Source organism: Saccoglossus kowalevskii, chromosome 12 (genome assembly GCF_978046115.1).
Source record: "Saccoglossus kowalevskii chromosome 12, keSacKowa6.1, whole genome shotgun sequence".
In the NCBI taxonomy this organism is placed as follows: domain Eukaryota; kingdom Metazoa; phylum Hemichordata; class Enteropneusta; family Harrimaniidae; genus Saccoglossus; species Saccoglossus kowalevskii.
The window spans coordinates 28809838-28954016 of NC_140652.1; the positions used below are offsets into that span (position 1 = coordinate 28809838).

General features: G+C 35.1%; 1 protein-coding gene across 2 annotated transcripts; it reads right to left on the minus strand.

Moving 5' to 3' along the window:
• Positions 1-25669: 25669 nt before the first annotated feature.
• On the minus strand, positions 25670-71712 carry LOC100367870 (excitatory amino acid transporter). 2 transcript variants are annotated; one of them, XM_085506556.1, is made up of 10 exons: positions 71666-71712; positions 35440-35774; positions 33968-34172; positions 33569-33611; positions 32627-32852; positions 31832-31958; positions 30535-30768; positions 28863-29057; positions 27702-27836; positions 25670-27221 (listed from the first exon to the last, which is right to left on the minus strand). In XM_085506556.1, exons 2-10 carry the CDS (start codon positions 35702-35704, stop codon positions 26966-26968), a joined length of 1686 nt encoding a protein of 561 aa, XP_085362682.1. In that variant the 5' UTR covers positions 35705-35774; positions 71666-71712; the 3' UTR covers positions 25670-26965. The 2 variants fall into 2 exon arrangements, with proteins under 2 accessions (XP_085362682.1, XP_006814998.1); XM_006814935.3 differs by lacking the exon at positions 71666-71712 and adding an exon at positions 49825-49904.
• Between the last annotated feature and the right edge of the window lie 72467 nt (positions 71713-144179).

Sequence of the window (144179 nt, forward strand, 5' to 3'; positions counted from 1 at the left end):
GCCATGGGTTTTGTTCATCATATGCAGAGGTACAGAAGTTTGAAGGTAGTGCCAACTTGCACCAAAGAACTGACATTCCAGGTTTTATACAACATTCTATACAACATGTAGCTGATAATGTTGACCATAATGTCCGGACCATTAACGGGCTGAACACGTTTCATGGTATGGGCATAATAACGACCATAACACTAGGGATAATGTGGAACAACACCCGGAAATCACTGGAAATCCAACATAATGAGCCCACAAGTAGCAGTGTGAGGAATATTGTTCTCAGACTGAGTGGTCTGCATGTGCAAATGAGTTTTCTGGGTTGCATTGGACATTTGATGAGTGGATCTGGAGACAATTTATGCCGAGAATGCTGTTGGAAATGTGTTGAGTGGCAAGGCCATTTCCAAGGCTATTAGGGGTCACATTCTAGTGGAAGCAATATTATATGCATTGCTTTTGTCAATGATGTATGACCTTCCATTACCAAGAAGATACCAGTGCTAGTGAATTAATAGATATACCCGAACATGGCGATTCCAGTAATGCAAATCAGTCACAAACAAAAGATACAATGAATGAGTTGAAAGAAGCAGAGAGAGACGCTGCTTGCACACGAGACAGAGATAGAATCGGTTTGTTCGGAGGAAGTACTGACTCTAATACAGGAAAAAATCAACCAATTCAAGGAAACACTTGCTTCCCTTAGAACATCCATGTTATGGCTACAGTACATAGAGATGATTGAAATACTCCAGCAGTTCAATAAAGACCTGGTAACTGGTCTCTCCATCTAAAAGCTTTTTCAGACATGCTTCCATACTTTGCTGCATCTGACCATAATCTTCATGCAAAGTCAGTGTACATATATCTTCAGATTATGTCAAAACTACCTGAAAGTAATGCTGATGTATTTCGATCATTCCTGAATGGATACCATGTGGTTAGGCGGACAGACTGGGCAGGTATATCGACTGATCTTGCAATTGAACAAGTGTTGATATGGAGTGTCAAAACAAGTGGTGGGCTGACAAGGGGTAGAGGTATGCCAGAAATACAACGTACCGTTTGGCTACTATCTAACACCTGTATGTGCAGAAGTCAACCGTGCAATGCAAGAGTTCACAGGTGTTTCTTACATCACAAGTGAGCAACACAAAGAGAGTGCAAAGACCAGGCAAATTAGTAGAGATCATAATGACTTAATAGAGTTATTACAGTTTCTTCGTGCAAGAAATCCATTCACGAACAACTCTTCTCTATGTAGCATAGCTACTGGAGTTGTTGCTGATGACACAGTAAATGTCGATAATGCTAAGTCTATTGGTGCTGAAATAATAAAGTCTATGATTGGAAAAGTGAGAATGATTTTTCATTCACTAAAAAAGAACAGGCTGTGTGAAAACATCATTAAAGCTTGATGCAGATGAAGTACAAATTGATTCCCAGTTATTATTTCAAAGACCTGTTTCCATTGCAAGAGGAATTATATCAACAGACGAGTTGTCCAGTCTTTTCACCTATGAGCTATGTACTCATCCACCAGCATTGTTTTCCTCTGATGGACTGGTGCAGGAAGCAGTCTGGACATTTTTTGGTCCCATTAATCATGACATGTCCATTGAGGTTAAGTATGTTATTGATGGAGGTTCACTTTTACAGAGAATTCCATGGCCACGAGGACTAAAATATAAGGGCATCTGCAAACTTTGCCCTGATTACATTGACCGCAAATAACGGTAAAGAATCAACAGTTGTTTTTGATGGCTATCCAGATAGACCATCAACAAAAGACACAACTCATCTTAGGTGTTCAATAGAGAACATGTCTACTGGTGTTTAGTTTGATTCTGAAATGTTTATGAATAATGAAGAAACAACAGTTTCTTGCAAATACAGCAAATAAGCAGCGGATCATTAATATCATGGGAACTGAACTGGAGGTGAAGGGAATCAAGGTTCGAAATGCTGAAGAAGATGCAGATGTCCTTATTGTGATGACAGCTGTAGACTCTGCTGTCAATGCACAATGGTAGGTGAGGACATAGACTTGTTAGTGTTGTTGATCTACCATGTCAACTTAAATAGTCACAAACTGTATTTAAAACCAGAGGCACTGTGAAATCCAAAAATCAAAGTCAAAGTGTGGGACATAAAACATACCAAAGACAAACTAGGACCACTTGTTTGCAAAAACATATTATATATACATGCTGTCTTGGGCTGTGACACCAAATCCAGGATATATGGCTTAGGAAAAGGGTCTGTCCTTGAAAAAATTCCAAACCAACAAGCAGTTTCAATGTCATTCTTCAGTGTTTGACCAAGATGATGCTTCAAAAGACGACATTGTGGAGTCAGGAGAAAAAGCTTTGGTTCTTTTATATGATGACAAGTCTAATGAAACATTGGATTCACTCAGAATGGGAAAATTCTTTCAGAAAGTTGCTACAAGCGTTACATGTGTAGGGCCTGAGAATATTCCACCAATATCTGCAGCTGTAGGTTACCATAGTCAACGGGTATACCAACAGGTTCTGATGTGGAAATGACAAACTCATGTTAATCCAGAAGAATGGGGCTGGAAAGTGAAGAAGGAAAATTGTTTGCTCTCCAAACTGACAAGCCTCCTGCACCTGACAAATTACTAAAAGTTATCAGATGTAAATGTAAATGTAAATGTAAAACAGACTGTCGAACGACACGTTACACATGTAGAAAACGTGGACTAAAATGCTCCCCAATGTGTGATGAATGTAGAGGTGTAAGCTGTAGAAATTCACCTAATCTGGATCTTGATGGTGATGATGATCAACTATATAATTATAAACTTAGAATTATACTGACTTGATTTGATGATTGGCCAACCAACCAACCAACCTATTTTCATACCAATCCCAAACAGAATGAAGGTATGACAAAACACAAGTCTGATCATGTTAGTTTGTAACTGTCTCATTCTACCACAAACTTGATATAATCGATACCTCACAAGTCTTGCCAAACACACTTTTGATATTACCACATCAAACATTGATTTGAACCCCTTTCATTATGTGATCATTGCCACATTCCACATACCTGTACCTGTGAAATGTCCTTCATATATATTACCATTGTATTACCAATCTTTACATGATACAATCACATATACTTTGATATACATGATTCATTTGTGTGTTTTTATGCAGATGTATAGTTTGTGAGTTATGGAGACCGACTGCAGCAAAGTATCATGTTGATTTGGCGAATGATGGATCTAAATATGCCCCAAATATTCCTGAAATTTTGTTTTGTAATAATGAAAATGATATATAACAACAATAATAATAATCGCAGAGTTTTCTATATTGTATAGAATTTATATTGATACAATGCCAATGAAACAAGGCTAATACCAGACCATGTATATGTCTGAAAATATCACCTCTTGGTGGCGCTATACATGCATATAGAGGGCGCTATTTGTTTCGCCATGCGCAAAAAAATATTTGGATATATTGACCATTAATATCCCATATGCATTTGTATATGTACGTCTTACTGCATCAATAAAATGGCTTAATATTTCCATTATATAGGCAATATCAATACCTGGAAAAATCAACTTTGTCCATTTGTCCGATTTTGGTAGACTTTTGCTATTTGCTATATATGTCTATTGTTGCTAAATCTGCAAAGAAACTTTCTGTTGCAATTTTGTCCGGGTTGACCTAAAAATCAAATTAGATTGACTGGACTATTAGCTTTTAAAAGACATCGGCTTCACGAGGTCGACGGACTTCTGACGTCAGCAATGACGCCATCATGTATATGACGTCATCATGCATATTGAAGAGATCTGTTACAGATGCAGATTTATATATTACATTCATTGTTTTTAAAATATTGTTGCTATACAGTAATACATTTCAATGGTAATTAGAGGTTATTAGAGATTATTGCATCTGCGGTAGGAAAAAATCAGTGCTAAAAACAAAAAATCTTCAACATACTCTAAAAAAATTGCCCAACGGTTTAGGTTATTGTCAATGACCTTAGCCAACGTTTGAAACAAAATTCGCTAATGTACTATTTTATTCCGGGTCAAACCCTAAATCCACTGGACTACAAATATAATAAAGATGTGCAAACTTATCGTTGGACTGGAGTAGGGGTGGCGGAAACTGTTATACAAATAAACAATACAAGTGGTTCATCAGCCTTAAGCAATGTAGCGCTAGTGGAAAGGTCATGGAATATGTGAGGGATGATTTTTTTATCAGTTACTTACGAGGTGAAAAATATATGTAAAGTTGGACAATGCATGAACCAAACTAGTGTAGAACAATTTACAAAAAGTTACATTTGAACATATCCATGCCATAAACCAAACATAATAAAGAGGTACAAATGGTGTTCCATGCAGTTCTTTCAAATTTGATAAGGGAGGTCCAATATAAATCGAATCATACATTAAAAGTACAAACTATTCCATCTATAGCGAAAGTTTCTTTAATCATTAATATCGCCATACGTTTTGTTGGATATATGTAGATAAGAAAGGCACGTTACTGAAATTACAATAGTTTTTAGCTGACTATCGCTGTCATTTATCAGTGGCAACAAAATGAAGCTATTTATTTTAAACCGTTCCTAATGACACCAGTTTGGTTTGAATTGATAAACAATATTGTGGGTACAACAATGTTACTTAATTTAAACTGTTGTGCTAGTTCTTGTTCGTTCAGAATCAGTGGTCGCACAATCTAGTAAGTTGGTATAAAAAATAGTATGTCTGATAATTACACTGCAGTCACTTTCGTCAGCCAAGAGAACTTCAAGAGATAGCACGTCGGAAAAAAGGATAATCGCAAAGCATGTTGAGAGACAATGCAACGCACCACCACCCAGATACAGACAAATATTGATAATGACAGTATATGCAGTGCTGATCACAGATATAAAAAACGCATGCGCAATTCGTACTATAGAAGAGCTAATTGAGCAACACAATCTGTATATGTGTGGCCTGGAGAAATAAAATAGGCCAATCCAAGCGTGAAGAGTGCTTTGCATGCAGCGTATCGAAGTGCCTGGAGTGCAGCAGTAATTTATGTGAGAAATGTATATTGTCGTATTACCATGTACTAATGGCACCCTGAAATATCAGAATCAATACAGACCATAGAAGAAAATATTCACAATAGTCAGGTTTACTATGTTAAGAAATGTAACTTCGTTCACATTTTTTGGAGATTAGCAAAACCATGCATTCTTAGAATCTTCAGAGCATGGAGAATCTGAAAATCAATGTTGGCATTTGCACCAGGATGGCCACCATCTTGGATTTTTAAAATGGCCGCCATAAAATACATAATTTGAGATATCCCACCTAGGTTTCCAACCTAGAAACATAGTTAAATAGGCTAATACTATGTTTTCTGGGTCAAATAACCTAATAAAGGCCCCATAATAATGCCCAGGATAATAGAAAAGCAGCAAACAAGTGTAATTTATAACCACTGTATTTGTGATATAACTATATAATAGCATGTTATAGCAAGAATGTAGTATTGTTAATTATTAAGTTGAAATATACAGGACCTAATACGTCTATATATATCATTAAGGAATATGCTTATTACAGATATTCATCACTGTCCTGGGTGCCATTTTCAGCATTACAATCTGCATCATTCTCACAGCCACTTCTATACAAACAAAGGTCAGTGCAGGCCAATTTGTGTGTCCTGCACGAACACCTCTGGGTAGTGCAATTAGCTTTACACTGACATCTGACCAACTCTATAATGACCTGTGGTGCTGGGAGACCTTTCTGATAATAACCATGTTTGGGCGGGTCAAGCAAATGTTGCCACATCACAGTGGCTTGGCACCACATCCTACTCTGTACGAGCACACCTTGAATATGTTTTTAAAGGGCACCAACTGTGTGAAGCAACTTGCTGCTCTTTGCCAGATGTTTGCAAAACAGATACCACCTTAGGTCAGGAATACTTGTCATATGGATACTGTTTGGGCAGTACATTAAGCATACAAAATTGGCCAATTCATCCTTCACTTCCTACTCATGGTTGTTTTCTTCAAACTGCATGTCGCAGTTGCTTTTTGTGTCGCCTGCTGCTGATTCGGTGACTAATTTTTGGGCGTACTGCTTGTGCAAGGTAGTTTGTTAGATCAGCTTTTGTCTTTTTCATAAAATAGGAAGCGTGCCATTGGTATTTGTTTAATTGTTGTGGCATCTGCAACCTGGTACTGTATAGAATGTTTGTCGTCGTTTTTGCCGTGTTTCCAACAATGGCAATTTTTGGACTTTGAAAAGATGCTGAAGTAGTTCCTGATTCACCAGCACCTTCCTCGGATGTTGCTTGTTCATTCTGATTGGTGTTATTGTTTTCTTCAAGCTTTTGCAGGCAATGTATGAGTTTTGATTTGTCAGTACATGTCAGAATGGATTCATCTTGGGCAAATAGTTCCCAACTGCATACTTCTTATTGATGTCCCGGTTTGATCTGGCTAGAATCATGAACCGACCATACTGTTCTTTTGTTTCCCTCAGATCTACTGAGGGGTCACGGACCTTGGCAGCTTGCATTTTGTTTGCTGACAAAATCATGTCATTCTTCTGCTTCTTGACTGGTGCCCACAGACTGACATCTCCATTGATGCGTTCAACAACATACTCTGCATATAGTTTATGGCCACTATCGTCAACCTCCAAAATCTGAGGTACAATATCTTGGGGAACATATGCCTGTGTCATGAAGTTGTAAAGCTTAATGCCTTCTGCATCAAAAGGATTTTCGTGACTCAGTATGGCAGCCTTGATTTTGTTGACAGCATCATGCTCTTGCTTGACAGCACTTGGTTGTACCTCATGGTGCTCTTGTGGCTTGTGAGCAGTGACACCAAATTGCCCTTTAAACTATGTTGAGAGGCGTGACATCCCTGGTGTGGCAATGGCCATGTGTACCAATATATTTTTATTCGATCCAGGGTAATGAGGAGCTTATTGAGTGCTTCTCCAGCTTGGAGATGAGGAAGCTTCAATGAAGACCATAATTCTTTGAACACGGTGGGGGTAATTTGTTACTGACTTGCACATTGCATTACAGCATTTTTCTGCTTTCCATGTATTCAGATGCTCAATAACATCTTCATCTTTGATGGTTTGACGCAACATTTTCTGGACTTGCGCTTCTGTCAAATGCTTGCACAGGTAACCTGGACTTCACTAACTTGCTTCGAGCAGATAGATTTGAGGTTTGGCTTTTCTGAGAAGAACTTTTCTAGGAGAAGCCCACACAGAGCCATGTATGGCCATGTATGGATGTGAACATGAAGAGTTCTTTTGTATTGGGCACACTTCAGGATATACACCAGCCTCAATCCATGCATCATCTATACCAGATTTTCAATGGACGTACCTAGTGCCCTCAGTGCGGCCATGACAGTGTGTAGCTCACCCGGCCTGGGAAAAACTCATTTTTTCAGATCATTTATTGAATCCAGCAATTGTATCGCTTTTTCATATAAAACCATATCAAAGGTAATCACTATTAGGTGTTCTTCATCAACAACCAATCTCTTTGACTTTGATGCTTGTATAATCACAGTCAGCATTGTAGACTACACGTGTGCAACTTCTGGTAGCAGTGGTAGTGCACCAACTTGGGTTAAGGATTGGCCAGATGACACAAGTGACTTGAATCCAGTCCAACCAGGGATGCTACTCTGTTCTCCATGATCATTTTGTCTAGACAATACAGATGCAATGACCCAGCTTCGAGTGGCCAGTTTATAAGACTCATCAACCCCTGTTATGTCGACCTTGAATTCTTGACAAGTCTGGGTTTTGGTATTGGTTTGCTACATGGCTTGATGGATACATAATATTGAGAAACTGACAGATTCTTTGCATCTCTAAGCTCTAAACTGGGTACAATAACTTCCCCTGGAGCATTGGCCTTCTGGAACATACAGGCCATCAAATTGTCTTGTGTTTTTGACAATGGCATTGGCTATAACTGTTTCCAATAGCAGTGACCAACTGTATGGTACACAATAGCTACGTGAAAGAAGGAGGTCAATAGGTTTCTTGTTCCTGGTGTCATGATGAATGGTAAGTGCTAAACCCACTGTCCTGTGCCTCATCCCTGTTTGCAACTTCTCAATACTTTGTATAACATATTTGTATTGTCTATTTCACTCATATGATCTTGTATCATAGATGTGTGGACCATATCTTCTTCCCAGGTCTCAGGGCCGACTTCACACTAGGTAAATCCTCTAGAATCTTATCTTTCAGCCATTGTATTGTTAGTGTTGGTGTGTGTTTCTGTGCCTCATTGCTACCTCCAAGCATGGAGATGTAGATTTTTTCTATGACATCCATGGGAAGATATGCTTTGTCTTGAGTTTGAATGTCAACAAGATTGATCAACTCAGTCAAGCATTACATCTGCAAGGGCATCTATTGCATGGGCATCACATGGTTATATTGCATTGCTTAATCTTGTCATTAACACCTGATCTTGTGAAATTTCTCAGTTCTAACTGCAGAGAGTAATTGACCATTATCCGCTTGACAGAAGAAACACTGGACTTTTGACAAAGGTTTTATCGCACTTCTTGTGAAGGGCACTGATGTAATTGCTTCCCATCTCCGAGCTTGATCTTTTATGGCCACGTTTGTTTTTACAACATACTGTCCTGATGACATCGAGTGTTTAAATCAGTCTCTGGCTCGCTGTAACTCTGTCTGGTTTGTGGCAGAAGTATAGCAGCTTCTATGCCACATTGTGCTCTTTTCTAACAGCATTTCTTTGGTACAACCTTGGAGACGTCTTTGAATTGCAACACATTTTCCATCATATAAACTGGCTTGCCCCATCACTACATCAAGTAGTTTGTGGTAGTATTCAGTTCTGAGATTCAGAACAACTGGTCCTTTACTAGTTAGATTCCTGAAAGAAGATGCATAGTTCTGACAGACTCATTGGAATTGTGATTATCCCGGCTTTCAAGTTTTAGTCAAATGAAAAGAACTGCCACAATTTACTGAAAATGAAAAATAATGTATTAGAACAATAATTTGTTTTTCAATAGCACGTATGAATTAATTGTCTCAGAAAATATGGAATAAGCATTCATCCATCATCATACCCTGTATATGAAGTACATAATCCAGTTTTATTCAAATGAACAGAAGTACTGCCAATCTTCCCTGAAAATGAATAAAGTGTTAGAACAATTAGGAGTTTAGCTATACTACAATTGGATTCCACGTCTCTGGAAATATGGAATAAGTATACTACTTGAAGAGTTTAAAGGTTGGAAAATGTGGTTGAGTGGAATACTTTGTGTATGACTGTGTATATACAACCCTAAAATCAACCAAGTGTTAGGATTTAAAGTCTGATGATGTTACCAGTGGTTTTCCTGACCCAGAAAACATAATATTAGCCTATTTAATCATGTTCCCCGGTTGATTAGAAGCAGAGGTAACGTAAATTATGTATTTTATGGCGTCCATTTTGAAAATCCAAGATGGCGGCCAAGCAGATGTCATGCCAACATAAGTTTTCAGATTCTTCATGCTCTGGAGATTCCAAAGATATATAGTTTTGCTAATCTCCAAATATTTTGAACAAAAACACAGTAAACTGGACTATTAACTTTTGCCAGAAAACTTGTTTGAAGACCGTCCCCTTTTCAGCTATATCTACACTACGTTTTACTTTAAATTCCAACATTTTATTATTTATTAAATTGAGTGTTTCACTTTTATATGTGGACCAGAGTTGATCTCCGTCTGGTGCTTTCTTTGTATCTACAGACAATGTTGCCTAGTGTCTGTAATTTCTGCAGGCATTCCTTCTCTCATTAATGGCATAATTAATTTCGGTATCCCACCATCCTTTACTTATCATATCCCCAACTTGTTTGCTAATACATTTGTTCGCAAATGCACTAGTTTTCCATTTATCCCACAAAGTGTTTCACCTTACCCCCCTCCTATTATCCTGAATGAATCTAATAGCCCAAGTTGAAATTGTTTCCAATCCTGGTTATAATTTAATTTCCCTGTTTTCTTATTCTTTGGGGTTAGTGATTCTCCTGGACCCAGGTCTAAATGTAAAATCATAACTTTGTGATCACTTCCCGTGAATTTTTGTTGAAATATCAGCAACAATTTTAGAAATCGAGAAGTAATCAACAATAGATTGTTGATTATCCCTAAACCAGCTAAATTTACCTTCAGCACACTGTAATGTGTTAACTAAGGTTAGGCCAGAATCGTCACAAAATTCGATTAATGTTCTACACTTGTAATTCACCATTAATGTTCTTCTCACTGTTAACACACCTGGATGGAAAACACCATTATCGGAAAGTGATTTAGCTTTTGTCTGACCTGTGCGTATCTTTTATACCCTGTTCGGACTGAACCTCTGTGCGTCCGTTGGTCCGTGCGTCCGTGCGTCCGTGCGTGCGTCTGGACCTATATTTTAGACATGAAAAATCATCAAAATCAAGAATTTTTGAATGGATTTTTTTCAATCTTAGTGCATACGTTGGACATTATAGGACTTTGATGCATGTCATTTTATTTTTCAATTCGGATTAAAAATGGCTGACTGGTGGCCATTTTGTTTTAATGAATGTAGATCGAGTACCATATCTCTGCCATGCTTTGACTGACTATTGTATATATTCATTATAGATCATGTCATTGATATACAGATATATTGGTTTGACTATCTGATTCAAAATAGAGCACCAGTTTTTTATTGTTTAGCCTTTGTATATTTCAATTTAATAGTATTCTGATGTTCTGATTTCTGTTTTCAATACCTAATTTTCCCCCTATTCCACCCACCCATTGTGCCCAAGAACACACCATAGGTCCCTGTGTATAACGTAATTAAAACTGTCGTTATAGAGCTTATTAAGTCTCACATAATTAATTGTTGGTTGATGGTCAGAAGTGTAAAGTTCACCATTTAAATTAGCTGTTGTTCCAAATCGTGGATTCTTGATAGCCGCTGTTTTCTCTTATTTTTGCCATATTTAATTTTGAATGTTTTAATTTTATATTTAAAAATGTCCCACAATAAAGATTTAATTTCAAATGCTTCATATTCTGAAATTCAACTTTTAATTTTTATCTTAAACAGGATCATCAAACTAGAATTTAGTTTTCAAAAAAAATGGACCAACGGGAATATTTTCAATAACGATGTATGTTACAATAAATGTAACAGGACAAATATTTATAAAATCAACAATATTTTGAGCGCATTCTGAAATATACTAAAACCGTACTGTGCCCCTCTCTTCCTCCTTCAGTAAACTTTGCTAGAATCTTTCTTTTGTTAGAATAAGCTTAGTTGTTTCAATGAACGAAGACTCTCACATTGTTGGTGTATTCGAATATCGCAAGTGAAATTGAAATCTCTCCCACAATGATTTGGGTTTTCGTGACACAATTATAGTTATCAAAGTGCGTGTTAATTATTAATTATATAACAACATAAAATAAACCTGATCACCCTCTGAAAATTTACGTTTATAAGTTGCACCTCACATATAGCGCAGTTGCCTAACAGAAAACAGCTTTTTCTGTTCACCAAGATGCGTTCTGAATGTAGGATTCAGAACATGGTGTGCATTTGTGAATTTGGTGAGAGGGGGCGTGGGTGCGTTGGTAGGTAAATGTTTCAATAACTCAGTTTAAACATGTCACAAAAGTTGGATGTAGTGTTATAGTTGGCCGTAATTAATCATTTAGTTTGTCATCTGTTGATCTTATTGGAGTAAATTGTATGAAATATTTTTCTAATTGGGCCATTCTATTTCACAGGCCATACCACGTTTAATAATTATCAGGTCCATTCTTTCATTTGGTGTATGGCAATTTATAACTTAGCACTTATTGTGGTCATGGTATTTAATAAGTTTATTGAATTGTTTGTCAGACCCTCCACATGACTGATATACTTTGATACTAATTCATGGTATGCTGCCTGAACCTCCTCTTTATTAATGATACTTCTGTCAATACGAACAGTAATCTATGCTGTACAGGTTTACATTTTTCACGTTCTGAATCAAACTATGCCAGTTGATTTATTGCTCTACTGTGCAACCATTTTATTATATTGCATTTTACACCCGGACTTTTTCAACAAAATTGCTGTAATGCTACGTTGTATGAATATTTTACATATTTGTATTGTTCATTCTTACTTTTGGACAGTGAATGTGGCCAAGTAGGTTTGCTGTTCAAATGTCCATTTGAACACAGAATGTGTACGCGTAAGTCTCTTTATAGGTTCGGCTGCAGATGCCAGATCAGGAATGAACTTTGATACAAATTGTACAAGTTCCATATACGGTCTTGCCTCGCTTGCTTTATTTAGGGGTTCTGCTTCTTGAATTGCAGCAACTTTTTTTTCACTAAAGTTTATCCTCCTCTGAACTACTCCATGTCCGAAGAATGTCAGTTTTGATAACCGGATTTTACATTTATTGGGATTCATTGTAAGTCAGACTTGTCCCACGCGATTCAATAAGGGGATTGGTGATCATATTGTCAAACTTTTCAAAATTTACTGCAAGATTAGAATTTAAATTATTTAAGGCATCATAAAAAAGTGTATTTTCCTTGGAATGATTGAATTGCAATATGTCTGCTAAACAAGTGGCACAACACCAAGTTTTAAATGAGTGAATCCTTTACAAGAATTACAAAATAATGCATAATTACACATTTTTACTGACTTTTGACAATGAGTACATGGATTTTGTACTGTCATTGTGAGAGATGAGATAATATCCAAAGGAAAATGGAGACATAGTGTGAAAGTATTTACCCAATGTTCCTAATGTCCTCTTCATTCTTTATTATTATGGTATTTTGACCTGGCGCTTTCTTAACATAAACTGTTGTAAGTCCACATAAACTGAAAGCCTACCTTTTAATTGATCTTATTCAACAATGAACAATTCTCATTCTCAAATTCTCAGATGTATTTTAGTCTTTTTTCGACCATCGTAGATTACATTCCGTTGTCTTCTAGTGGCGAACTTAACAATTATCAGTCGCTTCCGATTGGGTCTTCCATCTTCTGGATGTGTTGTGTCGATGTCATTAGCGGTTGTTTTCGGATCTATTTTCTGTATCACTTTTAATACAACTCTGTCTGTATCTTTATGTCCATCTTCAGATTCGGGAATTCCAGTTATTTCAAGAGATGCTCTTCTGTGATATTGGTTGAGATCACTTACTTCCTGTTCAAGGTTTGAGATGTGACCACTTAACTTTGCATTTTCTTTCTTAGAGAGCTTATTGGATTCCTGAATTTGATAAAATGTGTTCATGAACTGTATATATTTCAATACGTTCTCTCGTGATAGTTTAATGTCATTAATATCTAAACTGATTCTCGATCATTTCTCCATGATACATTGCAGATTGGTTGGCTCTTTCTGTTCTGTCAGGTCAGTTTAGCTTGGTGATTTTTCAGGGTATCCAATTGCTTCGAATTTGTCGCATAAAAACAAATCTATTTTGGTAAATCTGACATTTGTTTGGCATCTTTAAGGTAATCTGTTTTCTGTTTTGCACTAAATCCTTTATATTCTATATAGACAATTTGTGGTAACATTCATCATTCGTCATGAGTAAATTATACGGAACAGCCAAACCACCATGTTTTCTAAAATTGTTTCTGGCGAAAACACACATTCTTTTGTGTAATGCGGCAACTTTTTGACTATTTACAAAATCTTCATTAAAATAAAAGTGCCAGGTTTTAATGACATCGATTAATGAAAGATAATGAACTGCAAATGTGTTTTGAATAAATTGTGGATTAGCTTAAGGTAGCGGAATAGTTTTTTGGGCACTTTTCACATTTTTTTTTGAAAATCACAAGCATAGCTCCATAAGGCATGCCACATACATTAGTGTATTTATTTTATTGAAAAAATAATATCTTGTACAAGAAATCTGTTTTTTTCCTTGTGTGCAAACAAATACCCAAGTTTTTTGTTTATCCAGTGTACACCCCATGAGTGCTTCTCATTAATATTCATGGTTAACAAACATAACTGAACTGGGGCTAAGCTATTTACAAACAACTGATAAGATATATGTTTGTAGTTTACACACAGCTGATAAGATGTGTGCACTGCTTCGTTTCAAGAGGAGGAAGTTGTACAGCAAAAACAAAAACAAAAAACACTTTCGAAACACAACAAATTTTGTATAAACAAAATAGTACATGAGTGTATCACATGTTACCGGATTTTGCCATAAATTCGCCCGGGCCGTTTAACGGCAGTTTGGTATTTTTTAAGATTTTTTTAAAAATATTTTGGGAAGACAAATTTATGTTCTAAATGTTATTTTAATAAATCTGTTGTCAAAATAAAAGTACAATGTCACAGTTGGAGATTATTTATATTTTTTATTTCTGTTTGATACATTATATGCTTTTTAGGATCAGATCAGGGAGCCTTGACCCTTACCGAGTTCCGTGTTGATTGACATTCAACGAGATCCGAATGTTTAATTTGATGGCTGGTTTGAATATATCCACTTTTACAGTGATCAATATAAGCGTTTGGAAATAGCACACTTATATTGCGTGAGTGAAAGAAGCCAGTGAAACAGCGTGTTCTATTTATTTCTAACGCGCGTGGTCGGCGTCTTTGATTGCGATTGTTTTGTATTTTTGTCTTCGAAATGTATCACTGACTGCGTTTTTTGGGGGTCACGTCTCGCAACTGAAAGTCCAAGCTGACTTTGTTTTGGCTGTAAAACTAAAAGCCCCCAACGTCGGATTCGTCAGCGTCATTCACAAATACTTGAAGGGCATCTGTGATATCTTCACCTTCAAACTGTCTTCGTCTAAAAAGTCAAATTCGTCATCTTCTTCTCCACAGTTAGCTTCCCCAGCTAACACCTCTTGAAGTTTGCTGTTCAGTAATTTACTTTCATTGACTACACCGTCATTCACAGCAGTTTTCGTTTCCTCAACGGCGGTACTCACAATGCTAAAGGATGTTTCCCAAGATAGCACGACGTATTCAATGCGGAAGCGTGAATTATAAACAGACCAGAAAAGTCCGGTTAAAGCAACAAAAAGACGACAAAAAGACACTTTGAAGCCCCGTCATAGCCATAACAAGAAACCACGTGGGGTTGTTTAGTGTCTGTCAATATTTTAGAACACTGCATTTTCATTGGTCGAATTACGTTGAAAGAGTCGTCAATTGAAACAAATATTACAGTCTGTTGACAGTGATTGATCACTGTTATCATCATGAGAAAAAAAGAGTTATCCGCAATATACTTGCTGTTGGGGAGCCACACTACGGTAGCTTCCTTTGCCGAGATCGCCAGAATCTTCACGATAAAGTGGCAAGTTTAAAACCTGATGCAGCACAATTATTTGCGAACATAATGGACTTGAATTTAGCTGATGGTGGTTGTTACTATCTTAAAATAAAATCAAACCAAAGTCCGACGTACCTGCAAAAAGAGTGCATGTAAATGTGCTGTAAGACGAACACTTTGGTAAGGAGGGGCAGAGTTTCCTTCGAATTTGTCTGAAAATCGCTTTAGGCTTATTCAGGTAAAATGAAAACTAAACTTGCACGAACACTACAAAAGGTCCCTCCCGAAAATAACAAGTCCAACAAAAACGGTCTCGTCGGATGATGATTTACAATATTTTCGTGTTGAAAATTTACTCTGCATTTCTTCCAATTCCACACATAAAAAAACTTACCCCACAGCCGTCATTCCATTTTCTTATTCTACCGTAGCGCAAGTGTGCTCGCGGGAGTCTGATAATTATTGTCGGAAAGTGTTCTTGTGTCTCTAAAAGACTTTGAAACTTGTGGAATACTCAAGAAAATAAGTTTGCAAATAAAACGGCCCAAACATAAATACGCTATGTTGACAAACACTTCAACTGCCCAGTGTAGTATTTGTGTTGTTTGCTACCTGCAAACAGAACCGCCCACTTTGCATAATCCCAGCTGTAATGAATGACGTCACCGTTCGTTATCAGCACAGACCGTGTCAAAACTCCATAGCGTGAAAGAAAACGGTAAAAATACAGTTTTTTCACAGACATAAATGTCGAATCATGATTTTTTCTGAAAACAACCTTCAAGGTAATTTATTTACTGCCAACCTATATACTTGTTGCTGCTAAAACGGGAGTTAACCTTGATTGAAGTTTAAAATCATAAAAGTGCCGATTTCTCGGTGTTCGATTTCTGGCAATTGCCGTTGACCTAATTTTAAATGGCGTTTCAGTGAGTAGCGCTACGATGTCGCCGTTTGGCTTTCCGTACTCTCGAATATGTTGGCTTCGTATCCGTATTTACATTGGCAGAGCTCCGGAAGGAGTACCTACACTTTATGCAAATTTTTTTAAAATTATGCTAATTTATTCATGACGTAGCAGTTTCTGTGCTCATGAATATTCATTAATTTGTGGGTCATTACATTTTAAAAGGGGCGATATATTATTTTTGGGGGAAGAGTTAGAAAGGGGGATTAGCAATCCTTAGGGGGTCAATACAAAAGAAGGGACCCATTTGGAGAGCAGCTATGCTCCTCGTGTCTGTTGTTGCACGTGACCTACAGCTGTCAACTGTGTTCGTTCTTCGACGACTTCGGCTGGCTTCCACGTGGGGTAGTATTCTTGTGATCTGTTTTCCTGACTTGAGTTTTTGAATCCGCTGTTTATGTTTGTAACGTCTTTCATGTCTTTTGTAGGAGTGTCCAATCCGTGATTCGAACTTGCGATCTTTGAGTTCCCAGCGCACTGTCTTGTCCACTGTACCACGAGCGTATTCACTCAAGATATAGTATTTAAGTCCTATTCATAGGAGCACTGTCTTCACTAGCATTCAAAAATCCAACTAAACATACTGGATTCGAACCAGCGATCGCTCACATTGCTGACATAGTACAAATGAACTGAGCTATGTGGGTAGTCATGCAAATTAAATAATTTGTTGTCATATTTAGCTTTATTGCCAAATGGTGTTTGCGAAAAAAAGATGGGCAGGCAAGGGAATTGAACCCAGGTTCTCCTGGTCACTATGTAGAGAACTGACCCACAAGACCACAATGGATTGACTGGATGTATTTGCATTTGATAAGACTATATAGTGTGTATATATATAGAAATACAACATACCACGAGTGTCTTCACACAGGAGTTAGGATTTAAGTCCTATTCATAGGACACTGTCTTCACTAGCATTCAAAAATCTAACTAAACATACTGGATTCGAACCAGCGATCGCTCACATTGCTGACATAGTACAAATCAACTGAGCTATGTGGGTAGTCATGCAAATTAAATAATTTGTTGTCATATTTAGCTTTATTGCCAAATGGTGTTTGCGAAAAAAAGATGGGCAGGCAAGGGAATTGAACCCAGGTCCTCCTGGTCACTATGTAGAGAACTGACCCACAAGACCACAATGGATTGACTGGATGTATTTGCATTTGATAAGACTATATAGTGTGTATATATATAGAAATACAACATATTTCTATTATTGAGTTACAATTGTCCAAAAAATTGCCAATTTTGTGTTTTTACTTGTGTAAACTATATGCATGCCATAACCCGTTAGTGTACATCTTGCCAATTGGGTGTTTGCCATTTGCGTTGCCCATACCTGACCCGACCCTAACCCTAATGCCAAGACACGTTCCTGTTAATAATTCCGTTGCCCATACCTGACCCGACCCTTACCCTAATGCCAAGACACGTTCCTGTTTATAATTGCTCAACAATGATACTCTGTTGTGCACTGTCTGCGAGTAAGTTGCATTGATGTCAACTGATTAAACAAGTCGCGTTTAAGTAATTTCCACTATTAACAAGTGGTTAAATTGTGACAATAAATGTGTGGACAAATATTTGAGATTAATTTTGGTGTAGACAACTCTCGTTTAATTATTTTACACCATTACAAGTTGTTAAATTGAGAGAATAAATGTCTCAACAAATATTTAATACTTAGTTTGATGTAAACAACTCACGTTTGATTAATTCCCACAATTACAGGTTGTTAAATTGAAAGAATAAATGTGCGGACAAATATTTTAGACTTATTTTGGTGTAGACAGCTCTCGTTTAATTATTTTACACCATTACAAGTTGTTAAATTGAGAGAATAAATGTGTGGACAAATATTTTAGACTTATTTTGGTGTAGACAGCTCTCGTTTAATTGTTTTACACCATTACAAGTTGTTAAATTGAGAGAATAAGTGTGCAGACAAATATTTTAGACTTATTTTGGTGTAGACAGCTCTCGTTTGATTAATTCCCACAATTAAAAGTTGTTAAATTGAGAGAATAAATGTGCGGACAAATATTTTAGACTTATTTTTGTGTAGACATCTCTCGTTTGATTAATTCCCACAATTACATGTTGTTAAATTGAGAGACTAAATGTGCGGACAAATATTTTAGACTTATTTTGGTGTAGACAGCTCTCGTTTAATTATTTTACACCATTACAAGTTGTTAAATTGAGAGAATAAATGTATGGACAAATATTTTAGACTGATTTTGGTGTAGACAACTCTCATTTAATAATTTTACACCATTACAAGTTGTTAAATTGAGAGAATAAATGTATGGACAAGTATTTGAAACTTATTTTGGTGTAGACAACTCTCATTTGATTAATTCCAACAATTACAAGTTCTTAAATTGACAGAATGAATGTATGGACAAATATTGACCATTATATTTGTGAGTAAATACCTGTTGTTTAATTAATTTCCACCTCTACAAGGTTGAGAGAATAAGTGTGCGGACAAATATTTTAGACTTATTTTGGTGTAGACAGCTCTCGTTTGATTAATTCCCACAATTACAAGTTGTTAAATTGAGAGAATAAATGTGCGGACAAATATTTTAGACTTATTTTGGTGTAGACAGCTCTCGTTTAATTATTTTACACCATTACAAGTTGTTAAATTGAGAGAATAAATGTGCGGACAAATATTTTAGACTTATTTTGGTGTAGACAGCTCTCGTTTAATTATTTTACACCATTACAAGTTGTTAAATTGAGAGAATAAATGTGCGGACAAATATTTTAGACTTATTTTGGTGTAGACAACTCTCGTTTAATTATTTTACACCATTACAAGTTGTTAAATTGAGAGAATAAATGTATGGACAAGTATTTGAAACTTATTTTGGTGTAGACAACTCTCATTTGATTAATTCCAACAATTACTAGTTCTTAAATTGACAGAATGAATGTATGGACAAATATTGACCATTATATTTGTGAGTAAATACCTGTTGTTTAATTAATTTCCACCTCTACAAGGTTGAGAGAATAAATGTGTCGACAAATATTTGATACTTATTTAGGTGTAAGAACTCGTGTTTGACCAACTTCCACCATTGCAAGTTGTTAAAATAATGAAATAAATATACTGGTATCATTGGATATTTGATTTAATTGTGAAACTTTCTAACAAAACGTTAACTGCTGGCTTCGAACCCTCAATCAACAATTCCGCAGACACGGTATAAATTCAACAACACCACAGATGATATTCGTCTGTTGCTTGAATTGTTTTCGTAATATAGGGAACGCCATCGACACTTTAACAAAACTTACCTTGACTTGGGTCTTGTTTATCTCTTGTCACAATCTGGAAACTGTTGAACAAATTGCGCGTCGTCCAGTTTAAGACGTTAGTTATTTTATTATTTATTCATTCAGTTTTGTATGGTGCAGTTTTGTGAGGCCTCTCATGTCCCCCGGGGTCCTCGGATCTCACTTAAAACTGGAATTGTGGTAATACCTTTGCTATATGCCATTAAAAGGTGGCGCACTAACCTGAGAGACGCGTTATAACTGTTGAATTGCGTGTATCTTTGAAATATGTGTATCTGTCAAATTGGGGGCGCCCGAGGCTGAAATGGGCCTCCAACGAAAATGTGTAAATTTTTCACACTTTACGCGTTCTTCGAGGACGTGTCTCAGAATGGTGTCACGTGGTTAATAGGTCATTTGAAGCCATTCTATAGCACTTTAATCCGAGGACCCTGAAAATGTCCTCGCTAGCATTGAGACGTCCTCGGAGGCAGGTCAAATAACCTATCAACGTCCTCGAAGCATATAGTAATGCGAGTACACACACACACACACACACACACACACACACACACACACACACACACACACACACACACACACACACACACACACACACACACACACACACACACAGTCAATCCTAGTCACACAAGATTGATTTTTTTTGAACATTTATTGATATTATAATACAACATTATAACAGCACAGTAAATGCACTACCAGAGCATGGTTATTCAAATACAGCATCATGATTAATAGGTAATAATACTATTATTTAAGTCGGTCATTAATAAATCCTTCAAAACACAAATTTCACAACATCAAAAAATGCCACATATTTTTAGATGAAAAATAACATCAGTTAATATACTAGTAAGCCAAAAACTGACATCTATATTGAGCTTATCAATATTCATAAACCATCACTCCATTTGTTGCAACGACCTCATGAATATTTATAAGCCATGTTTGTACAATATTTGCATTAAGCTTATGAATATTCAACAGGTGTTGCTATGCTTTTCCATTGGTTGCAATAACCGTATGAATAGTCATAAGCTCTAGGCTTGATTATTGGTTGAAATGAACTCATGAATATTCAACAGGTGTAGCTAAGCTTTCCATTGGTTACAATAAACTCAAATATCCAATAGGTGTAGCTATGCTGTCAGGTGGCTGCAATGAGCTCATGAATATTTAATGAATATTTAACAGGCATGGTTACATTGTCTATTTGTTGCAAAGAGCTCATGAATATTTAATAAGTTAAGCTATGCTGTTCATTGGTTGCAATGAGCTCATGAATATTCAACAGGTGTAGCTAAGCTTTCCATTGGTTACAATAAACTCAAATATCCAATAGGTGTAGCTATGCTGTCAGATGGCTGCAATGAGCTCATGAATATTTAATGAATATTTAACAGGCATGGTTACGTTGTCTATTTGTTGCAAAGAGCTCATGAATATTTAATAAGTTAAGCTATGCTGTTCATTGGTTGCAATGAGCTCATGAATATTTAATAAGTTAAGCTATGCTGTTCATTGGTTGCAATGAGCTCATGAATATTCAACAGGTGTTGCTATGCTGTTCATTGGTTGCAATGAGCTCATGAATATTCAACAGGTGTTGCTATGCTGTTCATTGGTTGCAATGAGCTCATGAATATTCAACAGGTGTTGCTATGCTGCTAAATGGTTGTAATGAGCTTATGAACACTGCAGTCAATTCATGTCATCTCAGAGAGATATAATCATTATGCAAATTAATTTGCAGGTAGTGATCCAAAAACATCAAAAGCAGCTAATGGAAAGGTAATTATCATGACAATAATTTCCAAATATTTGTACAATCTAAATTAGACATACATCTATGACAAATTGCTTAATTGACTTGGTTATATGCATTTACAAATGTAATGGTACAAAAAAAGGTAATGGAAATTTAGAAGTTAAATAATGGTCTACAAAGTACTGTCAATGTCTTTAAAACTTTCATTATTTATTTGTTGTGTCGCGATGGTTTGGCGATGCAATTATTAGCCATTTAGTTTAAATTTCAATATAGGTATAAATTCTGCAGTATGACTTGCTACACAGCTTTTTCACAGTGAGAGTAGTCACAAGCATTTTAGTGGAAATGTCCATGACTGAACAATGTTATGGTTTTCCCAAGATTTCTGATAATTACGAAAAGTTCTCTATTGCGAGATTTAAGCATTATATTATTCACAGCATTTTTGTGTAACATGGAGCAATTAATATATTATAAAAAACGAAAGAGCAGAAAAATTTTTAATTAGAAGGAATGGTACATTACTACCCGTATTCTATCTACACTATCCGTGGTTTGATAGCTGGTAAGAACGCTGGACTTTATCTGGATGCCATTTTACATTGGACATCATGTGATTCAAATGAAAACAAAAATCTGACACAGTTGAATAGCCCTGCATTTATGATTAGAAATGTAAGGCATTGAGATACTATGAACAGTTTTGTTTTTGCTGTCAAGATTGTTGATTTGATAATTTAATGGAATTTGATGAAGAAATTAGGCAAGTCACTTCAACCCTTTAGGTGTTAGGTCCACAATGAAATTTGCACTTTTTCGTGAAAAGTTTGTTTTGTACACAACACCAAGAGAAGTAAGCAAGAAATCATCAGTTAACCTTGATGATTGCTTTCTAAATACTTTGCACCTGCACCACTATAAACGAATTCATTTTCTGTTAACACTAATCTTAACTCGAGCTCTTTATCAGCCAGATCATTTGACAAAACTTTGTCGCAAATATTTTTATTTTATTTTGAATATAATGACCAAATTTCATAGAACATGATATTGCTAACAGATTAAATTGATTTCCAATCCTGATCAATATCTGCTTTATTTTTTTACAGTACTGTTTGTGGAAGGTATATTGGATGCATTATGCAAACCTGTTTAAAACAAAAACACATTTATCCACTATTTGTAAATGCAGTTTTCAATTCCAATTTTGTACTAAATTATAGAGAATCGTTACTAGGAATGTCTGCAAGCAAAACAAAATCACAAAAGGCGCTGATACTTCATCTAAAAGACTCAAGTGACTTTCTTTTCTCAAGAAAATGTTACTCTCATCATTGTACATTTTGATGTCATCAGTCATGCAATACAAGTATTCCTTTCTCCTCATGTAGAAACTACACTATGGTAAACAAATGTCATTGGCAGTGCAACAGCAACAAAAATATGATCTATATTCTAATATTTTGAAAACTCATGAGGTATATATTATCTCATTTTTTAGTCCATAAACATTTTCAAAAGTATTAGACAGATGGTTTGGAATCGACTCCCTCATTTATCAAACAAACAGTATGTGTAGTTATTAAGAAAAAAATATATGGACTCAAGAGGGCTTTTTGTTGCCACTAGAGGGCGAGTGCTAAATAAATAGTCATTTCACTTATTTTGAATGGTTAATCAAACTGGTTTGTAAGTATTTACAAAACTTTTTCTAAAATTATACAAGGTCATGAGAATCATGAAAGACAACCAACCTGTACATGAGTTTATTAACCATGCTGAATTTAGTAGCATTTTCTCTCAACTGACGGTTCTCAAACACAAAATACAAATTACTGCTGGTCTGGTAATTTTAATGAGATCAAAATTTGATATCTTACAATCATAGGTCAAGGGTCAGTTACTAAATCCAATATGGCTCCCAACAAATCAAAAACAAGTTTGTTTTTTCAGGAAGGGGGTATTTTTGTTTTATTGTCACATACAGTAATTTATGACAAACATTAGTAAATATATGGGCAGTGACAATAAACCTTTGAAATTGACAAACATACAGATAATGAAATAGTATCAGAAACATGCACTGTACATTAATGTAATACATTCCTATAGTAAATTAATTTTAAACATTTCTTCTATGAATTCTTAATACATTCATTTTGATTATATTTTTTCTTCTTATAATATAATTGATGGAGGGCTAGGGAGTTCACTAGTAGCTAACTTAACACAATTCTAAACCTTTGAACACCATGATTTCCTTGGCAAATTTGGTGAAACATTTTGCACATGTTGTGTAATTTTGTAACATTTCTTTGTCAATTTTTGACCAACTGAATATAACTTTCATTGTTTACAGTTTTTGATCAAAATTTGTAAAAGAATATGGGAAAATTGTGCAGGTTCATTTTGTGAACGACGACACAAGTTTAATTTGGCATTCAAAAAGTTAACAACTCCCTATAACTACTCTGTTAAAAAATCAACGTGAGAAGCAAAAAAACGACATATCATTAAAATATTAAAATTACATATCATTAAAAGATTAATTCTATGTACCACACACTCAATAATAATCGACAAAAGTCAAAATGTCACCACTTATTTGCATATGGGGAGCCATCTTTACAAAGACTACATGTTCATGCTTTATTTGTCACTGCCAAACGATTTTTTTTTATTTAAAGTTACAACTGTGATTTCACCACAGTAGTTTAGTATTTTGAATTGAGCTTGAAAAAGCCTATAAAAAAGCATGGCCAGATTTCAGATTCAAGATTTTCAGACCTTTATACACTCAGTACTATGTGCTGATGGCATTATAATTCTCCCTTCCCCCAGTCGAAAATTCAAAAAGAATAAAATAAAATGCACAAAATTTGTAAATCAATTCTCTGCATGAAGCTACAACAGAACAATAGATTGAATGTAATTAGTTTAAAACATGACTGTTACACTATAACATGTACTTAAAATTCTCATGTTTCAGACATTAACAAATTTTTGCTTCATTAAAATTAACTAAGATACTATGGACACTCAGTTTCAAAGTATGCAGAAAGACCTCAAAATTTATGCAGAAAGCCCTCAAAAGATATGAAGAATGTCCTCACAAAGTATGCAAAACGTCCTCACAAGCTAGGCAAAACGTCCTAACAAACTGGGCAAAACGTCCTCACAAGGTATACAGAATGTTCACATAAAGTATGCAGAACATTCTCTCGAGGTATGCAGAAAATCTCACAAGGTATGAAAAACGTTCTCAGAAGACATGAAGAACGTCCTAACAAGGTATGCAAAACGTCCTCACAAGGTATGCAAAATGTCCTCACAAGGTATGCAAAACGTCCTCACAAACTGGGCAAAACATCCTCACAAGGTATACAGAATGTCCACACAAAGTATGCAGAACATTCTCACGAGGTATGCAGAAAATGTCACAAGGTATGAAAAACGCCCTCAGAAGATATGAAAAACATTCTCACAAGGCATGCAGAATGTCCTTACAAGGTATGCAGAACTTGCACACCAGGTATGTAAAATGTCCACACAAGGTATGCAGAACGTCCTCATAAGGTATGCAGAACTTCCACACAAGGTATGCAGAACTTCCACACAAGGTATGCAGAACTTTCACACAAGGTATGTAAAATGTCCTTACAAGGTATGCAAAACGTCCTCATAAGGTATGCAGAACTTCCACACAAGGTATGCAGAACATTCACACAAGGTATGCAGAACTTTCACACAAGGTATGCAGAACTTTCACACAAGGTATGTAAAATGTCCACACAAGGTATGCAAAACGTCCTCATAAGGTATGCAGAACTTCCACACAAGGTATGCAGAACATTCACACAAGGTATGCAGAACTTTCACACAAGGTATGCAGAACTTCCACACAAGGTATGCAGAACTTCCACACAAGGTATGCAGAACTTCCACACAAGGTATGCAGAACTTTCACACAAGGTAAGTAGAACTTTCACACAAGGTATGCAGAAATTTCACACAAGGTAAGTAGAACTTTCACACAAGGTAAGTAGAACTTTCACACAAGGTATGCAGAATGTCCTCACAAGGTTTACAGAATTATCCCACAAGTTATAGTTCCTTTACAAAGTATGCATAGTACATTTGATTTACATGGTTAAGATTAGTTTGATATTATTACTAATGACAAAACATGTAAATATAATCAAAATTGTTTTTTTCATCACATTTAAATTTTATGAAATGACAGTGAGAAAAAATGCAAACTTTTTGAAGATGTTATTTGTGTATTTGCAATCTATTTGTTACCAGAGTGTCGCCTATCATTATGATTACCTATCACAATCATGATTAAGTGTAATTGAACACACAATAACAACAGTGATTGTTTAATCACAATCATAACTGGACAAAAAAAACATACCCCAGAGTTATCTCAGAGTGCTCTTAACAAAATTACTCCAAAACTGTACAGATAATATAGTCACATCTTTGAATTTGAAAAGAGGGCAAAAATTGATTTTTCTCTTGTCTCAAATGTATAGGTATTTAATGTTTTAAATAAAAAAAATGAAAACTTCAGATTAGTTTCATAAAATTCTAGCCTCATTACTAAATAAATTTATATTCAGATTACAAACACAGAATAAAACCACTTTAAAAATATTCACAATTTCATTTTTTTTCTTGCATGAACAGAGGTTACTCAAGAGTAAGAAATGTCTGATGAAACAAAAAGTGATAAAATGTATGAAAATGGTAGAAAACAATCCATATAATCAATGAAACACTTGTTATATTCATTTAAAAGATTCTGAAAATCTAAAACTATTTTTCTATAGTTTGCATAGCTACTAATATTTTCTCAGTTTTCCTGCAATATACATATTAACTCTATTCTACAATTTCTGTAAAATGTTATAGAATTTGTTACGTGTGCATTACCAACTGAAATCATTATTCAGTTACATACTTCAGCCTCATAAAAAATCATGCCTCTTATTGGCTAACAGCCCTCAGGTGACACAAACTCATCTGCATATTTAATCATGTGACCATCAATAAATTTGCATAAATATATAATATGGTTAATATTCATAATATATATCATAGTTCTCACACTGTACAAGTTAACATTCAAACAATACTGTATTCTTCTAATATTTATAATTCTTTACAAACAAAAGGTTATTGAATTCAGGTTAAAATCAACACTGAATCTCCTGCCAGAGCAATTCTATTTTTTAATACTCACACTGCAAACTGAAAAAAATTGATCAAAAAATTATCACTTTGACCTCCTGATCCTCGACGTCACAACTAACCCTTCACCTTTGACCATGTCACTATGACTTCCAACCTCTGGCATTATTGCTACAATATTCTTTCTGACTATAAATACCATTCCAAAGTCAGCCACGCTACTATGCAATTATCGAGTACTACATGATGTAGTGAGTGAAAACATTCACATATTCCATATTCACACATGGTGTGCATTACCATTTTATATAACTGATTCAGTGTCCTTGGCCTTCGTGTCATTCAACTTATCTTGCGAATTGGCCTTGCTCCCGCTGGGGTTCAATTTCTGCATTTCTTCGGCATCTCCAATCTCATTCGTCATTTCATCTACATGTTTCCCAGCATTCATTTCAGCGTCCAGTGCATCAGCTTTCTTCAACTCATCTCTGGATAAATGCTCGACAATACCCGCTCCATATGAATCTCCCAACACATTAATGGAGGTACGGAATCGATCTCTGAAAACATAGTATCATAATCCATATTAGGTATTTATCTTCAACAGGTTCTTTTGAAAACAGATGAGATTTTCACCTGAGTGCACAAATCTCTTCAATATACAAGATTTGAGTTCCCTCATCGAGTTCCTTGGGTGCATTATTACTAACACATTTATGACAGAAAGTGTGTGTGTATATGCGAGTGTGTATATAGGGAATGTCAACAACAAGAGCCTTTTTGTTTCACTTTTTCAAAAGCTAGCTGAATTGATTCACTTGTACATTGCCCCCATAGATATCAATATTTTACTAAAATCAGACTAACTTGGTGATTTTAGAATACAAGTTAAATTAGAACACATTATGGATGCCTAATATACAGAATCATCATGCTCAGAACAAAAATAATATAAAATATCTGCCAGATTTCAGCGAATGAAAGTGTGTAAAGCTGATTGTCGAATTGGCCGATTTTAGACACTTGAAAATGTTACTTACAGAAGCCAATCAACAGTCCACAGTAAAGTGACATCTTCAGCTGGTAGACCAGCAGCCTGCAACACTATAAACATAGTAACTAACCCAGCACTAGGAATACTGGCAGCACCTACACTGGCTAAAGTGGCAGTTAAACTGAAAAAACAAAAAAACATAGCACATGTAACAACTGTCTGCAAACTGACAGCACCAACACAAAATTTTTCTAGCTAAAATATTTTATTCATTTCCCTAGAATTTCTTTATTAATTTTATGTGGCTAAAAATGATTCATGTCATAACAAAGTCACTGTTGGTTTCAGTGAAAAACAAAACTGAAATGAGTCAGCCATTTTGAATCATAACATGAAATAAATTACATAATGTATAACGTTGTTTCAATGCAAGTTCAATTGCGATGAGTCAATGTGTTTCAGAGAAATTAGAACAGTATTTGCAACTTAGCCAAAATAAAAAGCATGATCATTTAAACACTGCTATTACAAAACCAGGTAGGAGGTATTACATTTGGGGCGAAAGTATTCAAAAATCAGTTTTTGGTTATTACCCATGGCAGCGGTGGGTCAGGAATTTTTTCCAATTACTGATGGTATGACCTGCCTGCCAAGTGTGAACAAAAAAATCACAGAAGTGTTGAAAAGCCATTACTGCTGAAAATTTACCCCAAAATTGAGAACAAATTTCTTGTTAATGAAAAAAGATATCAAAAAATGAAATAGTAACTTTGTGCCTACACTCAAGCTGAGTAGAATGAGCTATGTCCAAGGTGTTTATTCCTGAATTTGTAGGAGGAGATACATTTGGTGCGAAGATATTAAAAAATCAGTTTTTTGGTTGCTACTATGGCAATTTTTATGGTGGGCCAGAATTTTTTTTTCAGATTTTACCTCCTGACTAGAGTGAAGGTGTGACTGGCCTATCAAGTTTGAGCAAAATCAGCCGAGCCAAGAAAATCACAGAAGAAATAATATGTGAAAGAAATCACAGAAGAATTAATACGTGAAAACACTAGTACTGGAAATCACACACAGACACACACAAAAGTGATTTTAAGGGCAATCCTAGTGGAGCGGGTCGTCAATCATTGTTAGTGTGGTAGTGAAATAAAAACAAAATCCCTTATGATCTTGCCTGTGGTGGCGCTATTATAAGTATACCTACCTGATAGTCACAATTTGTCCAGCACTCAGTTCCATCCCATTCATTTGCGCAATAAAGATGGCGGCCACTGCTTCATACAATGCAGTACCGTCCATGTTCACAGTGGCCCCAATAGGTATCACAAAACGAGTCACCCTTTTGTCAACTTTATTTATTTCCTCTAGACAACTGAATGTTACAGGTAAAGTTCCAGCACTAAAAAGATACAAAAGAAGGCAGACAAAATTACTTCTGCAGCTGAGATGCGAGTATCCTTTGGTTAATACATGTATCAGTAAATAGGATTCATCTTTTTGAAAATTAATTTGATTTCATTGCAGGATTTACAATGATATAATCTAATACTTGACATGAAAAATTCATTTTTCTGGTATTTATAAATAATAGCTTATGTTCTATTCATGAAAGTTACTTCCATTAGCTTTTTAACTCAACCATTTATAGGATCAATGAGCTGACTAGCATGTTTCACAATAACAGTTACATAAAACCATGCTAATTGTCACTAAGTTTTTGAAGGAAACAAAATGAATCCGGAAACATGTTTTTTTTTTGCTACAAGGTATTATCAATATCTACAGTAACATCCAACCTATACACAAACAGCACCAACAGTAATGTCTATAAAATTACAATAGATGGTATAGATGAGATATTATCAATATCTACAACATCAGCCACTCTAGCAGAAGACACACAGACAGCACCAACGGTAATGTCTATCAAATTACAATAGATGGTATAGATGAGATATTATCAATATCTACAACATCAGCCACCCTAGCAGAATACACACAGACAGCACCAACGGTAATGTCTATCAAATTACAATAGATGGTGTAAATGAGATATTATCAATATCTACAGTAACATCCAACATATACACAAACAGCACCAACAGTAATGTCTATAAAATTACAATAGATGGTGTAGATGAGATATCAATATCTACAGTAACATCCAACATATACACAGACAGCACCAACAGTAATGTCTATAAAATTACAATAGATGGTGTAGATAAGATATTATCAACATCTACAGCAACAGTCAACCTAACAGAATACACACAGACAGCACCAACAGTAATGTCTATAAAATTACAATAGATGGTGTAGATGAGATATTATAAATATCTACAGCAACAGTCAACCTAACAGAATACACACAGACAGCACAAACAGTAATGTCTATAAAATTACAATAGATGGTGTAGATGAGATATCAATATCTACAGTAACATCCAACATATACACAGACAGCACCAACAGTAATGTCTATAAAATTACAATAGATGGTGTAGATGAGATATTATCAACATCTACAGCAACAGTCAACCTAACAGAATACACACAGACAGCACCAACAGTAATGTCTATAAAATTACAATAGATGGTGTAGATGAGATATTATCAATATCTACAGCAACAGTCAACCTAACAGAATATACACAGACAGCACCAACGGTAATGTCTATAAAATTACAATAGAATCGTATATTGTTAATTCCTTATAAAGCAAATAAGCAGTATTTTCTAGTTTTCAGTTGTCCTTAGCTTTCTGACATGAACAACCTCATAATTGTTGGGTTGGCGTACAATAAATTTCGCATTTTACAGTATATGATGAATTATGACAACAAAACAGTGTTAACATATGAATTAACGCTTACCTTGACGCAGTACCAAGAGCTGTTATCAAAGCCCATAACATATTGACGAGGTATGTGTAAGGATTTCTCCGGGTAATGGCGAAAAATAATAATGGCAGAACAACTAATCCATGAATGAATAATCCTACTAGTACAGTTAACATATATAATCCAAGCTGTGATAAGACTCCAGCTAAGTCATCCATTTCTAACAGCTTAGCAGCAATTAAGCTCATGATACCAACTGGAGAATACCTGAAAAATAAATCAGTGAAAGTATTGAAAATATTTCTACTTCCAACTGTGAGGGCGTCCTCACTAATATCAAGCAGATTTATAATGTTGAGTCAAAACATCTATATTTATTGAATTTGATACGTCAAAAAACCTGTCAACAAACAAGCTGCTCTCTGATTGGTCTGACTGTTAGGTGTTAGGGTTGGGTAGCCAATCAGGCACAAGCTTGTAAGTAGTTTCGCATGGACTCTATTAGACTGGCCCAGTCGGGGCGATTAAATTGTTTTTGTAGTTTAAATAAAATAAAAAATTTAGCGAAATCACCCCAACTGGTTTATTCTGCATGGCCCTCTATTGACACTGCAGGACCCCATCGATTTTTCAACGGGTAATTATGTTAATGAGTGTTGTAATTGACAATCATCTATTAAAGCCAATCACAACGTCTCTTCAACTGACCTCTGACCGAGAAGACGTCAGCTGATTGCAGCAGCCGATTTTTTTTTTAATTCAACGACTAGTACAAGTTACTTTTTTACACATTGTGATGAATTAGAAAAATAAACTTGAATTTCAACTTGCTGCCATGTTGGGTCTGCAGTGTGACCTTTGCCAGGTTGACCTCATTATGTACGTATTTGTGCGCCACCTCATTATAATATGTGCATTCATGAATATTTAATAGCAATGAATTTCCTGCAGAATAAACCAGTCGGGGAGATTTCGCGCTAACACCTCCATTTCGCGAAATTAATCGCCCTGACTGTGCCTGTCTAGGACTCTATTTATGTACAACCATAGAACTGTTATTTTGGTTTGCTAAAATGTATTTTTAATTTCTTTGTAAAATAAATTGTACAATGTGAAGATTTCACTGGGGTCATTATAACAGGTAGTAGCAACAGAGTAGGATTGTTAAGACACAGTAGTCACAATGAAAAATTCACTGGGGGTGTTTTGACAAAGCAATCACAGTGAACATTTCAGTGGGGTAAGACAAGATGGTGACTATACCCTTAAATCATCATTTCCCAAAAATATCCACCTTCGGAATTTTAATAAATTATCATAATGCGCTTACCACATGACCATTAACACCATCTTCATAATGATTTCATTCAATGCAAAGAAGAAGTCCATCATGATCTGAGCTTTCTTACCAGTTTTGGTCATGATAATGCCAAACCAGATAGTGAAAATAATAATACCTATGGAAAAAAATCATGAAACAAAGTGTGGTTATAGAGTGATGTTAAGAAATACAATGTGCGACTACAATGCAGAAAGTATGAAGGCTCACTGGCCCTATAACACAATAAATAATTTCTGAAAAGAAGACTAGAAGGTATGACTTTTGGCATCAAAGGGGATGTCCGGTGCACCCTCAAACATAACAGATGTTGTAGGAATGCTGAATCAAAATTGAATTCCTGAAATCAAGATGATTCAGCTAGAGAGGTCAGCTTTTGAAAAATAAAATAAAATAAAATTATATGTGGCTGTTTATACATGTAGGTGACTTTAAATGCAAATAAAAATGTGGTCTCTGGTTTCATTCATTTTTACATCTGCCAGTATGTTGTTTTTTTCATTTGTGAATTTCATTTTATTAAATGACACATTCTATTACGTTAAGATATTTTTCAAAATCACTGTCTAATTTGTCATAATTATTGTGCCAGTACAATTGCATGACAATTAAGTTGCATCACAGGAAATATTTGTGCATCAGTGCTACGCCATATCAGCTTAGAGGGCACACTGTGCGTGTTATACATGTGACCTCTGACCTCTGACAATACTAGGATGTAGGACCTCAAAGGTTGTGATGCATGACTTAGGTCACACCTGAATACCTTAGTTGTAAACTACTTACCAAGTACATTCATACCATCAACCCACAGTACCTCACCATAGTCTTCTTGCCCAACCACAACTTTAACTGTTTCTTGTACATATGAAATATTTTCGCCTTCCATAGATTCCACATAGTAAACTCCTTTTTGTTCATTTTCTGTGAGATTTGCAATCTCAGTTGCATTTATTGTTTTGTTGACTATTTGATCTTCTGTTATATTTCTAAGCTTGTACACTGTTTTAACCTTTTAAGCAAAAGAAACAATTTATTAAACGATATGTACATACCTATGTCTATGTATAAAGTTGTGTCATCCTTTCTGTTTCAGTGCAATGTCATCATTGTTTACATTTATAGTAAGTGGTGTCTTCATTTGTAATGTAACATATATTAAGTTGTGTCATCATTCCTTGTGTTTCAATGCAAATGGTGTCATCATTCCTTGTGTTTCAATGCAAATGATGTCATCATTCCTTGTATTTCAATGCAAATGATGTCATCATTCCTTGTGTTTCAATGCAAATGATGTCATCATTTATTGTGTTTCAATGCAAATGATGTCATCATTCCTTGTGTTTCAATGCAAATGATGTCATCATTCCTTGTATTTCAATGCAAATGATGTCATCATTCCTTGTGTTTCAATGCAAATGATGTCATCATTTATTGTGTTTCAATGCAAATGATGTCATCATTCCTTGTGTTTCAATGCAAATGATGTCATCATAAAGAAGAAGTGAAATATACCACCATTAATTCTAGGTCTAGATATCATTCTGTTAAATACTTTTTATTATTTGCCAACTGTTATTCCTTTAATGACTAAATTAAAACCGAATATGCAAGTATAATCGCAAAACTAAAAACAAATTTGTTGAAATTAAACATATATTTTGCCTTGCGATCTTCACAATATATTTAGACATACAGAGTGTGAAAATAAAAAGTAAAACAACATACCTGTTGAAAGCAAGCTTGTACAATGTTGGAAGGAAAGAAATTTCTGGAAAAAAATAATAAACATTGAGCTTTTATGGGAAGCACATTTCAATGAAAGGGTGAATAAACAAAAAATTTGTAAACTAAATCATTTAAATATGAATTATCTATCATTTTTGACCATTGAAATACCTCTGCACAACTAGCACAGTACCGGGAAAAAGATGAATAATAATAAATAAGGTAACTTATCTATTACGAGGATACAGCAAAGTAAGCACTCTTGCAGTACAGGGTAGACTACTATGCAGTGATCAATATGATGTTCACACCACCTTCATAATCTCATACTATTATTTATATTATGAACAATTTCACTCACAGTGTTGTCCATAATGTTATTTTTTCTATTAACAGTACCTGATTAAGTCAAGGAATGCATCCAGTGGATCCACTTTAGGTTGTTCCTCGTCTTCTAAATCCTCCTTAAGATCTGGGTTGCCGGGGTGAATAACCACAACTAGTATGATACCCAAAATGGCTGCCATAATGGTGGTTAGAAAGTAATAGGCTAAGGCACGGCTACCCATTTTGCCACTTGATTTTGCATCTAAACTTCCGAGTCCTGAAACCAGAGAATGAAATAATTACACACTGCAATATGACTATAAGAATACTGTAAATGCATTACTTATTCACTTGATTTCAACTTTATTATCGTCGCTGTTAATTAAAACTCGCTAAATTAAATACATGTGAACAAATAACAATAGAATTGTTTTCCTGATTAATTTTGAACTACCGATATTACAGTGAATATGGTCAAAAAAACAAATTACTGAAATTGTGTTCATTTTACCCATCCTGTACAAAAAAACAATATGTTACAATTGTTTTATAATTTTATTTATTTAATTTTTAATCAGAGCTGCATGAGTTACAAATAAAATATGTAATTACATAAATTGGATTAAGTAAAGATGGAACATAGGTTATCTGACAGATAATCTTGCAGTTATACAAATGTACTTTCTTAAATGGGAGATTTATGTTTACATTAAGCTGTATTTATGACGCAATACATTTGCATAGTCACGCATGCTTTGAACAAGGTCAGATTCGCTTGCCTTTTTGTTTTAGTCAGGTCGTGCGTCTCGACCTTCTCTCATTATTACTACAGTTTCAACCCTTCATTATGAAAAATAACCAAACCACCAATAACAGAGGTTGCAAACGCTGTGCAGTTGTTATGACACCAGACGCTGAAGTTCACTTTCATGCTACATATATTAGTGACATAAGCAGTCAGAAATTCTATGTTTTGTTGTGGAGTTAAGCTGGCAAACAAACATGTATAAGTACCTACAATTGCATCAAAGTTGTATCAGTTATTGAATATATCACGGCCATTAGATTTGTTCATGCTATTGAGTGTGTGGCACACTTAACTAGGGTATGGTATGAATTAATTGCTCTCTATTTCGGTGTTCAAAATCAAGTAGGATTAGATTTTGGGTCTATCGTACATGGAAGATGGCAATAGATATTTTGTGCTGGTTGCATCTTTTGTATTTTATAATTTAGATTAATTTAGTGATTATAATGTAAATCATTTTATTAGAACTTTTACTTGGAAATACTTATTACTATCTTATACCACTAGAGGGCGCTGTAACAATAAACTTCATTCAAGTTATTTTGAGAAACCAAAAGTGAATTGATACTAGCCATAGAAATCAAAAGCTGTATAATGAAATTTACAGAAAACATTACAGCACATTGTAACGCAGCATCTTATACAATCTCTTCATGCCAAGTTTCGGTCCACACTTTTACAAGTATGCTTTTCTTAGCAACCATAACTCGATAACGACATGGGCCCAGAAACTTACCAGAAATCAAACTAGAGATGATGAGCGGTAGGATCAGCATCTTTAACATTGTCATCAAGAGTGCTCCAGGGAAACCAATCAACATAATGGCTCTATCTGATGGATCTGCTGCACGTATCGACAAACCAAGTATGATTCCGAGCAACACACCTAGCACAGTAAGTACAAGTAACAGATTTAATCTGCACCAATCCAGTACTTTCATGTACCATGGCTTTACTGTAAGTATGCTATGACTCGTGGGACCCGACTCAACGTCCGCCATCTTAATTTGGTCTCTTTAAATTGGTCTCTCACTAGACGTTTGTTGAATTTTTCAGCTGATTCTGTTGCACCTACAAAGAAATAAAAACAGAATTCAATTATTGTTTGTTATAACAAAGTGAAGGAAGTTATTTTAAAATTGACATGACACACTAGCAACAATCATACAAAAAACATAGCATAATTAGTGAAACCTTGCCCTTGATGGTAATAAGTTTAATAAGCTGTTTATTCACATGGCGCCATTTTGTGTCTCTAAGATATACTTATGGAATGGGTCATAAGCTTGAAATTATAAAAAAAAGCAATTCGGTAACATAAAATAAATGTTGTATTTCCAGTAACTCTACTGACTACCCATATGAAACATGAGAAGTTTATATTCATTTCACCAATGTTTTATTTCATTATCTACCTTCGGTGTAAAAATGAATGTCACATTCAAGAAACTTAGGGGACATTTTTTTATATCTGTTTTACGATTTTGATTTAATGTGGAGTCTTCAAATTAAAGTGTGTGGTGTTATTTGCATCAAGGTTTTTCATGTGATCAAAGCTCAGTGAACCATATCTACATATGTCCACAATCTAAACAGTCATCATGTTGATATTCATAGCAGAACAAGAGCTGCAATGATTCAGATGTGGTAAAGTAACTGGTTGCCTTAGGAGAATTTGCAGAATATTCTGGCCAGTGATCATCTCCTTTATAGGCAAACACATTCTAAGGACATTATTATTGAAATTAATAGCCGAAGACTGAGATGGTTGGGTCATGTTCTTAGAATGCCACAAGACTCAATCCCCAAAACAGCACTTCGCTGGACACCACAGGGTCAACGAAACAGAGAGAGGCCATAAAACACATGGAGAAGAACCATTACCACAGAACTTGCCCAAGCAAACCTGACCTGGAGTAGTGCAGAAATGGTGGCCAAGGATAGACAGGAATGAAAGAACCTGATTGCAGCCTTGTGTCCCGGTGTGGGATGAAAAGGACCACACACAAAACAAAAAGTAACTGCAGTTTGACAACATTGTTCTCTTTATAAAGCACATGAATCTGCTGGTGTGGCTGGCAGTTGTGTTTCTCTGTGATCGGATACACTAACCAACACTTAATGAGCTAACTCTACCAATAAAGATTATATACTACGCAATAGACAATTTCTCGTTCAATTCGTGATCTCACATATTACAGTATATGGATGGTATAGCTCAAACGTCAGCCACAAAAATCAAATCAAAATCAATCAACAATTAAATAATTTTCAGCTTGAATTTCTTATAGCTCTATATCAAAATTCCAGTCTTTGACAGAGAATATGGCATTGAGATACCCTTACTTCAGGAATTGCGTTAACCCCATATTTTGCTCCAATTATTGAAGAGGGACCCAGGGCAAGCTTGGGTCCAATCTCTAACTAAGTTATCCAGGGTCAAATTTCTATTTCTTAAAATTTTATAGGTGAGACTCGTCTTGCCGAGGCACTAGCGCAAACCCTGACTTACGTCATCAAAATTGACCATCATCAAATGTGTACGGAATCCCACATGATGTTTGGACGTTACTAAGATACTATGATCTTTGTTTGTCCTTTTTTTACATTCGATTTCACGCATAACACAAGATCTCGCAGTGAATTAGAAACGGTCTACTCTAGGTTTCCATTGTCCAGATGTAAAAGGAAATTATATCTGTAGAACTAGAATGTACTAAGACCATCGGTCACAGTACCTTTGATAAACAAATTTGACTGAGCTAATCAATAAGGGATAATTACTTTAAATTTTTACTGATTATTAGTACAGCTGGTAGTATCACAATATACATGTATATGATATCAATTATACCCTAGGTAAAATTCATGTTTTAATAAACAGACTTTAATTGGACTTAGTATCAAAAATCAGGTTGAGTCTCCTAGCTAATTACTCACTCAGCAGTATGAATTAGAGTACACTGTGTTCCAACCACAAAACATGTGGCTTTAGGGTTTGGATGAATGGACACTGTGTGTTCTATTCCTGTCATCAGCACATGTTAAAGAAGTCAGGCATTGCATGCATTCTGAGTAGCCATGCTGTATGGTGTGTCTGTAAATACACATAGACAGTTGTCCATGTCTTGACTCAGTTATGTTGACTTTGAAACAGCAGTCGCTAAGAACAAAGTTTTCATACAGAAACGTTGTAGTCATGGCAACACTACAAAAACTTTAAAATGTGGTACTCAAGCATGCATAAAATAATGTAAAATGGACCAAAATTTTGAAAAGTATAAAAGGAATTTCAAATTTTGTTGATTGCACCAGGGAATTATGGGACACCTTTATTAATATTGTTTACACTGTTAGACTGTCTGTTGTTGTTTTTTTACTAGGAACAGACTAGTTAATTAATAATTAAATGATTGACTTGATGGATGATTATTTAACTAATTGTTTTATTAATAATATTAGTCTTTGTTTTTATCAGTTATTATAATTATTTTTGTCAAATAAAGCTATATTTTATTTATTTCAGAAAAGTGAATTTTTTTTTTTTTTTTTTAAATGTTTTTGTGCCCGGCGACAGTTTTGAACATTGAATGTCACTGGTGTCATTTTTTTTTATATGTGCAATTTGCAAGTGCTGATATATAGTGCATTTTTGCCACAGAAGCCATATCCATGTTTTGGGACTACATGACAGGGTTGTGCGGCCAGCTTCCTATCAAATGGCAGTTTAATGCACTATCCTGACGTCAACTAGGCTCGGTCGAACACAGGCAACTGCGGACCTTAACTGAGGTTCCCCCAAAGTCGCATTCGTTAGTGAATGAATAATAACATCTTCAGAAATAGTTTTCATTGGTTGAATACAATACATGTTGAAATACAAGGCATATTAAAGAAAAATGTTAGTCATTGTCATTGCTATTTCTAATTCCAAATCTTATTAACTTGCCCTGAAAAATGAACTCTGAAATTACACATGACAACCATAGACTATTTAATTATCTCATTTCATGTGAAAAGTGAAAGAAAATTTGGTGGAAACCTGATACACCTTTCCATTTTTGGTGAACATTGACATTTTGAGAACACAATTTTATAACAGCTGAGACAACAACAGAAATGTGCTACTACCGGTCCGCCCCAAATACAGGTTGTACAAGGCTGGAAAGTTTGTTTGTAAATGCACACATTGCTACTTGACAGTATATGGTATGTCTTTTCACTTAGTAAATTAAACAGAGAAATCTATATAAAACACAGACAAATCTGAAAATTGTTGAGACATTACAAGTACATACAAGTGGGGTGTGTTTGGCTACACTAATCTTGCAATAAGTACCTGCTTTCATTATCCACCATACTATAAGCGGGTACAGTTTCTAAACAATTTATAAACATGTCAGCAGCGGAAATGTCAGACAAGTCCTGGGATGTTGTAAGGTAATTGGCTGTGGCAAGTTTCAACATAAAAGCTCCCTTGATCAATAATTTCCTTTTTTCTTGGAGTATCCTCAACAAGCACAAACTGTATTAGAAGCACATCCACTTCAATGTGTAAAAGTTCGTGTGATTTGAAGCAACAAAGCACAGTGTGATAAGTTTACGTCACCTTTAACCCTGAATATCACTAGCCTGGCAAGTTGACAGAATGTACTCATTTTTGTTTCCTCTGAGTAGGTAGCTGACTATGGGAAATAGAACATGCAATCCCATGATGCTCGGTGGACATGCTAACAATCATGTCACATCAGGTCTAAATTTGGTCTACCATTACTAGTGATTGAAATCACTGCTGGTGAAAATAAAACTTAAGTAAAACTTAAGAGCCTGGTGGTCTAGTAATGTTTTTCATGGTCTGCTTCAATTGAGGAGTTTCAGTTGAACACTATTCTCTTCTGAAACAATAATGGGAATTTTAATTTATTAATCTTTGTGATGCTACTTAGAATGGGAATTAATTACAAATATTTTAAAATGATTCCTAATACAAGGCTGGTAAAATTTAGAAATTACCTGCCCTGGCATTCAAAACACAATTTTGCTAAATTTCAATCACAGCTAATACTCAAATCCTACCAAACGAAAATATACAGTACAGTGTTCAAAAAACAAAACACAGTCAACAAAATTACTCAAGTGTGGGGGAAATGTACTAAATGTAGGTATTTGACAGTCAGGTGATGTTTTAGGGAAGTGATAATTCTTAAGGTCACAACAACCTGAATAATAAATCAACAAACCATGCACAATAAATTCATTGTACAGAGAACTATGGTGAGCTACTGGTACTTTAACATCATAAAGATTGGATTTATGAACCTACTTCAATACAGTGTTCTTTTTTTTTTTTAAATGCTGGCACATCTCACTAGCTCTGCATCACAAGACACATAGGGCGTAATTCATTGGATTCTCAATCATTTTAAGGATTTAGCCATTAACAGAGGAGAATAGCTGAACTAGAATAACACTTGGATGACCATGTTTTATGGAAAGTGACATTATTCTGTACTGATCTAGGGATATTAAGGTATACTTGGGTTAATAAGTATAATAGAATATTAATGAATATTGTAGGTGACATTATTCTGTACTGATCTAGGGATGTTAAGGTATACTTGGGTTAATAAGTATAACAGAATATTAATGAATATTGTAGATGACATTATTCTGTACTGATCTAGGGATGTTAAGGTATACTTAGGTTAATAAGTGGTAGAATATAAATGAATATGTAGGTGATATTATTCTACACTGATGTAGGGATGTTAAGGTATACTTGGGCTAATAAGTAAAGTAGAATATTACTGAATATTGTAGGTGACATTATTCTACACTGATCTAGGGATGTTATGGTATACTAGGGTTAATAAGTATAATAGAATATTAATGAACAGAAAATCTCACTGTAAATTTGATCAGTTGAATGAAAATGACAAATTAGTATTTAAACTGACCTGGAGTATTATATTTCCCAGCCCAAACAAAGTGTATTACGTCTGCATTAACCATCAAGTGAATGAGTAAGAAGATATTTCAAGCTTTGTAGCTAGGTATTTGTAAATGTGGTACAGCGAGTACAGTGAATAAAATGTAGGTTCTAAGAAGTGTGGATATTTGTATAATTTTATTTCTGTCTTTGTATCATATTACTCTAATCATAAGATGTAATTTCATTAAAATTAAAATCCTAAGGGATCAGCATTGTACATACAGTTACTGAGATACAGATTGTACTCAACTAAAGTGACCGACTAAACGTATCGTAAACTGAACACATTTACACACTTAGATTAGTTTCTAGCATGTATGTATGTGTACAGAAGCCACTGAAATTGATAATAGCTTTGAATATGATGGATCATCCTAATTAAAGCTATTATCCGATCCATTATTGAGTTACTGGTAACTAATACTGTATACACATCATAATTTAATGATTGGGCAGCAGATGTTTAATCAACTTCTCATTTTTGTATATTTTATTTGTATCTGAGTTAGTGAGTGGGAATGACACCCAAATATAATTTCATGGAAACCTGTATTGTTTTATGGCAGTTCAATAATGGTTGTTTTCTTTAAATTAAAGTTTCAGATTGAGTATGTGGAGTAATATATGGATTCTATATTGATTAAGGCAATAGTTACTGGATTTGCCAGATAGTTGGGGTACAAGGTTATTGCAAATACAAAATGTAAACATTGGTAAGTATTCCTAAAGATTTATTTTGAGTTTTCACACAGAATGTTATTCATTAGATTCAGAAAAACAGGAACGTTTTTACACCTGGGTGTACAAATTTCTAAAGATCTCTCTTAAAAAAATAATAGAATGACTAATATAATTTACTTGCGTTGCCACTGCATCCAGCAAATTTTTAATATCAAACAGTAAATGCTTGTTGTGTTTAGCAAAATGAAAATGTGAAACAGCAATGCATGATTGGATTTATTTATAGGAACAAAAATAACTTGGTTACATGTTCAACCTTTTCACCACCAGGTGCCTCTTTTCATCACAAATTCACAAAATAGTCCCATTTATAGTCCGTGCTTTCCATCAGAACATTTGGACAAAAATAGCCAAAAATTTTGAGTAAAAACTGAAAACTGACTAAAAATGTGTCTGTTGGCTCCAAAATTAAATTCATTTCTAGAAATATTTAAAAATATAAGAAAAAAAGTGTAGAAAAATTTTGGCAAGGAAGTCTGCTGGTGAAAAGGTTAAATCAGGATGTCTTATAAGTTTCAGCATTCAGTTAATAACAAAATTACAGAGCTTACAGCAAAATATTGTCGACAATACAACAATACAATACAATAGCACACAGGAGTACTTAATAGAATCTGTAGCTGGTGGACACATAGGACGTAATTCATTGGATTCTCAATCATTTTCAGTGATTTAGCCATTAACAGAGGAGAATAGCTGAACTAGAATAACACTTGAATGACCATGTTTTATGGTAAGTGACATTATTCTGTACTGATCTAGGGATATTAAGGTACACTTGGGTTAATAAGTATAATAGAATATTAATGAATATTGTAGGTGACATTATTCTGTACTGATCTAGGGATGTTAATGTATACTTGGGTTAATAAGTATAATAGAATATTAATGAATATTGTAGGTGACATTATTCTGTACTGATCTAGGGATGTTAAGGTATACTTGGGTTAATAAGTATAACAGAATATTAATGAATATTGTAGGTGACATTATTCTACACTGATCTAGGGATGTTAAGGTATACTTAGGTTAATAAGTATAATAGAATATTAATGAATATTGTAGGTGACATTATTCTACACTGATCTAGGGATGTTAAGGTATACTTGGGTTAATAAGTATAATAGAATATTAATGAATATTGTAGGTGACATTATTCTACACTGATCTAGGGATGTTAAGGTACACTTGGGTTAATAAGTATAATAGAATAATAATGAATATTGTAGGTGACATTATTCTACACTGATCTAGGGATGTTAAGGTATACTTGGGTTAATAAGTATAATAGAATATTAATGAATATTGTAGGTGACATTATTCTACACTGATCTAGGGATGTTAAGGTATACTTGGGTTAATAAGTATAATAGAATATTAATGAATATTGTAGGTGACATTATTCTACACTGATCTAGGGATGTTAAGGTATACTTGGGTTAATAAGTATAATAGAATAATAATGAATATTGTAGGTGACATTATTCTACACTGATCTAGGGATGTTAAGGTATACTTAGGTTAATAAGTATAATAGAATATTAATGAATATTGTAGGTGACATTATTCTACACTGATCTAGGGATGTTAAGGTATACTTAGGTTAATAAGTATAATAGAATATTAATGAATATTGTAGGTGACATTATTCTACACTGATCTAGGGATGTTAAGGTATACTTGGGTTAATAAGTATAATAGAATAATAATGAATATTGTAGGTGACATTATTCTACACTGATCTAGGGATGTTAAGGTATACTTAGGTTAATAAGTATAATAGAATATTAATGAATATTGTAGGTGACATTATTCTACACTGATCTAGGGATGTTAAGGTATACTTGGGTTAATAAGTATAATAGAATAATAATGAATATTGTAGGTGACATTATTCTACACTGATCTAGGGATGTTAAGGTATACTTGGGTTAATAAGTATAATAGAATATTAATGAATATTGTAGGTGACATTATTCTACACTGATCTAGGGATCTTAAGGTATACTTGGGTTAATAAGTATAATAGAATATTAATGAATATGTAGGTGATATTATTCTACACTGATCTCGGGATGTTAAGGTATACTTGGGTTAATAACTATAAAAGCATATTGACGAATATTGCAGGTGACATTATTCTATACTGATCTAGGGATATTAAGGTATACTTAGGTTAATAAGTGGTAGAATATTAATGAATATGTAGGTGATATTATTCTACACTGATACAGGGATGTTAAGGTATACTTGGGTTAATAAGTGGTAGAATATTAATGAATATTGTAGGTGACATTATTCTACACTGAAACTAAAATAAAGATCATATCATCTATGAACACTTGATTTTACAAATGTATATATACCAAGATATTTCATCCTTAACTATTTGGGCGCTTTAATTGTTCTACCTTAATATTAAATTATTCATAATTTTATGCATTTTTCTATAATATTTTTGTTAATTTAGAATCAAATTGACATAATTTTCAATTAGTTAAATGTCTTGATCAGTATTTTAGAGAAAATATGGAGAAAAGATATGTAGGTTTTTCATCTGCTAAAGATGACTAAGTTTTGAAAGTGTGATTTTACTAACTATGCACAGCGTTAATATGTACATATTTGACAGGGTTTACTTTACGAATATTCCTAGATGCAACCTGTGTGGTTGGTTTGGCTTCATTTGTGGGACATTGAGGTAGAAAAACACTCTTTGACTTGATGGGAAGACCAAATTACCTACTGACTTTATATGACAAGTGGCCCCAGTCCTGTCATGTATGGAGAGCGCCTAATGGTAGTCTGAGACCTATAACCTGACTTGAGTTCATTTGGTACTAAATGCTTTCAACTCAACTGTATACTGTTAACGATCTACATACTTTGGTGTATACGGTGTATGTTTAAAAATAAACACACCAAATCAACACAAAGTTTCAAACAAAGCTAGTATTATCACCTTGTATTCAAGGGCTAACTACCAGGGCTACTTGCGTTCAACATCCGTAATGTCCTCATCACTCAAAGTAGTGTACACAGCTGGAAATAACACCACTCCATATTAAACACATACTCAAACCACCCTTGAAATACAGATTTTAAAAATCTCAGAAAAAGACATGTTTTCTTAGATGTCAAGGAATGATTGTTTCACTTAATATTTTATTAACTACTGTAAAATCTGTATTAGAAGCCGCATCTCCAATAGAAGTCGCACCCATTCTTTTTGAACAATTGAAAGAAAACATTCACTATTTCTCATATGTGTACATGCTTCTAATAGATGCTGTTGCATTGTACCATTTTAATAGAAGCCTCAGCTTCTGATACAGACTTTACAGTAAATGGTAAATAAAAAAAGGTTTCATAGCAGATACTACCGTAAAATTCCTTTTTGAGGCCGCGGCTTTAATTAAAATTCATTTTTTCAATGGACGAATTCAGATGCGTGAAGTCTTGGTGCGGCGTTAATTAGAGCATTCACTTCGGTAACAGTTGGAATTTTTTTCAGAAAACAAAGGCCAGAAGGGATAATGATATGCTAATGAGATGCACGACACTCAATTGCAACTTTGTTGCGATTCTAAGGCACTTTCGAATTTTTACACGCAGACAAACTTGTACACAAACGAAATTTCACACTGTATAACATACTGCACAATAAATAATATCTACAAATAGATTTGTATGCATTTGCAGATTACGGTACTGTATACTACAATCTCTTGAATAGACTAATTCGTTAGCACCGGTCACTCTTTTAGTAACCGTGCAGACAGCCGTCTGACTCAGTCGATTGCGGCATGTTCGACTTCCGGCAGAGTGACTGTACATTCCATGTTTAATCTAGACATCGGGGAAATTAAAATAAAAAAAGTCAATCAAAAAAAAAAATGATAATGAAAAAATACTCAGTATATTATTTAATGTAATATATATTTATTTTCTTATTTTTGATAACGAAAAGTATATTCTAATAGAAGTCAAAACAAAAACGAATGCATTCTTAGTAGCAAATGATCACGGTAACGGTCATGCTGCGTTTCACACAAGTGAATAACTTACTTGTTTTCGAAGTGTTAAAATTGCTGATTATTAATCTGTAGTGATTACAATAATGTACAAAAATAAATTTGTTGAATTGTTGTGAAAATTCAACTTAGTTTCACCGCAAGCGAATGATTTTGGTCACATATAAATGCTCAACCGATATGATATCCGCCATGTTAGTTCAAACATCTTTAGTGACTTGAAACTGTTATGTTGACCTGATAGGCCAAGTCGCTAATTAACCAATCGAAATGCTGGATGGTGCCAACGTGATTAAATTACCATAGCTCATTTAAATATGTTAATGTAGTTCAGCGACCTCATGGTAAACGAAACACGGAAGAGATTTACCGTTGTTGTACTGCGATCGTTTGGCTTTGATTTTGATGGGAAAACGGCATGATTTTTTTTTAAATCAAGAAATTAGTTGTTTTCGAAAGATAAGCTGAGCATTGAAGAAGAATTTAACACTTTTGAAGATAATAACAGCTCACTGTGGAAACGCAGTTTACCCAGTCACGTTACCCACAATAAACCTGTACTCTGGAATAAGCGTAAATGATTACGGAAAACCTTAATTAGACTCTAATTTAAGCGACAGGAATCATTGAAATGTTCGAAAAATTATGCCTTAATTTAAAATTAAATGGTATATTTTTTTCTGAAATATGTGGTGGCTGTTTGGTTTGTGAAAGTTTGGGGTGCGGCTTATATTGCAGACTTTTCCCTGGGATCAAAACATGTCAATTTCAACATGAAACAATGTCTCAAGTTAGGGGTGCGGCTTCTATTAAAGATGCGGCCTCAAAAAGGAATTTTACGGTAACCCAAATAAAAGTGAAATAATAGATTAATACAGTAAATGTTTTATACCATATTAAATATTATTTCACAACTTCCATCAACAATAAGGCTAAGTTAGAATGTACTAAGTAGTAGTGTGCCTGTAAAATATTACTTTTCCTTCATGTTTTGTAATCCAGAATAACCTGATTAATTTAGTCAAATAAGTTACATTTTAATGATCCAGCATGTAACATACATGCCTAAATTTTATGCATGCTTCTAATAGAGCAAATACAACACATAGAAAACCAATCGTTACAGTTATTGCTCAAGATACATCATTTTTAATATGTTTAGAGTGATTTAAGTGTCTAGCATTACATTTGTGGGTAGGGAGGAAAAACAGGCACCGTTTTGGTTGCACATATACAACATTTTTCTTGTATGTAACAAATACTGTAAAATACTTTATTTTAGGTGGAATTAATTTTCGCTGAAAGGGCTTTTTTATGGAATTTATTTTCACTGATTTTTGATGAGTTGAATGTAAAATATAGGAAAAAGGGTATATTATTTTCCCTGAATCATTCCTTCAGCAACAAAAATTGCGTATTTTACAGAACTTCATTTGTTTATATTTAGAAAATTTGATATTCAAACATGCTTTGGAATAACATACAATTCTCTTTTTTATCAATACAATTAAATATAATTATGAGAACAATGAGAAAAAAGTTTATCATCACTGAAACTCAAACAACAATCTTCCTTTAAATCAAACGAACTTCCCTCTGTATAATGTCACTTTCATTTTCCCAGTCTTTCTCTGGCTTCATAAATATTTTTTCTCCTCCATTCAGAAAGTTACCATATTTCACTCATAACTACCAATCAATACATACACTGAGGCTACTCTTATTTTGATAACACCAATGATTCCCAATAACAAGTGTTTTAAGGGACCAGCAGATTAATAAAGTTAATTTTTGTTAATCATTTATCACATGTGACTCAAAATTGTTCAGGGCTTTTAAACTTGGTGCTTTATAAAAAAAAAAACAATGCACATTTTGATCAGTGCTGTGAATACATTATTGTGATTGGACGAGAGCAAATATTGTTATCTAAATCAGTGTGTTTGTTTTGAGGACTGCTGCATGGTGAAAAAATACAAGCAAAATGGACAGAAATTATGATATACAGACATTTCTTTGTAAAAAAAAAAAAAGGTAAATTGACATACCAAAATAAAACAAAACAAGTTAATCAGCCATGGTTAAGCGATCATCACAGCTCTAAAAAAAATTGAGTGTTAAGCAAATATATCACTGACGAGTTTGTAGAACGCTGGCAGGATAGTTACTGATATTTTTAAAAAAGAATGTGATCTTGTCTGATTGACACATCACTAGAAAGAGCGTCCTTGAATAGTGTACTATATGCTAATGTTCTATTAATAAATTAACTTTATTAACTCTCCAGGTACTTTTTTGCAGACAGATAGTTGAACAATAGCTGTAAACAGTGAACCAATCATAACCATGAATTGGAATGAACTTAAAGACGATGACAGGTCAGTTTAAACGTTATTAAGAGCTCTGTGAGGTGCCGGTAACAATGTTATGACATGACCTCAGTAAAGACATCTTTGTAAGCTGTACACTATATGTCTTGGCACACAGATAATGTGAATAAACTACTAATGTGAATACCAGTAGTAAAAAATGATGTTGGTATTTCTAGTACAGCTGCAAATCAGCACATCATACCTGTCCTACCACACCTTCACATATTTCCTGTCATTTACAGAATCCTGTGAAAGTTTACAGTGCTTGAACTGCAGAATTACAAGGACACTCATTTTTGAAACAAAAAATTATGAAAATGTTTCTCGTTTAAACTGCATAGTAAAAAGTTAAGATCGCTGAGGCAGTCAGGTAGGGCATTGGGGTAATTGCATCATGGCCACTGCAAATTTTAAGTACTAAGTTTATAAACCGATACACAAGTTGACTCCATATTACAAACAACTCACACTCCATCCTTTTTACATTTTGGAAATGAACAATTATTCTGTGTACCTCTGAACAGAGTGAAATGGTAGCGGTGACTGATCACTTGTACCTCCGACCAGATTTAAAACGTAGCAGTGATCTATGGAATTTTCTTAAAAGTGACATTCACACATCACCAAAGACAGGTAAATTCAGCGTCACTCTAAAGCTGTAGCAGCATTATTAATAACTGTAATAATCCAATATATGTGTGAAGTTCAAATTCAAAAGTTTTTTTTTCAGACTGGTATTTTTTTGCATGTGAGAGAAAATTACAATGAATTATATAATAGAAAATACGTTATTTTTGCTTGAAATTATTTTTTGCTACTTTTGCTGGAGAAATGATTCAGTGAAAATAAAATCCCGTGAATATACATTTTTTTCTGTATTTTACATTCAAATTGTCAAAGATCCGTGGAAATAAATTCCATACAAAACACCCAAAAAGTCTTTTTAGCAAAAATTTATTCCAGCTAAAATAAAATATTTTACAGTAATAGAAAAACATTATTTCATTATTTTAAATTGAATGTTGATTTCAATTTTTAACAACTTCATGATTCATATCAATATCAAGAATATCCCATGCAATGGAACGTTCCAAGAAATGATTGAAAACTGTCACCATGGAAATCAATACAAATACTAAGATGCACTAAAAACAAATCATTTTCCAGAGAAATAAAATATACTCAATTCTTAAAATATTTTCCATTGAATCAAACTTTGTCTCATAGTCTCTGAAGCAATTGTCATTTAATTGAGTTCAAATTGGCCGTGAATTTCTATTCTACATCGGCTTCACTCCCCCTCATAAATTATTCATTTGTTACATTGTAGACAAGCAGTCCCTTGTGAAGCCCACTAGTTTTTGCATGTCCTGATGAAAACAAGACAACTACTTGTCAAATCACTGACCCCAATATCTAACCAAGCAATGCCACAATGCCATTCACACTACTGAGGAAAACGAATTAACAGTTTTTGTGTGCATGCCAAGAGTGAGGGTAAGCTGCAAACCAGTGTGGGAAATGATAGGCCAGTTGCATGTACTGTCGTGTCAAGCAACTTTTAGTAAAAGCCTCTACACTAAAAGCTTCTTCACATAAACATCCTGGAAATTAAAACCAGGATGAATAAGTTTTTAGACCGGACAAAAGTACCGTAAGTCGAGTAGGTACATCAGCAAACTTGGCTAAACGAGCTAGTTAGGCACAGTATTTTCACTGCTGAGAATGAAGGAAGTAAAAAATAATCTCTAGGTATGATGTAATATCAAAGACTGAGACCCAACTTGTGGAATGCAGATTTCTAATTACGATTTGGAGGCAAGGAGGCACTGACAATTTGAGTCTAAAGCCTAAGTGTCACTGCATGGCTATATGAATGTTTTAAAGTAAAATGTAAACTGTCAGGGGAACAGAAGAAGTGAAACCTAGTGGAAAGCAGACTCTTCAAGACAGCAATGAGGTGCACATATAGACACACTTACCTAGCCAGGAAATTAAGTGCTGCAATGTTTCAGCTAAGTTAGTCAAAGTCAAACTGTTTTGGAACTCAGCAGGCTTCTCTGACTTTCAATAGGCAATTATTATACCTGTTTACACTGTCCTGCCCTAAGCAGGGAATTAGGTAAAGGCAAGCATTCATATGCAAATCAGGGAAGCCAATTACAACTCCTATAGACTTGAATGGAAAGGAGTGACCCAGTGGAATAGTCCATTATCAGTACAGGTACAGCAGGTAAAGAGTGAAGGGAATTTGAATACCGGTAATAATAATACAATGAATAACAAAACAGTGAATCTTCTTTTATAGTATATCAAGAAATAGTAGCCAACAAGTTTTTTTAGAAAGTGTAGATACTCATAATTTTCCAATTATTGTCTTTCAAAAGTATTTTATTACATATAATACTAGCCTAATCAAGACTTGATACAGTAACGAGATACAGTTTTTGAAACTATAGTTGGCACATATTTTTTCAGCTCCAATATTAGGATATTTATACAAGTATACACAGTGGTGATATTATTTACAACCTGGTTTTGAAAACAGGACATTTTGCTATCAGGAAAAAAAAAGTGAAATTAAAACCTAGCTAATAATATTGGAAACTGTGATTTAATATAGGACATTTTGCTATCAGTAAAAAAAGTTAAATTACCTCGCTAATAATAAACAAATAAACATGGAGTAACAATTTTTTTAATTTTTGTGTGCCAAACAATAAAAGTCACTGCTGATCTCTCCTGACATTTTTATGGTTTCTTAGTGCATGTGTAAACAAATTTTCCAAACTTAATGCTGCATGTTTGGAAGGCAGGCCAGAATACATTTCCTCTGGGTGTACATCCGGGTATTTCTACCGCCTGGCAATCATCATGGTGAAAACAAAAGCCGAAAACTCACAGAAAACTGTACTTTGGGATACTAAACAGTGTAACAAGTTTTCACCGATTTTTCGACCACCATTTCACAGCAGCTTGTGAAAAGGCCATAGAAATACATGATACATGGCGTATCTCTGTTCCCAGGATTTCTTGATGTATACTGCTAAGTGAGAAGTCGGCTCGAGAAATCAAACTAAGAACCTTCCTGGTTCCATTTGATAATGTCTGGGCAATATAAATTTAAACACATACATTGTGGACAGCAGAAGGATCAATTGATAATCAACTAAAATTGTTTATGAATTCCAATGCTATCAGCTGCCTTTTAAGACCCCATCCACACAGTATATCACTGATGTTAACATAAGTCTGGTCTCTATTTCTATTCTCAGCTCTTTTGAAAAAAGCAAGTAAAGAGAAAAAAACAAGTACAAATCTTTATTGAAGTTCACCACTAGAGGGCACAAGTGAAACAAAATTATGTTTACTCATACTGTTAAAACAGTACACAGCCATATACAATTGTCGAATAATAGTTTTTGACACACACACACAAAATAATTTTCAAAATCATCATCCATGCCATGTAACAAGAACGTTTCTTAACAAAATGTGTGCACCACTTACTCTGAGTCAAATTGTTTGGGATATGAGCACAGAACTTGTTTAATACCATGGAAATTCTGTTAACAGAACTTGTTACCATGTATATTCTGTTTCAAGTTCAATGAAAATTGCATAATTTTGTAGCACTGAAAATCCCCAAAACACAGAGTCACAGTAAAAATTTCTCTTTGATCCCAACGAAAGGAGCCACAGTGAAAATTCAACTGGGGTTCCAAAAGACATTGAATCACAGACAGAATCTTTGATGTACCCTTCACAATTTCAATTATTCCAAGACATAGCTGAAGTCTTTGGCTGCGACATTGAACATGATCAAGTTTCCCTGAGTTTAGAACATAATTGTTTGTGTAATTAATACCATACTACTTATTGGTTACCTTAACATGTCACATACCCAAGTACTTTAGTGGAGGAGGGCTTACTATAATCACAAAGTTGGTTCTTGTTATCTAAATGATTCAATGCTTTCATTCAGAATCAAAGAAAGCTTAGAAAGAACTCCTGTGTGCTAAAGGTATTGGAGCCATGAAGTTAGCACATGTGCTGCTATTACCGGGTAAATTAAATATGAATGTAAATTATGAAAATAATGAGGGTCGTCACTTCGTAGTTGTAAAGTTAAATGAAAGTTGTTACAACATTGACACCACCAACACACATACAGACAGACAGACTAATTGCAGACTCTGCTTTGCACACAGGAGTCAAAAACTGTTGCAGTTAACCTTGCCACTGACAAACGCAGTTTCACGAGTCAAAAGGATTGCAAAAGTTACTGCAACTCCCTGTCTCAATGACTCCAGAAACACATTCACATATTTTGCAGACACAAAAAAAAAAGAAGTATTAAGAAGTACTACATTATACTTTACTCTCAACTGAGACTATTTTACAATGGTGGTGTGAAACCTACAAATATACCACCTATCTTGATAGGTGGTCATGGTAACAGTTTCAACACTCAATTTATCACAATTAGAACAGAGCTGTTATAATGTACTGTGATGTAGAGATAAAACAGTGTCTTGTTTTACTAGTGTTACCTGATATCCAATTATACACCAGGATGTCTGTCATTTCATTAGTGTCTCTGCTTGAAATACGATAATTGTAAATCATGATCACACACTAACAATAATAAACATCTACTGGGTGTTTTATCTGTCCCACATTTCTAAATCAAACACTGTACAATGACTTCTGTATTGTGAAGATAGTACAGTAAAATGCTTCATTTTCGTTTGGAATTAATTTTCACTATTTTCGTTAAAGGAATGATTCAAAGAAAATAAAATCCATTGAATATACCTTTTTCCCCATATTTTACATTCAACAGATTCCATACAAAACACCCAAAAAGCCTTTTCAGCAGAAATTAATTCCAGCTAAAATAAAGTATTTTACAGTATACCGTAAAAACCATTTGATAACATTTGTCAAATTTTTTCAGGCACCAGGTTTGTTTCATTTTCAAATTTTTTTTCATGATAATAATTGCCCCCCTAAGTTTATAATGCTGAACTCCATACCATCTTGGAGAATTAACCAACACTATTCTTAATAAAAAACAATGATTTTGTATAAAGTGATGTGCTATCAGAAAGCTAGTAAGAATATAGAATTACTACACACGTTAACACTTTGAACGTAAATGTCAACTTTAGTCACCTTTAAGAAAATAAAATCTGCATAAACTTCAGTTGTCGAAAGTACTGAACAAAAATGATCAGTACATGTAAGCTATAACAAAAATTTAGTCTCTTTTAACTATATTTTAAAAATAAATTAAAGAAAAATGCATCAAAATGCACAAACGGTTTGCACCAAAAAATGGTGGGCAAAATTATGACATGCAAAGGGTTAATTAAGCAGTCAAAGTTCAAAGGTCATGATAACCAATACCACTTGATAACCCTAGGGCAAGTTTTCTGGAATCATGGTTTAAACTTTTAAAGTAATCCAGAGTTGTGTACACTGGGTGTGTTGAGCTTTCTCGTGGGAAGACTTGAAGAGCTACATGGGGAGACTTTCTGTTTGTTTTTGCCATCTGATACCACGTGTTGGCATCACTGCAGTGACTCTATCAGAATGTGTGCTGTTTTGGGATGCCTTGCTACACTAAACATCTGACACTATAAAATATTTTATTTTAGCTGGAATTAATTTTTTGCTGCAAATACATTTTGACTTTTTTTATGAGTTGAATATATAATATAAGGAAAAGGGTATGCAATGGAATAGTGGAATAACAGAGCAAGGATGGGGATGTACGCAATAATGGGATAACAGGGCAAGGACGGGGACGTATGCAATAATGGGATAACAGGGCAAGGATGGGGATGTATGCAATAATGGGATAACAGGGCAAAGACATAGATGTATGCAATAATGGGATAACAGGGCAAGGACAGAGATGTATGCAATAATGGGATAACAGGGCAAGGACAGAGATGTATGCAATAATGGGATAACAGGGCAAGGACAGAGATGTATGCAATAATGGGATAACAGGGCAAAGACAGAGATGTACGCAATAATGGGATAACAGGGCAAGGACAGAGATGTATGCAATAATGGGATAACAGGGCAATGACAGAGATATACGCAATAATGGGATAACAGGGCAAGGACAGAGATGTACGCAATAATGGGATAACAGGGCAAAGACAGAGATGTATGCAATAATGGAATAACAGGGCAAGGACAGAGATGTATGCAATAATGGGATAACAGGGCAAGGACGGGGATGTATGCAATAATGGGATAACAGGGCAAGGACAGGGATGTATGCAATAATGGGATAACAGGGCAAAGCCGGGATGTATGCAATAATGGGATAACAGGGCAACAGAGATATATGCAATAATGGGATAACAGAGCAAGGACGGGGATGTATGCAATAATGGGATAACAGGGCAAGGACAGGGATGTATGCAATAATGGGATAACAGGGCAAGGACAGAGATGTACGCAATAATGGGATAACAGGGCAAGGACAGAGATGTATGCAATAATGGGATAACAGGGCAAAGCCGGGATGTATGCAATAATGGGATAACAGGGCAAAGACAGAGATATATGCAATAATGGGATAACAGAGCAAGGACGGGGATGTATGCAATAATGGGATAACAGGGCAAGGACAGAGATGTATGCAATAATGGGATAACAGGGCAAAGACAGAGATGTATGCAATAATGGGATAACAGGGCAAGGACAGAGATGTACGCAATAATGGGATAACAGGGCAAGGACAGAGATGTATGCAATAATGGGATAACAGGGCAAGGACAGAGATGTACACAATAATGAGATAACAGGGCAAGGACAGGGATGTACGCAATAATGGGATAACAAGGCAAGGACAGAGATGTACGCAATAATGGGATAACAGGGCAAGGACAGAGATATATGCAATAATGGGATAACAGGGCAAGGACAGAGATGTATGCAATAATGGGATAACAGGGCAAGGACAGGGATGTACGCAATAATGGAATAACAGGGCAAGGACAGAGATGTATGCAATAATGGGATAACAGGGCAAGGACAGAGATGTACGCAATAATGGGATAACAGGGCAAAGACAGAGATGTATGCAATAATGGGATAACAGGGCAAAGACAGAGATGTATGCAATAATGGGATAACAGGGCAAAGACAGAGATGTACATGTATGCAATAATGGGATAACAGGGCAAGGAGAGATGTACGCAATAATGGGATAACAGGGCAAAGACAGAGATGTACGCAATAATGGGATAACAGGGCAAGGACAGAGATGTACACAATAATGGGATAACAGGGCAAGGACAGAGATGTATGCAATAATGGGATAACAGGGCAAGGACAGAGATGTACGCAATGGGATAACAGGGCAAGGACAGAGATGTATGCAATAATGGGAGAACAGGGCAAGGACAGAGATGTACGCAATAATGGGATAACAGGGCAAGGACAGGGATGTACGCAATAATGGGATAACAGGGCAAAGACAGAGATGTATTTAATAATGAGATAACAGGGCAAGGACAGGGATGTACGCAATAATGGGATAACAGGGCAAAGACAGAGATGTATGCAATAATGGGATAACAGGGCAAGGACAGGGATGTACGCAATAATGGGATAACAGAGCAAAGACAGAGATGTATGCAATAATGAGATAACAGGGCAAGGACGAGGGTTTATGCAATAATGGGATAACAGGGCAAGGACAAGGGTTTATGCAATAATGGGATAACAGGGCAAGGACGAGGGTTTATGCAATAATGGGATAACAGGGCAAGGACAGAGATGTATGCAATAATGGGATAACAGAGCAAGGACGAGGGTTTATGCAATAATGGGATAACAGGGCAAGGCCAGAGATGTATGCAATAATGGGATAACAGGGCAAGGACAGAGATGTACGCAATAATGAGATAACAGGGCAAGGACAGGGATGTACGCAATAATGGGATAACAAGGCAAGGACAGAGATGTACGCAATAATGGGATAACAGGGCAAGGACAGAGATATATGCAATAATGGGATAACAGGGCAAGGACAGAGATGTATGCAATAATGGGATAACAGGGCAAGGACAGGGATGTACGCAATAATGGAATAACAGGGCAAGGACAGAGATGTATGCAATAATGGGATAACAGGGCAAGGACAGAGATGTACGCAATAATGGGATAACAGGGCAAAGACAGAGATGTATGCAATAATGGGATAACAGGGCAAAGACAGAGATGTATGCAATAATGGGATAACAGGGCAAAGACAGATGTATGCAATAAAGGGATAACAGGGCAAGGAGAGATGTACGCAATAATGGGATAACAGGGCAAAGACAGAGATGTACGTAATAATGGGATAACAGGGCAAGGACAGAGATGTATGCAATAATGGGATAACAGGACAAGGACAGAGATGTACACAATAATGGGATAACAGGGCAAGGACAGAGATGTATGCAATAATGGGATAACAGGGCAAGGACAGAGATGTACGCAATGGGATAACAGGGCAAGGACAGAGATGTATGCAATAATGGGATAACAGGGCAAGGACAGAGATGTACGCAATAATGGGATAACAGGGCAAAGACAGAGATGTATTTAATAATGAGATAACAGGGCAAGGACAGGGATGTACGCAATAATGGGATAACAGGGCAAAGACAGAGATGTATGCAATAATGGGATAACAGGGCAAGGACAGGGATGTACGCAATAATGGGATAACAGAGCAAAGACAGAGATGTATGCAATAATGAGATAACAGGGCAAGGACGAGGGTTTATGCAATAATGGGATAACAGGGCAAGGACGAGGGTTTATGCAATAATGGGATAACAGGGCAAGGACGAGGGTTTATGCAATAATGGGATAACAGGGCAAGGACAGAGATGTATGCAATAATGGGATAACAGAGCAAGGACGAGGGTTTATGCAATAATGGGATAACAGGGCAAGGACAGAGATGTATGCAATAATGGGATAACAGAGCAAAGACAGAGATGTATGCAATAATGGGATAACAGGGCAAGAACAGAGATGTACGCAATAATGGGATAACAGGGCAAGGACAGGGATGTACGAAATAATGGGATAACAGGGCAAGGACAGGGATGTACGCAATAATGGGATAACAGGGCAAAGCCGGGATGTACGCAATAATGGGATAACAGGGCAAAGACAAGGGTTTATGCAATAATATGATAACAAGGCAAGGACAGGGATGTATGCAATATTTTTTGAGGGCGCTGTTTTGCTGCTGCCAACTTGGATAAGTACAGTCCAGTTTTACTACGTTTTACGGATTTTATGGTTTTGTGTGATTATCTTCATTGGATTCCTCGTTTATGTTAAGTATTAGTGCAACTTCTTGGTTTGTTGATGTTCGTCTATATATTTGTGTTGCCGTGAATTCTGTCCAAAACGTTTTTCACATGACGCCCATGCTGAAATCGCCATATTGTCCATTACTCATTACCATATGAATAGAAGCAAGTTTTTCCGCGTACCACCTGTTGCAGATAATTGTTTCTGACACTGCTTGATAAATTGCAACTCTGGACATGTCGTCACGAATCGTTTATAACACACTACAGTTACTAAAACTACGCAAGCAACATTTCGCAAATCTAACACACCATGTTATACAAACCACTAAAGATAATTCCATCTGGAGACAACGTTGTCGACGAGCGGGATCGCATATTAGGCACCCAATTACTGTTCACTTGACTATACGTCCGATTTCGGACAACCAAGTTATTGTTGTTCCTAGATTATCTGCATTAGTTCAACTATCTGGGTTTAATACCACTGTACATGAGCCATATGATGCTAATATTATTCCTGTTATTTACAACGTTTTTTCTGCTGAACATTATCGTTATCGTCGCAAATCTGGAAATTTCGGAGTGGACTCTACCAATTTGACCTCTATTGACCTACAGCACACATCCCGATCGAAGTTTATGTCAGAGTTAAAATGTGGATTATTAAATTCTCGTTCAGTTAGGAATAAATCGTGTGCATTAAATGAGATGATCTTATATCATGATTTGGATTATTTATTTCTCACGGAAACATGGCTGAAAGGTGATGTCAGTGACGGACCTGTCGTCGTTGAGTTGACTCCAAGTGGCTTTAAGTGTAGACAGTTTCCTCGTCTTACAGGTGCTGGAGGTGGTATCGCCATCGTTCATAAAACTACCGCAAAAGTAAATACATCGTGCTCGCAAACATTTTCATCGTTTGAGTGGTTAGAGATCACTGTTGATTCAAAACATGGACGTATTAGGTACATTCTCATGTACCGCCCGCCTCCCAGTTTTTCTAATAAACTGACATTTAATGGATTTTTATCGGATTTCTCGGATCTTCTAGACATTTACGTTTTGGATACTACACCAATCGTCTACCTTGGAGATTTTAACATTCATTTTAATAAGCCAGACAATCGTGACACCTGCAGATTTCTGGAACTTTTAAAAATGCATGATTTAGTGCAGCTAGTAGACAAACCTACCCATCGTTCTGGTAACATTTTGGATTTAATTATTACCCGTGAGAATATTGTGTTATCATTGGAAGTGAACCAGGCCGCAGCAATCTCTGATCACTATCCCATTTTCTTTAGTTTGTCAAATCATCATGATAATACATCAAATCGTACCAAAATTACTTATCGCTGCTTCAAGAACTTTGATAGGGATAATTTCGCATCTGATCTACTCGAATCTGGGTGTACTAGAACAGTTGACCAGGTAGATTCTACAGCTAAGTTACGTATTTTCAACACTGCTGTATCAGAAACGCTTGACAAACATGCCCCCATGACTGAGAAGACTGTTCACGTTCGTGTGGCCGAGCCGTGGATAAATGTTGATATTTACCACGCCCGCACTGAACGCCGTAAAGCTGAACGGACGTGGCGGCGAACTGGTTTAACTGTCCATCGCCAAATCTACAAATCTAAACGAAATAAAGTTAATGATCTTATTGATGTATCACGTAGGAGTTATTTCGCTGATAAGATCGCGGATTGTAATGGTGACCAAAGAAAACTGTTTTCCATCGTAAATGGTCTTCTAGGCTCGACAAATAATTTGAATGCGTTGCCGATTCACGATAACAAAATAAATTTAGCGAATCGTTTTAGCATGTTTTTCGTGGATAAGATTAAGAAAATCAATCAAGGACTAAATCTAAATTTATTGAATGGAAACCGTTTTAACGAACTGCACAAGTTCTCTGGTGATGAATTGAAATGTTTTGAACCAGCCACGGAGGATGAAATAATTAAAATTATAAAAAAATCGTCGTCGGTTTCGTGCGATTTGGACTGTTTACCCACTAATATATTAAAAGATGAAAAGATCCTTTCCATCCTGCTTTCACCTATAACAGATATCATAAATGAATCACTTCGCACTGGAAGTGTTCCTGAGAAAATGAAATGTGCGCTGATTAAACCTCTGCTCAAGAAAGCATCGTTGGATTCAAACATGCTGAAAAATTATCGACCGATTTCTAATTTGTCTTTTATATCTAAAGTCCTTGAACGTGTCGTTGCATCCAGAGTGAAACAACATTTAGAGAATTATTCGTTGTATGAAGAGTTTCAATCAGCGTATCGGACCGCACATAGCACTGAAACGGCTCTTTTGCGGGTCGCTAACGATGTACTATGCAGTATTGATAATTCTAAGAATTCAGTTGCTCTCGTACTTTTGGATCTTTCAGCCGCTTTTGATACTGTGAATCACAGGATTCTCATCGATAGGTTGAGATCAAATTTTGGTTTAAATGGTCTCATCATCAAATGGTTTGAGTCGTATTTGAGTAACCGCATTCAAAAAGTGAAAATTGGAAATGTATTTTCTGATATGACGTCTATATTAGAAACCGGTGTTCCACAGGGCTCCGTCTTAGGGCCATTATTGTTCTCAATGTACATGCGTCCATTGGGCGAGTTATTGCGACGTCACGGCGTAAAATATCATTTTTACGCCGATGACACACAGATTTATTTATCGGTTTCTGAAGATGATCAAATTCGCGCCCGGGTGATACTTCAGACATGTATTCAAGACGTTAGCGATTGGATGTCTTGTAATTTCCTACTTTTGAATGTGTCGAAAACTGAATTTGTGTGCATGTCGTCTCGGAGATTCTCACAAGACTCGTGTCCTTTGTCTAGTATCGCAATTGGTGAAGAATTGGTTAGTGCTTCGTCAAGTGCTAGAAACTTAGGTGTCTTGTTTGATTCGCAGCTATCTATGGAAACACACATTTCTACTATTTGTAGATCTGGATATTCCCATCTAAGAAATATTAATCGTATTCGTAAATCATTATCCCAATCTGATACTGAAAAGTTGGTACATGCATTCATATCTTCTCGCTTAGACAGCTGTAATTCATTATTGTCTGGTCTCCCTGTAACTAAGATAAAACCTCTTATTCGGGTACAAAATGCAGCAGCCCGCCTTGTCACTCGTGCTCGAAAATATGACCACATTACAGACATTTTTATTAAACTTCATTGGTTACCAGTTGTACAAAGAATCAATTTCAAATTACTTTTACTAGTGTATAAATCTTTGTATGGTTTTGCCCCAAATTATCTATGTGAATTAATCGAATTTTATGTACCTAGTCGTAGTTTAAGATCTGAATCAAAGTTTCTTATTAAAACTCGTCAGGTGTGTAGTAAAAAGTCCAAGGTGTTATACAAAGACCGTGCTTTTGAAAATTTAGGTCCTAAACTTTTTAATGAATTACCTCTGTCTGTTCGTTCTAGTCCTTCAGTAGACATTTTTAAATCCAGACTGAAAACGCACTTATTTAAATGTGCTTTTAATATTTGACTGATTGTTTATTGTATCAGCGCCTTTGATCTTCATATGTTGGAATTGTTGCGCTTAATTAAATAAAGTTATTATTATTATTATTATTATGCAATAATGGGATAACAGGGCAAGGACAGAGATGTATGCAATAATGGGATAGCAGGGCAAGGACGAGGATTTATGCAATAATGGAAGAGACATAGTCAAGCCTATTATGAAAGCGAACACCCTGGTCAACCCAAGATTTCTTACCCTGAATAAATAATGAAGGGTTTGTTGTCAAAATGCAGCATTTCAATAATAGACAATGCACAGTATTACAAAAATATTGTGTTTTTTTTCCAACTTGTAAAGACATGCACTGTAACACACAATTACTGACAACATGAGAAGACCCCTAAGAAAGAAATCTTTGTAGACAGCTATTTGAACTGCATAGCCTGAAATGTAGCCGATCACATTTGTCTTAATTTTAGAGTAATAAAACTTGTCCCAACTCCTCGTTTGATGTTAATCAGTAATTTGATGTTTTTTCAATATGTAATTAATGTTGAATTCACTGACATTATCTGTGTGACATTCAAAATTGTGACCTTTCAATTGATTCTTATCAGCCCCATGTACAACTAATATAACCCACACACATATCAATAATGTCATCAAATAACAACGACATCAAATTAAAATTCATATTGATAAAAACAACTTAATATTTTTTGGGCATGATACACTTTTTCCAAGAGTTAAAAAATATAAAGCAATTGGAAACAATTTTCAGTAATTGATGTTACTGTAAGTGTAAGTTGTAGAATTGTTTACTGCACAAAATTGATATCTCTAATTTCATATTAAATTTACACTATAAGCCCTTAGAAATTATTTCTTCTGACTACTATTGAACAAATTAAATAAATTGACTATAACAAAAGAACGAAATGTTCCCTCAATGAAAATGAAAGTTTCTACAAATAAATAAATAAATAATTTATTTGTCTGAAATTCCATTAATTCAAACAGCCCAGACAAAACTACCCAGATTCCCTCATTAAGTCAAGCAGAAAATTGAATACAATTGCTATTTTATTTATCTGTGAACAGTATTACACAAATTCCCATGATAGAATGCCTGAGATTACAATCAGAGTATTCTGTGCAGCACCTCATAGCTAAGTCAGCTGAGCTGGAGGTGATGTAATGAAGATATAGCACAGTTTATCAAGGTGATGTAATGAAGAAATAGCACAGTATATCAAAGTGATGTAATAAAGATATAGCCCAGTTTATCAAGGTGATGTAATGAAGATATAGCACAGTATATCAAAGTGATGTAATGAAGATATAGCACAGTATATAAAAGTGATGTAATAAAGATATAGCCCAGTTTATCAAGGTGATGTAATGAAGATATAGCACAGTTTATCAAGGTGATGTAATGAAGATATAGCACAGTATATCAAAGTGATGTAATGAAGATATAGCACAGTATATCAAAGTGATGTAATGAAGATATAGCAGTATATCAAGGTGATGTAATGAAGATATAGCACAGTTTATCAAGGTGATGTAATGAAGATATAGCACAGTATATCAAAGTGATGTAATAAAGATATAGCACAGTTTATCAAAGTGATGTAATGAAGATATAGCACAGTTTATCAAGGTGATGTAATGAAGATATAGCACAGTTTATCAAGGTGATGTCATGAAGATATAGCACAGTTTATCAAGGTGATGTAATGAAGATATAGCACAGTATATCAAAGTGATGTAATAAAGATATAGTCCAGTTTATCAAGGTGATGTAATGAAGATATATCAGTATATCAAGGTGATGTAATGAAGATATAGCACAGTTTATCAAGGTGATGTAATGAAGATATAGCACAGTTTATCAAGGTGATGTAATGAAGATATAGCACAGTTTATCAAGGTGATGTAATGAAGATATAGTACAGTATATCAAAGTGATGTAATAAAGATATAATCCAGTTTATCAAGGTGATGTAATGAAGATATAGCAGTATATCAAGGTGATGTAATGAAGATATAGCACAGTTTATCAAGGTGATGTAATGAAGATATAGCACAGTTTATCAAGGTGATGTAATGAAGATATAGTACAGTTTATCAAGGTGATGTAATGAAGATATAGCACAGTTTATCAAATCATGTTTTCTAAGGACTACATGTATGTAAGAAACCCTTTAATAGCTGTTACCAGTGATAATACCCATCAGGAGCTGTTAGGTTAATACAGTTTATAATTTAATTGTTAACTGTTAACAAATTTCAGTGATGTATATCATTTTAGTAATTACCGAATAATATTTCTGAAAATAGGCCTTCATCTGCATTAATTACCAAATGATATTTCAGGCAATAGCTGACAGTAGTAATTGCCATCTTTCACAAAATCCAACATAATATTTTAAATTTGTTTTCCTTAATTTTAATCCAATTTCTGTAGTCGATTGGAATCTTTGTCCATTTGGTCCAAAAGGCAAAGAAACTACAATATTAATTTGTAAAACTGTAATGTCGGTAGGAAAAATAATGATTTTAACCTATAACCATATGCGTTAAAGCGCGGTGGTCATCGCACAGCCCGTGTTCGAATTTCATTCAAACAAGCAATGTATTTTACACGTGTTAGAATTCACATGGTTTTCACTTCTGTTGTAAATTATAATTTTAACATGTTCACCTAGATTTTATTCAGCAGATTTCACTGATCAGCAGAAATAGCTAAGTTAAATCCTGGTGAATAATTAATAAGTCTACAGTAATTAGACAGGAGTTACATGTAGCTGGAGAAACTTGACAATCTAATCAATCCATCTCAAAGGATTAAGCCGTCTTATAAATGTTCAATTAATTTTACTATTATCCGATGAGACCTGCAAGTGAATTGAATGTGAATTTAATAATGCGGGTCACTAACCTACCAAGCTAATTAAGAATTCATCATGTTTTTTTTTTCTGCAAAGCTGAGACTACGAACAGAATGTATAATAAGAGAATAAAGCATAAATGTTAAAATTAGTTTAAATTTACTGTCTTCGCTAATAATTTTTTTTTTTTAAACGCCCTATAGATGTGATAAGCGCCCTCTTGAGCCAAAATGCTGCCATGCTGCCATCGGGTCAACACAAATTGTAAGCATAGGGCTGAATACTATATTTCCCTGATATATTTCTTTGTTCAGCTTGGGAAAATAAAAGTGGCGTAACAATTATATCGAGTCAAAGACGAGTAGTGATGTGAAAAAAACAGCGCCCTCTTTTGGCAGTAACAAGAAACCTACAGTCACAAGAGCAGGATATGTTTGTAGTTCAAAAAAAAAATATAATATTCTTGATAATTTATTGATTAGTGACAATGACTGCTAAGATTGTCTGGTTTCATTATCACAGATCAATATTTGTATTGTAACCCAGTTAAATTTTTACCACATCTACAGGGCTAATTGTCCTTAATATTGATACAAGAATCATTATAATGTTAATCAAACCACTTTGTGTGTACTTGAGTAGAAACTGTCAAAAACATATGTACACATGATAAACAATGAATGATTGATTATAACGCAAATTTACTATTAAATGAAAGCATCTTCATAATTGTGACACTGGTGGCTTACATTTCATAGCTATTGTGCACTAATTTTTAAAAGCAAATTGATGACTTTATTTTTATTTAATTTATTGGTTTGAGAATTTATTTTTTGACAATATGACAGAACCCCACACCCTGTCCGTGGCTTTCGTTGCGTATGGAAGTTATTTTCACGAGTGATACGGTGTATCCTGTGGCCGTACTTTCACGAGCGAAGCTCATTTGGCATTGGTAATCTTTATTTGGAACTGCTGCAACGTCGCCAGCAGAAACCTCCTGGTATCTCGATGTTGATGATTGCGGCTCCATAGTAATCGCTGATTTTACAGCGGGTGGATCTTCCGAGAGCCCTTCAAGGTTTATAAAACTCAGTTTCCAAGTGGTCAACATACATTAAGTTTTCCCAATCGTAATATTCCATGAGATGTACACCTAACATGCCAAAAACGTAACGTTGCTGAACGATTTGAACCGGACAAAAATAGGAGACGAAAATGTGTTTACAGAATAAAAATAGTTCGGTAGCCAATGGAACTACCATGTTCATTTGCATATAGACCGTGAAAATACCGAAAACATTATTGCATGGGTGATATGCAAATTAGTTTTTGTCATAATAAGTGACTGTCAAAGAGTACCATTACTGTTGTTCAAATTTCATTTCACTCGGCAAGTATATTACCCCAAGAGAAAAATATTGTAGTTCTTAAATATTGTTTATTTCTGCTATGTTTCGAAAAACGGTACTCCTGAAGGGACTACTTTGTTTGCTCTCAGACTCATTTGCATACGAGGTGTGGAAATACCGATTTTGATTTCAGGGACGAATCAAAATAAACTGCAGTACATATGTAATAATAAAAGGTATCTCATGATTCCCTAGAAGTGAGAGATTTCTCTGTAGATAATAAGCTCCATGAGAACTATGTGATGTGCTGTACTCAAGATTACGGCTATCTTCAGTCAAGTTCAAATTCTGTAATCTGTTAAATTTGTCACCATGTGAAATATTCAAGATTTAATAGGTTCGCAATGAGGAAATGTTTAAAAGGGCCATTTTTGTAAAAAAATAAAAAATTCTGATTGACCAGGTATCGCATGTGGCCACAGTCTTCAACTGTGACCTGTCTGACAGTAATTTTGGCCCCAAGGAAGCCATAGAATGCTCCATTTTAACTTACAATTATCGAAAACTCCACACCCAGGTAGGGAGAACCCTATCTCCCCCACTTGGTGGTGCAGCTGAATTGCAGTGCTCCCTCTTGCAGTTTTTTTGTAAAAAAAAAACCTGGGATGCATACAATATGTGTAAAATGCAATGCTTCTGTGCACAAAATTCAACACTCGCTGTGCGGTGACCACTGCACGATGACCCCTGACATTTAGGGATCCCACTGAATTCTACTATGCTACAAAGTATTCATGAATGTTTGTCCTTTTGTGAAATAAAAGCAGTTTGCATCAGTCAAATTTTAATAATTTGACAGTCCTAATAAACATAAGCTACGAATGGTGCAATGAAATGCTGTGATTGGCAAATTACCATGTGATGTATGGAGGTAATATTTTTTGTTGAAACTCAAAACTATTATAAATAGAAACTGTGTACTCATACCACTAATCATAGGGTCATGGTGTAAAACTGCTCCTGGCAATGAAAGTTTACACTACTAAAAGTTTTTAATTGGGATTAAATTCCTCAATATTAGTGACCACGTACATAAATGAAGTTGTAATCAGTTAAATAAACTCATTTAATTACTATCAGATTGGCTAGCCAAAGGCTGTATGTTATAATTATTCTTTGGTTTGAACTTTGGTTAATCAGCAGTGACTTTGGCAACCGGAAGGTTAAGCTGAAATATTGGAAGCTTTCATAATCCCCCCCAAATCTAGATCTCTTACAGTTTATCCACTCATACATGTACCACCTTAAGATAATGATTGATCTCTTACATTTGAGCCATTCATCACCCCTCCCTTAAGATAATGGTTTATCCCTTACATGCAGTCATCTATAACACAGCTCCTAAGATTATGGTTGATCCCTTACATGTGAGCCATTCACAGCCCCTCTTAAGATTATGGTTGATCCCTTACAAAAACATGTGAGCCATTCACAGCCCCTCTTAAGATTATGGTTGATCCCTTACATGCGAGCCATTCACAGCCCCTCTCTTAAGATTATGGTTTATCCCTTACATGCGAGCCATTCACAGCCCCTCTCTTAAGATTATGGTTGATCCCTTACACGCGCCCCTCTCTTAAAGCGTGGTGGTCGTCGCGCAGCGGGTGTTCGAATTTCATGTAAATAAACAAATACACGCATTGTATATGTTGCTATGATTCCCATATCGAACAGGATGCGGCACGACGACTACCGCTCTTTAAGTTAATGGTTTATCCCTTACATGTGAGCTATTCATTACCCCTCTCTTAAGATAATGGTGGCTCCTTACAGTTAAACCATTAATAGTGATAAATAAATGACAAAAACATTAAAATATACAAAGAAGGGATAATATTATATCAAGATCTATGTCTATTTTTAAACATACACTTATCAAAGCTGAAGATGAGGGGTCATCTCAAATCTTCAGATTAATCCATAAAAGTGGGATGAGGTATCATGGAAAATAAGAACACGATAAAGAGATAAACATTAGTAAATGTCATGACTACTAAGACTTACATAAATCAAAGGATTGTCAGATACATAACCTTTTGAAAGACAAAATGTCAGATGCAACATTTGTAATTATAATGTAAAAATAATTTCTATTTAATGACGGTAAACCAGTTCACCTGAATGAGTATTGTCAATGAGCCATTTTGTGAAGTTTTGTGTACACTACTATAAGTGATCTCAACAGTCTAATTGGAACGCTGGTCATTTTTGAATATTAATAAGTTTATAATCGATATTAATAAGCTAAGTCACTAATACAAATATGTATTTCTTATTCAAGTCAAAACAATATTTTTTTAGTTTTTCAGGTATGAACAAAGACATATATTTAAATAATGAGAATTACATGTTTTAGAAGAGAGTAACCAAAATAATCTGTTTTTTTCAAGTCCCAAACAATGAGGTGTTAATTTCACGAAATAAACCAATGTATCGTTATATGCCACTTATGCCGGGTGAGATCTCCGGTCTTATTAATTCAGAACCAAATAAATGTAAATTCCCATTGTCTGCAGGTATTACCCACTATTTTTTAAAAACATAATAATGAACAACCCACATTGCCATATTGGATGAAGAATTAATTCTGTGCAAGAGATGGTGCTGAACCATACTCAAAATCAAATAAAATGTGAATTTATTATTGTTATTATGATATACCATTAGAATGAGTGAACATGTTACAGTTTTCATGAGGTTTTCATGAGGTAGAAATACTCCAGTCAGAATTACTCAAAATTACATATTCCTTCTATTTTCCTAAACTTTTTTATTTTGGTTAAAATTACCATCAAAATTATAAAAAAAAAACGTATTTGGAAATAAATTTAAAATCTCAAGATGACAATTTTTGAGAAGAACCCTTTTTCTTTTTAATTAAAATAAATCAATGTCCTAAGATATCCAGGAAATGAATAGTTTCCAGGTTGAAATCTACTATACATCAAGTTCATAATTCACATTTAAATTACACTGTGTGTCCTTCATAATTCATTCATGAGCACACTTAACAAAACTATTACTATAAATATTACAAGACTTTCTAAATTTATTTTCAAAATATTCATTTTGTTATTTATTTATTTACTTATTTATTTATTTACTGTATGTTCGTTTTTGGGATTGTTTGAAGTAAAACGTTTGACGATAAGGTTGTGTAGCAATAACAATATGAACATAGACATGAAAAGACCAGTAGAAGAGATCAAATCATATTTATATAATAAACACAAATCACATTCTCATAAATAATTACACATCTGGTAGTTAAAGATGATATAAGACTTAATAATATAGTTGTTATGAGGATACCGCAAAGTATGCATTAGACAGTATGTGGCTGCATCAATGTCAGTATGTGTTAGTCAGTATTTCTGAAGTACTGTCTTTGGGCATACCAGTACGTGAGTTAGACCCAAAGCTCTGGTCAAAAACAGAACAAGAAAAATAAATAAATAAGACAATAACCTTGTAATGTAAAATTCATTACATACATAAAGAACTCTGATCTCAAAATGTTGCAAAATATATACGACGAAAACACATGCCACAACTGATTACTTTTATTACTGAGTAATACATTTATTTTTGCAATTTATTATTCTGCATGCTTTGGATAAATAAAATATCACAATTAATTATATGGCAATATGTTATGAGGTTTTGGATTCTTTTCAAATCATGAAATATAACATCCCACCCAAATCATTGAATATTCATTGAAACCTACCATATGTTATGTAATTATTTAAAAGTAAAGTAGAAGCCTAATTTTATGAAAAACATTCTCATTAATCACATGACAATTTTTTGGGATTATCAAGAAAATAGTTTAAAATAATGAACAACATTCTGTTGTATTTTAAAAAATGTAAAAATGGCAAAATTAGTAAAATATTATACAAAAATGGATATTTTTGAAATAGTTTCATAGAATACAGCAAAGTTATAGCATATTTGAATATTAAATTAAATTGTAAGCACTTTTAAAAAATTATGCAAAATGTATATCATTTTTTTACCCTATCACAATAGACTACAATATGAGATATCTCTACTACAGAAACCAATGATAAAAGCATCATCAACATAGCTGCTATTCATTAAAAAATAACAATCATTTTCTTGAAAAACTGCCCCCCTCTACCCCGATCTATAAAATCTGTTAATATTCATTGATGTGTGTGTACATGCGTACATGTAGTTCTTACAAAAGTATTGATTTAAATTGAACCAAATATTGATATGATTAGGAAATAACAGCACCAAAGGTGGCAGGATTATTCTACTTTTTACTCATATTATGCATTCTTCAGTGCACAAGAATGTAGCAATTGGATATCAAATTTTGCATCCTGACTACGAATCTTGCTGAAGGCAAATAATCATAGAATTATACACAATTTTGAACAAATGAGAACACTGGGGAAAAAGTGAATAGGATGTTGAATTGTATAAATGCTAGTTTTCCTCAAGATATGTTGTGACATTCATACATGTAATTCTTTTCTATCCAAGTACTGTAACTCATACAATCTGAAATCTGAAATCAGAACACATTTCTGATAACACTTTATCAAGTATCAGTGGAAAAACATTTGTAACATATAGGAGTTCCATTACTAATTCAGCTTAGAAAATTTTGTTAAAAATGGCAAAGAGCATCATGGGACATTACGAATCATTTGCCATATTTTAGGTGTAAAACAGTTGAGGTAACTGAAAACACAAAGATTCATTGTCTGAGATGATTGAACAAAATGTGAACATTTAAAAAAAAAATACCAGCAAATAGCAGTTGTCCATTGAGCATCTGAATCACTGCACGAATACATACATCCCATGACATAGGCTCCAATCTGTGTCCAGCCTAACCTGGAAACTATTATTATCACCTCAAACAAATCACATTGAATCATGGAAAGAGTTAGACACATGAAATGAAGAACAGTTAATACTTGGATTAAGATCTAAAATTAAGCCAATTTTTAAACAAGCAGCCTGTCGGCTGAGATAGCTCCGCTGTTAGTAATGCACATTTCAATTAAAAAACAGAAGAAAATGAACAATATGTATAGTATCAAAGCAACCAGACTTGCTGTTTTCAACAAGAATTCAAAAATATCACTTTTCACCAAAAATGACAAAAATATTCATCAAAATTAGATAATTAAAGATATCACCACAAAATGAACAAATCTGAAAGAGGCTCACATGTAGTATCTATATATGTAATATCAAAGCAATCGGACATGCATTTTTTAAAAAGAAGTCGAAAATATCACTTTTACCAAAAATATTCACTAAAATTAGATAATTAAAGATATCAACACGAAATGAACACATCTGAAAGAGGTCCACATGTAGTAGCTATATATTTAATATCAAAGCAATCGGACATGCATTTTTTAAAAGAAGTCGAAAATATCACTTTTTACCAAAAATGACAAAAATATTCACCAAAATTAGAGAATTGAAGATATCATCATGAAATGAACAAAACTACGAGAGGTCTACCTAAGGTACATATACACAAAGTATCATAGCATTCAGGCTTGTATTTTTCAAGAAGAAGTCGAAAAAGTAAAACATTGACACGGACGACGACGGACACCGACGGACAATCACTCATATCGACAGTCGACAGCGGAGCTAAAAAAATCTCTATTTCGGATAAATGAACACTTTCCTGGGAATTCAAAAGTCAATAATTGTGTTTAAGTTGATTTTTACTTTTCAGGTCTGATCTACAGTGAGGAGAAACTGTAATTTAACTCAGCATGGCTTCACTGACATAACCAAAGAAATTAATCTGACAAGTCAGATGTTTATCCATGTCCTGTTAATGCAATCTTGATACTATGTCTGAGTAAAGGATGTAGGCCACTCAACACTAAAATAAAGTCGTTATCGATACCTTAACATGTGATGTAATTGTTTACATATTGTATAACTGGGAAGAAAACTGAAAACCAAAAGTTGGCTGAAGATATTCAAACAAAATTTTATTCTCTAGTTAAGTTCTTGTAGTTTTTTCCCCTGGGGGAAGGGGGGGAGGGGGTCTGGGCTTGTGACCCTTTAACTAAAATGAAGCCATTGCACATATCAGATGTACATGTACACAACTTGTCCTGGTACAAGTATCAAGCAATGGCAGAGCATATAGTGGTATTTACAAAGCACCCCCTCCCCCAAACCGCCTCTTAGCCACACCCCTAAATTAATGGAAATTATTGTCTAATTGGTATTAACCTGTCATACCATAGATCTATACATCACACAAATCAAACCCACAAGAATACATTTCTTATTCTCACTAAAGTATAAACAGCCATTGAACAGTCCGAATGCTAGAGCCAGCAGAGGAGGGGAATGATTTATAGCTTTGTCATTCCTGTCACTTTTTAAGTGACACACTAACCCAGTGTTACCAATAATAAGCCCAGACAAACAATTTTCATACATCGTCTTCTGACACAATTTTTTACCCATTCATTTTGGCCAACCATACAGGCTTTCAGCCTGTGATGCGATAACATTGAGAGCCAAGAAAATTACACTATAAAACTTTCTGTATATATAAACCTGGCAGATAAAGAACAGTGCTTGCTACAACAAAATAAACACTATATATTCAATATAAAAGGCTTTTACCTGAATTAAAGATAGTATAGCTTCACGTCATCTACAAGTTGACTATAAGTATGGTATAAGATTATAACACTGATATTCCAACTTTTAATAGGCTATTCTTATCACCTCCCCCTGGATAAAACATGCTGTTCCATTCACTACCATACCCCCTCCGATGACATTGAACAATTAAAAGCATGTTCATGCCAGAGGTCACATACATTTATGATTAAAATTCAGTTTATATTTTCAACAAATTTTTTATTATGACCTTATGCATATACCTCGAGCTGTTTTATTAAATATGATACCAGGATAGAAAAGACTCACGCCAAGTTTTGTATTGGCTAACTGACACAATTACGAGTAGTCAGTTATCTTGCTCACTATTTGTCAATGTTGACAGCATCAATGTGGTTGATTCAGCTTTAATATTAAGATTTTTTATAAATATGAATATTTTTAAAATGATTTCATGTTTAAGTCACTGTATTAGGCATATTTCAAAACAAAAATAAAATAAAACACATTTTGTTTGTAGAGAATGCACCCAAAGTTACGTTTTGAAATTTTGGATTCATTGAATAGATTGCTGCCTTAAAAAGTGCACACTGTGTTACTATGGCAACAGTCATATATGTAATTCTATATTAAAAATAAGTAAATCATATGTATTTAAAGAATTTTATTTTTCGAAGATGAAAATGAATATAAATGATTTACAATAGTTTTTAATAATTTAATTAATAAGAAATTATTTTTTCTGATATAAGTGAACAGATCAGAAAATGTGTGTTTACAGATAAAAACCTACTATTTTGGTCAAAGTTGAGTAAATTGCATGAGGGCCAGATTGCAGTTTATAAGACTGTGACCAAAACTTTGACTTTATATCTGTAAATCCACGTTCTGTTTGATATGAGACTCAGAAACAAACACAATGTACAAGTATGTGGAGGCATTTAGCTGGCAATATGTTAAACAAGTGTTGATGTAAATATTTGAGATGATAATTAATTAAAAGTTTGTTGAATACATGTGGTAATACATGTAAATGTAGGTTAATACATAGCAGTAAGGTACCCCACTGATAATTACATGGAATATAATTTTGTTTTATAGTGTTCTAGTAATGAAAAAAAATTATATATTTAAGGAAATATATGTATCATATAAAAGAAAGAACAAAAACGTACAACTTTGGTTTTCTTTTTCTTACTAAAATTCAAAAATTCAGTTTTTCTGAAATAAAAACTATAGTAGTTTTGGATTTTGTTACATTCTATACACGTAGGTATAAATGTATAATTTTCTGGTTCCATTTCAGACACGGATCAAGTCCCAGTGAGCATTTCAATTGAATCCTAGAATATCACAGTGAACATCTTTCAAAACTTACAAAATTTTGAATTAATCAAATGGAAAAAAAAATTAGTTATGGTAAGTGTGAATGAAATAAAAATGATAAGCCACCAAACGTACACTGCTACTTGTAATGAGTAGTATGTTTTAGAAGATACATATAATATATGCAGTATAATGAAGACAGGAACCAGCTAGAACACAAAGAATTTTAATCAAATTTTAAGGATGTTTAGGATCAAAAAGAGCAGAAGTAAGTTGACTCTGCACCTGCTGTGAAAGGAGTTGTTAGGGAACTTCTCTAAAGTTTGCAGTGCTGACATTGAAAGCTAAGGAACTTCTCTAAAGTGTGCAGTACTGAAAATGTAAGCAAGAGAACTTCTCTAAACCTATTTGTCCATTCTGTATGCAAATTGTCGTCATTATGATTGCCAGATTTGTTACACAAGCAGCCTGTCGGCTGAGATAGCTCCGCTGTTAGCAATGCACATTACAATTAAATAACTGAAGATATCATTAGAAAATGAACAATATCTATAGTATCAAAGCAATCGGACGTGCCTTTTTCAACAAGAATTCGAAAATATCCCTTTTTACCAAAAATGACAACAAATATTCACCAAAATTAGAGAATTGAAGATATCATCACGCAATGAACAAATCTGAGAGAGGTCCACATGTAGTACCTATATATGTAATATCAAAGCAATCGGACCTACAGTTTTCAACAAGAAGTCGAAAATAACACTTTTTACCAAAAACGACAAAAATATTCACCAAAATAAGAGAATTAAAGCTATCATTACAAAATGAACAAATCTAAGAGAGGTCTACCCAAGGTACATATACATTAAGTATCAAAGCATTCAAACTTGTAGTTTTCAAGTCAAGAAAGTAAAACATTGACACAGACGACGGACGACGGACAATCACTCATATGAAAATCTCTGCTCAACAAAGTCGACAGCGGAGCTAAAAAATGATTACCAGACCAGCTGAATATATGCAGATGAAAACAACTTTTTAACTATTAACTATAGACTTTGTATACTTATATCGATGAAAGCAGCGAGAATGTTAAATATTATTGATGAATACGACTTCTAAATATCTTCTCTGACCAATCAAAGACCTGTACAAGAAAGAGGCACCCTATCAGTTTCAGGGCGCCAATTTTATTACTGTTCAGTTGCGTTCTTTTTTTTGGAGTTTCCACAAGCTCAAGAGTGTAGTTTTTTGTAATGTTCAAAACTTTTAGCAGTTGACAATAAATACATTGTAGTGTTTGGCGAGTTACATACTATGAGACGTTGATTTATCTACAAATTGAACAAGCTCGGCGATGCCTATTAATACAATACAGCTCAGTCGTCAAGCCATGGATACTAGGAGAAAATTTTTCTCTGTATTTGAATTTCCTGCAACTTGTTTAAAACTTTTAAAATTAAACCGAGAGTATCTGAAGTAGTTTTTGATTCACATTTAATTCAAATTATAGGTAATTTGTACATTTGTAATTTATAATTGTATTTTTTATTGCTAGATGTATATACTGATAAAAATGTGTATTTCTAAAAATGCAATAAAGTGATTATTATTATTATTATTATCTGAAATGGCTGGCAATGTTGGGTTTAATGGTAAGAAGAATTGTTAGTTGTTTCCATGGAAACAAGTTTGGATACACTTTTTTTACTTCCTCCTTTTCATCTAATTGATGCACCATTTCGCTTTAAATATGAACAAATTTGGTCCCATCCTTGAAATTATATAATAGTATAATTTTTCAACTAACCATCACATGTGTAAAGTATTTCCAGCAGTGTTATCAGTTAGCGCAGAGACCCAGAATATTGGGATATCAATTATTGTCTAAGCAGGGAGTAGGAATGCTTTTAAGCGATAACATTGTTCTTTATTCAACTAAAGAAAAGTCATACTGGCATTACAAAAGCCACAGGAAGTGTGTTATCATGAGGACTACAATTTCATTAAAGTATACCAGTATGGTATGGAATACAAAGTACATACAAGTGCTTGCCGATTACTTGATCATAGTAAACAAAAACGTCAGCATAAATGTAGATCAGATTTTACATTTTACTTTTATTAATAAAATAATGTATTTTTACCACCAAATTGTTGATGTAACAGTGTGCACATGAGTTGCATACAATATGTAGACTTGCTGTTTTTAACAAGAATTCAAAAATATCACTTTTCACCAAAAATTACAAAAATATCATCAAAATTGGATAATTGAAGATATCACCACGAAATTAACAAATCTAAAAGAGGTCCACATGTAGTACCTATATATGTAATATCAAAGCAATTGGACTCGCAGTTTTTAACAAGAAATCAAAAATATCAATTTTTACTAAAAATGACAAAAATATTCACCAAAATTAGAGAACTAAATATATCATTACAAAATGAACAAATCTGAGAGAGGTCCACCTGTAGTACCTATATATGTAATATCAAAGCAATTGGACATGCGGTTTTTAACAAGAAGTCGAAAATATCACTTTTTACCAAAAATGACCAAAAATATTCACCAAAATTAGAGAATTGAAGATATCATCATGAAATGAACAAATCTAAAAGACGTCTACCCAAGGTACATATACACCAAGTATCAAAGCATTCAGGCTTATTGTTTTCAAGAAGAAGTCGAAAAAGTAAAACATTGACACGGACGACGACGACGAAGATGGACAATCACTCATATGATAAGCTCTGCTTGACAAAGACGACAGCGGAGCTAAAAAGATAGTGTACAAAAAACAATTAAGACCACCGAATTTTTTACTTTTGATGTAATCCATTCCAATATTTGTCCCAAAAAGATTGATTTTAAAAATATCTTTGATTAATTTTAGAACCCATGATATTTTAAATCCAAGTTTAAAGCCAGTTCATCTTTACTTGTTGGTTGGTGATAAAGTTTATAACCGTGATAAAAACACAAAATTACATTAATCAGAAAATAAAGCAGCATGAATTCCAGGGTACCTATTAAGTGAGAGATCAAAGAAACCATTTTATTTTTAAGATGAAACAATTTTGTTTAACAATCTAGTAATTATGAATTGAAACACGATGCTAATAGGTAATGACAAGACAGAAACTAAATTTAAACTTCAATAGAAGAAGGTGAAATGTCAAAACCTTCATTAACACAATTTCACCGACTTATCGCCAAAAATAACATCTAGTTACTTGAAATTGTTTTATAGTCTGTGCCTAGGGAGAGTGGTCATTTCTAAACTCAATGGAGATTACATTTATAGTGAGATGTATAGGCGATAATACAAAAGAGAATGGATTTCCCTGACTGTCAGTTAACAGCAATTAAACAATTTATGAATTAGCAGTGAGAGGTTTGCTGCAAATTGTTTTATGCAAGAAAAGAAAATCTTCCTCACATACAATGTAGTTGAGTTGTTTATAGCAAACTACTCACCCCCCCCCCCCTCAAGTCACTCGGGCTTTGCAGGAACGCTGCCACTGGGACATTTTACTACACTGTTAAATTATTGCTGTTTTTTTCAAACTATTGGATGAATATGATTTTAATCTGAATTTACTCCCACCAACAAATATTTGTACTTATTTTACAGGTTGAATGACTGGAGACAACAATAACCCCAGTGAAATATTCACCACAATATTTACCGATTTTCCACGACTCAAATGTATTACAAAATATAAATGTCTTCCATGTATTACAGTACATTACATGTCATTTTTGAATATTAACTCAAAATATAAAATAACAACTGCATAAGGTTGAATTTCCAAATCTATGTTTTGGGATATAATTTCATTTTTAGATAATATTATTCCACAATATATTATAAGATGTTAGTTGAGCAGTAAATAGGTCCTTCCCTTAGTGTTTTTTTGGTATTCCAACCAGCTGATCATACTCATAAAAGTAAAATATCATAATCTCAGGCGTGGAGCTCAATCACAGAAAGATTTATGTTGCTATTAAAGACACCATGTATTTCTATGGGTTCTGTAGAAGCTGCTGTGGAACGCTGGTTATAGAACAGGAGAAAACAGCACAAACTCAACTTTGAGACTATAAAATTCATATTGCATATTAAAGGTAATCTTATCACACTGTTCAGGAGATTTTCAAAAACTAGCCAATGTATATTTTTTTTTTTTTAGAGTTTTCGACAGTTGCTTTCACCGATTGTGGTTGCCAAGCAGTGAAAATGCATGGATGTTCACTCCTGAGAAGATGAACTTCTGAAGCAGAACAAAAATTGTGAGGTCATCATGTCAAGAACACAGTACTTAATCATTTGACAAGGAACTAAAGCAACATAATTCAACTACATAGTAAAGTAATTTTCATGTCCACTACAATAATGTACATTTCTATTTCCTGTTTTCATAAATTTTTGATTAAGTTTTGATGGTTGATAGCTTACTTAAACCATCTGGTCCATTTATGCATTTAGAACTCTATCAGATATCACAACATGGGAGCAACTATTACAACTTAGGGATGTGTCTTTAGAAAACATAGAGAAACTATCTAAGCCTTGCTTGTAGAAGATATTTAGATTTGAGTGGAGAGCTGTTTTTTAATAAGTCTGTAACTTAAAAAACAGATCTTTCAAATTGGCTAGTTTAGCCTTTATTTGCAATAAACGACATCAGACAGGACATGCTTACTATACCTCACCTTTCATCTTATTAAAGGCAAAGCAATGACATTACTGTAGTTTTGAAAGATTGAACTCTAAAATATCTGCAGAATATTATTTAGTTTATGAGTTTTACTGTTTCAGTAACAAAACCCTGCAAATTCAAGAAATCTATCATTTTTACTCTTCATAAAGCGAAAGTTAATAATCCATTTTGTTAGCTATTAAGAAATTTTGAGAAAACAGAAAGTTTAAACTATAAACTTGTCCAGCTACTCTAAATAAATCACTGCCTCTTAAAATAATTTAAACTGAAAAGGAGATAAAAATTAACAAAAAGTGTTAAAATTAGCTGATATATGTGCATGTATAGACTTTTAAGCATAATTATCTCAGTAATTTCATTTCTTGATGAAAATTGTGCCACCATATGAAGAAAGGCAAGAAACAAATTTGGTGTCAAGCCAAGGACACTACTTCAGTGCTGATACACTCACAAATCTCTAGACTAATGTCCATTTAAAAGCTTTTCTTTTTTACGACCTTGATATAATTCTGTATCTCATCAAAAATTCATAACAATAACTCAAAGAAAGTTCATAGTTCCATTTTTTCTGTCATTGTTTCTTTGTTAAAAGACATCTTTATTTGGTTTCCGCTGTACATGCATGAGTGGGAGCTTTGACGTGGATGTTTAAATCTTTTATTTTGTTCAATCTACTTTTTCACTGGTATGTACTTTATTCATCTGAAACTGACCTCACATATTCATATATGTTTATTTGTACAATTTATTATTTGATGCCATTTCTAAAATAAATACCTCAATATTATATTACATAACATACAGACACTGTATCAGGGCTTGTTCTAGAAAAAACTGCAAGAGGGAGCACTGCAATTCATCGGCACCACCAAGTGGGGTAGATAGGGTTCTCCCTACCAGAGAGGGATTGTAAGTTAAAATGGAGCATTCTATGGCTTCCTTGGAGCAGAAATAACTATCAGACTTGTCACAATTGAAAACTATGGCCACTGTGATCCCTGGTCAATCAGAATTTTATGGTTGCCAGAGGATCTACTCCCCAGGGTAAGGGGGCACATGGCCATGGCATGAGGGCGCTGCGTCCCTGTTCCATTGTTTAAACAAATCCCTGATGTATATTAACTCATAAATGATTTCATCCTTCATTGTTCAAATTTCCCACTGCCATGTGTAAACAGATTACTTTCTATTATAAATAATAACTAATAAATTTTCATGATAAATTTGATTCTCACCGAAAAATCAGATTATACTACCTAAAAATGTCTCATATTAGTTACATACGTATATTTTATAGAACAAGTTGAAATTATGACAATGATTAGAATAAATAATTATAATTGACTATAAAAACTGTACTGTAAATCCACTAGAAACACACTACAACTTTTGATGAAAACATGTTCAATTTTCATTCAATTTAACCATTAATTTTTTATAAAAGTGAGGACATTTTAATACTCAAGTAGTGTATGTACATGTTATATGTATGTTTCACACCATACTCTCTACAGCCACATAGTCAGTACATTGGCCTTTAGTTCAGCTACATTGTATCAGATTAATTTTGAATTGAATCAGTTCTTTTATTACACCATTGTGTTGTAAATTGTTACGAAAGTTATTAAAAATTCAATCACTGCCGATAAACACGCAATTGCCGAACATAATTATTAAGAACCTGACAAAAACTCATAGGTCAAGGAACTTTCATAAATTGCCAGCGCTTAGATTTCCCAATCGTGCTTCTTAATCTTAATCCCATAATGCAACACCAAACAGAAAATACGAATACAAATATTGTGAGTACAAAGATTCGTAAAACTGGCTCTGCAATAGACTTTGTGCCTGAGGATTTCATTAAGGAATGAAGTCGGTTTTTAAAAGAAGCATTAAGTCATAGTACTTTTTTTAAGCATTCCTAACAAGCAATTATCAACCCACTAATAAATGAAGTATGTCCGTAAATTTCAATTACCAATGACTCTAATATGTTAAATGTGCAACTATTTGGAATGTTTTGGAATTGAAACAGTCTCCAGTCTGCAATCTTTGATTATGAGCTCTATCAAATAATTACTTTAATCAGATTTGGTCAAAGATTGTTGACAATAAAAAGGAATTGAACAGTAAGACAGAAATATTACTTAAAAAACTACATGTACATGTATGTACCGGTAGTCCTTTTTTGCACTCTTCACCAGAAACAGAACTACAGAACATATGTAAAATTTGATCTATTTGGTTATGATGATTATATTAATAAAAGTGTACAGCAGTAACTTGTGACTACATACTGTAGAAGTGCATATTTTGTGGTTTCCCAGTTGGTGTATGCTACTTAGAGTGATGCAAAAACTTTCGTTATTATTACAAATATTATTATATTTCCTTATAAGAGAGTATGCAAATACTGTGTGCGATGACGCAAGTGGGTAATTTTAGGATGTATTCCTGCACAAATCATCTCCAAGAGTCGTGCTGTCAAATCTGTATCGCTAAATTTTTAAATAATATTTATGTCAAAAAATGACTCCTGAAGTAACTGATAAGTGCATATTGATGAACAGCGCCCTCTATGTTCATGTACATTTGGGGGGGGGCCTTGTTATTTATCAATATAATATTTATTTTTTTTAAGTGAAGAATAACATAATATCATTATGATAATACATATGAGGAATTACTAAATAAAGTTATTTTTAAATTAAAAAAGAAAATTCATCTATTTCGACAAATTACCATACTCAACCAAAATTCTGGGTAGGTGGCAGATCATACATCATCCTGTCCAGATGCCACTTGAAATTGAAACATCGTCTAGGTATAAATCAATACAGCACAAATGGAGTAAAACTATCATGTACTGATACCAGCACAGCAATTCAAGAATTTACTCTTAACCTGCAAGTCAGTTATGTATATATTGCATGATACGGTATCTTGAGTGTCCCATAAACTTAAATGCCTCTGCATATAACCCGATGTACATGTGAATCAAATCTACTATGTGAATGATATGTGAAAAAAAAAAGACAGAGAAAAAACAATGGGTTTTAAGAAAACAAATGAGGGGGCATCCGGACTGGTGCTAATGGACAATATTAATTGTTACTACTGACCAAGTCTCTAGTTTACAACATTTGATTATATGGTTAAAATATCTCTACAATAAAAAGGAGCATAATACCTTGTTGAACATGCCTTGAGAATATCTCTACAAATTTTAAGTAGGTATATAAATTACTAAGTAAGAACATGGTGAATATGTTTTTGAACGTTGCCAAATTATTTTTTGTGACTGGCTTTTTTGAGGTCTGAATAAAAAAGCTAGTGGTAACTTTTTTTTTTCATTAAATTAAAATTAAATTTTAGATATTTTGATCAATTTTAAAATCGAAATGGCCATCAGACTAGAGAATAACACTATAGAGAGATCACAAAATAATTGTTTCCATGGAAACAAATTTAGGTATCCCACTATTTTTATTTAATTGTCATGTATTTTTTGAAACTTTTCACTTGGAAAACTATAAAGAATTTGTATAATATAATAAATAATATTATATAATAAAATAATTTTAAGTTTTTCTGCCAATTGTAATTTTTCTTAATATCTTTGCTAATTACTGACATAATTCTCCATTGACCACAGATTTGTCAAAATGTAAAAATCCAAAATATTTTGATTGGTTTAAAAGCTGCAACGTGCGTTGGTTGAGATATCTAGAACATGTATTCGTTTCTGTTTCTTAACATTTTTCATCTTGTTCTACTTATGCAAAACTCTGATGTAAATTAAGATGGATTTCTCGTATTCAAACACTTCAGAAATGGCCACACATAGTTTCTGATAGAGCTTAATTTTCATTAGCACATAATCCTTTGTTTCACTTGCCTGACACCATGCCTGACATAACTTATGATTCATAATATAATATATAATAATAATAACTACACTTATTGCGGCAAATTTTAATGGCGACTGCCAAAATTACATTGCCTACTGGACATGTAATTTACAGCAATTAATTTACAACGTAGAAGATTTGTGTCTCGAGGCTGGAAATCAGACTAAATGTATAAATAACGTGGCGATACAAACCGCTGGGAATGATACATAGAAATACATGTCAAATAAGGGGCTTCTTATTTTAAAAAGTAGGGTTGTCTGGAAGATTTTGCATTGAAAGAAAATAGTTGTAAATAAAAAAAAAATTATGAAAAAATTGTAAATAGTAAAATTGATGACACACATATGTGAAAAAAGAAACTGATTTTTCCATTTGATTTGAAATGGGCTTCTGCAAAATATGATAATCAAAATCTGAAATTTAATTTTCAAAAATAATAATTCAACTATGATAAAATCATTATATATTCTGTCTGGTGCAAATCAACAAATATATTGGATAACAAATATCTCTCGCTGATCATGAATAGTTCACAATCTGCTGTGACAATGTCGCCCATAAGTTGTTTTATTAAAAGGGATATATACATATTCAATTACAACAGCAGCAAACAACGCCATTTTTTTATCTTTAGATGTGAATGACATTGTCAACTAGTCACTGTGCTAAGGCACAGGCACAGAATGAAAAGAAGTATGACAGTCTACAGAGAGAAAGAAGAAAATGTATTCAAGAATGAAGTATGTATTCAAGTCAGTTTTAAATATTGAACATTTTCAAGGCAATAAAAAGCATAAAAAAAAGAAAGAAGTCATATACTAGGCATTTTATCATTCCATAAAAACTGGTAAATGAACTATAACTTTGAACATACTACTACAACCTTGCCCAGTGAGAATCTAGATATTAAATAACAGATAAGAAATAAGGATGCCACAAACAAGACTGGCTATGTGTTATTAGCTCGCTGTGATGATATAAAGGTAAATTGTAACAGAAAGAAGATGATAAATTTAAGTTACATCTTTGCAAAAATCTTCAAAATTAAATAAATTGAACGAGTAATATTATATCCAAATTTGAGAATAATCAAATCAGAAATGCTTATTGTAACCACAAGAAACAGAGTTAACGATGGGGACGACAACAACAACACAACAGACAATTTTTGCTTCACTCCCTCCTCATTTATATTACGGCAAAAATAAAATATCATTCTGATTTTAATTTCTGCTGAAGTAACGCAAATAAAATTTGTCTTTGATTTTGGTGGTCATGTGCTTTTAAACTGAGACAACACATTTTATTTCCAGAAAACAGAATCTTTCCTTGTTTTACTGGAAAGCGGGAAATGCAGAGAAGATACTATAAAACACCCTGAAATAGTTATGCTATTTTAGCCAATTAGACTCAATGTATCCAGTGACACAATCAATTTAGCCAAAGGGCCAACAATCTCGCCCACAGTATAGTTTCTTTTTTAGATGAACTACATCTTGAATTGGTGAAATTACAGATTAGCTGAATAAGCAGCTATCTAAACATACATGTTTAACAGTAATCTGCATTTGTATTATACAAATTTGGTTATGCTAATCATTCTGTGTATTGCTTTAGAAATATAGACCGAATTACATTTCTAAAAGTTAGGTTCCTGTTTTTTTCAAAATTTCCCATGATGCAATTTGTAAAAACATTTCCAAACATTGAAGACAATGAGAATTGAATGCCATCAGTTTGACAGGTAGTAAACACATAACTGCAAAAACCAATTATTATTTTTTCTTTCTTCTGAACTCTATGTATGGTACCTGGACATTAATGTTTATTTTAATGAAATTGTATTTGTTCTATTAGAAGCACATCTCCAATAGATACCATATAAACACAAAATTGCATGTGTTATACACAGAATAATTGAAATATGATTTATTTTCCCTATAGAAATGCATCTGTAATAGAGCAAATATAGTACCACGTACTTCATCAATATGAAAAGTACAGCAAATTTGTTTAAATTAATCTGAATGTATTTGTATTAAAAAGATGACAGACAAATTTCTTCAGAAGTTTGTCTTATTTAACATCTTTTGGTTCAATTTTAACCAAAGCAAAAATAAATGAAAGTTTCCTTTTTCAAAATAAATCTGCATAAATTAATATGTATATTTGTCCAAAATTAACAAAAAGTAGAAAAAAACACTTAAAAAATAAAGGTACAACAATGCACATGTATGAATGGTTAACAAGCAATGAGTTGGGTGTATACTCAATCTTAACACCACCAGTTCCCTCATTTCATCACAAATTCACAAAATAATCCAGTTTATAGTCTGCACTTTCCTTCAGAAGATTGCGACAAAAATTGCTAAATCACCTATTATAAACTATAGCTTTGATCGGCCAGCTTCGATGACAAATGAACCTAACAGATATTCATACAATTTTCTGTGAGACTCTGACCTGATGACTGATTACTTTATTTCTAATACTGACATGTGTTTGTAAGGCGTCAAGTATTAATTAATTAATTTAATAAAAAAATAAAAATATCTAAAATTGTAATGAAACAGAAAAACAATTTGTAAGTAATACAGAATTTACAGAACATTCACTTGAAATAGAAATCCTGCGAGATTCAATTCTATCTGAGTTTTACTGAGAATGTATCATGGGAAAAGAAAAACATAGGCTTATATGAGTGATCAAACTACATGTACGTGGGCACCATGTTGAAGATCAACAATAGATTGCCTTAAATTTGGTAATTCACTCAAAATGTATTATTTGATAAATGATATAATGCACAATGTTTAAAATTCATGTTCTTAAAACACTTCCCAGTTGAAGGAAGAAAACGCATGTTCAGATAATCAAAAAGGAAAAATGTTGGCTTAAATATTTTCAGTTTATTCTACATGTAGGTGGTGAAAGTCAAAGTGTCCTGTCACTTGAGGCCTCATAAAAGATATGAAAGTCACTTAAAATATTACCAAATGATTAATCTACTACAAAGGTTCAAAATTGAAAAGAAAAATCTTCAAAAGTTGCATGCATGAAAATGCAACAATATATGATAAGAAAATTTTTGTTGAAAAATGCATTTCCTTGCTCAGTACTTCTCTATAAAATTTTTACTTCTACCACAATATGAAAAAGCTGCCGCAGTTCATCAGAATGCCAGTGATAAGTACATTCTATGTCTAAGAAATTGGTTGAGAAAAACAGAGTTCCATACAGGACACAAACCAATTTGTCACGGAATCAAACAAACACTGAACACATTACCTGTGAATCCTTTCTTGTGCAGAGCAAAGTCAAATTAACCACTCCAAATAGAACGGAAAAGTGTTTGGAAATGACTGGGTGCAACTCCTTAATGGCAGCAATAGTAATGGGAGTATCTTTACAAATTGTAGTATAAAAATCGGTGTATAGCTGTAATAAGGTAAGTCTATTCCCAGGGCACAGTATTTACTCGCTGATAATAGCTTGTCTCACTCAATAGTAATAATCAGATCCCCTAGTATAACAATTAAAGTCAGAAATACTATAACTTTAATACTTTAATGTCCATTACTGAGACTACTTAGCTTAACCAAAAATATCAATGAGTTGGCTTAGGCTTACGGATGAAGTAGAAACATAATAAAACTCAGATGAATTGGCAACATTTCTTTGTTAATCAACAATATCCTTACTATCAGCAGTTTACAAAATACAGGCATGCATAATATTTTGTTCAGTTTCTCATATTTTGAGTAAGAATTAATTTGTCGAAATCATTCGTTGGCAGGAGCCTAATAATAATAATGAAAATGTCTGAAAAAATGATTACAGGTGTTATTTTTTTTAGTGAGTTTGTAATTACTCAGCAGTTAGTTTTTGTGATGTGAAAATTACTGCTGTAAAAAAATGACAAAATTGTAATTATAAATTTAGTCGTCAAATTAGGTAAATGGCACTAAAGTGCAATTATTACCGATTACACGAATGGCTGTGACAGTTTGTGAGTTGCTCAGAAATTAATCGTACAAATTTGTCTACATCAAAAGATCTATTGTTAGGTATTTTAGCATTAAGTAATGGTTGTATTCTTAAAGTCACCAACACATAACATAATCTATGATTGGCATAACTGAATGAATGATAAAATTTTTGATGAAGTCATCCAAAATAACAATATTGATGATGTCATTGTGTACATAAATATAATCAATAGTAAAACTCAATAATATTGATTATCGGAGTTAAAAACAAAAATCACAGACATAGTATTTCTGGGCTAAAAATTCTTTTTCAACCAATCTTGTTTGATTTTTTTTTTCATTGCAATTTTTAAGTTTGCTAACGAGGTAGAACATATGATATTAATTACATGTGCTAGAAAAACAGTTGTTAGGTTTTACACTTTGGTTACAATGAGTATGTAAAAGAATTCTATCTACAAATTATTAAATGCTAGACACAGATACTACATGTATGTTCATAGTACACTTGTACTTTTGGGTAGGGGTGTGGTTGGTGGCTATTTAACTTACTGTGGAATACTTTATTTTCACTGGAATTAATTTTCGCTGAAAATGGAATTTTGGGCATTTTGTATGGAATTTATTTTCACTGTTTTTTGATGAGTTTAATGTGAAATATAGGAAAAAAAGTATATTCGCTGGATTTTATTTTCACGGAATCATCCCTTCAGCGAAAATAGCGAAAATAAATTCCAAGCGAAAATAAAGTATTTTACAGTATATATTTTATATATAGTCTCAGTATTTGATACATTTGAAATGTTTACATCAAATTAAACTTTAGATGTAACAACCAGGGCACATCTCTGGTAAAAATAAATCATTTACAATAACATGCAATTTTTGATGCAGCTACATTGAAATTTTGTTGTTGTATAAAAGATTATTATTGTCTGTGAGGAATACTATTTGCATTTAATCTGTTACACACCCTGAACATACACAATTCTATGGCTATACTGTAAAATACTTTATTTTCGCTTGGAATTAATTTTCGCTATTTTCGCTGAAGGAATGATTCAGTGAAAATAAAATCCAGCGAATATATACCTTTTTTCCTATATTTTACATTCAACTCACCAAATATCAGTGAAAATAAATTCCATACAAAATACCTAAAAAGTCTTTTCAGCGAAAATTAATTCCAGTGAAAATAAATGGTTTCACTATATGTACTTTTATTAAGATTTTGACAAATATCTGTAAATACACATCTACATTTAGAAAGTCGTTTGTATTATTATATTATTTATTGAATTTAAGATTTATACTAACTACTAACACTATAATCATTTCCAGTCAACAGATTCAAACCCTATTTATAGACTCAGAAATGTACAACTCAAGCATACACATGCATTGGAAGGAATACATACATCAGTTGTCCCATGGAAACTCTTCGCAATAAGAACAACTGGATCTTTTACATACACTAAGGATAGAAATAGTACATGAGACGACAACTTTACGTTCCGGGCGAAAGGATGCCATGCTCATTTTGCATTGCTGTGTCTGCTGTAAACTATGAGAGCATAACTTAAAATTCATAATGACATCAGATATATGAAAATTAAAGTGGTATTTAAATCAGTACAGAGACAAGCAGTGTTTAAACCATCGAATTTCAGACATAAAGCGAGAGGGTCGTAACCTGCGCATGCATGGGGAATGAGTCGCACACGCACACTAAAAACGCAAAGGCTCACGGGTAGACACATGTTTGTAAACAATGACAAGCTATGGCCATCTGGCGCATGTGCAGGTGACGACTTTGTGGTGACCCAGCTTTAATAAACATAATTTCCCATTTCATACATGTCCTGATCAATAATTTATAACAAAAATATGGTTTAAGTATATTGCTAGAAAAGGTGCCAAAGTTGACTTAATGTTCTTGTTTTTTTTACACTTCTGTAGAAAATGTACTTAAAATTCATGGAATAAAGAACAAAGCGCTGCTCATTATTAAACAATTAAGGCAGAAACAAGGATGTGTGTGTAGTTGTAGCTTGAGAATATAGAAATCATGATTGCAGTGCATCATAGACAGCGTGTATTTCAGTTACATATGTAAGTTTCAACAGTAAATGACAGTACCAAGGATTTCTAAATAAATCATAAATAAATTCTGGAAACGTTTGACATAGTTCAGCCACACGCATTCTTTACAAGTAGTACCGGTATGTTCATCCATTGACCTTAATCACTGGCCAGTTATTGTATGATAACAGAGCTGCGTGTGGTACTGATCGACCAATGGGAACACAGCATTTTAAAAAAGGGTAGAACACATTATTAAAATATGTTCCAAAACGATATGATTTTGTGACTTGAATCTCTTTCTAAGAACACATTACAAGCATTCTACTCTATTAAGTAGCATTTTTTTAACCCTCAGATATTCACTTAAAGTGCCTATAGTGAGTAATGAAGCATGATTTGTTATGCAATTTTTATGTGGTTAGAGACAAGAGTAGACATCCCAGGTGTCTTTGGAATCTCACTAATTCTACATTTTATTTTACTTTGTTATCAAGAGAAATGAATACATGAAGTGAATACTAATTACATGTAGTCTTAAAGTTATACATGTATATGTATATGATGTATGTTTGTCATCTAGCAATGTAAATAACGTATTACAAAGGTTTCAGCTCAATTGACAATTATACATCATTTTCTTCATCATTAAATTTCCATTGTAATATGGTTTAATCCAATTTGAATACTTAGAATGAAAAAAAAAAAAAGGAAAATGGAAGAGTCAGTGATTTTGGCTCTGTTTCCATGGTGATATGATTTCTTCATATCGTGAAATTTTGCTTGGTGACATGGAATAAAAAAGTTATATTATTGATAAGAAATATTTTGATATATTAAAATATTTAAAATATATATTTTTTTTAAAATGACATTTTATTCAGGAAAATAATAGTTTTCTACTATATACAATGGGAAGTTATTTCCCATAACTCATTGCATGTACGTGCAGTAATGAAATATGAATTTTGCTCAAACTGCATTATAAATGACTATCAAAATCACAAATGTAAGGTGTACAGTTGAGGTCACTTACATGTACATGCTGTGAATTAACTAAGAGTAAAAACTCATGGTTATACCCATATTGATAGTTTTTTCAGATAACAATCTGACATGCTACATGTACATGTATCTATAGATTTGACACCGTTCCAATCAACTTGTTCAGTTATGTACTCTTGCATTGCCAGCAATATTTCATCTAATGGAATGAAGTATCACAGTCGAGGTTATTTTAACAATAATGAATGGCCTACAGTGTCATGAGATGGATGAGAGGAGTTGATTCTATGTGAGATTGTGACACAGAGTAAATTGAATCCAATATGGCACTGTGGAATAGTTGATTCTATGGGATATTGTGACAGAGTAGACTGAATCCAATATGGCACTGTAGAATAGTTGATTATATGGGAGATTGTGACACAGAGTGGACTGAATCCAATGTGGCACTGTGGAAGAGTTGATTCTATGGGATATTGCGACAGAGTAGATTGAATCCAATATGACACTGTGGAATACATGTAGTTGATTCTATAGGGGATTGTGACACAGTAGACTGAATCCAAAATGACACTATGGAATAGTTGATTCTATGGGGGATTGTGACACAGAGAAGATTGAATCCAATATGGCACTGTGGAATAGTTGATTTAATTTCAGATATGCCACAAACAACTCACTTTCACGTAGGCCACACAAAACTTGCTTTTATGTAGGCCAAATACCACATGCTATTCTTTGCACCACACCATTTGCCATCACATACAACACTAGTCACTATTATGTACGGCACATACCACTAACATACATATATTAATCAAAACAATCCCTATACTAAGTACATTAATCTTTTGCAATAAATCTTTCCACTAAAACTTAAATATTTTGCCTTTTTTAAGTATTTTTCCATAATCAATTTATTGAGTTTTATTTTAGTTATATATCCAAGGCCGTCCCTTAATACCTCACGGGGACAGGAGCTTCGTAATCTGAACACAATCTCCTTAAAAGTAGGTGTATAAAAAAAGCATTACTACATAGCTGTATGATTTATGAGTAAAAGCAGACACCAGGAAAGCAGTGCATTAAGATGGCAGACTGAATGTACAGAGTGCTAATAAAGACAGACATGTGCATGCTTCAATGTTATCTGTAGTGCCAGCTGCACCAATAGAACAGCTTACAACTAAGTACTTTCTTAGGTGTTATAAAGCTAGATATGCAATTGGTCCTGAAGCAAAAATCAGATCTCATCAAAACCATACAATGCAACACAATGGAACCTTATTTTCTCCTTTAAAAACATTACAAAAGAATAGAGGCCATCGCATTTAACTGTAAATCAAGCAATTTGAAGGTGCAAAATTTTAAGGCCACAACTTTTTTAAAATTCGGAGTTTTAACACAGAGAATGTAGGTTCTTTATTTTTAGTTTGTATAAAGGAGTTACAATACAAATTGATAATTTCATGGATATAATAATAACAACACACGTTATTTGATTAGAACAGATTTGTTAATAATAATAGACTACATAATGCTGAACAATCCATGAACCACACGAATATCGGGCAATGTGTCCAAAATTACTGCCAAATTAGTCTTATTAGTATTTGCAGTGCACATAACCAATAAATTGCATCCTGTATCATTGTGTTCAATAGAGATGCCTCTTTATGCCTTAAACATGTTGATATGCCTAGGGAATCATAAGAAAATAGTTGATAATCTAGGTGGCCTCAAGAATATTGATAAGCCTAGGGAATCAAAGAAAACTAGTTGATAATCCAGGTGGTCCCAAGAATGTTGATATGCCTAGGGAATCAAAAGAAACTAGTTGATAATCTAGGTGTCCTCAAGTTTTAATAAGCGGAGGGAAACAAAAGAAACTTGTTAATAAATCAAGGAGGCCTCAAGAATGTTCATATCCCTAGAGAATCAAAATAAACTAGTTGATAAATCTAGGTGGCCTCAAAAATGTTGATATGCCTAGGGAATCAAAAGAAACTAGTTGATGCATCAAGGTGGCCTCAAGAATGTTGATATTCCTAGGGAATCCAAAAAAAAATGAATTGATACATCTAAGTGGCCTCAAGAATATTGATAAGCCTAGGGAATCAAAGGAAACTAGTTGATAATCCAGGTGGTCCCAAGAATGTTGATACGCCTTGGGAATCAAAAGAAACAAGTTGATAATCCAGGTGGCCTCAAGAATATTGATAACCCTAAAAGAATCAAAGGAGACTATTTGATAACCTAGGTGGCCTCAAGAATGCTGATATGCCTAGGGAATCAAAAGAAACTAGTTGGTAATCTAGGTAGCCTCAAGAATGTTGATATGCCTAGGGAATCAAAAGAAACTAGTTGGTAATCTAGGTGGCCTCAAGTGTTGATATGCTGAGGGAAACAGAAGACACTTGTTGATAAATCAAGGAGGCTTCAAAAATGTTGATATGCCCAGGGAATCAAAAGAAACTAGTTGGTAATCTAGGTAGCCTCAAGAATGTTGATATGTCTAGGGAATCAAAAGAAACTAGTTGATAATCTAGGTGTCCTCAAGTTTTGATATGCCTAGGGAATCAAAAGAAACTAGTTGATAATCTAGGTGGCCTCAAGAATGCTGATATGCCTAGGGAATCAAAAGAAACTAGTTGATAATTTAGGTGGCCTCAAAAATGTTGATATGCCTAGGGAATCAAAAGAAACTAGTTGATAATCTAGGTGTCCTCAAGTTTTGATATGCCGAGGGAAACAAAAGAAACTTGTTAATAAATCAAGGAGGCCTCAAGAATGTTCATATCCCTAGGAAATCAAAATAAACTAGTTGATAAATCTAGGTGGCCTCAAAAATGTTGATATGCCTAGGGAATCAAAAGAAACTAGTTGATGCATCAAGGTGGCCTCAAGAATGTTGATATTCCTAGGGAATCCAAAAAAAAATGAATTGATACAATCAAAGGAAACTAGTTGATAATCCACGTGGTACCAAGAATGTTGATATGCCTAGGGAATCAAAAGAAACTAGTTGATACAAATAGCCTTAAAATGTTGATATGCCTAGGGAATCAAAAAAATGAATTGACACGTCTAGGTGGCCTTACAAATGTTGATATGCAGAATGTATTAAAAGGAAATCCATATACTGAAAAGATCCAATAAAGTTCTCAAGTCTGTGACCTGAAAAAATTGTCAGTTGTCATGGTGCTGAGCACATAAAAATGTGAACTAAATCTTTCTCAGTATATGAACTTTCAATAAATGTGGTAAAGAGATCCAGGCCTCTGCTCCTTTGGGAGTTGCCGAGACTATATGGAGGTAAATTTGTCTTTATTTTCAGCATGAACAGTTTTAATGTCTGTTACACAAATTATTAAGTGATACTACTAAGCCTTTTCAAGGTTGACAGATTCACTATGTAGTCGTTATTAAGGTGGGTCTCACTATATTCTAATTTTGTTCATAATAAAACAGTATATGAAATGCACATATATTCTAAACTGTATGCTGGTAGAAGTTTCTTGAAATAGGCTATGTAATGTGTTCAGCGAGGACAAAATTGCTAATACTATGACTCTTATTGTTTACATCCGTGCTGAGAATTAATGGGACAGTTAGTTAGCAACATGGCTTTCGGTTTGTTCTAGCTGTTTGACAGATAACTTGCTGTGTGTGATTCACTACTGTATTAAAAACACTTTATTTTAGCTGGAATGAATTTTTGGTGAAAAGAATTTTTTGGTATTTTGTATGGAATTTATTTTCACTGATTTCTGACAAGTTTAATGTAAAATATAGGAAAAAAGGTATAATCGCTGGATTTTATTTTCACTGAATCATTCCTTCAGCGAAAATAGCGAAAATTCATTCCAAGCGAAAATAAAGTATTTTACAGCATTTCATAGGGTGACCAACATGATGATTTATTTAGTGTATGTATTCAATAACTATCCTTCACTTCTTGTTTAGTTACAATAAAAACATTTCAAGAAATATTAAAACACATCAAAATAACTTCTCCATATATTCTAATGAATATTCTAATTTTGAAAAAAAATGCACTCTACCATCATCTAGTGTGAAAACGGAATGACTTAAACTGTGCAGGTACCAAAGAGATGGTGAAATCAAGTATACATTAGACAATTAAAACTGTCCGAACAATTTTCAGAATAACACCCCAGCAAAATGTTCACAGCTACAATATTTGGTCATTTATACTATCTCAACAAAGCTTGTCTCCTGTAATTAAATTGGTTTAGAAAAGTTGTATTACAACTTTGCCTTATATAGTACAAATGTTTCTGTGTAACAGATTTCATCAAAACTGACCCAGTATGTAATTCTAATAATTTGTCATATAAAGGAAATAAATACAAACAGACAGACAGACACATGGACAAACATATATATTCAAGACCTGTTTCATATGCTCTGCACAGAGAAAAAAAAAGACAATGAAGCCAGCATTTTAAAAATAAAATTATAACACAGTACAGTATTCCATCCAACGCATACATTTTCAAGTTTTTTGTTAACTGTAAAAAAAAACCTAATACACAGAATGCAATTAATGCAAAAATGAACAAAAACATCTATCATTAATTACGCTCTAAAATATAAATCTTATTGTCACCCGAGATCACTAAGCAAACATTTAACAGAGAATAATCATATAGATGTCCTAAAACTGAATATTTTCACTCAATATTGCTGATAGATACTTGCAGAGATTTGTAAGGTTAATTCCATATATTTATTTAACATTGTTAATCCTTACGTCACAAAGAATCACAAGAAATAATAAGATATGTAGTTTTGAGTGGAGTATAATCTTAGCACAACAGTGTAAGGTAATCCTTAAGGAAATTTGCCTTGTATTATGTTGACAAGTGAATGATAGCCATTATTTCAAGGTATAATGTCTGCATTCAACTGACTGCTTAGTTCAAAGTGTTACTACATTGCAAACAACTACTGCTGAGTAGAGGTTATTGTGCATCTGTGTTTCGTTACTATGTAACTTTAATGGATACATTGTATTTAGTGGTATTACAATGCAGCCAAAGCAACCATTCTGTGTATCTGTGTGTATCTGTGTATCAGTTACAATGTAACCAATATGAATATGCTATGTATATTAGTTACAATGTAACCATTATGAATATTCTATCAGGTACAATGTAACCAATATGAATATGCTGTGTATCAGTTACAATGTAACCAATATGAATATGCTGTGTATCAGTTACAATGTAACCAATATGAATATTCTGTGTATCAGTTACAATGTAACCAATATGAATATGCTATGTATATTAGTTACAATGTAACCATTATGAATATTCTATCAGGTACAATGTAACCAATATGAATATGCTGTGTATCAGTTACAATGTAACCAATATGAATATTCTGTGTATCAGTTACAATGTAACCAATATGAATATTCTGTGTATCAGTTACAATGTAACCAATATGAATATTCTGTGTATCAGTTACAATGTAACCAATATGAATATTCTGTGTATCAGTTACAATGTAACCAATATGAATATTCTGTGTATCAGTTACAACGTAACCAATATGAATACAATGTTCATTCAGTTGTATATAATATAATTGCACTGTTTCTGTCATATTACATTGTAATCATTGTGACTATAGTGTTTATTAGTTACATTGTACAATGTAACCAATAATAGTAATTACTTATACATTGTGTGCATTATGATATGTTATGAGATTACTAAGTTTGAATGCATCATTGCATATAAGAATACCAGATGAATATCACAATTCAATTGTCATGCATATCAATTTAAACCAGAAAAACATTATTACTTCACATATATAGATTTTGAACAGAAAATAAAAATTGGGAGGAGGGGGGAGGGGTTACCAAAGTATATATTTGGTGTTCCCTGTGTGATATGACACTGAACAAAAAATATCCTCATGACAACAATTTAAACAAATTTAATTATAATTTTAATTAATAGTATGCCAATATCTGTCCACCCCTGACACTACAGCTGCCATATTTAATATTTTAATCATATGTATGTACTATACAAGGTATAGTATCACTGTCAAATCCTTGTCTACAAAGTACAAATATGTTTTGTTTTGTTTTTATCATTTTAGTATTAATTAAAAGTTTATGCAATAAAACTATTATATTTTTAAATATTTTTTTAAAAAAAATTCATAATTTCATGAAGAATTACAAGGGTTATAAAATTCAAATTTGTTATAATTTTTATGAAATTCAATGTAAATAAGCCAAAGGTGGCTAGATTTTTTTTTCTTCCAAAAAACAGTTTGAACATTTGTTTTCCCTCTCCTCAACTTCCAATATGCAAATGGTTTCAGGGTTAAAATTGCAGGTTGACAACCATTATTTTTATTATGATAAAAATATGTTTATCCAATAATTAATGGCTACTTTGCAATTAAAAAAATTAACCATAAAAACTTTTTTTCCCAATTTATAATATTGCTTTAGATTAAAAATAAATAAACTGTACAACAGTATTTTCATGTTGAAAATCAGTTTTTCACAACCAGGCATTTTTTTAAATTTCTATGCCTGGTTTTACTCAATAGTGAAATCACAAGTAAAGAACAAAATGAAAACCCATGACTACACAATACAGCTTGACATCATGATACAGAGATTATCTCACATACCATGACATGTACATACAAATCCAATACACCATACACATTAAGGGACACAGTGCAGTACCATGAAGACATTTAATTAACTTGTCTCAGTATGATGTCACACCTCAGATAATGTGAAAACACTGGGAAACTACATATTAAGCTCTTATCCCACAAGAACGAACAAACAAACTACTGTAAAAGGATCAATTATTCACTGGGTTTTAATTTTGCTTATTTCGCTGACTGGAAAATGCCCTAAATTAAAACCCAGTGAATATGTAAAATTTAGCATAGAGCACATTATCTAAACGATGAAACCGTTAATTTAAAACCCACTGAATATGCCTGAAATGGCAAATCAGCAAAATTTAAACCCAGTGAAAATTAGTCATTTTACAGTACTGTAAAATACTTTATTTATAACTCGTCAACAATCAGTGAAAATATATTCTATACAAAACACCCAAAAGTTTTTTTAGTGAAAATTAATTCCAGCTAAAATAAAGTATTTTACAGTACATTTTAAGACAACACAAGCCAGTGAAACAAAACTCAAAATTAATTTTGTTGATAACTTTTTTATAACTAGGTAGAACTACAGATGTGTGTATAAGAAAGAGGGTTGGGGTTTGAACACCATATAACACAATATCTTAGCCTTGTATTCAGTAAAGGCAGTATTAGATTGCATTGTATTTCACATAAGAGGGGTTTGACCATTTGACCACTCAGGGAGAGGAGATTTTAGGGAAAAAGTGGAAATTTTTTTGTTACTAAATTTGACCTAGATTTGTTTGTAAGATAATGTTTCTGTAATGTATGTTTATTTTTTTTTATTTTCTAAATTCCCTTGTAGAATTTTTATTTCCAATTTGCTTCTGTGCAGATTTTTTTTTTTTTTCAGATCTACCATCTACCCACCCTTCCTTGAATGGTAATGGTCAACACCTAATCGTGATTAAGTGAAAACACAGTGTTATTGAGTGCATGACTGAATCTGAAGAGTGATGCCCAAATCACTCAATTATCCAGACACATTACTTGTGTGATAGAACTGTTTTGGGTTCAGAGAAGATCCCGTAGATAAAAACCTCTTCTGTATTGATCAAATGAGTACAATTACTTAAAAGTAAATGATTTGCAATATTTTTAACTTAGCCTCTGTATAATATGTATGGTTAGCACCCGATTATTAAATTGACATTTGTAGTTGAAAATTCTTCAATTTTATCCTAAAACTGATCTGATGTTAAGAATGCTTACAATGAATTCCAATACTCACAGTTACACTTCTTACATTGTTGTAAATAATTGTAAAATAATTAAATGAATTAAAAAATGAATCATTCATTTGTCTTCAAACATACCTTGTAATCTTGTAATCGTTAGGCTTGTACTATTCCCTCAGAGTATTGCTGACTGAATGCTACAGATCTGCCCTGTAAAAAGATGAAAAACAAACGCTATGACCTTGCTAATGTTAAAATAGAATAGGTATACTTAAGGTGAGTCTCTTGCATATTGCAAAATAACACCAGAATTACTAAATATAAAGTCAATACCTTTGCGGTCCAATTAATCTCAACACAAGTAAATGTTTTGAAATAAAATTTGAAAACTATCTACAAGAAACGACAGACTCTGCAGGTTCTCCCATAATGCAACACTGTTTCTATATTCATCAGTTTAAGCTCATTATAAGATTTTAAATAAAGTGAATGTCACATATTTTCCACAATCGCATAACTGACCATTCCTACAGTTTCTTCTTAAAGCCTTAAATACCAGTGAATGGTTACTGGTATTTGTATTGATGGTTATGGTGAATGGATCAAAGAATCCATTTGTCAACCACTGTCTAGGCTAATCATAGGGGAGGGCAACGTAGGACAGACGCACAAAGGTAACAACAAATGCTGACATCTTTATAAGCTACATGTACAAGTGCCAGGCCATAGTCATTCTTATTTGTGTTTCCCGCTGATCAACGATTTCAAAATCCCTCCTAGGTTCAAAAATTTATTTTCCTGATCAGATTTTGAGTTTTACATACTTAACATGACACAGTTCTTATTTGTTTGTTTTGTTCTCATAAAAAGTAATTTTGTGGCAGAATATTTCACTTGAGTTTCAGTAATTCCCTAATACAATCAAATTTGTTAAAACGGTGACATTTAATTTATAGTAAGTCATTGCTGTGGTTTGTTTTTAAAACTAAGAAACAGGTTCATTATAAATGTGTTACAGTAAGTAAGAGTAACTTGTGTGCCTGCAGCAGTGAGGCGCATGCTGATGAGGGTTTGAATTCTAAGTTTCAGGTTGTGAAACGAGTGAATTCCTTTGCATACACAATTATTATACTCCAATACTACTTAGTTACAATGACCTCTATTACGGTGTATATTTCTTTCTTTAAGTGATCGGCAGTCATAATAACTTCAAAGAATTCAATATTTTTATTTAGTGTGGCTGAGTGCCAGAGACAGACATGGTAGTCAGGTGATTGTGGTGGAATAATTGGCATATGAGAGAACTACCTTGAAAGGTGTTTGATTGGCAGCTGACCACCCCAGTCCTTGACTTGTATTCTCTCTATGGAGGTTTCATTATCATTCTGGTATGTCGTAATGACAGTACCGTAGTTCGTAATTATGAACCGTTTGTGAAAACTATGCCATGCCATGTCTAAGAATATATCTTAAAGTAGATTGGTAGGACACCACAAGTGTATTTTGATTATTACACCTTGTAATTAACTTTTTGAACGCCAAAGTTAAATTTTCGTTTCTGTTCATAAAATGAAAATGCTTATCTTATTCAGATTTTTTCAAAAAAGTTCAAGATATGTGAACAATGAATGGTAAATAATGTTCATTTTGTCCAAAATTGACAAACAAGTTGTTAAAAACTTATTATACATAAAAATGAAAAAAAAATGTTTTGTCATGATTATTCAGACTAACAGTTTGTGTGTCTCAAAATTAAAAGGTGGTTGTGTGTTTGAATTCCATGTAAACAAACATTTTGTATGTTGCTATGAGTGCCATATTGAACACAATGCGGTATAACGACCATCGTTCTTTAACACTATAACACTACGTGCACTCAAAGTGAGATAATAAAGAACTATGGCATATTTAATTCATCAGAACTAAATTGATTCTAACATAATCACCCTCAAACAATATTTAAAAAATAAATAAATGCAGAACTTGATGGTAATGCTTGTCTGAAATATGTTATTAACGGCGTTAATCAGTTACTTTTCAGTTGTCTGAATGGCAATTTTCCTTGTCCTGGGGTATAGGACTACACACAGTGTCAAGCACTGAAATGGTACCCATTCCATTGAGATATGAATGGATTTGTCATTTCTGTAGCCCCTATTCATTTATTGAAATAGTGAGCCCCTGATTTAAAAAGGTTACAACAGCATCAAACAACTAACCAAGCAGCCAACAACCAACAAATAAATAAACACTATACAATGTACAAGTGTTAAAATACTCATTAAAATTTATAACTTTTTTAATTATAGATACATCATTTTATATTTTTATTAGTATTCAACAAACCCAAGTGTTAAAATTAAAATTGAAATTTATAATTTTTTTTTATTATAGATTATATATTTTTATTAGTATCCAAGGTGAAGGTACTAGTATTTCATCACATCTAAATATTCTAATATAGTTACATTTTTTTTTTTATTTTAGTGATTTTTTCACACTATTTGGTTTGAAACATCTAAACTCAATCACATTTAACATGTGTAATAAACAATATGTACACTATGGTTTTAACGTAAATCTTGTGACATAACCATTAACTTATTTTCTCTATTAATATTGTATAGTCATAATAAGTCACATGATAAATGATATTTTTGATTTATGTGCACTCTGTTACAGATAAGATTACGTAAATACGGTAGCCATTTTCAATGACTGTACAATTTAATCTTTTCACCACCAGTTCCCTCTTGTCTTCACAAATTCACAAAATAGTCCTGTTTATAGTCTGCACTTTCCTTCAGAAGACTGGGACAAAATGAGCAAAATGTTTTGAACAAGCAGCCTCTCGGCTGAGATAGCTCCGCTGTTTGCAATGCACATTTCAATTAAAGAACAGAAGATATCATTAAAAAATGAACAATATGTATAGTATCAAAACAATGAGACTTGCGGTTTTCAATAAGATGTGGAAAATATCACTTTTTACCAAAAATATTCATCAAAATTAGAGAATTGAAGATATCATTACAAAATGAACAAATCTGAGAGAGGTCCACATGTAGTACCTATATATGTAATATCAAAGCAATTGGACGACGGACGAGGGCGACGGACGACGACGGACAATCACTCACATGATAAGCTCCGCTCGACAAAGTCGACAGTGGAGCTAATAAAAACTGAAAATTGGTTAAAATTTTGTCTGTTGGCTCAAAAATAAGGTTTCATATTTTCATTTTCAAAGTGCAGAACAATTTTGATGAGAAAGTCAAGTTTTCAAGCAATAAACAAACAGATTTAATAGTTGTAATTTGGCAAACACTTACATGTACCGGTAGGTTTAACCATAGTATACATGCTAATAATAGTAGTTCAACATTCTCAGAACAGTGGCCTTTAGTCATCTCATGTACTGAGGATATTTATTATCATCAAGTATGTGATACATTGCTGCAGAGGGGTCAGCACCTGTGCACACGCAAGAGTCCTAAGTGATGATAACAATGCACGCTAAACAATGGCACACTATGGCCCCTTTTCAATTCTAAATTTTAGTTTTTGGGGTTAGAAGTCAGAGTCGAATGATTAGGATTTAAAAATGTTATAATTTCAAATATTTAATGTTAATTAGAACAACAATATATAAAGTAGCCTCTTGGCTGAGTTAGCTTCGTCGTTAGTAATGCATGTTTCAATTGAAGAATTAAAGATATCACAAAATAACCAATCTGAGAGAGGTCCACCTGTTAAATATATATATATATATATATATATTTATGTACTATCAAAGCAGTCGAACTTGCGGTTTCTAGCTGAAGTATCACTTTTTACCAAAAATGACAAAAATATTGACCAAAATTAGAAATCTGAGAGAAGCCTACCCAAGGTACTTATACGGCAAATATCAAAGCAATCAGGCTTGTAGTTTTCAAGAAGATAAGCTCTGCTTGACATGATCAACAGCGAAGCTAAAAATGTTGTCTGATAATGTCTACAATGTGTTTTTAATATGCTGTTTTGGGGATTGCTGAGTTAGTCATAATTTACCCCCTCCAAATGGTATTGTATGCGCTCACATAGGCAAAGGTAATCTTAAAGCTTTCAAAGACAATTTGTTCAATATAAAGTGAGACCAATACATGTAATTGTAACAACTGTTTACCTGTATTTACAATAATATCTTCAATGAACATTATTTGTAACTTAAAGTGTTATGTCACGAATTATACCTGGGTTGCATTTACATCAAGTTTTGACCTGTGTGGCATTCAATATTTCATACTTCAATCACATGGCCCCCATGAAGAAAGCCTAACTCCCAGCTAATGCTGGCTTCCTGACAGGAGCTTAAATCAATCATTTGCCATCAACCTACCATCCTACCAAGTCAACTTTAGTCTATTAGCTTGTCGTGCTTCACGTTTACTCAGAGACCTGTTTGTTCCGGCGAACAAAAGATGACAAAAAATTCACAAATCTAAGGCTTTTGAAGTCAATCTGTTTTTTAAAATCTACGATATTGATTTTTTCCATTTCAAATATTACAGCAATTAAATTTCAATTATTATAACCTCTTCAATTAACACAAAATGAAAGCTTGTTTCAAAATAAAGGATTCTAGTCGCCAATCAACTGTTCAATTCTTTTACTTTTCTATAACTCCAAAAAATAAACATTGACTCTTCAATTATTTCTGAATGGATGCAACTTGCAATATTTTGGTTGCTAGGCAACCACTCATTCATTTTTCATGCAAGTTTTTGTTTGGATTCATAAGCATATGATTTTCAGATTTTCTGAGCTGCCAACTGAAATTCACAAATTATTTTACTAATTTATGAAACTTGATAATTACAGAGGAAATAGGGATAACTTTAGGATTGTTTTGAACATGTTTAGATATTTTTTTTTTTGATACTGCATCTTGCTGAAAAATTAGGGTTTGTTTTTTCATAAAATAAAACCTTTGTTTTGGCAGAAAACTTAGCCATATTTATTAGATTGAATATTGAAACAAGATGCTCAAAAAATACTGAAACATGTAACTGGATGATATGTTTATTTTATTGAGATTATTGCAGATGATACTGTATTTCTTCTAATAGAAGCACATCTCCAATGGAAGTGCGTAAAAACCAAAATATGCATAAATATGTCATTAAAGTAATACTTATTTTCCCATTAAAACACACCTGTTATGTACACTGTTAAGCTCGTCTGAAGGAAAGTGCAGACTATAAACAGGACTATTTTTTTCGAATTTGTGATAAAAAGAAGGCACTGGGGGTGAAAAAGTTAAAAAAGTCACTGGCTAGCTTCATTTTATAAGGTAAAGGGCAATGAAAAGACAATGACAGTGGTGCAAGAAATAAATGGATTACGATATACATTTCTCAGCAGGGAAATTGTCAATATCATAAATTTTTAAACAAGTGGCCTTATCTAAGCCTGGTGTGAGTAGCCACAGGGATTGGCATTTCCTGTATGAGAAGGGAGTTATCTTGTAAAAGGGAATGCTTCTGGCAAAGTAAGAAGTCAATAACAAAAGTCAATGTAGTATTCAGATAAATGTCAATTTTAAGAAATTTAATACCGCATATAACAGTTCAGTACTTGACATTAATCATGATTAATCTGTAGGTCATCCAGGGTCATGGCCTTTAACACTCAAGTCACCTTAAGAACGGAAGTTGACTTTCCAAACAGCAGCTACTGTATATTTTCTATTAGAAGCAAATCTCAAATCGTAGCATATGTGTGCCACAGAGACGACTTGACTAACTTGATAAACAATCGTTATCAGTGGTTTTAATTGGAGGATGTGTTCATACAATGTATGTGTATATAAAAACTAAACTGAGCCAGCGTTGCATCAGCCTGCATGTTTTTTTAAAATACTTGAACGAAACTCCATAGCGAGGCTGACATTGAGGGCGTACTATCAAAGCGGTGTTATTGTTCACACATGCTTAAAACCGTTTCTGTAAGTACGGGGTGCCAGTTGAGCCATGGAGCCTGCTTATCTTATTCAAAGCTGGTCTCCAAACGAGGTTTTTGGCACATGTGTGAACAAGGTAATATACACCAACAATTGCAGAATTGATCATTACAAAACAACTCATTCTGACCTTAGACACACCTTTAGCAACCACATATAAGTACATGCACTACTAATAGAATGAATACAGTATACTGCATTCAAGTTATAGTTGAGAGAACAAAATTAACAGATTTACTGACAAATGAATCAGTAGTCAAAACTATAATAGTAACAAGTGTATTTATAATTGTCTACATTGAAATAATGTTTTCGAGTAGTAAACTTCGCTGAGAATCATAACAAAAAATCACTAAAATGCTGCAACATAGATACATATTTGGGATTGAAAAAATCTTTCTCGTCTGTATGTTGTCTATATTTGATTCGTTTCCTCCACAGAACAATCTTCTACATTCTATTTTTAGTACGATCTCGTAATCATGACCATCGCTATAATAAATCAATGAAATCTGTAATTCTATGTTTATCCTTCGAGCATCATTTCATCCCAAAAATATTTATTTCATATTTTTTTCTAAAATTTTGGTGAAGAAAGAAAATATCGATAATAAAAAAGGTAGAAGAAAAAAACACTGAGAAAAAATCTTAAAATTTTAGTGGTAAAAATTACGGCGCCGATAGTGTTAACTTAAACCAAACTAAAAGATTAAGACAGTGTTAAAACATTTAGTTTCCCTTAGAGAATTTCAACACACTCAGATTACAGTAGCATATAGCAGACCCTTGGGTACCAAGTAAACTGAATAAACAGAGATTACACAGTCTTAGCTATTCCTACTACAACTGTACTATTTCAACCAATAATTGTTGACATACAACTCTTGGGAAATCAAGTCATCACAAGCATTCCATTTCTCATTTACCTTTCTCTGCTTTCAGGGATAGACCATTAGAAACAGCGATGACATAAGAAATGTGCAAAATATTCTTTCCATCACTTAATTTTGTGCTAATTTTTTTGGCAATGATGAATTTTGTATTTTGTATTTTTTTTTCCCCGATAGAAACTGGAGTGCAGTATTTTTTTCTTTCTGTTATTGATCACTGCAGAATTTTTTTTCCATGATTTTTTTTCTGTTTCAATTTTGCCATGGATCCCCCCCCCCAGTTTTTTCTAATTGTCCACCCCTAAATCTCCTTTATTGTTGCCTTTTTTGTGAGGTTTTGAGATCAGATTGTAAATAATTTTGGGCTTAAATAATACATAATTGTAATTTGTAAGTGTTAATGCATTATTTTGTTCCTGATGGCGGGTAACAGGACAAGGATTTCAAGATTACGATCTAAGTAGACTAGTCATGTTACACAGCATAAAAGCATATGCAAACTAATGCATATTTATATAAGTGGAGGAAAGATTTTGCAAACACTTCAAGGCAAGTTTAAAGCACTTCTTTTAATTCACATCACATGGTAAAAGCCTTTACAGATAGCCAATGTTTTTTACATATAGTGTATAGTGAAGACTTTAAAATAAACAAACCCAAATTAGTGATAGATCTTCGAAAGCGTAAGCAATGTTTGTAGATTCTAGCTGTTTTCAAAGTGAGAAGCCCATTTTTGACTTTCTGCAGCACAAACTAATAATAGAATGAGTTAGCCTTCAATATGAATAATGGTGTCTAATTTTTAAAGATGATGGATGAGCGTATTTAACAAAAATTTATTTAAGGTTTAGAGGACAAAATTTCTTGGTACTTCTCTTGGTTGTTCTTGGGCGGACATCCAGGCATTTTCACTACCTGGTAACCATCATTGGTGAAAACACATGAAGAAAACACTCAGAAAATGGTACTTTGAGATAGTTGTTGGGACTCCCTTGAACAGTGTAACAAGACTACCTCTACATGTGCAACATATATAGATTTGGTTGCTCAAAATTGCTTTAAAGTTGAGTTTGTACTGTTTTCTCGACTTTAGCTGTTTTTGCAGTCTCCTTGACTGGTGTTCCATAGCAGCTTAACATAGCCCATAGAAATACACTGTAAAATGGTGCTTGCAATATAGAATATTCTGAGATGCAACACCACCCTGGAGAATACAGATTCAATTCTTGACTGACATGTGCTTCTGACAGAAAAAATATGGATGATCTGAAGCTATTACTACTTTTTCTATATATGAATTGTGGTAGTCCCAAGGTACACTGGTAGTCTCATGGTACACTGTGGTAGTCCCATGGTACACTGTGGTAGTCCCAAGGTACACTGTGGTAGTCTCATGGTACACTGTGGTAGTCTCATGGTACACTTTGGTAGTCCCATGGTACACTGTGGTAGTCCCAAGGTACACTGTGGTAGTCTCATGGTACACTGTGGTAGTCCCATGGTACAATGTGGTAGTCCCAAGGTACACTGTGGTAGTTTCATGGTACACTGTGGTAGTCATATGGTACACTGGTTGTCATATGGAACACTGGTAGTCATATGGTACACTGGTTGTCATATGGAACAATGGTAGTCATATGGTACACTGGTTGTCATATGGTACACTGGTAGTCCCATGGTACACTGTGGTAGTCATATGGTACACTGTGGTAGTCATATGGTACACTGGTTGTCATATGGTACACTGGTTGTCATATGGTACATTGGTAGTCCAATGGTACACTGTGGTAGTCCCATGGTACACTGGTAGTCATATGGTACACTGGTTGTCATATGGTACACTGGTTGTCATATGGAACACTGGTAGTCCCATGGTACACTGTGGTAGTCAAATGGTACACTGGTTGTCATATGGTACACTGGTAGTCCCATGGTACACTGTGGTAGTCATATGGTACACTGGTTGTCATATGGTACACTGGTAGTCCCATGGTACACTGTGGTAGTCATATGGTACACTGGTTGTCATATGGAACACTGTGGAAGTCACGGTACACTGGTTGTCATATGGTAGAACGTGGTTGTCATATGGTACACTGTAGTATTCATATGGTACACTGTGGTAGTCATATGGTACACTGTGGTAGTCATATGGTACACTGGTTGTCATATGGTACACTGGTAGTCATATGGTACACTGGTAGTCATATGGTACACTGTGGTTATCATATGGTACACTGTGGTAGTCATATGGTACACTGTGGTAGTCATGGTACACAGTGGTTGTCATATGGTACATGGTGGTAGTCATGGTACACTGGTTGCCATATGGTACACCGGTTGCCATATGGTACACTGGTAGTCATATGGTACACTGGTTGTCATATGGAACACTGGTAGTCATATGGTACACTGGTTGTCATATGGTGCACAGGTTGTTTGGCACACTGGTTATCATGTGGTACACTGGTTGCCATATGGTACACCGGTTGCCATATGGTACACTGGTAGTCACATGGTACACTGGTTGTCATATAGTACACTGGTTGTCATATGGAACACGGGTTGCCATATGGTACACCGGTTGCCATATGGTACACTGGTAGTCACGTGGTACACTGGTTGTCATGTGGTACACTGGTTGTCATGTGGTACACTGGTTGTCATATGGTACACTGTGGTAGTCATATGGTACACTGGTTGTCATATGGTACACTGTAGTAGTCATATGATACACTGGTCATATGGTACACTGGTAGTCATGTGGTACACTGGTAGTCATATGGTATACTGTAGTAGTCATATGGTGCACTGGTCATACGGTACACTGTGGTAGTCGTATAGTACACTGGTTGTCATATGGTACACTGTAGTAGTCATATGGTACACTGTAGTAGTCACATGGTGCACTGTTGTCATATGGTACACTGGTAGTCATGTGGTACACTGGGGTAGTCATATGGTACACTGGTTGTCATATGGTGCACTGGTATTCATATGGTACACTGGTTGTCACACGGTACACTGGTTGTCATATGGTACACTGTGGTAGTCATATGGTACACTGGTAGTCATATGATACACTGGTTGTCATGTGGTGCACTGGTTGTCAGGCGGTACACTGGTTGTCAGGCGGTACACTGGTTGTAATGTGGTACAATGGTAGTCATGTGGTACACTGGTAGTCATATGGTACACTGGTAGTCATATGGTACACTGGTTGTCATATCAAACACTGGTAGTCATATGGTACACTGTGGTAGTCATATGGTACACTGGTTGTCACACAGTACACTGTGGTTGTCATATGGTACACTGTGGTAGTCATATGGAACAGTGGTTTTCATGTGGAACACTGGTTGTCATATGCTACACTGTGGTAGTCATATGGTACACTGTTGTAGTCATATGGTACACTGTGGTCATCATATGGCACACTGTGGTAGTCATATGGTACACTAGTTGTCATATGGAATACTGGTTGTCATTTGGTACACTGGGGTAGTCATATGGTACGCTGGTTGTCATATGGTGCACTGGTATTCATATGGTACACTGGTTGTCATATGGTACATTGGTAGTCCAATGGTACACTGTGATAGTCCCATGGAACACTGGTAGTCATATAGTACACTGGTTGTCATATGGTACACTGGTTGTCATATGGAACACTGGTAGTCCCAAGGTACACTGTGGTAGTCTCATGGTACACTATGGTAGTCCCATGGTACACTGGTAGTCCCAAGGTACACTGTGGTAGTCTCATGGTACACTGTGGTAGTCCCATGGTACACTGTGGTAGTCCCAAGGTACACTGTGGTAGTTTCATGGTACACTGTGGTAGTCATATGGTACACTGGTTGTCATATGGAACACTGGTAGTCATATGGTACACTGGTTGTCATATGGAACACTGGTAGTCATATGGTACACTGGTTGTCATATGGAACACTGGTAGTCCCATGGTACACTGTGGCAGTCAAATGGTACACTGGTTGTCATATGGTACACTGGTAGTCCCATGGTACACTGTGGTAGTCTCATGGTACACTGTGGTAGTCATATGGTACACTGGTTGTCATATGGTACACTGGTAGTCCCATGGTACACTGTGGTAGTCATATGGTACACTGTGGTAGTCATATGGTACACTGTGGTAGTCCCATGGTACACTGTGGTAGTCCCCTGGTACATTGTGGTAGTCCCCTGGTACACTGTGGTAGTCCCATGGTACACTGTGGTAGTCATATGGTACACTGGTTGTCATATGGAACACTGTGGAAGTCATGGTACACTGGTTGTCATATGGTAGAACGTGGTAGTCATATGGTACACTGTAGTATTCATATGGTACACTGTGGTAGTCATGGTACACTGTGGTAGTCATATGGTACACTGGTTGTCATATGGTACACTGGTAGTCATATGGTACACTGGTAGTCATATGGTACACTGTGGTTATCATATGGTACACAGTGGTAGTCATATGGTACACTGTGGTAGTCATATAGTACACTGTGGTAGTCATGGTACACAGTGGTTGTCATATGGTACATGGTGGTAGTCATATGGTACACTGGTTGCCATATGGTACACCGGTTGCCATATGGTACACTGGTAGTCACATGGTACACTGGTTGTCATATAGTACACTGGTTGTCATATGGAACACTGGTAGTCATATGGTACACTGTGGTAGTCATATGGTACACTGGTTGTCATATGGTGCACAGGTTGTTTGGCACACTGGTTATCATGTGGTACACTGGTTGCCATATGGTACACCGGTTGCCATATGGTACACTGGTAGTCACATGGTACACTGGTTGTCATATAGTACACTGGTTGTCATATGGAACACGGGTTGCCATATGGTACACCGGTTACCATATGGTACACTGGTAGTCACGTGGTACACTGGTTGTCATGTGGTACACTGGTTGTCATATGGTACACTGTGGTAGTCATATGGTACACTGGTTGTCATATGGTACACTGTAGTAGTCATATGATCCACTGGTCATATGGTACACTGGTAGTCATGTGGTACACTGGCAGTCATATGTATACTGTAGTAGTCATGTGGTGCACTGGTCATACGGTACACTGTGGTAGTCGTATAGTACACTGGTTGTCATATGGTACACTGTAGTAGTCATATGGTACACTGTAGTAGTCACATGGTGCACTGTTGTCATATGGTACACTGGTAGTCATGGTACACTGTCATCATATGGAACACTGGTAGTCATATGGTACACTGTGGTAGTCATATGGTACACTGGTTGTCATATGGTACACTGGTTGTCATATGGTACACTGTGGTAGTCATATGGTACACTGGTAGTCATATGATACACTGGTTGTCATATGGTGCACTGGTTGTCAGGCGGTACACTGGTTGTCAGGCGGTACACTGGTTGTAATGTGGTACAATGGTAGTCATGTGGTACACTGGTAGTCATATGGTACACTGGTAGTCATATGGTTCACTGGTTGTCATATCAAACACTGGTAGTCATATGGTACACTGTGGTAGTCATATGGTACACTGGTTGTCACACGGTACACTGTGGTTGTCATATGGTACACTGTGGTAGTCATATGGAACAGTGGTTTTCATGTGGAACACTGGTTGTCATATGCTACACTGTGGTAGTCATATGGTACACTGTTGTAGTCATATGGTACACTGTGGTCATCATATGGCACACTGTGGTAGTCATATGGTACACTAGTAGTCATATGGAATACTGGTTGTCATGTGGTACACTGGGGTAGTCATATGGTACACTGGTTGTCATATGGTGCACTGGTATTCATATGGTACACTGGTTGTCACACGGTACACTGGTTGTCATATGGTACACTGTGGTAGTCATATGGAACACTGGTTTTCATGTGGAACACTGGTTGTCATATGCTACACTGTGGTAGTCATATGGTACACTGTTGTAGTCATATGGTACACTTTGGTCATCATATGGCACACTGTGGTAGTCATATGGTACACTAGTAGTCATATGGAATACTGGTTGTCATGTGGTACACTGGGGTAGTCATATGGTACACTGGTAGTCATATAGTACACTGGTTGTCATATGGTGCACTGTGGTATTCATATGGTACACTGGTAGTCCCATGGTGCACTGTGGTAGTCGTATGTCATACATGTATATAATATCATGATTTTTGTGTTTCAGCACAATCTATGTCATCATTAGTGTTTCAGCACAAGTGATGTCATCATTTTTGTGTTTCAGCACAAGTGATGTCATCATTTTTGTGCTTCAGCACAAGTGATGTCATCATTTTTGTGTTTCAGCACAAGTGATGTCATCATTTTTGTGTTTCAGCACAAGTGATGTCATCATTTTTGTGCTTCTGCACAAGTCATTTTTGTGTGATGTGTACTTCAGCCATGCTTATGTTACTAGGAAGTTGAACACATAATGAGTTGCATCATGGGTATACCACAGTGCATGATGGGATTCATTAATAAAGAAGCAATGACTTGAGATTCTCAATTTTTCCTTCAATTATATTTTCAAGGCACAATTACATATATGCATAAAACCCTTGCAGCACCAAATTCTGTAATGAAGTCCCACCAAATGGAACAAGTAAATGACCTTCCTTTAGAACAGCATACAAAAATAGTTACTGGGAATATATTCTCTGTCACATCAGTGATAATTAGAGTGTCTATACTTGAACAGACAACGTGTGTTTCTATTGTATCTGTTTTAATTTCACACAACAGTCCACATAATGCAGATGTTGTGCACTACTTAAACCACAAAGCGAATTATAAAGCAACAAAGGCAGAGGTGATAAATTCAGTCATGGCAGACCAGCCACCTCAAAGTCTCACAACAATTCAGACCAGTGGGAACGAAAATTCAATTACGGATTACCACACGCATATTTTTTTTCCATTAAAAGCAGTTGCTAAGGCAACAGAAAGGATGTTAGGATAACTTGAAGTCAGTGTGTAATGACTGCTTGACTGCAAATGTAGGAATATATCTTGCTAGAAAAGTGGATGGAGTCATCAGTGGCAATGAGGCATAGAAACCACATTAAATTTTTAGTCTATAGTGTAACATTATACGATATAATGTAGTTTATGAAGTACCTATTATGACTAATAGCGTAAATATCATACATTTCACATGATGGAAGGAATGAGGAAATGAATAAATGAAGTGCTGCATGATCTTTTCATTATGTACTATTTAATGTGTGTCTTTAACGTAACAAACGTAAGTCAACTTACTGATTTGAAAAAAAAATTGGATCAGGAAATCAGAAATTAGGTCTATTTGGTCAAAAATAATGGTGCTCTAATTGTTAGTGGAAATATTGTAAACCAGTTAATTTTTACTCCAGTAATGTTTGCAGTTAGATGACTTGAAGACCACTGATTGTGTGCATTGGATGACTTTCAACCAATAAAAAAACTCACCAAATATATCGCGATTTACAAATATTTTAGTTTAAACTTCACACTTTTGTCAGCATAAATGCCTGATGAATAGACACCCCCCCCCCCCATCTAATATAAAAAAAATCAAAGATTCTTTAATTGCATAATCTATATTAGTCAGCACATTAAATCTAATATATTAGTGGAAATATGCTTATTGGATCTCATAGCTTTCCCATCTGTACTAGAAATTAAATTATAATTGAATGAACATTGCTCAAATGGAACCTAACTTAATTTAGAACATACTGTGTTGACAGCTGAATAGCCACTCATAAAGTTGTTATAACCCCTGGCTATGGTGTAATCAGATTTTTATTAATACACAGTTTTGTGTTTCATTTTGGTGTAAAAGCAAGAAAAGCCATTAATTCAGTATTATGTCCCATAATTAGTAATCTGATTAAATCAGAAAGTGTATTTCATCTACGTTTTCCACAGTTTACGTTTATCATTGAAGGCTATTTTTGGATTTAATGAATCATCCATAATATACATTTTACTTTATTTACTCCAACACAGTATCTTCTATATACTTTACACATTCACAGTACAATGCTATTCATGCATTTTAGCACGTAAAGCAGACAATATTCCACGTCTATAATTCATCATTTTAACATTAGTCAACCACATATTGATTCCCTTCGATGCACAAAATGCCAATTTTACAATGTCAATGCATCACAATGAAAATACATTTTGTCAATCCAAACCAACTGAAAATAATCCTAATTTTCTTCTAAATCATTTTTTCACTGAGGAAAGATTTCAGAAATTGTTCTGCCATAGAAAACAATGGTAAAATTCCTGCCATGGAATAAATAGTAAAATTCCTCTCATATGCAACAATGTTAAATCCCTGACATAGAATAAACCTTAAAATCCCTGCCATAGGATCAATAGTAAAATCTCTGCCATAGGCAACAATGTTAAATCCCTGCCATAAAATCAATAGTAAAATGTTTACCATAGGTAACTATGGTAAAATCCCTGCTATGGAATTCCTCCAGTATGCAACAATGTTAAATCCCTGCCATAGAATCAATAGTTAAATGTCTACCATAGGTAACTATGGTAAAATCCCTGCCATAGAATCAATGGTAAAATTCCTCCAGTATGCAACACGAAGTGACCAGAAACATTTGACTTTTTCTAATAAAACAGAAAGAAAAAACTTATGAATGCTGTAAGTGAACTCTATTAAACCTGAGCCATAAAGATAAGTATTGCTTGTAAAAGTAAAATCAGATACGATTATTGTTTTAAGACTACAGATGTACATCATTTATGCTGGTTTTATAGCCATTCACAGAGCTTGTAAAAAATAGTATTATGTAGCATCAAAATTAGTAGGCTAAATGAACATTAGATTATAGTAGATTTCTGAAGATATAAAGAAAACTTTCTATAAATTTAACTTATTGTATTCTTAGTCATACTCAATTGTACGATGCAAAATCCTTTTAAGTCCGAGAGAAAAATAAGACACTTTAGCAATTGAGCTGAGAGAAAAATTCATAACATTTTTTTGGCCCTAAAAATGTGATTATCAGAATTTGTTCAAATTGCAAATACAAGTACTAGTATGTACTAAATTAAAATTTTCAATGAAATACTTCAGCACATCAAAATATTGGCGATTATTCAGACTTTCCATTTGATAGTTTGTTCAAATTTCATTTGTAAATATTTTAGATTTACAAAGATTTATCTCTTACTGACAGGATCTCGGCACTTGTCGACATAATTATTCCTTTACAGCAGTTGTGTTCAGTCAGGACCTACTCGGCTTGTGCCAAAATCACGCCCTCATTTGTTGATTTTATTTGATCCAAACATGGCAGATGATACGCATATATGATGATAATATGAGGTTATTACGAGAATACCTCAAAGTATGCACATAGACAGTACAGCTGGAGTATTGGCCGTTGCGCAGCGGAGGTTGATGCACGGGGTACTGTCTGAGTGCATACTTTGAGGTATTCTTGTAATAACCTTATTATCATACATCTTTTCCTCATCATGGATACATCATGGGAATATCAAAATCCATAAAGTTTAGAACAGAATCAGCGAACTCCTTTGTGTGGAGTCTGGTCAAACCCCGATTATTAGAGGACGCTTACACGCGTAATCATTCCATATTTGGAATTTGCATCTCCTTATATGGTAGGATGAAAATACCCCATAAAATACCGCAAAATTATGGCACACTGTAACTTATGTGCTATGGTGACAGATGTATACAGTACTCATTCCGCCCAACCTCCCGCTTTTATCGCTTTTTTTCCGACCGCTTATCGCTTAATTTCCGACCGCTCGCTGCTTTCCGACCGGAAACCGACCGCTTTTTTTCCGCTCGCTCGCGTTCGCTTTTGTTCGCTCGCTCGCTCGCTCGCTTTTGTTCGCTCGCTCAATCCTGCTATGGCTGGCTTCAGAAACATCGTCCGCTTGCCAGCCGACCGCTGGAGTAACAATGACCGTACATTGTATGTATAAACTTAAGTTTTTATTCGTAATAAATTTAGGTTTTAATGACGATTCAAAACACAACGCCTATTGCTTCTCTGTTTTGGAACAAAGACGCCTTCAAATCACTTGACACATTGTAACGTTTGCTACGCAAGTCGAACTGTGACCTGTATTTACATATTTACGTCCTTGTGTAGTTCAAGCAGCTATATAACTGGTCAATCGCGATATGTATTGAGTACTAGTATTTGTGTGTTGTGTGTGTGTTTCTGTGTGTGATTTTGACTAAATTTATTCCGAACGGCGCTCAAAATAATTTGACACTTTGTTATTTTCGAACGCAACTCACACTATGACCCTTACTCAATTTGCATAAGTAATACGAATGCTGTAGTTCAGAAAATCTATTGGTTAACTTTTGCTCGTGTCTGGGTGCGCAAAACAAAACTGCACATATAATTATCGCATAGCTGAATTTCTACAAATCAATTGGACTTAAATTACTAGTATAATGACTGTGACGATTAATCGCTTGTCTGAGTACATGCGGCGACGAATTATTGGATTGGCAGCAGCCGAACGAAAAATGAAAGAGATCTCGGAACAGTTAATTTGTTGAGGAAAACAAAACAAACGCAGCCAGTGATACATTTTGAAAACAAAAATACAAAATAAACGCAATCAGAGGCGCCGACCACGCGCGTTGGAAATAAATAAAACGTGTTGTGACAGTCTCACCAAACTCTTTCACTCGCGCAATATAATTATGTTATTTCCCAAAGCACTTATATTTAATACATTGACGAAAAACACCGCAAGAAAAATGTAAATCAGGCTTGTAATTATACTAGTAACTCTACTCGAACGCAATGTTGATCACTGTAAAAGTGGATAAATTCGAACCGTCATCAAATTCAAAATTCAAGCGACCTCGTTGAATGTCAAAAATAAACTCGATGTTTAGAAATACAAAAACAACACCATATTAGAGTGCAAAAAAGTTAGCAGCAAAGAACGAGAAGTGCATGTGGGAAAGCGATGAGTGAACTCGAGGAAAATTATGCTGATGTGAGAACAAGCCGTATACCCGCGGAGTACTCGCTAAAACATCGAGAAAATGTGCCATTTCAAAGGGCACCCTTACAAATAATGTCTGCGATTGTGTGAACATGATAACGTGCAAACAAGGAACAGAGCTCGTGGTCCACAAGGAAACTTAGCGATGACGCAGTTAGATGTATACGGCTGTTGAAAACAGAGACTTCTTCGATCTCATATAAGCAGGTTCACGTGGATGTATCATTTTCAACTATTACCAACAACGCTATGATAACAAAGACATTGTAAAATTCTTTTGTTTTTATGTAGAAAAATACAGTAATTTTACCAAGTAAAATCATATTTATTAAAATTGTTGTTCATACATGAGTTGTCGAACACACTACATAGTTTGTAATTTCATCTAGCTCCTTTCAGTCACGATTCAAGACAAATAAAAGGCACAAATATAGATAATATAGCAAATTATTTTTTTCTGTAATATTCGTGTGTAATCAGTAATTATGAAAAAAAAGTATGGATACATATGAAATAGATTTCGTTATGAATTATTCTTAATATCAATTTCTAAATTATTTTGTCAAAATCAGTTTTTTTTTCAGGTTTTTTCCCCCAAAAACGAAAGAATTTCATAATGTCAGGAATGAGAAGTTTTTTTCTTATTATTATTTATTGGGAACGGAAAGTCTTTATCGTAGTGCTTCGCCTCGGTTGACAATGAGCTCTTCGGGTCGCTAAAACTGTATTTCCATCTCTGTTGGGGTGAACATTTGTATTATTATACTGAATACATCTTAGAACAGAAATGGTGGCACTCAATTATGGCAATCTTCCAGCTCATCGTTAGAAAGATTTTCGGAGGCAAATTTAATCTTGAAGGATTGCAGGAAATTGACCCTTACCGATTCATATTTATGAATTAATCGGGATTCAGGTACCATAGTGTTTGTATCAGGAAAAAAAAAACGCTTTCGCGTGGGATTTTTCATGCAAACATTGTGAATGGTTCCCCGACAGTGATTCCTTTTTAACTTTCAATTTTTCTAAGACGCGGCAAACCCTGCTCATGACCGCAGACGTCGTCGAGATGCAGGTGCGATTCCTCTTAGCAACGCGTTCTATTTATTTCCAAAGCGTGTGGTCGGCGCCTTTGATTGCGTTTATTTTGTTCTTTTATTCACGTAACCTATCACTGGCAGCGTTTGTTTTGTCGCGTCTCACAACTTAATGTCCAAGCTGACTTTGTTTTGGCTTGTAAGTGAACTACGTACAGCTCATGAAAGTATTTCGCCCAGAGTTCGCAAAAAACGGAATACCCTGCAAAATTTGAATCCTTTATTTTATAACGAGACATTGGGCGCAAAAATAAAAACAATAATTGTAATTCAACAGGTTTATGTAACGTGTTAGTCCGCTTGCCAGCCGCCTAGCTAAAAAACGCGATCTCCAGTGATGTCGGCTTCGACAACTTCGGACAAGTAAGATGGGCGCTGGCCGACATTACATTTGCAAGTATTGTATTTGTTTGACAAATTGTACACTACGGTCATTCTATACCAATCGATCAGTCGTTTTTTTCACAGTCTTACTATTCCTGCAGATATTCTTCAATTGTTATAGGTGCCACGGATTTTAACATAACTACAACTTGACCCGTGTTAAACCCAAACCATGCGTGCATGACAACCGTCACCCTACACACGGTTACTCAACGAATACCGTACTCTACAGTAGACATTTTTCGCTCTCCACCAAAAATAGAATGGTTTTATTTCATATTAGTTGTGTCTGTGTCAGTGTCGTATTTGATTTCACATGTTTGGTTCGATCTTGTTTATGGTGGACATTATTACTACGCGTATGTATTATTTACCAATTTTATATGGCCGTGTGATCCACCGTATTTTTTTCAACGGTCGTTCTATAAATTTCTGATTGTATATATTCTTATTTTAACATCATAAAAACAAAAAATGATACACTTGTACATGAAAAAGTAGGCAATGAACTGTAAATACGGGCGGTTGCGCTGTCAGGCGATTGAGCGAGCGAGCGATTGAGCGAGCGAGCGATTGCGCGAGCGGATACTTCCGGATTTGCGCGGTCGAAAAAAAAGCGGAAATTGCGCGGTCGAATTGAACAAAGCGAGCGAAAAAAAAGCGATCGAAATCCGGAAGCGGGCGGGAGGTTGGGCGAAATGTGTACTGTAATAATAATAATAAACTTTATTGAAAAATCATATCCATTTGCTTCTTGGAAAAAGAGGATTACACTCATTTTTTTATGTTGATGTAGCACTACAACCATACCTTGCTGCACTTCCCTCCTTCATCATACTAGCATGTAACAGATATGTTCTTTATAAATTTGGTTCCTGTCAAGCATTCAGGCAGCCAATCAAGACTGAGATTGAGTTGTTTTTGACATGTGTCTACTCAGTCCTGACTGTTTACATGGACGTTTTGGTATGTGCCGACTCTGTTCTGACTGTTCACATGCACATTTTGTGCATGTGCCAACTTGGTGCTGACTGTTCACATGGACGTTTTGGTATGTGCCGACTCGGTCCTGACTGTTCCACATGCACATTTCAGTATGTACCAACTTGTTCCTGATTGTTTCACATGCACATTTCGGTATGTGCCAATTCGGTCCTGGCTGTTCACATGCACGTTTTTGTATGTGCCTACTCTGTCCTGACTGTTCACATGCACATTTCGGTATGTGCCAACTTGGTCCTGACTGCTCACATGCACGTTTTGGTATGTGTCGACTCGGTCCTGACTGTTCCACATGCACATTTCGGTATGTACCAACTTGTTCCTGATTGTTCCACATGCACATTTCAGTATGTGCCAATTCAGTCCTGGCTGTTCACATGCACGTTTTTGTATGTGCCGACTCTGTCCTGACTGTTCCACATGCACATTTCGGTATGTACTGTACCAACTTGGTCCTGACTGTTCCACATGCACATTTCTGTATGTGCCAATTCGGTCCTGACTGTTCACATGCACGTTTCGGCATATGTCGACTTGTTCCAGTTTGTTGGCACGTGCCATGATTTATAACATGAACGCCAATTCTGTTTCCAAAAGTTGCAGCCCAGAATAATTTGGAACACGGGCCATCCAGAGAAACCATGAATATTTACTGCATTTTGCGCATATTGTAATTATGTCAATTATCATGGTTAAGAAACTATAATTGGCCAATATATACAACTTACTGACATGTCACATGGTTACTTTCAGCCAATCATGGCTTTATTATGCAAGCCAGGTATTTTTCTAACTTCTAGTCATATTTTATCAACACTACGGGTGCAGACAGCAACTTGAATAGCCAATTGAACAGCTAACTGTGAAGCCACATGTTTACTTTGAACCAATCAGGGCATCTATTTTGGCAATTAAGCTGGATTTCAAGCTAATCAAGGCATAACTGGGATACTTATCGTTGTTTCTGTACTGCATATTTCCCCTAAGGCATACACAATGTAACTCTTGGCTTACAGGAATGTTTTGAACATTCCATCTTCTTCAACAGACATAGTCAGTAGAGATTTCTATAATCCCAAAAAATAATCCATGAGAACAATCAACACCATCGGATGATATAATAATACTTTTCGATATATACATTGTCTGATTCCAGGAAGTGAGTTTGAAATGCTGACATAAAACATCTGTGTGAAAAATTCTTCAATGTTTTTATTTTTTTTATTTTGGATTCTATAATTGTGCTTTTATTTCATTAAGATTCTGACTAAATCCCTAAAAACTGTGATGTGAATGCATAACAATCAAAAACATGAATGTTTTCAATTTCCATTTTTAGAAACAACTTGAATCAGAAACTTTTTTTTTTCTGGGTCTAAATATCCACAAACCGTTTTGAATAATATGGATACTTTTTCAGTGAACACATTTTTCTGACAGAATATGATACAAAAAGGATTAAACTATTACAGTTTCCAATCTATTTAGAAACCACTTCCTATCCCAGCATGCTTTGCACCTTAATAATGCACAAACAGCTACTAACTATCCCAGCATGCAATGCTTCAACATTAGCCATATTCAACCCATGTATAAGCTTCAATTTTAATATAGGCAGAGATGGAATGAACAGCGTTATTACAAAGAAAGCTGAGTGAACTGACTCCCTAGGGGATCGCAATATTTCTATGTTAAAAGAAATATGGTTCATAAATGCCCTTGTTCAATCCGTGCAGATTTATTGTATGACGGATCAAAATAAACCATCAACACAAGAAGTCCACAAGTCGATGTAGCTTCATCAGTTTTCTTTCATGCATCTGAAGTCTTTTCATCACGATGTTTAGAAAATATGCACAAGCTTTTACAAAAGGTTTCCTCTACACTCAATTCTATGCATTAGTCTGATGGCTGTGAAAGACGACCAACGTCTGGGTAAACAGAATCACAAAAATCGTTTTTAACATTTTGTCAACATTTGCTATCACGCAAGAAACCATATAACTAACTAGGAATCAACAATTGGGTTATTTTTATATTTCATTGACAGGAATCATTTTTTTTTCAATTTTAATTAGTACTATAAATCTAGCAATGAAAATAAAATTCAGGGAAAGAGTTTCTTAAGCCCCCCCCCCAAAAGACCTGAACCCTAATCCTAACACTCTAGCCCTCCAATATAGTTCAATATGCCCCTCCAAATAATTACACTGTTCCAAAGAGTGGCATATACAATTGAAATGATGAGAGATACTGGAGATATATGGTTAGGATTAGAGGTATGAGGCGAGGAGACCTTAAGGACAGACTTACAAAATTTAGCATTCTGTCAGTGCCACAGTGTCACTCATTCAAAACAATTAATACTTCATAAAAAACGCATAATTATATAGGGTAAACGTGTGCTAGATTATTACATCATATTCAAACATTTTCCTTGCAAACAGTAATACATTACATAGCATAAATTGATTCCTATCACCCAAACCATCACAAAGACAGAAATTTCTGGTTTGGACTGTTATCTGTCTTTATACTTTACATGTACACAAAGCATGAAAGTATAATATGTATATATCAGGAGAAGAATTTACTCCAGCTGCTTAGCATTGCAACCTCAACTCTGTATCAGTCAATCACTTAGAAATTGTGAAGTCCATACCTCAGTATGGGCATGGAGTCAATGGCCTACAGTTTCAAACTTCACATATAACATAATGTAGAATACTTTATTTTCGCTTGGAATTTATTTCCGCTAAAGGGATGATTCCGTGAAAAATAAAATCCAGCGAATATATATTTTTTCTTATATTTCACATCCAACTCATCAAAAATCAGTGAAAATAAATTTCATACAAAACACCCAAAAAGCCTTTTCAGTGAAAATTAATTCCAGCTAAAATAAAGTATTTTACAGTATTGAAAAACTACATGCAAGTAAATATATACTCAAATAGTCATTAATTGCTTCTCATTGTACTGTAAAATACTTTATTTTAGCTGGAATTAATTTTCACTGATTTTTGAAAACTTGAATAAATAATATAAGAAAAAAATTATTTTCACTGAGTCATTCAGCGAAAATAGTGAAAATTAATTCCAAGCGAAAATAAAGTATTCTACAGTATACTAAATGCCTCCAACCAGTAGTAGATATAACAGCAACAGTAAGGGACGACGTCAAAAGATCGATGTTGGATAAAAAACTTATTTCCTTTAGTTTGGGGGTGGGGGGATTTGACCTCAAAAAGTTTCCATCCTACAAAAACGATTTTATTTTTTAATGAAGTCAAAAAAATCTTGGAGTATTTGTAGATCGTTTTTTTCTATCCAATCATGGACATAAATAACCGAAAAGGGAAAAAAAACACAGAAAAATGGTTTGGTTCGAGTGTAAATTTGTGCGTCAAATGAGGTGCATTTGTAAAATCTTTTTACACCCACCCGACAACCGACTGCTATGCAATACTACTGTCCGATTATCAATTTGTATTTAATGGTGAATGTAGTCTGACGCCATGACCAATATTTATCAATTAAGTTTCAGTGGGGGGTAGGGGGTTTGGAAAAAAACTAAAGGAATTAAGTTTTTTATCCGACATCGATCTTTTGACGTCGTCGTATGTTGTCATTTAACAGGAATGAGATGTTTAAATAAAAATACACATATTTACTTGCATGGCATTACAAAACATACATGTACATTGACACCATGTATCATTCTGCAGTCAACATTATTTAAAACTGTAAATCCCTTTAACTTCACAAACTTCTTAAGGCGAGTAGGTGCAGGAGTTTCACCAACGTCCTTAAGACAGGGAGTCACAGTGAGTTTCACCAAGGTCCTTAAGATGGGGGGTCACAGTGAGTTTCACCAAGGTCCTTAAGATGGGGGGTCACAGTGAGTTTCACCAAGGTCCTTAAGACAGGGAGTCACAGTGAGTTTCACCGACGTCCTTAAGACAGGGAGTCATAGTGAGTTTCACCAAGGTCCTTAAGACAGGGAGTCACAGTGAGTTTCACCGACGTCCTTAAGACAGGGAGTCACAGTGAGTTTCACCAAGGTCCTTAAGACAGGGAGTCACAGTGAGTTTCACCAAGGTCCTTAAGACAGGGAGTCACAGTGAGTTTCACCGACGTCCTTAAGACAGGGAGTCACAGTGAGTTTCACCAAGGTCCTTAAGATAGGGGGTCACAGTGAGTTTCACCAAGGTCCTTAAGATGGGGGGTCACAGTGAGTTTCACCGACGTCCTTAAGACAGGGAGTCACAGTGAGTTTCACCGACGTCCTTAAGACAGGGAGTCACAGTGAGTTTCACCAAGGTCCTTAAGACAGGGAGTCACAGTGAGTTTCACTGAGGTCCTTAAGACAGGGAGTCACAGTGAGTTTCACCGACGTCCTTAAGACAGGGAGTCACAGTGAGTTTCACCAAGGTCCTTAAGACAGGGAGTCACAGTGAGTTTCACTGAGGTCCTTAAGACAGGGAGTCACAGTGAGTTTCACCGACGTCCTTAAGACAGGGAGTCACAGTGAGTTTCACCAAGGTCCTTAAGACAGGGAGTCACAGTGAGTTTCACTGAGGTCCTTAAGACAGGGAGTCACAGTGAGTTTCACCGACGTCCTTAAGACAGGGAGTCACAGTGAGTTTCACCAAGGTCCTTAAGACAGGGAGTCACAGTGAGTTTCACCAAGGTCCTTAAGACAGGGAGTCACAGTGAGTTTCACCGACGTCCTTAAGACAGGGAGTCACAGTGAGTTTCACCAAGGTCCTTAAGATGGGGGGTCACAGTGAGTTTCACTGAGGTCCTTATGACAGGGAGTCACAGTGAGTTTCGCTGGGTTCTTCAAGACAGGGAGTCACAGTGAGTTTCACTGGGTTCTTCAAGACAGGGAGTCACAGTGAGTTTCACTGGGTTCTTCAAGACAGGGAGTCACAGTGAGTTTCACTGGGTTCTTCAAGACAGGATGTCACAGTGAGTTTCACTGGGTTCTTCAAGATGGGGGAGTCGCAGAGAGTTTCACTGGGGTTCTTAAGATTGGGAGTCACAGTGAGTTTCACTGGAGTCCTTAAGACGAAGAGTCACAGTGAGTTTTACTGGAGTCCTTAAGACGAATGGTCACAGTGAGTATCACTGAGGTCCTTAAGACGTAGAGTCACAGTGAGTTTCACTGACGTCCTCAAGACGAAGAGTCACAGTGAGTTTCACTAGGGTCCTTATGACATGGAGTCACAGTGAGTCCTACTGGCGTCCTTAAGACGCGGAGTCACAGTGAGTTTAACTGGGGTCCTTAAAATGGGAAGTCACAGTGAGTTTCACTGGAGTCCTTAAGACGAAGAGTCACAGTGAGTTTCACTGGAGTCCTTAAGACGAATGGTCACAGTGAGTTTCACTGAGGTCCTTAAGACGTAGAGTCACAGTGAGTTTCACTGACGTCCTCAAGACAGGGAGTCACAGTGAGTTTCACTAGGGTCCTTATGACAGGGAGTCACAGTAAGTCCTACTGGGGTCCTTAAGACGAGGAGTCACAGTGAGTTTAACTGAGGTCTTTAAGACGGGGAATCACAGTGAGTTTAACTGAGGTCCTTAAGATGAGGAGTCACAGTGAGTTTAACTGGGTTCTTCAAGACAGGGAGTCACAGTGAGTCACAGTGAGTCTCACTGGGGTCCTTAAGACAGGATGTCACAGTTTGTTTCACTAAGGTCCTTATGACGGGAATCACAGCGAGTTTTGTAAAAATTCAATCTCATGAACATCATTAAATCGAATACTTTGTAATGGCAAAAATATACGCGTTTACAGAGATTCAATATAGGCTGACATTTCAGGTAGTATAGCGCCCTCTGTGGTTAAAAACGTATGCCACTAAATTGTTTTTCATGTTGAGAATCAACAGAAAATAAACAAGCATATGTGAGAATGTTTGTTGCTCTAATTTTACATAATTTGTTCACTAATTCATTATTAAGTCGCCTATTCAAATATGATTAACACAAAATATGTCTAAGCTCATTGACATTCAGTAGTCTCAATTACATATGTTAATATTTCTCAGACTTGTATGCCAAAGTCAAGAAACACAAAATATAACTACTTAATTTGTTATTTGATATAATTTAATACTTTTTTAAGAAAATGTGACCAAGACGAGTAGCAAGTTAGATATGATATCCTTTGAATCCAAAATCAACAGAGAAACAATACAAAAATACACACACATCTGCAAAAGATGGTGTGAGGAATGACTGCGCTCAAAAGGTTAATATCATCATGCCACCAGTATAAAGATGTCACACACCATGACTGACATATGTGACATTACTTCATGCTGTGTAAACATACACAGACTGCTGTTAGTTGCATGCCTGCACACACAGATAAAACATGACATTACATATTGAGTATTATATATCCCAGCTAGTTACATAAAAAAATGTGGATGAGATTAGATATCAAGTTTCCACCACAGAGTGATTTCATGCTGTGCTTTTGTCCCTAACTTTTCACTACAAGTTCCCTGGTTCCTGTAATTGTTTCAAGTTAGTACCACTGTCAAATTTGCAATAGAGATGTATTTTTAACATACCTACAACATTGGTCAACATGCCTGTAATATTCATACTCATCCCATGTAACACCGACCAACTTGCCTATAACATTGACTAACTTCCCTGTAACATTGACTAACTTCCCTGTAACACTGACTATCCTCCCTGTAACATTGACCAACTTCCCTGTAACATTGACCAACTTCCCTGTAACATTGACCAACTTGCCTGTAACACTGATCGACTTGCCTGTAACACTGAGTGACCTGCCTGTAACACTGACCAACTTGCCTGTAACATTGACCGACCTGCCTGTAACACTGACTGACTTGCCTGTAACACTGACTGACTTGCCTGTAACACTGACTGACTTGCCTGTAACATTGACTAACTTGTCTGTAACATTGACTAACTTGCCTGTAACATTGACAGCTTGCTTGTAACATTGACCAACCTGCCTATAACATTGACTAACTTCCCTGTAATATTGACTAATACCCTGTAACATTGACTAACTTCCCTGTAACATTGCCAAACTTCCCTGTAACATTGCCAAACTTCCCTGTAACATTGGCAAACTTGCCTGTAACATTGACTAACTTGCCTGTAACATTGACCAGCTTGCTTGTAACATTGACCAAACTGCCTATAACATTTACTAACTTCCCTGTAACATTGACCAACTTCCCTGTAACATTGACAAACTTTCCTGTAACACCGTCCAACTTGCCTATAACATTGACTAACTTGCCTATAACATAGACTAACTTCCCTGTAACATTGAATAACTTCCCTGTAACACTGACTATCTTCCCTGTAACATTGACCAACTTCCCTGCAACATTGACCAACTTGCCTGTAACATTGACCGACCTGCCTGTAACACTGGCTAACTTGTCTGTAACAATAACTAACTTGCCTGTAACATTGACAGCCTGCTTGTAACATTGACCAACCTGCCTATAACATTGACCAACTTCCCTGTAATATTGACTAACTACCCTGTAACATTGACTAACTTCCCTGTAACAGTGGCAAACTTCCCTGTAACATTGACAAACATGCCTGTAACATTGACTAACTTGCCTGTAACATTGACCAGCTTGCTTATAACAGTGACCAACCTGCCTATAACATTGACTAACTTCCCTGTAACATTGACCAACTTCCCTGTAACATTGACAAACTTGCCTGTAACATTGACCAACTTGCCTGTAACATTGATTGACTTGCCTGTAACATTGATCGACTTGTCTGTAACACTGAGCGACCTGCCTGTAACATTGATTGACTTGCCTGTTACATTGATCGACTTGTCTGTAACACTGAGCGACCTGCCTGTAACATTGACCGACCTGTCTGTAACACTGACCAACTTGCCTGTAACATTGACTGACCTACATGTAACACTGACTGACTTGCCTGTAACATTGACTAACTTGCCTGTAACATTGACTAACTTGCCTGTAACATTAACCAACCTGCCTGTAACATTGACCAACCTGCCTGTAACATTGACCAACTTTCATGTAACATTGACCAACTTGCATGTAACATTGACTGACTAGCCTGTAGCATTAACAAACTTGCCTGTAACATTGACCAACTTGCCTGTGACATTGACAAACTTGCCTATAACATTGACAAACTTGCCTATAACATTGACAAACTTGCCTATAACATTGGTCGACATGCCTGTGACATTGACCAACTTGCCTATAACATTGTCCAACTTGCCTATAACATTGACTAACTTGCCTGTAACATTGACCAGCTTGCTTATAACAGTGACCAACCTGCCTATAACATTGACTAACTTCCCTGTAACATTGACCAACTTCCCTGTAACATTGACCAACTTCCCTGTAACATTGACAAACTTGCCTGTAACATTGACCAACTTGCCTGTAACATTAATTGACTTGCCTGTAACATTGATCGACTTGTCTGTAACACTGAGCGACCTACCTGTAACATTGATTGACTTGCCTGTAACATTGATCGACTTGTCTGTGACACTGAGCGACCTGCCTGTAACATTGACCGACCTGTCTGTAACACTGACCAACTTGCCTGTAACATTAACTGACCTACATGTAACACTGACTGACTTGCCTGTAACATTGACTAACTTGCCTGTAACATTGACTAACTTGCCTGTAACATTAACCAACCTGCCTGTAACATTGACCAACCTGCCTGTAACATTGACCAACTTTCATGTAACATTGACCAACTTTCATGTAACATTGACCAACTTGCATGTAACATTGACTGACTAGCCTGTAGCATTAACAAACTTGCCTGTAACATTGACCAACTTGCCTGTGACATTGACCAACTTGCCTATAACATTGACAAACTTGCCTATAACATTGACAAACTTGCCTATAACATTGACAAACTTGCCTGTAACATTGGTCGACATGCCTGTGACATTGACCAACTTGCCTATAACATTGACCAACTTGCCTATAATATTGACCAACTTGCCTGTAATACTGACCAACTTGCCTGTAATACTGACAAACTTGCCTATAACATTGACAAACTTGCCTGTGATATTGACCAACTTGCCTGTGACATTGACCAACTTGCCTATAACATTGACCAACTTGCCTATAACATTGACCAACTTGCCTGTAATACTGACCAACTTGCCTATAACATTGACAAACTTGCCTATAACATTGACAAACTTGCCTGTGACATTGACCAACTTGCCTATAACATTGACCAACCTGCTTGTAACACTGACCAACTTGCCTATAACATTGACAAACTTGCCTGCAACGTTCACCAACCTGCCTGTAACACTGACCAATTTGCATGTAACATTGACCAACTTGCCTGTGACATTGACAAACTTGCCTATAACATTGACAAACTTGCCTATAACATTGACAAACTTGCCTGTGACATTGACCAACTTGCCTATAACATTGACCAACCTGCTTGTAACACTGACCAACTTGCCTATAACATTGACAAACTTGCCTGCAACGTTCACCAACCTGCCTGGAACACTGACCAACTTGCATGTAACATTGACCAACTTGCCTGTAACATTGACAACTTGCCTGTAACATTAACCACATTGTCTGTAATATTGACCAACTTGCCTGTAACATTGACAAACTTGCCTGTAACATTGACCAACTTGCCTGTAACATTAGCCACATTGTCTGTAATACTGACCAACTTCCCGAATCTAGGAGAGAATCACCCAAGATGTACAAGCCATGCATGGCACAGTCCCTGTTAGTTATCAAATTTAAGATATTAACTATATTAATATAGCTAGAATATAACCATGTCAGGAATATGATTTTTTAACATTAAAATGATTGACATTTGTATCTGATAGTCAAACAAGTACTTGTCCATATTGAGATATATTGTTCTGGAACAGCATTCAAAATCAGCCATTTTGAATACATGTATATATATATAACATGATGTATAACGAATATATAAAATTTGAATATATAATCAGTCAAAGCATTTAAGAGATATGGCTCTAGAAGCCCAATCATTAAAACAAAATGGCCGCCAGTCAGCCATTTTGAATCCAAACTGAAAAATAAAATGACGTGCATCTGGAACCCGTAATGTCTAATGTATGTACCAAGTTTGAACGAAATCCATCCATAAATGCCAGAAAAGCTTGATATTTGATCATTTTTTAGCACAAAAATGACCACCATTTGGCCATTTTGAATAGGATCGTCTAACCAATATATCTGTTTATCTATGTCATGATGTATGATGAATATTTAAAATTTGAGCATAATCTGTCAAAACAAGTCGGAGATATGGGTCTAGAAGCCCATTCATTAAAACAAAATGGCCGCCAGTCGGCCATTTTTAATCTTATCTGAAAAACAAAATTATTTGCATCAAGATCCCATAATGTCTAATGTATATACCAAGTTTGAGCAAAATCCATCTGTAAACAGCCGAGAAATGCTTGATTTTTAGGATTTTTTAGCACAAAAATGGCCGCCATTTGGCCATCTTGAATCAGATCGTGAAAAAAAATGATGTGCATCAAGGTCCTATAATGTCCAATGTATATACAAGGTTTGAACAAAATCCATCTGTAAACAGCTGAAAAATGTTTGATTTTGATGATTTTAAGCATAAAAATGGCCGCCATTTGGCCATCTTGAATCAGATCGTGAAACAAATTGACGTGCATATGTATAATATCATGTATGATGGATGTGTGAAGTTTGATTGTGATTTGTCCAGGCATTTCTAAGATACAGGTCCGGCCGCACGCACAGACGCACGCACGCACACACACACGCACGGACACTCGGAGGACAAAACATAACTCCCCGTTTTCGGACTGTGTCCGAACGGAAACTAAAAATTTGTAGTGAGTATAACCTATACAGCGATAGTTTTTAGGATGTATAAAAGGCATGTAGTTGACACCGATGGACAATGTCAACAGACAATCAGTATATGAATAGCTCGCAAGATTTTGTCAAAAGTTGAGCTAAAGAAACTAAAATAATCAAATGATTTATCTCCCCAACTTGCGTCCATGAACTGCGCAGAGATTTTATAGGTACACTGAATAAAGATTCTAATACTAGAACAGAAATTACTATCGGTACTACTAAGTGTGATCAGAAAAAAACTAATGTTCAACAATGAATGGCATTTAATCCATAAAATTTATTTCCATTTTTATTATCAGAATGCTGCAAATACCTTTCTTCACTTTATAAATATGTAATTACGAGTCTGCCCACAGTACAAATTTGTCGTAACTTTTAGTTAAATTCTAGGATTCTTAAAATTCCCACTTTTATGACTCGGCAATTATCAGCCTTCTGCCCTAAACCATTATAGCTCAATATTTCAACCTCCATTCTAAAAATAGACTTAATAAACACTCCTGAATGATAGGACTTCATAATTGTAGCTCATACAGTCCTTCAAAACCTTTCTATGGCGGAATTTAATCTGCAAACAGCTTTGAATGTTTAATGTAAATGGTATTTTAATGAGTCCAACTATGATAGACGCCATCAATGAACATGAAGAATATAATATTTCATTTTAATAACTTGCAAATTTAAAAATTAAGATTCAACTATTGTTGCTATTGTCAATTTATACAGTAATTTGTTCTGCATGACAGTTCTTTTAAAATATATAATAATACATGTCTAATTCTGTTGAAAACAAAAATGAAATTCTTAATTTTTCGGTCCAAGGTAAATACTAACTATTTTAACTTGGCGAATTGATAATATGGCTTCTGCTCATCTTTCGTCAAGCATCAATGATAAATTATATCACTTTTTAGATTCACCCAAAACAAATTATTTAACTTTACTCTATTGGATAATATGATCTTTCCAAACATGAATTATTCATCATTAAAAAACATCTGATCACCCACAGGAAGGTAAATTAGACGGGTAAATGTACTAATGTGAAGTGAGTGTTACAGTGATGAGTTTCAATTTGTTACATGAATCGGGTTTCTTCCAATGCTACCTGCTACCTGTTGGTAGTGGGTTAATTAGTAGATTATTGGGAAATAAAAACAATGTTTTGTCACCATGACAACAACTATATTATCTCATTTTGTATCAATGACCTCATTTTTTACATGCTTGTTCAAATATATATTAAGTTTAACAAAACAGATATGGATTTAGTGATTTTGCAACACACTCAGTTGGTATGAATATTTCTGGAGCATTTTGAAAACTAAAAATGATGAGACTGTAAATAATAACGAATTTAAAGTAAGATATTGATTGATCCATGCATTACAACACTGCTCAAATGTCTTTCATTGTATGCCAGTCTATAGAAGATTTACTTGATCTCAAAATTACCCCAGTTGTTGTACAATTTGAAGGCAACTTGAAGCAGGTGATAAGGCAGGGAATCCCATATCCACTACTTCTTGTGGAGAGAATACTGAGTGAACAGCAGAAGCAATCATTCATTTTGCGCAACTAAAATGGACGCCAGTCAGCCATATTGAATCTGATTAACAAAATGAATGCTTGTTACATGTTTTAATGAGTTAGAAATAACTTTTTGTTTTTACATTGTATAGATAGAGTAATTAAATCCTCATAAATACTCACTAAATATATTTTATTGAATCTGAAATAATGGTCCTTACTATTAAAATTTAAATATGTAAAAATTATACTCATTTAAAGAATTTTTTTATGATTCAACCTTTGACCAGCTTGAATAGTAAATTGCAACAGTGAAATTAATCACGGCTGACAACTGTAAAGCTAGGAATTATGGGGGATTTATGAGAGCAATACATCCATTAGAATTGCAATTATTGACCATTTTTTAATTTCCTGTTTCTACTTCAGTAACATGTTTTCTCAACTCTTTCAACACTTTTTTTTCTCTTCAAAAATCTTATTGCAATATTTTCCTCATTTTGTTGCACTTCTCTATCATTTCATCATTAATTTTGAAACAAAATGAACAAAGTCTTGGAAAAAAACATGAAAAAAATAATATACAGGTTTTTTTCTGTGAACAGTGTCAAAATTTAACTTTGTCAACAAAATGGTTAAACTGTTTAAACATCATTCACACTGAGTTTCTTAATCTTGTGTGTTAAACGCATGATTTTAGAAATAACTTTTAAAAAAAAAAAAATAATAAAAAAAAACTAGCTGCCTTATCTAGATTTTGTAAGCTAAGATTTGTTTTCCTTGGGTGATGCATTAAGTCTATTGAATTACAATCTGCTGTATAAAGAGGCCCTGTTTACTTTTAATTCCAGTCACTAAATTACCCATGCAAATCGTGTCCAGGCATTGGATTTGTCAACCAATTAGAAGAACCCTTACTGAAAAGCAACTTGTAACGTAAGTTTTGGATGGGTTCCTTATCCTGCAAGATCTGAATAAGACTAGGTACAGTAGTTTAGCAAATGTAGTTAGAAGCAATATCACTGGTGCCTGGAATTCAAACCAAAGACTCTATATCAGATTTTGTTCAGATTGTTATATTAGGTATACCTTAAGCCTGACAGAATTAATGTTGCTTACATAACTTGACTATCAATACCTTATCTATTATGCCATAAGGCAATTCATACCGTCTTTATACTCAAGAATTTTAGAATATCTGAAAATCTCATGTAAAAAATATTATTAATAACCACAAGCTCCGATTGGCTAGGCTAGATCAAAATACACTATTTTAATAAAGCAATAAAATATTCATTTGACCATTCACGCAAAATATAAATATCTCGGTATTTCATCATCGTGTTAGATAATCATACTTGTGGTTAATAAAATATGAAATTTTCAAAGAATACTCCATGCATGAGTGAATCGTAATCTTGTTTGCACATATGCTGTTGGTCAATGATGCAGTAATATCTAATAATAATTCTCTATCCAGTGTTCTGTAGATTACAGGTTTGAGAATGCTGGTGGAATAAACAGACACTGAAATATAATCACAGTACATGCATCTCCAATAAGGGTTTTCATGAGGAAAAACACGACTAATAATTCAGAGAAAGGTACAAACATACTTTAAGTATCAAAGAAATTGAGTTGGTAGTTTTCAAGAAGAAGTCAAAAATAACATTTTTTACCAACAGTGAAGCGTCAAAATTGGAACTATTTCCTACATTAATTATCCCAATAAAGATCATTGAAAATACCTTAATTTTAATCAAAATAAATATTTGCCCCCTTTGAGAAATAAGATAAAATCCTAGCATTGTGTTGTCAAAATTCATTCATAGCACTTATTGAGGCCAAAATATCTTACAAGGAAATTATTATTCATAGTCTGTGAGGGAGTATAATTCACATCACATATTGGAAGCAGAAAATCTGTTCAGGGGAGGAGGAATAATAATTCATATTGGGAGCAGTATAACTACACATATTGGGGACAGGGGGTATAATTCAGGCACATATTGGGGGGCAGCGTATCTGCATGCAAGAGGGTATAATTTATGGCTCATATTGAGAGCTGAATAACTCTTCGAGGGAAGGAGGGTTGTTAATTCAGAGCAAAAATCGAGAGCAGACTATATTTTTATGTTTTCTCTACTGAAAGAAATCAACAGGTCTAGACTACAGTATGAGTGACAATTTGGTATACTGTTTAAAAAAAAAAATGTACTAATTCAGATATAGCAAAAATATTTGCAGAGGAGGTATGTAACCTGCACTCAATTGGGGTGCAATACATCAAAAAAACATCACATGCTTAAAAATTGTGAGCGTAGAATGTAAATTTGAACAGATAGGAAGTGCATTATTTTTGTTTTGATAACTTTGAACTAAACAGACACAATTTTCTATCGGCTTCAGAATTTGATCAATAGTTTGGCATCCAAAGGGTTATTCGTACTTATACCGGTTATCTGACATCTTGTTTTCTGTTAAGATAGTTTATGTACTTTATTGGTAAGTTTGCAAATGTGTATTAGACTGTGCACCAATCCAGCTCCACGAGTTGATTGAAACCCAGTTTAGTATTCCCATGGGATTTGGGAGATACATTACCAATGATATTGATTACAAGATAAATGATTTATGATGAACACATACACCAATGCATACTCCCACTGGGACCAGTGACTTTTGAATGTGTTTCACAAATAATCAGTCAAAAATTTTTATCAGATTTTGACTACAACTTTTTCAATTTTTGCATGATATTTTCACACAGGACATCTGTCATTGGCACTAATGGAAGATTTTATACTGATAAATTAGGTGACCATGTTTGATGAGGTTTGGCATAGAATTAGTAACGTTATTGTGCACACATTAACAATTATTAACAACAACAACAACAACAACGATGACGACAATAACAACAGACATTTTCTCCTTAATATGCATGTATCTTTCATCTTTGATGATTCGGGCAAGGTAAAAAAAATCGAGAGCATTGATACATGTCCCAAAAAAAAATAACAATTTATCAGCACAAATTTAGGGCTTGTGAAGTAATGACTTTTAAAGATGCCATAGAGGGAGAACATGTAATTTTTTAATATTGTTGTTTATACTAAACATATTGCCAATTACATTGGATTATTATTTGTCATGACCAACGAACACTGTTTTTGTAGCACACAACTGAGAATATGTTTGATGAATCAATAAAATTCCCCAATACGCATGATCATTGATTGTTTTGGTAGGTAAGATAACTGCACATGCTTTTTTGTGATTTCAAATTTTCGAATACTGTTGTGTGTTCTGCAGAAACACAACATTTTTAGTTTAAAATAAATTATAGCTTGATTTGATCTACAGTATGGGGTATCGAACAATATTAAAAAAATAAATGCTTTTGTCCTTATTTCATTTTTAACTTCAAATATAGTAGTGACACACCAAATAATGGATTACACAGACATACTTTTACATCAAGGATCCTTTAATTTGGACCAATCCTGTAATGAACCACTTCTATTGTCACTTAGTAGGAAACGCATGCAACTGACAGCGTATCTATTCAGTTTAGCTATCAGATCAATCATTTATATTCATCATTTCTGTGTTTTATTGACAACGGCGGCGTGCCAATGAGTTGATTAAGTTTTCTCATAATTTTGTATTATCACAGGCTGCACATGACAACTCTAACATATGTAATATTTTATTGAATATCATGTAATTCAGACAATGTATCACGAGAATACTTCTGTATGTGGAGATGCAGACTGTCAATGATAATCTGGTATGTATGAATACTATTGTATTTGTCCAACACACCACCCGTACAAAACCTTGCATATGGATGATGTTTTGACTGGTTTGCAATTATTTGGTTGCCAAAAATGCTGTCAATTTATTTATGAGCCATAAAAAATATCTAGTGCAAAATTCAGAAATGTGTCGTAAATATTCTAATTTAGAGTCATTTTGCTGGAGCCTAAATTTTAGTCTAATTCAAAGTGATAAGTTTTCCAATGTATAAAATGGGAGGTTATTTCCCACAATGCATTGCATAAGTGTGAAGTAACATGCTCAGCAACAACATAGAATTCTGCTCAAACTGTTAAAATTGAGGATTTTCTGGCGCAAGAATCTAAAAATATATCAACTATGTATGCCTGTAACTTCAAGGAGGGAGTAGGATGAAAGTTTGGCCACATACCTAGAGATTTATGTTATTCCTGAATAAAGTAGATTAATTGACATCAGTTTACATTATTTTAATTAGAATAATGTGATAAGTAATGATTATTTTTAAGTTGTATAATAAACAGCTATTAGATGATTGTTAATGTTGCCAGGGTGATGAATATCGATGTCAAGATTAGTAGTTACCAAGACTTGTAATAGATGAACACTTTACATAGATTTACATTCTCAAATTACTATTGTTATTTCAGATAATTGAAAAGGCACGAGTCCAAGACATTGTATTTTGGTATGCTTGCAGAATAGAACAGAATTGAAGGAATATACGAGAATGATAGATAGGGTCAGAATAGAATAGAATAGAATAGAATAGAATAGAATAGAATAGAATAGAATAGAATAGAATAGAATAGAATAGAATAGAATAGAATAGAATAGAATAGAATAGAATAGAATAGAATAGAATAGAATAGAATAGAATAGAATAGAATAGAATAGAATAGAATAGAATAGAAAAGGATAAATTGAATAGAACAGAACAGAATAAACACACTTTGACATTGAAAGAAATAAAATAGAAAAGCAGGAAAAATAAAAGAAAAATTCAGCAAAGCTTCAGTTTGACAGGAAATTCAAGAAGAGAAACATGATTTTTAAAATGGATGACCATAAATCTGTGACCACTAAGTACTAAATCACCGATGCTTGCCACCACCTGAATTAAAATTTAATACGGATATTGATTAAATATTAAAGCTTCCAGTCATTATGTTGTGATAACAAAACAGAGATACAGAAAAAAAAGAGAATTCCTAATTTCCTGGATGTTAGGAAATACACAGAACACAACTGCATAAAGGCAATAAACCACTATCGTGTTTTTTTTAAAAACGCCTGCTCCTGCAATGTCATTCTTATTCATTACAATGTGTTTTTCCCCCAAGTACTATAAACATTACGATTATAAAGACTGCAATCAAAATGGTCTTACAAATTTGTAAGGCTTTACGAATTACAGACATGGTATTGAAAGTTTATGATGCTGTTAAGAAAATAATACTGATAGATGGACTGAATAAATAGTGAGAGTCCTAATAACGTTCAGATACTATGAAAACGAGGGGAATATGCTGGAAGATAAATAGTCTGAGTTTCAATTAGGGAAGCTAATATATTATCAAGTCAATGATGCAGTACTTATTTGAGATCTACTGCAATAGGCTCAAAATGACACTGATGCCCTCATGAACCTAACCCTATTTCATTCCATCACAACCTCTCTGCATTGAATATGAAACTGCATCACCTCATGCACCTAACCCTACTTCATTCCATCACAACCTTTCCAGGCTCAATATAACACTGCTGTGCCTAATAAACCTAACCTTATTTCATTCCATCACAATCTCTCTGCACTCAATATGACACTGTTGTGCATCATCAACTAAACCTACTTCATTCCATCACAACCTCTCTGCAATCAATATGACACTGCATCACCTCAAGCACCTAACCCTATTTCATTCCATCACAATCTCTCTGCACTCAATATGACACTGCTGTACTTCATGAAGCTAACCCTACTTCATTCCATGACAACCTCTCTGCACTCAATATGACACTGTTGTGCATCATCACACCTAACCCTATTTCATTCCATCACAATCTCTCTGCACTCAATATGACACTGTTGTGCATCATCACCTAACCCTATTTCATTCCATCACAATCTCTCTGCACTCAATATGACACTGTTGTGCATCATCACCTAACCCTATTTCATTCCATCACAACCTCTCTGCACTCAATATGACACTGTTGTGCATCATCACACCTAACCCTATTTCATTCCATCACAATCTCTCTGCACTCAATATGACACTGTTGTGCATCATCACCTAACCCTATTTCATTCCATCACAATCTCTCTGCACTCAATATGACACTGTTGTGCATCATCAACTAAACCTACTTCATTCCATCACAACCTCTCTGCAATCAATATGACACTGCATCACCTCAAGCACCTAACCCTATTTCATTCCATCACAATCTCTCTGCACTCAATATGACACTGTTGCACTTCATGAAGCTAACCCTACTTCATTCCATGACAGCCTCTCTGCACTCAATATGACACTGTTGTGCATCATCACCTAACCCTATTTCATTCCATCACAATCTCTCTGCACTCAATATGACACTGTTGTGCATCATCACCTAACCCTATTTCGTTCCATCACAATCTCTCTGCACTCAATATGACACTGCTGCACTTCATGAAGCTAACCCTACTTCATTCCATGACAGCCTCTCTGCACTCAATATGACACTGATGCCCTCATGCACCTAACCCTATTTCATTCCATCACAACCTTTCTGCACTCAATATGACACTGTTGTGCATCATCACCTAACCCTATTTCATTCCATCACAATCTCTCTGCACTCAATATGACACTGTTGTGCATCATCACCTAACCCTACTTCATTCCACCACAACCTTTCCAGGCTCAATATAACACTGCTGTGCCTAATAAACCTAACCCTATTTTATTTCATCACAATCTCTCCATGCTTAATATGACACTGCTGCACCTCATTCAACCAAACCCCATTTCATCCCATCTTAAACACCCCAGGCTCAATGTGGCACAGATTATACCTCCCACAGTCGAACCCTACTTAATTCTGTCCCCAACCGGTTCAGACAGACCTAATATGAAACTGCTGTGCTTCTTCCAACCTAAACCTACTTCATGCCATTACAACCACAACTGCTTCAATACAACACTGACTTCACACAGCCTAACCCCATTTCATCCCACCACAATATCTATAGGCTAAATGTAACACTGCTGCAACTAACCTAACCTAACCCTACTTCATTCCCTCACAACCTCTCCAGGCTCAATGTGATATTGTTGTGGCTCACCCAACCTATACTTCATTCTATAACAACCTCCCCAGGCTCAATGTGTTACAGATTAACAACATTAAGCCTAAACCTACTTCATCCCATCACAACCTCTATAAGCTAAATGTATCACTGCTGCAACTAACCCAACCTAACCCTACTTCATTCCACCACACCCTCCCCAGGCTCAATGTAACACTGCTGCAACTAACCCAACCTAACCCTACTTCATTCCACCACACCCTCTCCAGGCTCAATGTAACACTGCTGCAACTAACCCAACCTAACCCTACTTCATTCCACCACACCCTCTCCAGGCTCAAAGTAACACTGCTGCAACTAACCCAACCTAACCCTACTTCATTCCACCACACCCTCTCCAGGCTCAATGTAACACTTCTGCAACTAACCCAACCTAACCCTACTTCATTCCACCACACCCTCTCCAGGCTCAATGTAACACTGCTGCAACTAACCCAACCTAACCCTACTTCCTTCCACCACACCCTCTCCAGGCTCAATGTAACACTGCTGCAACTAACCCAACCTAACCCTACTTCATTCCACCACACCCTCTCCAGGCTCAATGTAACACTGCTGAAACTAACCCAATGTAACCCTACTTCATTCAACCACACCCTCTCCAGGCTCAATGTAACACTGCTGCAACTAACCCAACCTAACCCTACTTCATTCCACCACACCCTCTCCAGGCTCAATGTAACACTGCTGCAACTAACCCAACCTAACCCTACTTCATTCCACCACACCCTCTCCAGGCTCAATGTAACACTGCTGCAACTAACCCAACCTAACCCTACTTCATTCCATCACAACCTCTACAGACTAAATGTGACACTGCTGAAACTAACCCAATGTAACCCTACTTCATTCCATCACAACCTTTCCAGGCTTAATGCAACATTGCTGTGGGTCACCCAACCTATACCTACTTCAACCCATCACAACCTCACTTTTATCAATGTGAAACTGCTGCAACTAACCCATTCTAAACCTACTTCATTATGTGACAATCTCACCAGGCTTAATATGTCACTTGTGGACCTCACACAGCCTAACCCTACTTTACCCTATCACAAACTCTCCAAGATCAATAAGACACTGCTGTGTCTCCTCTAAACTAAAACTACTTCATTAAACAACCTCACCAGGCTCAATGTGACAATGATGGGCCTTCAACAGCATTACTTTAATTTACTTCACCCAATCACAACCTCACCAAGCTTAATCTGTCACTTGTGAATGTCACACAGCCTAACCATACTCCATCCCATGACAACCTCTTCAGGCTCAATGTGATATTGACAGACCTCATTTAGCCTCATCCTACTTAAAACATATCACAACTTCACCAGGCTCAATGTGACATTGATGGGACACAGCTGTATCTTACCCAGCCAATACCTACTTCATCCCACATCCCATCTATTCACATTCACCCAGTCTCAATTGAACACAGCTGGACCTTACCCAGTGAATACGTATTTCATCCCACATCTCATCTATCCACATTCAACCAGTCGCAATTGGACATAGCTGGACCTTACCCAGCCAATACCTACTTCATCCCTCATCTCATCTATTCACATTCAACCAGTCTCAGTTGAACACAGCTGGACCTTACCTAGCCAATACCTATCAATACATCCCATTCATTCACATTCAATCAGTCTCAATTGGACATAACTGGACCTTACCCAGCCAATACCTACGTCATTCCACATCTCATCCATTTACATTCAACCAGCCTCAATTGGACATAACTGGACCTTACCCAGCCAATACTCACTTCATCCCACATCCCATCTATTCACATTCACCCAGTCTCAATTGAACACAGCTGGACCTTACCCAACCAACACCTACTTCATCCCGCATCCCATCTATTCACATTCACCCAGTCTCAGTTGAACACAGCTGGACCTTACCCAGCCAATACCTACTTCATTCCACATCCCATCTATTCACATTCACCCAGTCTCAATTGAACACAGCTGGACCTTACCCAACCAACACCTACTTCATCCCACATCCCATCTATTCACATTCACCCAGTCTCAGTTGAACACAGCTGGACCTTACCTAGCCAATACCTACCAATACATTCCATTCATTCACATTCAACCAGTCTCAATTGGACATAACTGGACCTTACCCAGCCAATACCTACGTCATTCCACATCCCATCTATTCACATTCAATCAGTATCAGATGATCATAGCTTGACCTTACCGGGCCAATACCTACTTCATCCCACATTTCATCTATTCACATTCAACCAGTCTCAATTAGACATAGCTGGACCTTACCCAGTCAATACCTACTTCATCCCACATCCCATCTAATCACATTCAACCAGTCTCAATTGGACATAGCTGGACCTTACCCAGCCAATACCTACTTCATCCCACATCCCATCTATTCACATTCAACCAGTCTCAATTGCACATAGCTCGACCTTACCCAGCCAATAGCTACTTCATCCCACATCCCATCTATTCACATTCAACCAGTCTCAATTGGACATAGCTGGGCCTTACCCAGCCAACACCTACTTCATCCCTCATCCCATCTATTCACATTCAGCCAATCTCAATTGCACATAGCTCGACCTTACCCAGCCAATAGCTACTTTATCCCACATCCCATCTATTCACATTCAACCAGTCTCAATTGGACATAGCTGGACCTTACCCAGCCAATACCTACTTCATCCCACATCCCATCTTTTCACATTCAACCAGTCTCAATTGAACACAGCTGGACCTTACCCAGCCAATACCTACTTCATCTCACATCCCATCTTTTCACATTCAACCAGTCTCAATTGGACATAAATGGACCTTACCCAGTCAATACCTACCTCATTCCACATCTCATCTATTCACATTCAGCCAATCTCCATTGCACATAGCTGGACCTTACCCAGCCAACACCTACTTCATCCCTCATCCCATCTATTCACATTCAGCCAGTCTCAATTGGACATAGCTGGGCCTTACCTAGCCAATACCTACTTCATCCCTCATCCCATCTATTCACATTCAGCCAGTCTCAATTGGACATAGCAGGGCCTTACCCAGCCAAAACCTACTTCATCCCTCATCCCATCAATTCACATTCAACCAGTATCAATTGGACATAGCTGAACCTTACCCAGCCAATACCTACTTCATCCCTCATTCCATCTATTCACATTTAACCAGTCTCAATGGAATATAGCTGGACTTCATCCAGCCAATACCTTCTTCATTCCACATCCAATCCATTCACATTCAACCAGTCTCAATTGGACATAGGTGAACCTTACCCAGCCAATACCTACTTCATCCCACATCTCATCTATCCACATTCAACCAGTCACAATTGGACATAGCTGGACCTTACCCAGCCAACACCTACTTCATCCCTCATCCCATCTATTCACATTCAGCCAATCTCAATTGCACATAGCTAGACCTTACCCAGCCAATACCTACTTCATCCCTCATCCCATCTATTCACATTCACCCAGTCTCAATTGAACACAGCTGGACCTTACCCAACCAACACCTACTTCATCCCACATCCCATCTATTCACATTCACCCAGTCTCAGTTGAACACAGCTGGACCTTACCTAGCCAATACCTACCAATACATCCCATTCATTCACATTCAACCAGTCTCAATTGGACATAACTGGACCTTACCCAGCCAATACCTACGTCATTCCACATCTCATCCATTTACATTCAACCAGCCTCAATTGGACATAACTGGACCTTACCCAGCCAATACTTACTTCATCCCACATCCCATCTATTCACATTCACCCAGTCTCAATTGAACACAGCTGGACCTTACCCAACCAACACCTACTTCATCCCACATCCCATCTATTCACATTCACCCAGTCTCAGTTGAACACAGCTGGACCTTACCTAGCCAATACCTACTTCATTCCACATCCCATCTATTCACATTCACCCAGTCTCAATTGAACACAGCTGGACCTTACCCAACCAACACCTACTTCATCCTACATCCCATCTATTCACATTCACACAGTCTCAGTTGAACACAGCTGGACCTTACCTAGCCAATACCTACCAATACATTCCATTCATTCACATTCAACCAGTCTCAATTGGACATAACTGGACCTTACCCAGTCAATACCTACGTCATTCCACATCTCATCCATTTACATTCAATCAGTATCAGTTGATCATAGCTTGACCTTACTGAGACAATACCTACTTCATCCCACATCTCATCTATTCACATTCAACCAGTCTCAATTAGACATAGCTGGACCTTACCCAGTCAATACCTACTTCATCCCACATCCCATCTAATCACATTCAACCAGTCTCAATTAGACATAGCTGGACCTTACCCAGTCAATACCTACTTCATCCCACATCCCATCTAATCACATTCAACCAGTCTCAATTGGACATAGCTGGACCTTACCCAACCAATACCTACTTCATCCCACATCTCATCTATTCACATTCAACCAGTCTCAATTGCACATAGCTGGACCTTACCCAGCCAATACCTACTTCATCCCACATCCCATCTTTTCACATTCAACCAGTCTCAATTGGACATAGCTGGACCTTACCCAGCCAATACCTACTTCATCCCACATCCCATCTTTTCACATTCAACCAGTCTCAATTGAACACAGCTGGACCTTACACAGCCAATACCTACTTCATCCCACATCCCATCTTTTCACATTCAACCAGTCTCAATTGGACATAAATGGACCTTACCCAGTCAATACCTACCTCATTCCACATCTCATCTATTCACATTCAGCCAATCTCCATTGCACATAGCTGGACCTTACCCAGCCAATACCTACTTCATCCCTCATCCCATCTATTCACATTCAGCCAGTCTCAATTGGACATAGCTGGACCTTACCCAGCCAATACCTACTTCATCCCTCATTCCATCTATTCACATTTAACCAGTCTCAATGGAATATAGCTGGACTTCATCCAGCCAATACCTTCTTCATTCCACATCCAATCCATTCACATTCAACCAGTCTCAATTGGACACAGCTGGACCTTACCCAGCCAATACCTTCTTCATCCCACATCCAATCCATTCACATTCAACCAGTCTCAATTGGACATAGGTGGACCTTACCCAGCCAATACCTACTTCATCCCACATCCCATCTATTCACATTCAACCAGTCACAATTGGACATAGCCAGCTGGACCTTACCCAGCCAACACCTACTTCATCCCTCATCCCATCTATTCACATTCAGCCAATCTCAATTGCACATAGCTGGACCTTACCCAGCCAATACCTTCTTCATCCCACATCCAATCCATTCACATTCAACCAGTCTAAATTGGACATAGGTGGACCTTACCCAGCCAATACCTACTTCATCCCTCATCCCATCTATTCACATTTAACCAGTCTCAATTGGACATAGCTGGACCTTACCCAGTCAATACCTACCTCATCCCGCATCTCATCAATTCACATTCAACCAGTCTCAATTGGACATAGCTGGACCTTACCCAGTCAATACCTACTTCATCCCACATCCCATCTAATCACATTCAACCAGTCTCAATTGGACATAGCTGGACCTTACCCAGTCAATACCTACCTCATCCCGCATCTCATCAATTCACATTCAACCAGTCTCAATTGGACATAGCTGGACCTTACCCAGCCAATACCTACTTCATCCCACATCCCATCTATTCACATTCAACCAGTCACAATTGGACATAGCTGGACCTTACCCAGCCAACACCTACTTCATCCCTCATCCCATCTATTCACATTCAGCCAATCTCAATTGCACATAGCTGGACCTTACCTAGCCAATACCTTCTTCATCCCACATCCAATCCAATCCATTCACATTCAACAAGTCTCAATTGGACATAGGTGGACCTTGCCCAGCCAATACCTACTTCATCCCACATCCAATACAATCCATTCACATTCAACCAGTCTCAATTGGACATAGGTGGACCTTGCCCAGCCAATACCTACTTCATCCCACATCCCATCTATTCACATTCAACCAGTCTCAATTGCACATAGCTGGACCTTACCCAGTCAATACCTACCTCATTCCACATCTCATCTATTCACATTCAACCAGTCTCAATTAGACATAGCTGGGCCTTACCTAGCCAATACCTTCTTCATCCCACATCCAATCCAATCCATTCACATTCAACCAGTCTCAATTGGACATAGGTGGACCTTGCCCAGCCAATACCTACTTCATCCCACATCCCATCTATTCACATTCAACCAGTCTCAATTGCACATAGCTGGACCTTACCCAGTCAATACCTACCTCGTTCCACATCTCATCTATTCACATTCAACCAGTCTCAATTAGACATAGCTGGACCTTACCCAGTCAATACCTACTTCATCCCACATCCCATCTAATCACATTCAACCAGTCTCAATTGGACATAGCTGGACCTTACCCAGTCAATACCTACCTCATTCCACATCTCATCTATTCACATTCAACCAGTCTCAATTAGACATAGCTGGACCTTACCCAGTCAATACCTACTTCATCCCACATCCCATCTAATCACATTCAACCAGTCTCAATGGGACATAGCTGGACCTTACCCAGTCAATACCTACCTCATTCCACATCTCATCTATTCACATTCAACCAGTCTCAATTGCACATAGCTGGACCTTACCCAGCCAACACCTACTTCATCCCTCATCCCATCTATTCACATTCAGCCAATCTCAATTGCACATAGCTGGACCTTACCCAGCCAATATCTTCTTCATCCCACATCCAATCCAATCCATTCACATTCAACCAGTCTCAATTGGACATAGGTGGACCTTGCCCAGCCAATACCTACTTCATCCCACATCTCATCCATTCACATTCAACCAGTCTCAATTGGACATAGCTGGACCTTACCCAACCAACACCTACTTCATCCCTCATCCCATCTATTCACATTCAGCCAATCTCAATTGCACATAGCTGAACCTTACCCAGTAAATGGTAATAATAGGGATTAGTACTTGACATATAGATGGAAACGCCAACAACTATTATGCACAGATTTTTACATTGTACATTGTCCTTGAGCATTTATGTACAAAGTTACACTGAAATGCAATAATTAATTCTTGAGATGAAGGTGGGACAGACAGATATACATATAGTAATACATATAGAAATACACATATATACCCAGGGTAGGAAACCATTATTTTGGTGCTCAACTAAAGTAGGTGTTAAACTTAAATCTATTGCATAATAGTTAGATACAGCCACTAGGCTACATGTGATTGATTCTTACACTTTGTGCTCATAGAAGTTAAATAGGTATGTACTTTTAAGCATAAAATCATGATTTAAGCTTTTTAATTCCTTGAAGCCTACCTAAAATGTGTATGCAAAATAGGTCAATAATATTTGGCTGCTAAATTCATGTGATATTGTTAATGTCTATCTTGTTTTGTATCAGGCCACTGAATCAAAGGTA

Bases quoted from the DNA above. Each gene is read 5' to 3' on its own strand.
- LOC100367870 (XM_085506556.1), bottom strand. From the start codon at position 35,704: ATGGCGGACGTTGAGTCGGGTCCCACGAGTCATAGCATACTTACAGTA. The intron at 32,853-33,568 runs GTATGTTGTTTT...TTTGCTTAAAAG, and splicing joins TACAAGCTTGCTTTCAACAG to GTTAAAACAGTGTACAAGCT. The intron at 27,222-27,701 runs GTAAGTAACATT...CTATGTTTTCAG, and splicing joins TGGACTGTTGATTGGCTTCT to AGATCGATTCCGTACCTCCA.